Genomic DNA, 144,179 nt, shown 5'->3' with positions numbered 1-144,179 from the left:
AGGTGGGGGATATATAAGCACACGGGGGTGGAGAAAGGAGGAAAAAGGGAACTAAGAAAAGGAATGGGAAAATAAAATTAAAAATATACTTAATTAAAAAGGGAGAAAAGAAAGGAGGAAAAAAAGGAAAAACGTGGAAAATACGAACAGAAATTATTTACACTGGAGGCGGGAGTTTATAAGGGAAAAAAAACACACAATATATTTACTACAGTAGCTTTTTTTATTTTTTTTTATTTTCTCTCTTTTCCCAACACCTCACTCTTTTCTCTTCATTTCTCCGAGAAAGCATTTTTAGCAGTGTCAGGTGTGTAAGGGGGGGAGGACGGATAGAGGACGTCAAACTGGCCATACAGCTAGCCAGTCTAAGATGGAGGGGTTCTCTAGGGGAGGGGAGGGAGGGGGTAGGAGAACGGGGGCACCGGGTCTATTGGGGAAAGGGGAAAAAACTAAAAATCATCCTCAAAAGCCAACCTTCTTTGGCTGTTTTTTATGGGCAGGCAAGGGAGACGTGTCACCATTTTACTTTCAGACCATTTTTTTGGAGGCAGTGATGTGTGATGTAGGGTTGGCTAGCGGGTTGGCGGGTTTGCGGAGGGGGGAGACTTGATATGAGTTCCCTGCATTACCTATCCTGGAATGTGAATGGCCTGCGCGGTAAGGCTAGAAGAGACCGTATTTTTCAATATCTAAGGGATTCTTCCGCACAGGTCATTGCCTTACAGGAGACACATCTTCTCAAAACAGAGATCAGGGTTATATTAAAAAAACAGAAGTGGATTGATAAATTTGTTGCTACAGATTAATCGGCGAATATAAGAGGGATCGTCCTTATTTTGAAAAAGCATGCTAATGCTCAAATATTAGAGCATAAGGAGGACCAGAGTGGGAGATGGCTTTTGTTAAGAGTCTCATTAGGGGAGAGTATATACTCACTGGTCGCCTATTATGGCCCAAATCAAGATGACCCCTCGTATTTAGACACCATTCGGAATCATCTGTTAACTGTTAATGGTCCTATTATCTGGTGTGGAGATTTTAACGTCGTGCTGAACCCAAAACTCGATAAGTCTCCAAATTCGAGGGCCAGCGTGGCTTCTAAATCACGGCAAATCCTAGTATCAATAATGGCACAATTGGGTCTAGCAGACATTTGGAGGGAGAGGGCGGGCGATAAATTGGGAGTCTAATTTCGGAACCTTAAATTCAAGCACAGATAAAGAATTGACTACGCTTTGTTCAGTTTTTGGCTTAAAGACTCATTAGTGGAGATATCATATCTCCCCTCTCTCCTCTCCGATCACTCAGCAATTCGTTTTACTTTGAATTCCGGCCAGCAGTCAGGACATGTTGCTTGGTCATTTGATCGGTCCATCCTTCGGGATGAGGACGAAATTAGTTTTTTACTAGCTGAATCCAAGTTTTTTTTAGAAGTAAATCTAGATTCCACTCTAATCGCTACAGTATGGGACGCTTTGAAGGCATTTTTGAGAGGAATCATTACCTGTAGAGCCTCTCAGAGACGGAAGATATACAGGGAAAGGATCATAAACATAGAATCGGAAATGAAAGCTATCGAACAACAACTTAGTACTTCTATAGGCTCAATTAGACAGCAAGAAAAATTAGTCCATTTAAAAAACACAATTGGAGAGTATTTTACAAGAAAGAGTTGCAAGCAGATGGGAGGCTAGTAAAAATTCCCAGTTCGAGTTCGGGGAAGTAGCAGGGAGGCTGTTAGCATGGAAAATAAAAGCAGATCAAACAAAAAAATACATAACAGAGATAAAGCTGGAAGGCGAACAATCCCCTCGATCTTCAAACTCTGATATTGGGAGAGCTTTTCAGGAATTTTTTCAGGCCATTTACAAAGAGGATATCATTGACGATCATTCTGCAAGAGATTCTTGGTTGGATAAAATATCCCTGCCAAGTCTCACTCAGGTTCAAAGTAGCTGCTTGGATTCGGAAATTACAGAAGCGGAGGTTAGAGAAGTTATTGGGCAACTTAAGCAAGGGAAGGCGGCCGGTACAGACGGCTTACCAGTAGAATTATATAGTGCGTTGAGCGAGGCTATTATACCAACTCTGACGATCCTTTTCAACATGATTCTTTTAAAAGGTGATGACCCTCCTAAATCATGGAGTGACGCTATCATAGTCTTGATACTCAAACCGGGGAAAGACCCGACTGAGTGCGGATCATACCGCCCGATATCACTCCTTAATAATGACTATAAAATTTTTGCAGCCATTATGTCAGCCAGGTTGGGGAAGGTCATAGCCTCAATTATAAATCAAGATCAGAAAGGATTTATAAAGGGCCGTCAGTTGGCTGACCTTACGCACGATTTAGTCGGGCCATTGATATTGCTTTTAACCTCTCTCTTCCGTTAGCTACTCTCACCTTAGACGCAACTAAGGCCTTTGATAGGGTGAGTTGGCCCTACTTGGCTGCGGTATTGAAAAAATGTAAGTTTGGAGACAATTTTTGTCGGGTGATCTCTCTTCTGTATAAGGCCCCATCTGCTAGACTCTTAGTAAACAATACCTTATTAGAACCTGTTAAAATCACAAGGGGGACAAGACAGGGCTGCCCCCTTTCTCCCCTTCTTTTCAATCTGTACATTGAGCCTTATGCTCAAGTATTACGAGAGGAGGTTAATATCCCCCCTTTTAAATATGAGGGGTGGGTAAGGAGGGTAGCCCTGTACGCGGATGACATCCTTATATTTACAGTAGACCCGGTTTCAGCATTTCCAATCGTCATCAAGCGCGCAGAAGAATTCAGGCGGATCTCCGGATACGAGATAAATGCAAGCAAAACCGAAATAATGGTGTGGAATATAAATAATACACATCTTGAGGTGACGGCCTCTATGAGATATCTCGGTATCCGCATCACCCAAGAAGTTGGGAACATAGCGCAAATCAACTTGGAACGGGTCTTCAAAGACTGTCAAAAATAATTAAAAGCGTGGTCCTACCTCCCTCTATCTATATTGAGGAGAATCAACTTAGTGAAGATGGCTATCCTGCCTAAGTTTACCTTCATCTGTAACACCATTCCCCTTGTTTTTGACCCTAAACAAGTAGATAAATTTCAGCGGGAAATTAATTCTTTTATTTGGAAGTATAAAGCCATTAGATTGGCATGGAAGAAATTGCGAAGGAGGAGGGAAAAGGGTGGGTTGGCATTACCCGACTTGCAGTATTATGCTTGGGCCTTCCAATTATCGTACTCTAGAATGCTTCTGAAATCGCCAACCAACTCCTCAATAGGTTTAATGTTTCGAGCTATGTTAGCTGGGGTTGATTTACCTTCTCAGGGATTTATGTTTAAGTTTGGTGACCAAAAGTTTTTTAAGAAAGTCAAATTAAAGACTCTGCAATCTATGGCTAGACTCTGGGTCCAGATTAAGAAGAAAATAGGGTTGTCTTATTTCTCAAACTATGCCCCGGTGTGGGACTCCCCGGGTTTACCAATGTGTTTGAAGGATGGGTTGGCATCCCCTTTGAAACAAGCTGGAATTGTAAGGTGGGGAGAGATGTTGGTTAATGACTCACTGGTGACATGGGATGAACTACGGGTCAAGGTTGGCCCCGGGTTATCGAGGTTTAAATATATGCAGTTTGACAGTTGGGCCCGGGCTCTTGGTGGTAAAGCTCACTGGGAAAATTTTGTAACCTGGAACAACAGCTTGTGGCAACACATCACTCATATCACAACAGATCACATCATTCATATCACAACACATCATAACACATCACTCATAACACAACACACCACTCATATCACATCACAACACATCACATCACTCCACAACATAACACATCACTCGTATTAAAAACATCACTCATAACACAGCACACCACAACACATTGCTCATAACACAACACATCACTCATATCACAACACATCACTCCACATCATAACACATCACTCATACCATAACACTACACTCATATCACAACACATCACTGACATCACAACACATCACTGATATCACAACACATCACAACACATCACTCATATCACAACACATCATAACACATCACTCATATTACAACACATCACTCATAACACAACACATCACTCATAGCACAACACATCATAACAAATCACAACACATCACTCCACATCACAACATATCACTCCACATCATAACACATCACTTCAATTCACTCCACATCACAACACATCATAATATATCACACACATCATAACATATCACTCCACAACATAACACATCACAACTCATCACTCCACATCATACCACATCATACTACATCATACTACATCACTCCGCATCATAACACATCACTCATATCACAAAACATCACTGCACATCATAACACATAACACTTTTGCCAACATCTGTGAGGAGGTTTGAAAAGTAGGGTGCATACACAGGCCCTGAGATCAACAGCTCATCTACAATCTTTACTTTCATGAAAGTCTAGCAACCATTCAAATCCTGTCCAGGTTTTAATATCTTTCCCACAAAGATGTTTTCTGAAAAGAACGCCCACCACAGGGTTTGGTTAGATTAAAGGTAGTTGACAGAGTGTCTCTTTTCATGGTCGCTGCCACTGACCGACTCCAAGTCACCGTTCAGTTTTTCCATTTCCAATACCATTAATTTTGTGTCCAGGAGGATTGCAGTATCTGTACAAGTAAAGTGAATGAATGAATGAAAAAAAAATGAATGAATGGTTGGATGAATGAATGAATAGCCACATTTCTAAAGCGCAAATGTAAAGCAGCAACTTACATAACGCACTATTAATTAAATCTCATTTAAAAGGCAAGTTCTCAGCTGCTTTCTGAAGCAAGTCTCACTCTTAGGAAAATGAACCTATGAAGATGGAATTCTGTCCCAGGTGTTTGCGGACAGGTGGGTAAATGCCCCCTTTAACTAGTCTAAACCCAGGAATCTTTAGTAACGCATCACTCTTATCACAACACATCACTCTTATCACAACACATCACTCATATCATAAAACATCATTCATAACACAACATATCACAACACATCATTCTTATCACAACACATCATAACACATCACTCACAACACACCACTCATATCACATCACATTACTCACATCACGTCACGTCACTCCACCACATAACACATCACTCATATTACAACACATCACTCATAACACAGCACACCACAACACATTGCTTATAACACAACACATCACCACATCAGTCATATCACAACACATCTGTCATATCACAACACATCACTCGTATCACAACACATCATAACACATCACTATACATCATAACACATCACAATATATCACTCACATCATAACATATCACTCCACATCACTCCACATCACTCCACATCATACTACATCACTCCGCATCATAACACATCACTCATATCACAACACATCACTGCACATCATAACACATAACACTTTTGCCAACTTCTGTGAGGTGGCTTGAAAAGTAGGGTGCATACACAGGCCCTGAGATCAACAGCTCATCTACAATCTTTACTTTCATGAAAGTCTAGCAACCATTCACATCCTGTCCAGGTTTTAATATCTTTCCCACAAAGATGTTTTCTGAAAAGAACGCCCACCACAGGGTTTGCGGACAGGTGGGTAAATGCCCCCTTTAACTAGTCTAAACCCTGGAATCTTTAGTAGAGAGGATTTAGACGATCTAAAAGTCCACGACGGACAGTGACCTGTAGCGTCGCGCTCTAGTCTTCACGCCTACGTGATGACGTGGAGCGCGGCGGCCATTTTGAGAGCCGCGTTATTAGGCGCGGAGCCCGCTAACTAGGCAGACGTTCCCCAGCGCTCACCCACAGTTGGTAAAATAATAATAGAATAAACCTATTCTTACCTGAACCAAATCTGTGTCCGAGCTGTGCTTCCTGCCCCAGAACACCCACACTGCAAATGGCGATGAGGGCCTGGGATACATAAGGAAAGGACAGAGGACAGCACGACTGGAGACACTGGGGGCCAGGTGCAAGGGAAGCATTGCGATTGTCCCTACACCGGAACCTCTAGAGGGAGAGCGCGGCAGAGGGGACGCCAGTACCTAGCAACACAAGCCCGGAGGTATGAACATTGCGCCCGCAGAGAGCAGCCCCAAGCGACGCCAGCAGGCGGCCCAGACCACGAAGCCAGCAGGAGCGACACCACGGCCACAACCAGCCCAGGCAGTGCATTACAAGGCAGGTAGTGCGAGCGCAGCGGTCACCCTAGGGCCAGTAAGCAGGGTGCGGCACCACTGGCACATAAGTGTGAGGGCACAAGCAGGAAGCTGCCCCCAAGGCGCCAGATGAAACGAAGTGAGAGGCCCTGGCGGAGCAGGCAGAGCGAGGCAGTGGCGGCGGAGCGGCGGCGCACCAGAGCCCCCCACGCCGGCAAAGACAAAGCGTGCCAGGCAGTCCGAGGGGTGAAGAAGAGTCACCAAGGGGAGGCGCAGAAATGTGCGCCTAACCATCTTCACTTACGACACAGATTCCATTCCTACTGAAGCCGGGAGAACCGTCAATGAAATGGGAGGACTGGAGAGAATACTTTATGAACTATTTGGAGGCTCTGGAGGACGAATCTGGAGAAGCGTTCCCCAGCAAAAGGAGGAAGAGGATCTTGCTGCACAACCTGGGACCGATGGGATCAGAGTATTTCAGAATATAGTCCCCACGCCGAGGCAGGCGGCAGATGACGACGTGTTCCAGCACGCGAAAGATTACTTAAACAAGCACTACAGGCCTGCGGTATGCACGTCCATAGACAGATATAATTTCCAACAGCGGAAGCAAGCAGAAGGGGAGTCCATAGATGAATACGTAGCAGCGTTACGGAAATTGGCAGTCACGTGTAAGTTCGGCACGTTACATGATGAATTCATCAAGGACCAAATAGTCATGCACACCACCAACTCGACGATACAAGACAAATTATGGGTCAATGGAGAAGCGACACTCAAAGAAGTGATAGCCATGGTGAAAAAGGCGGAGCTATCGAAGAGATGTGCAGAAGCGACGAAAAAAGAGGCAGCCCCGAGGCCCATGGTAAATAAAATCACGGAAGCAGATCCACCCGAGAGAGGCAAGGGGGCAACGGGGGACACAAGAATGCAGACCAAATGGACGCCCAGACCGGCTCCGGCGAGGAAACCGAACTCCGAGAGCAAGAACATGTGTTACAGGTGTGGCAGCCTATCACACCCAGCGTACGACAAGCGATGTCCAGCCATCAAAGCCAAATGTATGTTTTGTGGGATAACAGGGCATTATGAGAAGGTATGTCGCCGCAAGCAAAAGAGAATAGCCGTCAAATACGTCGCACAAGAAGAGGAGGAAGAAGGAGAAAATGAAGAAGACGACGACAGTGTGCTGTGCATAGATGAGCACGTGCTGCGCATCAATTGCAACCGCTCAAAGAAACCACAATGTGACCTAGTAATGGGAGGCGTTCCAATACAGATGGTAGCAGATTCAGGATCCCCATACACCATAATACAATGCAATGTGTGGGATGAACACTTCAACAACCTCCTAGGAGACCACCTGGATCCTCCAGACATTCGTCCAGTCACCTTCACAGGAGACCCTATCCCCATGGTGGGATACCGCTGTCTGAAGTTTGAATTCAAGGAACGACAGGCCAAGTTCAAATTATATGTGGCAGAAAAGGGCCCGTCGGTCCTAGGCTGGATAGACCAAGGAGATCTTGGCATACAGTTGAACCCGGGGGGTATCACGCAAGTCTTAATGACCAGCGATGCACAGCGACTAGAGGCAGGGAAACTGAAGGTAGAATTTCCCAACGTGTTTGGAGGCACAGTTGGCAAACTGACAAAATTCACGCACAGGATAGAACTCAAAATGGACGCCAAACCTGTGTGCCATAAAGTGAGGAACATCCCACTGGCCATCAGAGAACAGGTGTAACAAGAGCTTCACAGACTGTAAGAAAACGGCATCATAGAACCGATAACGAGTGCAGAGTGGTTGGCTCCATTGGTGGTCGCCATGAAACCTAATGGCAAGATCCGTCTATGTGTGGACCTGAGGGAGTTGAACAAAAACATCATAGTGGAACGGTTTCCCCTGCCCAGGATAGACGAGATGGCTAGCAAGAACAAAAGGAGTGAAGTGGTTCTCGACCATCGACCTCACGTCGGCTTACCACCAGATCGCACTACACCGCGCCTGCAGGAAGCTAACATCCTTCATAATTCCCTTTGGGTGCTATCAGTTTCGCAGGATGCCATTTGGACTGGCCTCGGCGGCAGACGTATTTCACAAGCTAATGCATAAATTATTTCATGAAGTAGAAGGTGTACAGTACTTCAAAGACGACATCCTGGTGATGGGCATGGACAAAGCAGACCATGATGCCAAGTTGTCCAAAGTTCTACAAGTCCTGGAACGCAATGGACTCACGGCAGAATGGGACAAGTGTCGGTTTGGTATGGCGTAGGTCACGTACTTAGGACATGTGATCAGCGACCAAGGCATCACACCCAAACAGTCCAACGTCAAGGCGATATGTGAAGCTCCTCCGCCAAAGTCCAAGGAGGAAGTTAGGTCGTTCCTAGGCATGGCCGAGTTCTATAGCAAATTCGTACAGCACTTCGCTACGAAGACACACCACTTGCGACAACTTCTATGAGACAAGACCAAATTTGAGTGGACTAAGGAAACGCAAGAGGAGTTCCAGAGGATAAAGACGGACATCAGCACGGCCATACCCCTGGGTGGATACGATCCGCAAGCCAGATCGGTGTTAACGACAGATGCCAGCGAGCGGGGCCTGGGGGCAGTCCTAATGCAGGAGTTGGAAGGTGGTGAACTATCCACCCTCAGCTTCGCGTCCAGATCGCTGTCACCCACAGAACAGAAGTACAGCGTAATTGAAAAAGAGATGTTGGCAGTAGTCTGGGCCATGGAAAAGTTCTGCCAGTTCCTGTGGGGCACGAGATTCAAGTTGAGAACAGACCACAAGCCCCTGATCAAAGTGCTCACCTCGTCTGGACATGCCACGGCGACACCCCGCATCGCGAAGATGCCGTTGAAATTATTAGATTACAGATATGATGTGGAACACATTCCAGGGCAAAGGAACAAAGTAGCCGACTATCTCAGTCGAGCGTCGGCCATGGATGAAGCCCCAAGGATGTTGGATGAGGAGGACACTAAAGTGGCATTCATGGAAGATCACGAACGCGTGATCAGTGAACAGGAGTGGAAGGAAGCGTACGAAACCGACACAGACATAGAGGCAGTCAAGCAATGCATAATAAGGGGGTTGCCGGAGAAGAGACATATGGAGGCAGCGCTCAGGAAATTCTTCGAATTAAGAGATGAGTTATCAGTTTGCGACCAAGGGATCTTCCTGAGGAGAGGAGAGAAAGTAGTTCCCCCCAACAAGTTGATCCCACATCTCCTGGCTCTCATCCATGAGGGTCACCTGGGCATCGTAAAGACTAAGATGAGGGCGAAGCAGATGTACTGGTGGCCGGCGATGGATAACCAGATAGAAAGGCACGTGCGAGAGTGTGGCCAATGCCAAAGAGCGGACAAATCTCAGAGCCTGATACGACCAACACTAGGGAAGTTTGATAACCCAGAGAACCCATGGGAGGACCTGTCCATTGATATCCTGGGTCCGTTATTGGATGGCCAGGGAGTCCAAAAATACGTGCTAGTACTGATAGATCGGTACTCCAAGTGGCCAGAGGTGGATGTACAAGAAGACATGGACACAGACAAAATATTGAAGTTCCTCACAGCCGTGTTCCTTAGAGAAGGTATTCCACGCTCCCTCCTAAGTGACAATGGACCCCAATTCGTATCAGAGAAGTGGAACGCCTACATGGGAAGAAATGGCATTAAGGTTAAACACACTTCGATATACCATCCGGCAGGAAATGGACTAGCCGTTTAACCGAGTCATTATGGGGTCCGTAAGTCCACGATTGGGACTGGGAAAGACTGGGAGAAGGAATTGAAGAGCATGCTGTGGGCGTATAGGATTACACCCACCAGCACGGGATACAGCCCCTTCCAGATCCTAAGGGGTAGAGACCCCTTCACGAAAGACAATGTAGCCTAGAAGGAGCGCACCATCACGAGCAAGTGGTCCCCCGCCGTAGTACACCACAATCTAGAAAAAGCACAGAGAATATACACTGAACAATACAACAAAAGAAGAAATGTCAAGGAGACGGAGCTCGAGAGAGGAGAATGGGTTCGAGTCAAACTAGCCCAGCTAAGGAGGAAAGGAGATAGCAAATTCAGCGCACCCTTGCAGGTGGAAGAAGTTTATAACCGGTCAGCCCTACTGAGCGACGGGAAGGTGTGGTCACAGGACAGGATGTCCAAGTGCAATAAAATCATGCAGGGGAATGGAAGAGAAAGAGGACAAGTGATACCTCCCCGGACTCAAGGGACTGAAACCAATCCGGTGGACGCAACCACAGGCAGCCCCGGAGAAGGAGGAAGAGATACAGAAGCAGAAGGGAGGAGTGAATCGGAGCCCATGGAACTCTCGGCAATCTACAGTGGATCTCCCGGCAAGGGTGTTCCCCAAGTATAGAAGGTGGAGAAACAAGAAGCTCACAAGAGGGTACCGAGCACACTCCAGGCACCCCGGTGAGACGCACCCGCACCGGAAGGACAGTGATGAGACCTTCGAAGTTTAGAGACTTTGAGATGGGTGATGGAAGGGAGTATGCATGCAAGTAAGAGTATTGTTTAAAATAAAATTTAACCGTAAAGAAAGGAGATATGTAGCGCCGCGCTCTAGTCTTCACGCCTACGTGATGATGTGGAGCGCGGCGGCCATTTTGAGAGCCGCGTTATCAGGCGCGGAGTCTGCTAACTAGGCGGACGTTCCCCAGCGCTCTCCCACAGTTGGTAAAATAATAATAGAATAAACCTATTCTTACCTGAACCAAATCTGTGTCCGAGCTGTGCTTCCTGCCCCAGAACACCCACACTACATGACCCATGAACTTTTCTCTGAGTTGACTAGTCTTAGTGCTGCTTTGTGAAAATGAAAGTGTGCGACACAAGGAAGCGCGCGTGCAGAGGACCGTCTCACACATTCCAAATGTGCTGGAAGGAACCATCTTCAAAATGACGGGTACTGTACATTTCCACAAACCGTAAGGTGCTGTTTGGGATGGTGGCAGCATATATGTTAAAATATTCCTCCCTCTCAACCTTACCGTGCATGAGAAACAGCAGCAAGGCACAAAAAAAAGCAGACTGTTGGCCTTTTCGTGAATATTAATCAGCGAGCGCTCCCTGCTATTTCAGACCCTGAACCTGTGCCCCCCTCAAAGAAAGAGCCCCAAATGAAGACACTAAAATCTCTGGGAACGGTCTGCGCCGAGGCTCCAAAGAGTGGCGGCCTGTCTCCTGGCGGCTTGACTCATGTCGGACAGACACCATGAGACTCACTCACCTGAGGCCTGGCCTTCAGCGGCAGACGCGAGGGGGCAGCAGGACAGGGCAAGGCTAGCCGCTAGCCTAGCCAGGCAGGGGCTAGCACTAAAATAATTAAATCATGGTCGGCGGCCCGGCTGCACAGTGATGACGGTCCACTCCTTCAATAATGGTCTCGGGCTGGGCTGTGCCGGGTCCTCTGGGATAGCTGTAGTGTGCGTTCTAGTCTCACACGCTGCGTGATGGAGCGAGAAGAGAACGCGGGTGGGAGCACTGCGCATGCGCGAGGCGCGGAGAAAGAGCCCGCCGCAGCGCGAGAAGGTTGTGTGGCCCGGCGCTCTGATGTGTATTTGAAGTTAGTGAATAAATAGTGTTGTTCTAAACAGCCTGCATCCTGTGCTGCTTGGGAGTACATTCCTGCATCATTACAGTGGCGACGAAGGTGGGATTGCTGCAATCTTAGCCAGCTGAAGGACCCTGAACCACCGACAAGGAGCACAGGCCAAGGCAACAGTAACCAGCAAAAAGGGGAGGACAAGAAGTGGAGCGGTCCCTAAAGAATACACACGAAGAGCGCGGCAGAGGCAGTGAACACAAGGTACAGACCACGTGCAGAGGCCTATAGACGGCGCGCAACTGCGATAAACACACGTGAAGCCCAATCGCAGAGGTACAGACCACGTGCAGAGGCCTATAGACAGCGCGCAACTGCGATAAGCACACGTGAAGCCCGGTCGCAGAGACCCTGGCGGAAGCGGCAGCAAGCAGCGAAGGGGGGCCAAAAGAGAAGCGACAGCAGGAGCAGGGACGACCAGAGCAGGGAGACACACCGGGAAGTCCAAGAGGCCCAGGCGCTGCGCCAAGTAGGAGGGAAGAGATGAGCACCCAAGGTTCCTCGCTAACGGCGCTCATACCGTTTCTGCCAAGACCGGGAGAACCCCAAATGAAGTGGGAGGACTGGCGGGAATATTTTAAGAACTACCTGGCGGCCCTCGAAGATGAGAACGGTGAAGAGTTCCCCAGCGCGAGGAAGAAAAGAATACTCCTACATAATTTAGGCCCGGAAGGCATAAGAGTCTACCAGAATCTAGTGCCGCCACTCAGGCAAAACGCGGACGATGACGTATTCAAGCACGCCATGGAGGACCTTGATGCCCACTACCGTCCGGCGGTGAGTGTCTCTATAGACAGGTACAACTTCCAACAGAGGAAACAGGAGCCGGGAGAAACCATCGATGAATACGTGGCAGCCTTGAAGAAACTGGCAGTGACATGCAAATATGGAGCCCTGCACGATGAGTTCATCAAAGACCAAATCGGCATGCATACCACGAATAAAAGTGTGCAAGATAAACTGTGGGCGAACAGCGAGGCGCCTCTGAAAGACGTAATAGCGATGGTGAAGAGAGCGGAGTTGACCAAACGGTGTGCGGAGGCAGCAAAACGGGAAGTGGTCCCCAAAGTCATGGTGAACAGAGTGGATGAAGCAGAAGTGCAGGGAAGAAGCAGGCAACCAGCGCAGGAGGGCAGAGGACCCCCGAAGTGGAAAGGGAAGACGGGCCAAACGTGGTAGCAAGCAAAAGACAACAACGGAGCCTGTTACAGATGCGGCAGTCCCGCACACGCAGCCCAGGACAAGAGATGCCCCGCGTTCCGGGCGAAGTGTATGTTCTGCGGCATAATGGGTCACTACGAGAAAGTCTGCCAGAGGAAAACGAAGAGACCCGTGGTGAAGTATGTGGAGCAAGAGCTACAAGGAGAGGAAGAAGAGCAAAAGGAAGACGTGGAGATCCTGTGTATTGAGGATCAGGCGCTCGGGATAGACGGGAAGAGAACCCGCAAACCCCAATGCGACATGACGATTGGAGGGGTGAACATCCAAATAGTAATAGACTCGGGGTCTCCATACACCATCATCCAGAGAACAGTATGGAAGGAGCAGTTCGAACCTACGCTGGGACCGAAGCTGGAACCCCCAGACATTCGGCCGGAAATGTACACAGGAGATCCAATACCCATGGTAGGGTACCGGAAACTGACCTTTGAATTCCGGGGAAGACAAGCGGAGTGCAAGCTGTACATAGCGGAGAAAGGCCCCTCTGTACTGGGATGGATGGACCAAGGGGATCTAGGGATCAAACTAGATCCGGGAGGCGACACACAAGTCCTCTTGACAGCGCCAGGGAGCTGGCCGGTACTGGAAGCAATGAAGCACAAATTCCCGAAGGTGTTTGGAGGAAAGGTGGGGAAACTGGAGAAATTTACACACAGGATAGTACTTAAGGAAAACTACAGCCCGGGGTCCCACAAAGTCAGGAACATACCCTTGGCGGTGAGAGAAGCGGTGCAGATGGAGCTACACAGGTTGGAAAAAGAGGGAATAATATAGCCGATCGACAGTGCGGAATGGCTTGCCCCCCTGGTAGTGGCGATGAAACCCAACGGGAAAGTCCGTCTCTGTGTGGACCTTAGGGAACTAAACAAGTGCCTCATAGTAGAGAAATTCCCGCTACCTCGTATTGAGGAAATGCTAGCCAAGACCAAAGGGATGAAATGGTTCTCCACCATCGACCTAACGTCCGCATATCACCAAATAGACCTGCACCCATCAAGCCGAAAGTTGACATCGTTTATCACACCCTTTGGGTGCTACCAGTTTCGGAGAATGCCATTTGGACTAGCCTCCGCAGCAGCGGTGTTCCAAAAGCTGATGCATCGGCTGTTTCAGGACATTGAAGGCGTCCAGTACTTTCAGGATGACATACTCGTGATGGGGACAGACAGAAGAGACCACGATGAGAGGTTAGAGAAAGTACTCAGAGTGCTAGAGGACAAAGGCCTGACGGCGGAATGGGAAAAGTGCAGTCTGGGAATGACATCAGTCACCTACCTGGGGCACGAAATAGGAGGTCATGGCATCACACCCAAAAGGGCGAATGTGGAAGCGATATGCAAGGCGACCGCACCCAACAACAAAGAGGAAGTGAGGTCCTTCTTAGGGATGGCCGAGTACTACAGCAAATTCGTGCCACACTTCGCCACCAAGACCCATCACCTTCGACAACTAACAAGGGACAAAACAACCTACCAATGGACAGAAGACACACAGAAGGAATTCGAGGCCCTGAAAAAAGACATCAGTCAAGTAGTACCTTTACAAGGGTATGACCCTCTTGGTCGGTCGATTCTGACGACAGATGCCAGCGAGAAAGGCCTAGGAGCCGTGCTCTTGCAGGAAAGGAGCGATGGACAGGTGGAAACACTCAGCTTCGCGTCCAGAACCCTATCACCCACGGAGCAGAAATATAGTGTGATTGAGAAAGAGATGCTAGCGGTGGTGTGGGCGATGGGAAAATATCGCCAATTCCTATGTTCCTATGGGGCACAAGATTCTTGCTGAAAACAGACCACAAGCCACTGGTAAAGGTGCTCACCTCAAGCAAGCATGCAGGGGCCACACCCCGCATAGCGAAAATGACGCTCAAACTGCTGGAGTACACGTACGATGTGGAGTACATCCCGGGGACGAGGAATAAAGTGGCAGACTATCTCAGCCGAGCAGCAGCTATGGAAGGTGCCTCAGACATGATGCCCGAAGAAGACGAGATGGTGGCAGTAATGGATGACCCCGAGAGGGTGATAAGCAAACAAGAATGGATACAAGCGTATGAAGAAGACGAGGAACACATAATAAAGGGATGGCCAGAGAAGAGACGGTTAGGAGAGGCTCTCCGGAAGTATTTCGAAGTGCGAGAAGAGTTATCGGTAGGAAACAAAGGAATATTCCTGTACAGGAGAGACAAAGTGGTCCCTCCAGAAACAGTGGTCCCCCGATTACTCGCAATGCTACACGAAGGGCACTTGGGAATTGTAAAATCAAAGGTGAGGGCTAAACACATGTACTGGTGGCCCGGAATGGACGCCCAGGTGGAGAGGCAAGTGAGAGAGTGCGGCCAGTGCCAGGGAGCTGACAAGACGCTAGTCCCACTACGGCCGGCGATAGGGAAATTCCCATTACCAAGTGGGCCATGGGAAGACGTGGCGGTGGACATCCACGGAATGCCCCAATACCTCTGTGTCCTGGTCGATAAGTATTCCAAATGGCCGGAGATTCACATACAGGAAGAGATGGAAGCAGAAACAGTGATAAAATTCCTCACTTCCGTTTTTCTAAGGGAAGGCATCCCCAGAACGCTATTGAGCGACAATGGACCCCAATTTAGATCGGACAAATGGAACAAATACGCAGAGCGCAATGGGATAAAATTGCTGCACACGGCGGTGTACCATCCGGCAAGCAATGGGCAGGTGGAGCGCTTTAACAGAGTACTGATGGGATCTATCCAAGCAGCCATCATGGTGGGGAAAGATTGGGAGAAGGAGGTTCAGAAAACAGTGTGGGCCTACCGCATCACCCCCACAGGGACGGGGTACAGCCCCTTCCAAATCCTAAGGGGGAGACACCCCTTCACTAAAGACAACGTCATCTGGAGAGAAAAGACATTGACGAGTAAATGGTCGCCAGCAGTAGTGCAACACAACCTGGAGAAGGCCCAGAGGCTGTACTCGGAGCATTACAACAAGAGACGGACGGTCAAGAACGCCACCCTGGAGAAAGGAGAGTGGGTGAGAGTCAAGCTAGCGGTACGAAAGAAGAAGGGAGATAGCAAGTACAGCCCACCTCTACAGGTAGAAGAGGCATACAAGAGAGCAGCCTTACTCAGTGATGGGAACGTGTGGTCCCATGACCGCATGGCGAAATGCAACAAGATCCTGAAATGGCCAGAGGAAGAGAAGGAGCAGTCAAGCCAAGGGACACTAACAAAAGACAATGAAGGAAACCAGCCCCCTGAAGGGAGAAGCGGACTGGAGAAAGAGAACAGTGAGGAGCTAGCACACCAGGGGTCGATGGAAATGGAAGAGCTAGTGACGGGGGAAGGCCACAGCCCGGACAGAGTGGGGCGAAGCGAACAACTTGGCCACAGCCCGGCTACAAGCAATGATTCTGGTAATCATGGCACCCCGGTAAGGCGCACTCGAACGGGCAGAGCGATTGTGAGGCCCAGCCGCTTCAAAGACTTTGAACTGGAGGGAGGGTGCATACCCTAGAGACGGCGAGGACAGTATGTTATCAGGGCCATGGAAAAGGAGGGAGATATGTAGTGTGCGTTCTAGTCTCGCACGCTGCGTGATGACGCGGCGCGCGAGAAGAGAACGCGGGCGGGAGCACTGCGCATGCGCGAGCCGCGAGGCGCGGAGAAAGAGCCCGCCGCAGCACGAGAAGGTTGTGTGGCCCGGCGCTCTGATGTGTATTTGAAGTTAGTGAATAAATAGTGTTGTTCTAAACAGCCTGCATCCTGTGCTGCTTGGGAGTACATTCCTGCATCATTACAATAGCTGCCTCACCTCCCCACGAGTCCTCAGTCACGCGCACGCACGCACTTTTAGGTGCAAGGCGCATGATAATAGCAGTGTGCCCCACCCTCGCACACGCGTCGGTTCGGCGGTGACAACTGCACGCCGTTGCGCACGCGCACCATTTAATTTATTTATGAGAGCGAGAGGCAAGCCTCAGAGGCCCGGCCGGGGCCCCTGTGTGCGCACGGCACTATTTAAATAATTAATGAAGAGCAGTGCGCCATTGACCGTGGCATGTGCGCACCGCAGAGTCGCGCACCATTTATTTTAATTTATGGGGACTGCAGCCCGAGGCCGTGCGCAACTGATCGCACCATTAAAATTGGACTAGTCCTGAAGAGTAGAGGTCGAGGCTTGTTTGCTGCCTCTGCTAAGTGAGGGGGCCCCTGGAGCGCGGGGCCCCACCGCACCACGGGGGCTGCGGGGGCCTGTGTTATGCCCCTGCGGCCTCATCATTTCAGAACTGAAGCATTTTTAATATTATATACACACAAGGAAGCCATTGTTCTTGCTTATTTATCTTATGCAGCTAACAACCATTGGCAATGCCAAGAGTCCTGGCTTGTTGTAGGTGTAATGTTACTTGTATTATATATCTGGATGTGACCACAGAAACAGCAAAATGCCCGTCGGGCGGCACACCATTATGCTAAGCACAGATTTTTAGCCTAGGTATGTAAAGCCACGCCCTTAAATACCTCGGCCACGCCGCATTAAGAGACTCTCCCCCTCTAGTTTGTTCATCCCACCTAAAGACCCGGCTGTGCAAACTAAAAGGACAAAGTACTCACTGCAGCGCTGCAGCTCCTGATGTCGCTGTGAAAGTATGCCCTTTCCCCTCATTTTGCTGCCTGTCAATCATTCGCCTGTAGTATGACCTCACCCGGCACAGAGAAGGGCATGACTGGCCAAAGGTCCCTCCCTGACGATCCTGCGCAGGATCACGCGGCTCACGAGCTGTCCGCGAACGGAAGCTGGGAATAAACAGACTGTGTTTCTGGCCCCGATCTCAAAATCCAGGAGCGGATGAAGAAAAGAGGGGAAATCCCGGCCTGCATGGGAAGCAAGCGCTGGCAAAGCCCCTACGTCTGACCAAGCATCACATATAATGCACATGTGATGCTGTGAGGTCGATTTCCAATTCGAACTCCTTGTTGGCAATAAGAAAAACAAATAAAATATCACAATACGATAGCATAATGAAATCTCAGAATACATTACTATATTTTATTTTTTAAGGTTTAGACTTACCCTTTTAAGCACAACAAACACTTTATTGTTGCCACGCGGACATCTGCAAATTCCCTTTTTAATTAGCATGACATTACCTCTCCTCTATGAAGAATTAAATGCTTTTCTAAAGTTTGACTGTAAGTATTAGTATTAAACGGATTAAAACCATTGGCCGCATTACTTTCGACCGAAGAATTACATGCTTTTTTGTAGGGTAGTTTGTTGCCGCATTTATTGCAGTTGATGGTATGTTATGGCACGGGTCCTTAAAATTAGCATGGTTAATACATCCTTCTGCATCCATGCCAACATTACGAAAGAGGAAGGGAGGACAAAGTGAAAGAACTCGGGGGAATTTATTTTCCCCACTGACTATCATTAAAAGAGTCCATTTTAGGCGTGAGACAGATACAATAAACTAACCAAGATCACAGGTCTTGGTTAGTTCCTAGTAAGTACGGATTTGTCTGCTGAGGTCAGTTAAGTTCCACAGAGTCTTCAAGGAGCATTACTCTGTAGGAACAAATGCCCCCACACACCTAGATATGTGTCATTCTTCATCATTGGGATTTTGCTCCACGTCGGGCGGCGCTGCGGAACTTAACTGACCTAAGCAGACAAATCCATACTTATTAGGATTAGCTAATCAGAGCTTGTATGCTGGACCTTTATGCGTTCCGAGTCCCTCCCTCTTGATATATACAGATGCAATAAAACTGTTTCTGGTTTAATACTATCCTTTGGGGGATCAAGTCATGGATGGCCGCCAACTCACTTCAGCTCAGTGCATAAACCTGGAATTTCTCTCACCGCCCTCACACCACCCTCACCAAAATCTTTGCCCTCTCTTTACAGCACACACGCAAAGCAAAATTCTGGTTATTATGTCTGATGCCGTGTCCTTGGCTGCACATATTCAATGTTTGGTCAGTACTTTCATGCAAATCAAAAAAAGCAGGCCTGTTCTCCCTTTTCTCAGTCGATTGGTTGTAGCTATGCTAATTTACCACCTAAACTACAGTAATGGCCTAATTGCAAACCCACCAACAATCTTGATAGCCCAGCTACAGTAAGATCAGAATGCAGCAGTTAAAGTAGTTTTGGTTAGAGTAAAAGTGATCCAGTTTCAGCCCATCATAAATCAGTTCATTGGCTTTTGGGGTCAGCACATATTTGTCTCCAGACAGGCTGCCTGGCCTTTATATGCCTCTACCAGCTGGTACCAGCCTATTGTTCTTCTAATGTCTGAGATATTCAAAGCAAAAATGAAGGCCTCTAAACAATCCCAAAATTCCAACCATCCATGTGGGATGGTCGTCCATATTCAGTTCAAGCATCAAATAACCTCCCCATTGACCTAAGCCAGCCTCTCTCACTTACTGACTTCAAGCAAAGGCGTAAGTTCATTTGTATGGTAATGAGGCTTGTTAAACCCAGCGCTAAGAAACCTCCATGGGCAGAAAGCGCTTAAGAAAGGCAGTCAGTCATTCGGTCTGTTTTTCACATATCGTTTATCCCTGCTAAATTTGACCTATGATGTCTTTGAGACAGGTTCCTGAGAAAGCAGAGTCATGTCAATGTTCCTTATGGAGTAGGAAAATCCTGTTCCACCTTAGCAACCCTCCTGAACTGCCCCAAGCCTTCTTAAGAGAGTATTTCTAATGCTCACCCCAGGAAAAAGAATTGGAGCTGGGGAGCTAATGAGATTATCCCTTTCCACATGTTCTATCACATATTGCATGATTATTCGGTCTGTTCGATAGCTGTCATTACTAGATGTTGGAGGTTGGGCATTTGGGACATTAGGATCATGGGTGCAAAGGAAGTCCCATGGGCACTGTGTAGGTACATTCTTAGCATTTGTCTTTTGGCCCTGATATCCTCCACTTCCCTTCTCCTGAAGGAGCCCAGATCCTGTTAAAAGGGGCTCTAATGATATTTCGCTAGTTGATCTGGTGAAATGGCTGAAAAACTGTTTAAATTGCATTGCACCTAAGCTTTCACTGTTATAACTTGCATTTCCTGTTATTTGTGATGTGGTTTAATATATTATTCCACAACAATCATTTAAAGTTATAAACTGTATTCAATTTAGCATAAGTATTAGGCCATAATATGATTACGTAGTCTACTCAGTCATACTGTTTCAGCAATTTATTGTTTTTATGTATGTTTTGGTATTTCTAAAGTGGGAACCTAGCTATTAACTCACAAAAGCAATGGCACAATCAACCGATGCCGGTCAGGAATACCTTTTAAATAAGATGAAGACCCAGATTGCAGAGTTTCAAGAGTTGCTGCTGATAGAGATCAGGGTATCTAAAATATGCCCACTACCACGGATAGAGTAATCACACAGTTACACGCACATACATTCATCATACGCTAGGGCCCATTTCACTAACATACGCTCAAATACTCTATCAGCAATAAACCTGTGGAAAGAAAACACCTAAACACCCTGCATCTATATCTAGGACGATAGGACCTGATTATAGTGGTTGTCCTTAAACATACTCTATACAATCTATACAATAATGTTCAAAATATACACAATAATTGACAAGAAAGGAAATTCAACACCATGTTTAAAAGTTATATTGCTTTATCTAAAATTAGTCAAAGTAAATCAATCAGAATAAATCATTTCTCATAGTTACCTATTCTAACTAAGTGTCAGAACGGGTCAGGACAAGTCTCTCGGTAAAGTCTCTCAGGACAAAGTCCCTCAGCATCGATCCTCAGCAACGCAAGTTCACGCAGCAAAGGTAAAATGGCAAGTGGCAAAACCCTCCCTAAGCTAACAATTCTTATAATGAAAAATACAATGGAAACACACATAAAGTTGGCAGAATAAACTGTATCACTGAGCAGAGCGAGAAGGAAGGGATGTAACATTGCTACATCTGAAAATCTTCGCTCAGGAAAAGTCACAAGACGTGAACTACGGAACAGGAACCAAGAAACTATCAAAGTATCCAACTTGTTCAACTTCCCTCGGCAGCCGGGCCACAGTACATTGTTCGTTTCTGAAGCTCCTTTGTTTGCCAAGGACGTTCCATTTCTTTTGGAGATCCTCCAAACTGCTGATGTCCTCATGGAAATTTACAATAAGGACCATGGTCAGTTGTCTTCGACCTTTTTCCAGCAGGGGTCTCCCTTGCCACATCACAGAATATGCCACAGCCAGGCTTCGAAATACTGTCAGCTCGATTAAGGCCTTCATAGGCCACAATAGACCATCTTAATTAAAGAGACAAAATAAACGTTACTACAGCATAATGATTAAACAATGTTAACCCCACTAATACCCTTATGTGTATGTATTTATCTAGCTTTGCGACATAAAAAGCATTAATTCAGACAGCGTTTTGTGCTTAAAATAAATAGTACACAGCAACGTTTAAACATGAAAACTTGCACGTTATTATTAAACAGGAACAGCACAATTAAGCTAACCCTCGTATAACTCTCTCTTATGTTAGAACAAACGGATTGATTAATAGAATCACACTTGCACAAGACAAATAATTAATTGTTAATTATTAATAAATTAATAAAACGCATAGACATGCCAGAGCTTCAAAAGCCCATGAATTTTCTAAAAGAAAACTCTGCTCCAGCAATCCCCCCTTTGGTGATTTTATCACCAAATAAACCCAAAAAAAAAATTAGTGAAAATTTAGTCCCATTTTAGGAAAAATCAGAAATGTCTTTTCCCTTTACACAACATTAAACACTAGTCACTCTTTCATCATCTCTCTTTGTCTCTAAGTAAACACTCTCCCTCAATTCTTCTAATTCAATTTCTTGAGGTTCTCTTTTCAACTTCTTATTTTTCTTTTCCTTATTCAATTTCTTTCTCCCTCCCCTGTTTTTACAACACACACACACCAATCTTATTATTAATAAAGCCACAATTATACAAGACAAGGGAAACAATATTCTACCTATAATTGTACTACCTATTTTTGCAATAAAATCCTTAACAGCTATCATTTTATTAGCTATTTTAGTCCACAAACTCCCAGCTTCAAGTGGTACTAATTCTTCATGCAAATCAGTAATATTTTTGATATAGACCTTCAGGTCTTTACTTTCGTCAGGAATGTAAGTGCAACAATGTTGAACTTTCAATATTCCACAAACTCCACCCTCCTTGGCCAATAAAATATCAAGGGCAAGTCGATTTTGCATAGACATGGCACGTACGGCACTTAATTCCGTATTCACCAAAAGAAACCCTCCTGCGGTATTTGTCGATAAGCGATCAACCACTGTGGACAGTTTCCGAATTCCATAAGCATTTAAAGAAATTCCCACTGCTGGAATCAAAACCCCAAAAATATCACCCACAATTTCAGACCAAGTTTCTCTCTTAAAACGTGTTAATAAGTTAATATCTTCTACATCTCTTATTTTATCCGTATGAAAAATCTTAGGAAAAACTAGGCCCACATAACACGTGCCATACCAATGGTCAGGCAACTTGTAATAAGCCTTGTTCCCACAAACATAGTACACTCCTGGAAAAATCGTATCTTCTCCACCTCTGAAACCCCAACCTGTCGCAATGAAGTATGTATCATGGCACTCACTAGTTCCCACAAAATATGTATCATATCGGGATTTCCTTCTGGTAATGCAAAGTTTACCCTTCTGCAGTGCATCTAGAGCCAAAGTTGGACTAGCCCCATTCTTCAACTCTTTTCCCATCTCAATGTCCCAAATTGTCTCACTCACTTCATATCTTCCCCCTTTCTCATGCATGTTCACTCTCCTTTCTTCTACCATATCCAGGAAAGCTCTCTCCTCTTCTTTCAAACTGCAAGTTAAATTATTCTTAAAAATATAATCTAATGTTAATCCTTTTTCTTCAACAAAAATCTCACCAAAAGTGTTAGCTTCTTTAGCTGGATTCAGCTCTTTGTTCATTGGCAAGTGCCCAAAAATACTATCTCTGTTAGACATCTTATAATCTATTCTCCCTAACAAATAAAAAACACTACTTAAAATACTACAAGAAATACCATATGTAGCTGGTAAATGGTGATAAGTAACACCCTCTGAAACAGATGCAGGTAATTGCATACAGACGTAGCAATCCCTTACTTCCATTGTCTTCACATATTCATATAACAGTTTAGAAAAAACATTACTAGAAAAATTATTAATTGACCTATCTCTGTGTATGTAACTACTACTTTTAATTGGAACTACTTCTTGTGAATTCTTCTCTACATTTGTCACATTCTCTATATTCATTCCAAATTCTACTCTAAAAGTAACTAATAAAACTAAAACACCCCATAGAAGCATTAATAATCCAGTACAACAGCAGCACATTCTACACCACCTCTTAAAGAAGGCACATCTATTTCTATTATCCTCTATGTTAGCCATTTCAGTTTAGCCTCTACTACTCCACTACTGTTTGAACTTCTTCAGTTCTTCAACAATTTTTCAGCTTTCAGTTTATCCAAATGATCTCCTCGTTCACTTGATCCAAGTGAATCCTTCTTTCACTCAGTTTGGATACTTGTCATTCTTCACTTCAATTTCTTCAACATCAAATTGTATCAGATCTCCAACGTCGGAATCCTCAGTACTTGACTCTTCTCCAATGTCAGTCAAGAGTACTTTCAGAATTTCACCAGTATCTTCCTCAACCACTTCTCTCAAGACCACTTCCGGATTATCTCGAGTCACTGTTTCTTCTTTTCCTTCTTCAGACAGTGTCACATAAGACCATTCCGGTGATCTGTACTTTTGGTTGGGTCTTTTAACTCTTTTTATTTCTACTGGTTCTTTTGATCTCTTTGATTCTTCTTCTTCAGCCTTTGAAGTTTGACTTGATATTTCATTTACTTGTTCAGCTTTCGATGAATTTGCTCTTATTACTCTGTATCTCACCCTTTTAACTCGGTTGTTAGGCCAACGATCTCCTTTCACAACCTTTTTCGGCCTTAATTCTTTAACACTCTTTCCTCCAATCGAAGTTCTCTTTCTCAGAACTCGACCCTCTGTTTGTTCATCCTCATCATCTGTTTCAAGTGCCTCTTGTTTCCGTTTCCCAGCAGTTTTCTTCTTCTCCACAGATTTTTTCACCACTGTTTGAGACTTCCCTACTTCTGTCCCTCCTCGGGTCTCCGACGCGCAATCTTCTTGCTGTCTACTTGTCCCTTCACCTAGCTCCTCATCAATGTTCCCTACACCTCCTCGGGGGTCTTCCGCAATCTGTCCCTCTCTATCTTCTTCTGACCCTGTTTCTTCAAGAATAATCTCAAGTGGTTCTTCAATCTCCTCCTCTTCTGATTCAGGAGTAATCTCTGTGTGATTTCTTTTTTCTTTTCTTTTCCCTCCACTGCTACTTGAAACTTCAGGCTCTCTAACAGAATCTGATCTTTTCTCTGATACTCGCAGTGATTCTCTTGAAGCTCTCTGTGCTTCTTTTCTCACTGATTCTGTATCATCAGTATCTTCATCATCACTGGAATCTGACTCTTCAAAATACTCTTTACCAGTTCCTTCTTTTGGGTTTGGAACTCTCAGAGTATGACTTGCATGTACCCAGTGCTTCACTCCAGCACACTTTACTGCAGTCGTTGTAGTCAGAATAACTTGTCTTGGCCTTCCCCACCTTGGAATCAAGCAATTTCTTCTCCTGTGAACTTTTATCCTCACCCAATCTCCTGGACTCAGATCATGGGCTTGCTTCTTCTCAAGTGTGGTAGCTTCTTCTCCAACCTGGTGAAACACAGAATGAACTGCGTCAGCCAGGCCTTTACAGTAATCCAAAATCATGTCATCAGTTATTGTCACCAATTTATTGACAGGCACGACTGCATGGCGCATAGCACGTCCCATGATTATCTCGTGCGGGCTCAAATCAGTAGTTCTATCTGGAGTAGATCTCATTGTCATCAGAACTAGAGGCAAAATATCTGGCCATTTCATGCCAGTGGCTAAACACATTTTTCCAATCCTATTCTTGATTGTGCCATTAATCTGCTCAACCACACCAGAAGCCTCTGGTCGGTATGCACAATGTAGCTTCTGCTGTATTTTCAATGCTTCACAAATCAAACCCATGAGCTCATTTTGAAAGTGTCTACCTCTATCAGACTCAACTGTTACTGGAAACCCGTACCTAGGAATCAACTCCCTCAACAGTAATTTTGCCACTGTTAATCCATCATTTCTTCTAGTCGGGTAAGCTTCCACCCACCTTGAAAACAAACAAACTACCACCAAAACATACCTCAGTCTGTTCACTTGGGGCATTTCAATGAAATCAATCTGCATTCTTGTAAAAGGACCTCCTTCTCTGCCTATTGTTCCCAGACTCACCACTGTCTTTTTCCCAGTGTTAAATTGCTGACAAATTAAACACCTTTGACAGATGCTCTCTGCAATTGTCCTGAACTTTGCATTGTACCAGGTCTGCTTGAACGACCTTACCATCGCATCCCTCCCCAGATGTCCCTGGCCATGATACATCCTTGCCATTGACGACAAGATTGAGTTTGGCATTACTGGTCTGCCATCTCTGTAGACCCAAACATGGTCTGTTTCTCTTGGAGCACATCCTGCTTTAACCCAATCTTGTTTCTCTTCTTCTCCTGCCTCATCTTGTAACTGCTTTACTTCATCTCACGTTTCTAGGACATTAGTAAACATCACAGAAAGAAAAGACATTTCCTCCATTCTGTCCCGATTAATTGACTGATTTGTCTTAGCACAATACTGCGCCAAATCGTTGGCGTAACGGTTTCCAACCGTGATAAAATCATCCCCTGGACCATGGGCAGCACATTTTACAACTGCTAACTCCTTAGGCAGCTGTATCGCCTCAAGCAATTTTCCAATCAATTCAGCATTCTTTATCGGAGTTCCACCCGATGTCAAGAAACCTCTTTGCAGCCACAACTGGCCAAAGTCATGCACCACTCCAAATCCATACTGACTATCAGTCAACACGGTTGTTCTCAAATTTTTCCCAATCTCACAAGCTTTTGTCAATGCCACTAATTCAGCAACTTGCGCAGATTTCACTCCTTTCAATGGTGATGCTTCCATGACCTCTGAAACTTTGCACACTGCATATGCTGCACATAGCACACCATCATCATTCCTCAGGCATGATCCATCCACAAACAACACATGGTCATTCTCAGGTAAGGGAATATCCCTTATGTCTGATCTCGGTTTTGTACAATACTCAAGTACATCCAAACAATCATGATCATCTTCCATCTTTATACCCACATTTTCAATATCCGGCAAGAGTGTCGCTGGATTCACATTCACACATCTCTCAAGAGTCACATTTGAAGCTCCCAGAATCACTTTTTCGTACTTAGTCAGCCGACTATGTGACATATGCTGAGTTCTGCTTCTTGTCAAAAGAATTGCCACATTGTGAGGTACGAATACCCTTACAGGATATCCCATTATGATCCCCTCACTCTGTTCCAGGCTTCTGCATGTTGCAGCCACAGATTTTAGACAACCTGGTAAACCCACAGCTACAGGGTCAAGTGTCGATGAGAAGTATGCAATAGGCCTTCTCAATTGTCCATGTTTCTGGATTAACACTGAAAGTGCACATCCATTTCTCTCACTGCAGCACAACTCGAACTCTTTCTCATAGTCAGGCATACCCAAAGCTGGAGCCTCACACATTTTACTTTTGAGCTCTTCAAATGCTGCCAATTGTTCTGCATCCAGATCTAATGGATCTTTCATTTCACTTTTCGTCAGCTTAATCAGTGGTTTTGCTATCAGAGAAAAATTAATTATCCACTGACGACAATATCCCACCATACCCAGGAACATTCTCACTTCTCTCTGGGTTTTTGGAGCTTTCATTTCTCTGATTATTCTGATCCTGTCAGTAGTCACTTTTCTCAGACCTTTTTCAATATTGTGTCCAAGATAATGAACCTCTTTCTTACAAAATTGCAATTTGGCTGGAGATACCTTTAACCCTCCATCTGCCAGATGATTCAGTAAAGGTATGGTATCCACTTCACAAGCTTCACGTGTCTTTGATGCCACCAATAGGTCATCAATATATTGTACTAGCACTGAACTCTCAGGCATAATCAAACTCTCCAACGATTTCTTCAATAACTGATTGAATATCGAAGGACTCTCCGTATACCCCTGTGGGATTCGACACCATGCTAAGATACGCTGGCCAAACCTAAATGCAAAAATTGGCTGGCTGTCATGATGCAATGGAATTGAAAAGAACGCATGACACAAATCAATCACTGTGTACCACTCAGCATCATGTGGAATTTGATACAGAATCACTGATGGATTTGGCACAATAGGACAACATGCCACCACAATTTGATTAACTTTTCTCAGATCCTGTACGATCCTAAATTTGCCATTGGGCTTTTTCAGTCCCATTATCGGTGAATTACACGGACTACTCAGTAGTTCTCTCAGAACTCCTTGCTGAATCATTTTCTCAATTATAGGAGTTATCCCTTCAATTATTTCTGGTGTCATTTTGTACTGAGGAATGTTAGGATATGTAATTCCCTCTTTCACTGCAATTTTCACTGGATCTACATTATTCATCAATCCCACATCCTCTCCTGTAAAATCCCAAACTGCTCTTTTCACTGTGTCTCTCAGCTCTTGAGGCAAATCCTCCGGATTGAACACAGCAAATGCACCAATTAACTCATTTTCTCTATTTTCTAGAGTCATTCGGTAGAAAACATCATCATCTGGTGTCTCAAAAGCTATTCCATCTGGTGTACAAAAAATTGTGCAATTCATTTTACACAATAAATCCCTACCTAACAGGTTCACTGGACTCGTGTCACAGACAATAAATCTGTGCATGTCTGAAAATTTCCCTATCTGTACTCTTACTGGTTCAGTAAGACGTGTTCTGATTTGTGTATTGGCTACACCAACTACTTGGATTGCTTCATCCGAGAGAGGAAGATTTCTAACATCTGTTGACCTGACAGTTGATCTTGTCGCACCTGTGTCTACCAAAAAAGTAACACTCTCCTCATTTATTTTCCCATCCACAAATGGTCCTGCCTGGTCTATTTCTAGAGTTGCACCAAGTATGCACTCTTCCTCCTCTCTTCGGCACCGTCAATAATCACCCTCAGACTCACTCCCTTCACTCTTTAATAAGTACTGCTGTACTTTATTAGAACGTCTTGGTTTGTTTACCTGCTCATCATTGAAGAATCCTGAGTCCTGATTATATTTTTGTACCCCTCTATTCTGCGGCAAGGGCGGTTTTGGCTCTTGACTCTGCTGTCTCACAACTTTCTGTTGTTGCTGTTGATTATTCCCTTCATTCTGGTTCTGCACCTGTTGATTTAAAGGTTTATTCTCATTACTCACTAATGGTGGATTAGGACATTCAGATCTCAAATGTCCCAGCTGGCCACAGTTGTGACAAGGGAATTTTTTCTTTGCTTCCTCAAGACTTCCTTTCCCCTTTCCTGCATATCTGGGTCTATTTCCTGCATTATTTCCTGGATTATTCGCCTGCTCCACTAACTGTGCTTCCTGTCTTTCTGCAACTTTCACTTGTGCCCACATTGCTTTCTCTTTCAGCTTTCTTTGTTTTGCTTCAATTTCATCACTGAAGTATTTTGCATGTCTCAGAATCTCATCTACTTTCTTACTCTGCCAATCCACCGTGTGCTCACGAATTCTCTCACCAATTTCAGGTCTTAAACCATATACAAATCTGTATACAAAATGACTCAAATCCTTGTCACCCAGGTGTTCATCTCCACTGAATTGTTTAAAAGCCAGTATCAACCTTTCGTAAAAAGCATGAACTGATTCTTTTGCTTCCTGTTGTGTTCGATCTATCTTAACCCAGTCTGTCTCTTTTGGAGGAACTTTACTCTTCAGGTATACCATCACCTGATCATACTTCCTCATCACTTCTGGATCTGGTGCCCCTGTTCTTGAATCTCTTGGATATTCCTCAGTAGGCCAACTCACAACTATTTTACACTCAGTCCACAAGTCTGCTGGAACAATTATATCAAACAGACTATTCAGGTCAACCCACAGCACTTTTGACAACTTCACAAACCTATCTACCTGCCTATACCACTCGACGGGCTTTTCTCTCAATCGAGGGAAATCATTCGTAAATGATAAAATATCCTGTCTGGTCCATGGAACATGTACATATCCTCCTCCAGGTATTTCTCTCATGGGATAATGTTCCACTGGTTTCTCCTTTTCTCTCACTGGAAATGCTGAATAAGTTGTTCTATCTTCAGATTCCTCTCTTTTCTTATACCACCTATCCTTCCACTTTTCTACATCACCCCATCTTCGCAATAATGCCACCATTTCTTTAATCTGTCCTGTTCTACCAGAAACATTCAAATTTTCAATGTCTTTCTCTGTGAAATCCATCCTGTAAGTTTTCTGCAAAACCTTTACTTTATCAATGTCAACTCCTTGCTCATTTGCTATCGCTCTTAGTCTATCATGAGTATTTCTTGCTCTCCATGTTATGCTTTTACACATAAACATTAATTCACCATCATGATGACTCTTCAGGATTTCTGTTGGAACTGTTCCTGTCACAAGCTCTTCTAATTCTATACGTAACTTAACCACATCAATAACTTGTGAATCCTTATCCTTTTTCTGAAGAACCTTCATCCAATCATTCAAATCATCAACTGTTATTTCAGCAGTTTTTCTCACTGGAACCACTTTTTTCTGCGGTTCTAAAATTGGCATCCCTGAACAACTGGGTTCACTAACATCCAATAGTTCACTACATGTGTCATGTCTTGTTTGTCTCAGGTCGCTTCTTTCTGCTCTTTTATTTGAATCTCCTGAAGGACCAACTGAATTCGTTAGGTTATTCCCAACATATGGAATCACTAGTCCATTCTCACCTGTTCTCTGTTTGTCAAACACAGGCATAACCGGACCTATTGTTACAGGCACCGTAACAGCTTCCAGATTCTTCGTTAACTCCCTAATTTTCTCAGTCAGTTCTGTTGTCGTTTTTGCTAATTTTCTGGCATTTTCCTCACTACTTCGATTCTCTCTCTCCCTGAAAGAACTATTACTTCTTGATTCAGGTGTCATTTTTTCTTTCTCAACTGTATCTCTTATCGGAGAAACAACTGGTGTACTCTCATCCGGTTCTGGTCTATATGGAGGTGGTCTCTTGTAAATCATGTCATTTAAGACCTCATCCTCATACTCTCCATATCTTCTCATATCTGACTCAGGAACCCTTTCTACAGAAGGAGCAGAAACTTCAACTGTTCTCATTGGATATAATCCCTCCGTCATATTAACATCTCGCCATCTTTTCATCCGATCATGATGTGTCTCACGATCATGTCTCCTTCCAAACATGTTCCTGTAATACCCTCCAGATCTTTGCTTTTCTCGCTCATGAACTTCTTCTTCCCATTCCACTAAAGCCTCGAACTGTGTAGGTCTCGGCTTCGGGTCCAGACGTACCATCTTTTCCCGTAAATTTCTCAACACGGCCAAATTAAATGAACCATGTTCTGGAAATGCTAGAACACCATCTTCTTTAGTATACCTAACCCAATTCTGCAACCATATACAGGTATGTAATCCATATTTCGCAACCATGAAGGATGCAGGTGTTTTCGCTGGAGGTAGCAACTCACCTTCTCTCGTTTTAACCTCTTTATCCTTGGTAAACCACTTTTTAACTTTCCCAAAGAACGTTTTTTTCTTTTTCTCCTCTTGATAATACATTTTAGCGCTTACTAAAACTCTCTACTCTTTCCGTATTATAAATATACAATACGAGGTTAGGTTGAAAAGCTCGATTCCCACTAACGCACCAATCCTGGAGCGTTTACGTCACTAAACAGCTCTTCCAATCCCTGCGCGACTCACACTAACGCACCAATCCTAGCGCTATCCAATCAGAGCTCGGTCCTTCTGACGTCAACAGCCGCTGCAGTCTCTGTCTCCTGTCTCTGTCACTCGTCTACCCCTCCTTTACAAAACTCTCAGTAGACTTCGTGTCAAAATTTCTACAAAATCTATTAGTTACAACATAAAAACATCTCCATTGTCTGCTTCGCTAACCACAGAATAGTAAAAAAGAGTCTATTTCTCAAGAATCAACAAACTTACATACATCTCATAACTGTTTCCTCTAGGACATATCCAAAGAGTCTTACAATCAATAAATGTATATGCATTCACGCACCTTCATACAAGAAAAATATAGTACATGCACACAGAATCCTGCTTCCCTTGAACAGCGCACAATCTGTCCTATTACAGAATTATAACATACATCAACTAAGCAGCTTACCTCTGCCCAGTTCCTCAAACAAGCTCAGAGAATACCTATTACTCCTCCCGCAATAAGCTTTAACGGCAATCCTTACGGATCCCTGGGACTTAAGACCAGAGTTTCACAGATAACCTTCACTACGATACACACTCCTTACATACCAGAAATATCTAATAGTAACATACGACGATGTCACTGATTCCGAACCCAGACAATGTGTACGCGCAACTTCAATTGTCACACGTTATTCCTTACAATCCCGTCTTTCCCGAGAGCAGCATATACACCTTCCTCTGCCCTACTACGGAACTGCTACCAGCTTCCAAATTCCAGAAGCACTACATATAACTCAACATAACGACTCCAACATATAGTATTAGTACATATACCAACATCAACCAAAATAAATCAATAATCAAAAAGCTAATATACAAGCAATCTTATCTTATCAGATCAAGACAACCATCTATAACCATCCTCTGCTACCAGAGAAATTGATAGAGATCAGGGTATCTAAAATATGCCCACTACCACGGATAGAGTAATCACACAGTTACACGCACATACATTCATCATACGCTAGGGCCCATTTCACTAACATACGCTCAAATACTCTATCAGCAATAAACCTGTGGAAAGAAAACACCTAAACACCCTGCATCTATATCTAGGACGATAGGACCTGATTATAGTGGTTGTCCTTAAACATACTCTATACAATCTATACAATAATGTTCAAAATATACACAATAATTGACAAGAAAGGAAATTCAACACCATGTTTAAAAGTTATATTGCTTTATCTAAAATTAGTCAAAGTAAATCAATCAGAATAAATCATTTCTCATAGTTACCTATTCTAACTAAGTGTCAGAACGGGTCAGGACAAGTCTCTCGGTAAAGTCTCTCAGGACAAAGTCCCTCAGCATCGATCCTCAGCAACGCAAGTTCACGCAGCAAAGGTAAAATGGCAAGTGGCAAAACCCTCCCTAAGCTAACAATTCTTATAATGAAAAATACAATGGAAACACACATAAAGTTGGCAGAATAAACTGTATCACTGAGCAGAGCGAGAAGGAAGGGATGTAACATTGCTACATCTGAAAATCTTCGCTCAGGAAAAGTCACAAGACGTGAACTACGGAACAGGAACCAAGAAACTATCAAAGTATCCAACTTGTTCAACTTCCCTCGGCAGCCGGGCCACAGTACATTGTTCGTTTCTGAAGCTCCTTTGTTTGCCAAGGACGTTCCATTTCTTTTGGAGATCCTCCAAACTGCTGATGTCCTCATGGAAATTTACAATAAGGACCATGGTCAGTTGTCTTCGACCTTTTTCCAGCAGGGGTCTCCCTTGCCACATCACAGAATATGCCACAGCCAGGCTTCGAAATACTGTCAGCTCGATTAAGGCCTTCATAGGCCACAATAGACCATCTTAATTAAAGAGACAAAATAAACGTTACTACAGCATAATGATTAAACAATGTTAACCCCACTAATACCCTTATGTGTATGTATTTATCTAGCTTTGCGACATAAAAAGCATTAATTCAGACAGCGTTTTGTGCTTAAAATAAATAGCACACAGCAACGTTTAAACATGAAAACTTGCACGTTATTATTAAACAGGAACAGCACAAATAAGCTAACCCTCGTATAACTCTCTCTTATGTTAGAACAAACGGATTGATTAATAGAATCACACTTGCACAAGACAAATAATTAATTGTTAATTATTAATAAATTAATAAAACGCATAGACATGCCAGAGCTTCAAAAGCCCATGAATTTTCTAAAAGAAAACTCTGCTCCAGCACTGCCTTTAGATTGTAGGAGTCATCTAAGCATTTTCATTTTGCCAGTGAGTCTTTTTGGTGTAAACGTGAGTGCCAGTGACTTTCGTTTGTGCCTTGGAATTAAGATACATGGAAGTAATTGGTCAGGTAGAAGTCCAAAAAAAGGCAAAAGCTTAGAGTCATACTAAAGCTTTCATAACCCCCAGACTTCACTGTTCACAAGCAGAAGTGAACTAAAAGGCTCTCTTAGGTTGATTTGGCTCACGTTTTGGTTGCTTGGCCAAGCTCGAGGCTCAAGTCATGCAAGAGGCAAAAGTGGGTGCAGGAAATATCAATATACAATGTTAGACCTGGCATCTTTTGGCTTATTTCCCCTGGCTTTTTACATTCTGACCTCCTTGTTTTGACTCTGTTTTTGCTGGTTTAGTGTCTCCGCACACTTTTTCACTGCTCGTCAGTGTTAAAGTGCAAGTGCTCCTATTGTAAATTAGATTATGGATTTGTTTTTCCATGATTGGCATATTTGATTTACTAGAAAGTCCCTAGTAAAGTGCACTGAGAGTGCCAGGGCCTGTAAATCAAATGCTGCTAGTGGGCCAACAGCACTGATTGTGCCACCCACATGAGCAGCCTTTCAAAGGGTTCACAGACTTGCCACAGCAGTGTCTGCGCACAGTTTTTACTGCCATGTTGACTTGGCAAGTGCACCCACTTGCCAAGCCCTAACCTTCCTTTTTCTTACAAGTGAGTCACCTCTGAGGTAGGCCCAAGAAACCTCTATGGGCAAGGTGCGGTGAATTTGAAAGGTAGGACATGTACTGGTATGTGTGATATGTCCTGTTAGTGAAATATAGTATATTTCGTTTTTCACTATTGAAAGGCTATCTGGATAGAATGGGAAGTACAAGGTAACATTGTAAGACAGGGACAGGGACAGGGACAGAAACTGACTTACAGGAATTTCTGGAATACTTAAATAGTAATGATGTAAATATCCGTTTCACTACACATCATAGTACATCTGAAGCTTTTTTGGACTTGGCATTGTATATCAAAGAGGGAAGAATATGTGGTAAAATATACCGTAAGCCAACATCTTGTAATTCGGTTCTACATGCTCAAAGGTCTCACCCTCACCATCAAATCAGGGCCATTCCAGGAGCCGAAATGGTCAGGGCCAGGAGAAATTGTAGTGAAGATGAACATTTTGTATTGTGTTTACTGGATATAGAGAAAAGATGTATTCAGAGAGGTTATTCACAAAGGAATATCGCTAAATCCAAAGAGAAAGCAATGAGGACAAAGCGGACAGATACGCTAAAATTGGATAAGATCAATAAACAAGAATCGACACATGTAAGACTGGTCACAGACAATACACAGTTGAGCTATGTGCTACATAAGAGCTTAAAGAAACATTGGAGTAGACTTAGGGCTGATAAGAATCTGGAGGGGTGTATAGGTACTACACCACAGATCACATATAGAAGAGGAAGAACCTTAGGATCAATACTTAGCCCGAGTTATCCAACAACACCATTACAAGGGCACTGGTTGACACCATGGATGAAGGGTTTCTTTAAATGCGGAAACTGTGGAATGTGCAAATAGGCCCAGGATAAAACAAAACAATTTTCTATGATTCCTAATCAAACATGCACAATACTTACCAACATCAATTGTAACACGAAGTATGTTATATATGGTATTGTTTGTAAATGTAAGACATTTTATGTGGGTAGCACAATAAGAGCTTTAAAGATTAGGATCAGTGAACATTTACGAGCTGTAAATCAGAATGATATACGATATCCAATTGCTGAGCACATAAACACATGCGAAAAACAGGGTAGAAATAAGCCATTTACTGTCTTTGGAATTGAGCATGTGATGAATAACCTACGGGGATGTAATCGAGAGCTCAAATTGCGCAGACATGAGGCGAAATGGATCATGCGCTTGCGGGCGGTGGAAGAAGGTTTAAACTTTGATCAGGAACTGCAATATTTCCTAGGAAGTTAACCGTGTGAGGCAAATAACAGATATGACTGGGAGTGTTTCTGAATATAATTAAAGGACTGGATGGATATGTGCAGAGACCAATCACAGTTATCAAAGGGAGAGGTATAGAGATAAACTATCATCCCATAAGGATACATAAGAACTATGATGCATTCCTTTAGTTGTGAGGGATATGCTAATTTTAGGGAGTGTCGTTAATTTTGTGTCTTCATAATATAAATAATAGCTCAAGTAAATAGAACTCTAATAGGATGTGATTCATATAAATGTGTAAATAGGAATGAGTTAAACTCTTCCTCTCAGAGTAATTTTATAACATATTATTATAGGGGTGGTTTGTATAATAAAAACACACCTTTCCATTATGTCACTTACAATAAATTATTGGCATATTAGTCCGTTTATTATATATCTAAATTAACTGAATTACGGAAGTCTTTGACTTATAATAAAGATGTTAAGATTATAGTATTATTATGTACTGGCCTATTTTCATTGCTCCAATAAATATAATTAATTTAGATCTGGTAGAGTTGGCTTTACATTATATCAGAATCTCACTGGTTGTGCGATGTTTGCGAATATATACAAGTCCAAGATGGCACCTCTAAGTATATTATTTGGGCGCTCAAGTTTGTTTTCTGTCTTTCGTATTTGATCTAACGTATTATTATGTACTGACCTATTCTATTGCTTTGCTAAATATAAGCAATTTAGATTCGGTAGAATTGATTCTTTACAGTATATTAGTATTTCATTAGTTGTGTGGTAGATGTGAATATATACTAGTCCAAGATGGCGCCCTTAAATTTATCGGTGTGGGCGCATGAGTCTGTCTTTTGTTTTTTGTATTTGAGTTAAGAGGTAGGAAATGCATTAGGTCGTGACCTGTAATCGGGCAGATGACGCGGGACATTCGTTTTTGACGGAGGTAAGAGCGAGAGCTTATGCGAGTCCTGAATAATTTTTAAATCAATTTAAAAAGTAGATTGGAACATAAATATGGATAATTTCCCCCCTTTTTTAGATACTAATGGCACGATTAAGTGCGGTTATTTAAGTAGCAAATTGAATATATATATGCTTTCGAAGGAGGCGTGGATCTAATCTGGATATTATAGAGGAACTCCACTGAATATAGAGACCTCCATTGAAATACTGAATAAAGGAGGTTAGCGAGATATATGTAGTTTATACTGCAGTTGCTGAGATAAGTTTAATATCGGATTTCCCCTACAAATGTTAACCCTGCAATGTCCCTATTGAAGTCTTTAGGCTTCTCCTCTACCTCTAGAATACTGTCTGGACAGGTATGATTAATATATTGTAGCCTCCAGTTTTTCAGCACTTTATGCACAACGGGTGTTTTGTGTGCATTTAGGGAGCACTAACTGAATGCTCACCCTCACACTATTAGTTGAATACGTTATTATTCCTGAGTGAATAGAAGTTTTATAATGAACTAATGTATATGAGGAGACCTGTTTTGTAGAGGCAATTATTTCAATAGGTTCGATAACCACAATATAGGATACATGGAACTTGATGCTGCACTGGGTGAAAAAGAATGTAATTAATATATTTTTAACATAATGTTAAACCTTGTACAACATGTATTACGAAAGTGGTATTTTTATTTTATTTTTAGCCATGATGAAGTCGCAAGGGTAAACCCATTACGGGGAAACGCGTTGGCTTGTGGCTAAAGAAAAATAAAAGGAACACAAGGAAGAACGGGAACTTTGAGTCTATTTTATCGTCCAATAGATAAAGACATATTTATGTTGAAACATTGTGGCGTGTGCCTTGAAAAATAGTGAATTGTAACATTGTGGGAGTATATCTTTACATTGGGACAAGATAGTGAAATGGAGTTTAGTATGCCTGAGCTCAGAATGTAGAAATGCATCTTTTAGTAAAGATGATTTTTTTGATCTGTGTTTGAAAATACCACTTTTAGAAAGTAGGTATTTTCTTGCTTAGCCATCCTGTGTGCCTTTGCTGGGTTGTGGATTGACTGTCTTGCTTTGGAGTGACGGGGGCTGGGGATGTGCATTCTTTTCAGACAGCCTCTGGAGGGGGTCGAGGTGTGTCCTGTCTTTCCTGGATGAGTCAGGGCTGGGCTAAATAGACAAGGGCTGTATTTAGAGTAGTGGGTGGAGATTTCCTTTCATCTGAATGGGCCTAGTCTGCCTTGGAGAATGCTGTCTCCACCTCCTACCAGGAAACTGGGCAAGAGAGGACCAAACTGGTTTGGACTGAGCACAGACACTCTCTGCCCAAAGAACAAAGAGAAAATGAGTATAAATATTGGGGATCAGACCCAAGGACTTTAGAACTCGCTTGGATCAAGGAACCTGCCTAGAAGAAGAGCTGGAAGAACTGCCAGGAGGAGTACTGCCACTTTGCTGTGTTGTCGCTTTGCTGGGTTGGCCTGTAGTTGCTGCTTCTGCCTTGGGCAGTGAAAGGATTGGGTTGAACTTTCTTCATTTGTAGCTGAGTATCTCCAAGGATTTGAAAATAGAGCTTGCCTCCTGTTTACGAAGTCTCAGGGACAGCAAAGACTTCACTTACCCCTGGGTACCGCCTCTGGAACCGTGGGTTTCAGTTGCCACAGAGGGGGAAAAGTAGCCAATACCATCACCGACACCGCCGCTGGATCAGTGTCCTGAAGGCACTGCAGGAGGCACCTCCTCAATTCGCACTGAAACCCTAGTCTCACCAGGAATGACCGCCACCGCCACCAAGCTGCTGCTTTCATCAAGACCTGTGTGTTCCCCACTCTGCACAGTCTGACTTCACTCGGACGCCCTGGTCTCACCGATGATGTTCCTGCACGCTGATCTCGACACCCATGACTGCACCATGGTTTAGGGGCACCGCTCATAAGTCACACGACACACCGCCCCGTCCCACACCACAGTCTGGGCCGACCGATGCCAGCTCCCATCAACCGGCAATGCGCTTACACCATGACCTGTCAGCACTGCAATAAGCAGTGACTCACTCCACACCACAGCCCTGGTTTAATTGACGCTGCTGGATGACCTGCAAGTCGACTTGAGGGCACCGCACGCCTCACTGCTATGCTTCACATCGCAACCACGACGGCTGCCACGACTGGCCCACTGCGACGCAGTCGGCCGGAACCAAAGGTACTGTTTACAAGTCTGCTGACACAAAAGATGATCTGCACTGTATTTCTACCATAGATGGATCTCCCCTCTGTTTCTGATTGAGCTATGTATTGGTGGATCTGTATATGTATCTGTATTAGTACTTATTTTGTCTATGGACATAGATGCCCCCTGTTCATCTTGGTAACTTGTATTATGCGGTTCAATCCATTTCATGTGTTGCACAAACTCTTCACACTTTGCCCTCAACTCTTTATTTCTCACTCTAGCTATGTTTAGAGGGGAAACAACCAGTACAACGTGGATGTTACAAAGCATTGCCATAACAACATGGTTGTAACAACGCAACTAACATTACATCGCAATGCCATTACAAAGCATGTCATTACAATCCATATGCTTTTATCATGCATGCTTTTACAACAAATTTCGTAAATGGTAAAGGCATATCTGTTTTACATGTAAGGGTTGGTTGGGGTTTTGAAGTATAGGTTTTGGGGTGCCAAGGTTAATTTTAGGGTTCAGGGTGGATTTTGGTTTTGGGGTGCCTAGGGTAATTTCAAGTTTTAGGGTGAGTATGGGATTTGGGGTAGCAGGGGCAATTTTAGGGTTCAGGGTGGGTTTGAATTTTGGGGTGCAAGAGTAATTTTAGGGCTCAGGGTTGGTATGGGTTTTGGAGTGCCAGGGGTAATTTTAGGGTTCAGGGTGTGTATGGGTTTTGGGGTGCAAGGGTTAATTTTGGGGTTCAGTGTGGGTAAGGGTTATGGGATGTAAGAGTTAATTTTGGGGTTCCGGTGGGTTTGGGTTTTGGGGCATCAGGGGTAAGTTTAGGGTTCAGTGTGTGTTTGGGTTTTGGGGTGCAAGGGTTAATTTTAGCGTTCAGGGTGGGTTTGGGATTTGGGGTGTCAGGGGTAATTTTATGGTCCGAGGTGTGTTTGGGTTTTTGGGTGCAAGTGTTAATTTTGGGGTTCAGGGTGGATATGGGTTTTGGGGTGTCAGGGGTAACTTTAGGGTTCACGGAGGATTTGAGTTTTGGGTTGTCAGGGTCATTTTAGTGGGTAGGGTGGGTTTGGGTTTTGGGGTGCCAGGGGTAATTTTAGGGTTCAGTGTGAGTTTGGGTTTTGGGGTGTCAGGGGCAATTTTGGGGTTCTTGGAGGATTTGGGTTTTGGGGGTCAGGGGTAATTTTAGGGTTCAGGGTGGATTTGGGTTTTGGAGTGCCAGGGGTAATTTAAGGGTTCAGGGTGGGTATGGTTTTTGTGGTGTCAGGTATAATTTTAGGGTTCAGGGAGGGTTTGAGTTTTGGGGTGCAAGTGTTAATTTTGGGGTTCAGGGAGGGTATGGGTTTTGGGGTGTCAGGGGTAATTTTAGGGTTCGGGGGGGGTTTGGGTTTTGGGTTGCCAGGGGTAATTTTAGGGTTTGGGGGTGGGGTTGAGGTGCCAACGGTAATTTTAGGGTTTAGAGGGTACGGGTACTGGGGTAGTAAGGGTAATTTTTTTTTAATTTAGAAGGGTATGGTATTGAGGTAGTAAGGGTAATTTAAGAGTTTTGAGGGGTCAAAAAATATTAAATGTATATATATGCATATATACATTACCTACTAGCGGTCGCCAGTAGGTAGTTATAGTTAGGACCACGTTTCCATAGGAAATCCGCAACATTCTATTTTGAATAACTTTGGCGCCGGTCGACGAATCCTCGCAAATTTTTCAAAATAGGTGGGGCGCTACGCTACGCTCCTACCCTGAAAGTCTCGGGGGGATTCGTCAAGCGGGGGCTGAGATAAAAGGGGGGTCCCAAAACGCATTTTTCCCATGCATTTTTCCATAGGACCTTTAGACAGAGCTACAGCCCGAACGGCTGAACAGAATTACTTGAAATTTGGCAGAGAGGTAGTCCTCAGGTCAAGGAAGTGCCTTTTGTAGGTTTGGTGTAAATCTGTTCAGTAGATTCTGAGAAAATAGCCTTTAAATCAATATATATATCTGAGCCAGCTTACGGTGCGCTTACGGTACGCTTACCGTACGCGTACGGTGGCGTGCGCGAGCGCGATTCTGATTGGCTCTTAGATCTTAGTAAACATTCGAATCGGCCGAAACCAGGAAGTGGCGGCCGCCATTTTCTCTCTCGCACTGAGAGTGATGATGAAAATACAAAGCACAAAAACATGTAAAGGGGCTGTTTAGACAGCTCCCACACACATAGCCATGTTGAGGGAGTCCCCAAAGATCCCCCAAGGCCAAAAACGTTTTTTTTTTTTTTTCGATAATTTTGCCGATTACGCTTACCGTACGCGTACGGTAAAAAATTATATAAAAAAAAAAATTATCCACACTCTCCCCACCCCGTGTGCAATTGGTGGCCAAAGGCCAACAATTGTGCATAGCTTTTAACAGATGAGATGAACTATAATATTTAAAAAAAAAAAAAAAAATAATAATAATTATCCACACTCTGTCCAGCCCGTGTGCAAATGGTGCCCGAAGGGCACCATTTGTGCATGGCTTAAAAAAGTTACGAAAAATTAAAATATTACCTTTCAAAACGAAGTGCATCATATGTCCTCCATGTGCGCACGGTGTGCGAAGCGCATCGTGCGTACATGGCCCATCTAGCGTAACGTGGGTACGCGGTGCGCGTAGCGCACCGCGTGCCCACCGTGCGTGCACGGCACTAACTGCGTAAAGTGGGCGCGCGGTGCGCGAAGCGCACCGCGTGCTTACTGTGCGCGCACGGTGCGCGAAGCGCACCGTGCGCGCACGGAACGAACTGCGTTAAGTGGGCGCGCACGCCACGAATGGCGTAAAGAAACTTAGCATTTAAAAAACCGTACAAATTCACTGAAAAAACCATAGGTTTCACACACGTTATAGTTAGGAATTAGCATTTAAAAAACCTTGCAAATTCACTGAAAAAACCATAGGTTTCACACGTTATAGTTAGCGGAAATTTTACTGATAAAAAACCAATGAAATTCCCCCGTTATAGTTAGTGCAGGCAACAATTGTGCATAGCTTTTAACAGATGAGATGAACTATAATATTTAAAAAAAAAAAAAAAAAAATTATCCACACTCTGTCCACCCCATGTGCAAATGGTGCCCGAAGGGCACCATTTGTGCATGGCTTAAAAAAATTACGAAAAATTAAAATATTACCTTTCAAAACGAAGTGCATCATTTGTCCTCCATGTGCGCACGGTGTGCGAAGCGCATCGTGCGTACATGGCCCATCTAGCGTAACGTGGGCACGCGGTGCGCGTAGCGCACCGCGTGCCCACCGTGCGTGCACGGCACTAACTGCGTAAAGTGGGCGCGCGGTGCGCGAAGCGCACCGCGTGCTTACTGTGCGTGCACGGTGTGCGAAGCGCACCGTGCGCGCACGGAACGAACTGCGTTAAGTGGGCGCGCACGCCACGAATGGCGTAAAGAAACTTAGCATTTAAAAAAACGTACAAATTCACTGAAAAAACCATAGGTTTCACACACGTTATAGTTAGGAATTAGCATTTAAAAAACCTTGCAAATTCACTGAAAAAACCATAGGTTTCACACATGTTATAGTTAGCGGAAATTTTACTGATAAAAAACCAATGAAATTCCCCCGTTATAGTTAGTGCAGGCAACAATTGTGCATAGCTTTTAACAGATGAGATGAACTATAATATTTAAAAAAAAAAAAAAAAAAATTATCCACACTCTGTCCACCCCGTGTGCAAATGGTGCCCGAAGGGCACCATTTGTGCATGGCTTAAAAAAATTACGAAAAATTAAAATATTACCTTTCAAAACGAAGTGCATCATATGTCCTCCATGTGCGCACGGTGTGCGAAGCGCATCGTGCGTACATGGCCCATCTAGCGTAACGTGGGCACGCGGTGCGCGTAGCACACCGCGTGCCCACCGTGCGTGCACGGCACTAACTGCGTAAAGTGGGCGCGCGGTGCGCGAAGCGCACCGTGCACGCACGGAACGAACTGCGTTAAGTGGGCGCGCACGCCACGAATGGCGTAAAGAAACTTAGCATTTAAAAAACCGTACAAATTCACTGAAAAAACCATAGGTTTCACACACGTTATAGTTAGGAATTAGCATTTAAAAAACCTTGCAAATTCACTGAAAAAAACATAGGTTTCACACATGTTATAGTTAGCGGAAATTTTACTAATAAAAAACCAATGAAATTCCCCCGTTATAGTTAGTGCAGGCAACTATAACTCACGCGACCGCAATCTTCTGCTGATGACATATGTGTCTTTATGAAAAAAAAATATTTGTAATATATGTATAGCTAAAAATGTATGGAAGAAGACATGGGCAAATAAGTGTCTAAATACAGTATTAGCATCAGCAGAGGATTGCGGTCGCGTGAGTTATAGTTGCCTGCACTAACTATAACGGGGGAATTTCATTGGTTTTTTATCAGTAAAATTTCCGCTAACTATAACATGTGTGAAACCTATGGTTTTTTCAGTGAATATATATATAGATGTGTGTATGTATATATATATATATATATATATATATATATATAGATATATATATATATATATCACTTCAGATATTACATCACTGTATTTAGACACTTATTTACCTATGTCTTCTTCCATTAATCTTTAGCTATACATATATTACAAATAGTTATTTTTCATAAAGACACATATGTCATCAGTGATGTAATATCTGACGTCATCAGCAGAGGATTGCGGTCGCGTGAATTATAGTTGCCTGCACTAACTATAACGGGGGAATTTCATTGGTTTTTTACGAGTGAAATGTCCAGCTAACTATAACATGTGTGAAACCTATGGTTTTTTAAGTGAATTTGCAAGGTTTTTTAAATGCTAATTCGTAACTATAACGTGTGTGAAACCTATGGTTTTTTCAGTGAATTTGTACGGTTTTTTAAATGCTAAGTTATGTATTTATTAAATTTTTTTTTTTTCAGGTTTTTCACCATGCGCGCATTGCGCGCGCTCCTTGGGCGCTCGGTGCACTTCGCGAACCAAGCACCCAAGGTTTGCAGTGCGTGCCGTGCGCGCGCGGTGCGTGCAACTCGCGATTTAAAAAAAAAAAAATGTTTTTTTCTCCCTTGGGGGTCCTTCTGTGACCCCCTGACCAAGGCTAGGGGGTCAGGAACTGTCCACTCTGCCCCCTTTTCACGTTCTCAACCTTTTTTTTTTACCCCCTCAGACTGCGAGAGACAAAATGGCGGCCGACACTTCCTGGTTTCGACCAATTCGAATGTTTACCGACATCTTACAACCAATCAGAATTGCGCTCGCGCACGGCAGGGTGCGCACCTATTTTCTCAGGAAATACTGAACAGATTTACACCAGACCTGCAAAAGGCACTTACTTGACCTTATGGCTACCTCTCTGCCAAATTTCACGTAATTCTGTTCAGCCGTTCGGGCTGTAGCTGCGACTAAAGCTCCTATGGAAAAATGCATGGGGAAAACGCGTTTAGGGACCCCCCTTTTTCTCGGCCCCCGCTTGACGAATCACCCCGAGACTTTCAGGGTAGGAGCTGAACGGAGCGCCCCATTTGTTTTGAAAAGTTCGTGAGGATTCGTCAACCGGCGCCAAAGTTATTCAAAATAGAATTTTGAGATTTCCTATGGAAACTAGGTTGTAACTATAACTATCTACTGGCAACCGCCAGACGATAATATATATATATATATATATATATATATATATATATATATATATTCATTTACTTATCTTAACAACTTTTACCAAGTATATGCCTTAACTAACTATACATTGTAATGGTAAAGGTATATGCGTGGTAAAAGTTTGTATTGTAATTGTAACGCTTTGTAATAACACTTGTGTTGTAACAACCGTGTTGTAATGGCATGCGATGTATTTGTATGGGATGTATCATCATACATTCTATTAAGAGTGGCTGTCTAAACAGTTAAAAAAGAGAATTCTAGTGGAGGGCTTGCGTGAACTGCCTGCAAGATGGTTACAGATCTGTAGCGCTCCGTCAGTCATCGGAGACTGGCTAAGCATAAGAACTACGGCTGACTCCTGGAACTGCATGTCAGGCATGCCTTGAATGCGTGAACATGGGGAGAGTAGGTATTTACCTTTTTCGGCTCATTTTATGCCGTAATTGGGGTTAGCTCTCCCGCGTCGCGCTACTCACTTCAGTGTCGGCAAATGCGGCTGCCATTTTATGCCTCAGGAGGCATGGCGAGTCAGACTTTTTTTGCCCGGTGCCTCCCACAACTATCTTGTTCCTCATTTTTTTCTCAAAAAACCCCAGGAGGAGAAGAAGGAAGACGATGAGGACCAAAGTGAGATATTAAGGATAATTCTACTAACAACTGCTACGTAATGGGAATGCTAACTCTTCTTTTTGGACAGTGGCTTTAAGGTTATCTTTCTTTTTGTCACTTCTGGCAAGATGTGGTGATTAAGAAGCCAGAGGATTACAGAAGAAAATCAATTTTTTTCTTTCTTCAAGAACTCTGGTTCATTTTGCTACCTTTTCATCAAGGGATAGTTCTGTGCACCCTTCTAAGTATTAAAATTCTGGTGATCTGTTTTTATGACATTAAAATAACATACACTCCTCGATATTTTCTGGTTCCGCACTACTGGATTCTCTTAGCGGGAATTTTTTTTGCAGAACCTACCTGCCACATACTTATGGAGACCTTTCCGTCCACTTGTCAGAAGGCTGTCACCTCCTCCGCAAACATGCCCTCTGCCCGTAAAGACTCGAATGCCCCTACAAAATTACAGATAAAAGATCCTGGCTCTCCTACAAAGTCTCCTTTACTTCTGACCTTGGATGACCTCATGGAAGAAATTAAACATTTGAAACCGTTTGTTAGGGAGTCCAATGTCACTCTTCAGCGTATTGAAGGAAATTGGTCTACTCTAGAGTCTAGAGTGTCAGGTGTGGAGCAGCAGATTAGTGATGTGCAAGATGTGGCTATCAAGATTGAATGCATGCCTAAAGAGATTGCGCTCTTGAAACAACAAACTGAAGACTTAGAAAATCGCAAAAGGCACAATAATCTCCAAACTTATTACATTCCAGAAGGAGCGGAGGGATCAGACATTCTTGCCTTTCTTGGGGTTCATATCCCTAAAGTGGTGAGCCCCAAGGAGGGAACACATCTTAATCTACAACAAGCTCACTGAATTGGCCCAAAACGTGTTGGTACCTTACGCTCTGACAACCCCAGAGGAATAATTGTTCTTTTTCTGGAATACACTGAGCTACTAATGGTCTTATCGGCGGCTAAACAAAGGAAACAAATGTTATGGTCTGGTCAGAAGGTATTTATCTCACAAGATGTAGCACAGGTGACCGCGGCTCGCCGGAAGGAGTTCTTGTCCTTCCGCCCTACTCTGTGATCCATGAATGGTTTGGTGCATCCATGTTTTTTCAAGGTCACCAACAAAGAGAAAACATTCTCATTTGACTGTCCAGAAGATCTGAGAAAATGTATTCTTAAACACAAAGGCAAAGCCATGAACCTCGTGAAGACCTGAACTCCTTCTTCACAGATGTTAAATTATATTATGCCTCTACTTTGGTTCCCTTCATTTGAATTACAATATATATTATTCAAGGAGTTAATATAATGTTTCTAAGGATAACATAGATATTCCTTAAGGTTCTGTGATATTGTTAACTATCTCTATTTTACTTGTCTACATATTAACCTTGTTATTTATTTTACTCTTCTTTGCAGCTCTGTGTGGGTTGATTTGAAGTCCATGTGTTATTCCAAAGAGCCTCCCTTCCCAAACCTATTGTCTCTATAGTATCCCCATGTCTTGGTAAGTGTTTTGTTATACTGGTCCTTTTTAGATCTCGTCTACGTAGGAGGACCTTTAGCTGTCACTCTGCTCTTTTTGGAAGCACATACTCATGCTTGTGGCGGTATCCACCTTGTGGGAGCAAGCAGGGGCGTGCCCACAAGCATGAGTATGTGCTTCCAAAAAGAGCAGACTGCGTGCGCACGCACGCACCACTCTCGGGCCAGCAAACACACGATTGCAGTGCCAGCAGTGTGTTTTGCTTTTACTGTGAAAAGCACGCGTGTGCTTTAAGATAGCAGCATTAGCTATTCACTCGTGCACGACTATCATTTACTCTGTGTTTTTTATCTAACTGTGACAAGCACACGTGTGCTTCAAAATAGCAGCATTAGCTATTCACTCGTGCACGAATATCATTTACTTTGTGTTTTGCTTTTACTGTGACAGTTTTCTCATCAATTCTTCCCTTGTGCTCTATCTTGCTTTCTTTTTTTTATCATTCACTCTGTGTTTTACTTTGACCTTTTCTCACTATTTGTCACCACGTCCACCACCACCACCACGTCCACCACCACCACCACCATGTCCATGACCATGTCCACCACCGCCACGCCCACCACCACCGCCATGTCCACCACCACCACCATGTCCACCACCACCACCACATCCACCACCACCATGTCCACCACCTCCACCACCACCACCACGTCCACCCCCATGTCTACCACCACCACGTCCACCATGCCCACGACCATGTCCACCACCACCACCACCATGCCCACCATGCCCACCATGTCCACCACCACCATGCCCACCATCACGTCCACCACCACCACCACGTCCACGTCCACCACCACATCCACCACAACATCCCCCACCACCACCATCACCATGTCCACCACCACCATGTCCACCACCACGTCCACCACCACCACCACATCCCCAACCACCACCACCATGTCCACCACCACCACCATGTCCACCACCACCACCACCATGTCCTCCACCACCACGTCCACCACCACTACCACATCCACCATCGCCACCATGTCCACCACCATCACATCCACCACCACGTCCACCACCATCACCATGTCCACCACCACATCCACCACCACGTCCACCACCACCACATCCACCACATCCACCACCACCATGTCTACCACCACCACCATGTCCATCCACCACCACATCCACATCCACCACCACGTCCACCACCACGTCCACCACCACCACGTCCACCACCATGTCCACCATGTCCACCACATCCACCACCACCACCATGTCCACCACCACCATGTCCACGACATCCACCACCACATCCACCACCACCATCATGTCCACCACCACCATGTCCACCACCACATCCACCACATCCACCACCACCATGTCCACCACCACACCCACCACCACCACATCCACCACCACCATGTCCACCACCGCATCCACCACCATGTCCACCACCACGTCCACCTCCACACTGTCTACCACCATGCCCACCACCACGTCCACCACCACCACCACATCCATCACCACCACGTCCACCACCATGTCCACCACCACCACGTCCACCACAATCACCATGTCCACCACCATGTCCACCACCACCACCATGTCCACAACCACTATGTCCACCACCACCATGTCCACCACCACCAGCACCTCCACCACCACCATGTCCACTACCACCAGGTCCACCACCACCGTGTCCACCACCACCACGTCCACCACCACCATGTCCACCCCCACATCCACCACCACCATGTCCATCATGTCCACCATGTCCATCATGTCCACCACCACCATGTCCACATCCACCACCACCACATCCACCACCACCACTTCCACCACCACATTCACCACCACCATGTCTACCCCCACTACGTTCACCACCACCACATCCACCACAATGTCCACAACCACCATGTCCACCACCACGTCCACCACCACCACATCCACCACCACCATGTCCTCCAACACCACCATGTCCTCCACCACCACTTCCACCACCACATCCACCACCACCATGTCTACCCCCACCATGTCCACCACCACTACATCCACCACAATGTCCACCACCACCATGTCCACCACCACATCCACCACCACCACATCCACCACCACCATGTCCTCCACCACCACCACGTCCACCACCACCACGTCCACCACCACCATGTCCACCACCACCATGTCCACCCCCACATCCACCAGCACCACGTCCACCACGTCCACCATGTCCACCACATCCACCACCACCATGTCCACATCCACCACCATGTCCACCACCACCATATCCACCATCACTGCGTCCACCACCACCACCACCACGTCCACCACCACCATGTCCACCCCCACATCCACCACCACCATGTCTACCATGTCCACCATGTCCACCACGTCCACCACCACCATGTCCACATCCACCACCACATCCACCACCACCACATCCACCACCACCACTTCCACCACCACATCCACCACCACCATGTCTACCCCCACCACATCCACCACCACCACATCTACCACAATGTCCACCAGCACCATGTCCACCACCATGTCCACCACCACGTCCACCACCACCACGTCCACCACCACCATGTCCTCCACCACCACCATGTCCTCCACCACCACTTCCACCACCACATCCACTACCACCATGTCTACCCCCACCACGTCCACCATCACCACATCCACCACAATGTCCACCACCACCATGTCCACCACCACATCCACCACCACTATGTCCTCCACCACCACCATGTCCACCACGTCCACCACCATGCCCACCACCAACATGTCCACCACCATGTCCACCACCACCACCACATCCACCACCACCATGTCCTCCACCACCACTATGTCCACCACCACCACATCCACCACGTCCACCACATCCACCACCACCACATCCACCACCACCACCACCATGTCCACCACCACGTCCATCACCACCACCACATCCACCACCACCACATCCAACACCACGTCCACCACCACCACCACCATGTCCACCACCAGCCCATCCACCACCACACTGTCCACCACCATGCCCACCACCATGTCCACCACCACGACCACCACCACATCCACCACCATCACCATGTCCACCACCACCACCATGTCCACCACCGCCATGTCCTCCACCACCACATTCACCACCAACACATCCACCATCCCCACGTCCACCACCACCACCATGTCCACCACCACCACCATGTCCCCCACCACCAGCACATCCACCACCACGTCCACCACCACAACATCCACCACATCCACCACCACGTCCACCACCACCACATCCACCACCACCGCATCCACCACCACCACCATGTCCACCACCACCATGTCCACCACCATATACACCACGTCAACCACCACCACCATGTCCACCACATCCACCACCATGTCCACCACCACCACGTCCTCCACCATGTCCACCACCAGCACATCCACCACCAGATCCACCACCAGGTCCACCACTACCATGTCCACCACTACCATGTCCACCACCATCATGTCCACCCTACCACGTCCACCACCACCCCCACATCCACCACCACCATGTCCACCACCACATTCACCACCACATCCACCACCATGTCCACCACCATGTCCACCACCATGCCCTCCACCACATCCACCATGTCCACCACCATCATGTCCATCACCAACACGTCCACCATCACCAAATCGACCACCACCACGTCCACCACCACATCCACCACCACATCATCACCACCACCATGTCCACCACCACCACATCCACTACCACCACCACGTCCACCACCACCACATCTACCACCACATCCACCACCACCATATCCACCACATCCACCACCACCACATCCACCACCACCGCATCCACCACCACCACGTCCACCACCACCACATCCACCACCACCATAATGTCCTTCACTACCACCACCATGCCCACCACCACCACATCCACCACCATGTCCACCATCACCACCACCACGTCCACCACCACCATGTCCACCACCACCACATCCACCACCACCACATCCACCGCCACGTCCACCACCACCACGTCCACCACCAACAAAGCCACCACCATATCCACCACCACCACATCCACCACCACCATGTCCACCACCACATCCACTGCCACATCCACCACCACGTCCACCACCACCACCACATCCACCACCATGTCCACCACCACATCCACCATCATGTCCACCACCACCACCACATCCCCCAACATGTCCACAACCACCACCACATCCACCACCACCATATTCACCATGCCCACCACCACGTCCACCACCACCACATCCACCACCACCATGTCCACCACCACCACCATGTCCAGCACCACCACCACCATGCCCACCTCCACCACGTCCACCATCACCACCACCACGTCCACCACCACCACCACATCCACCACCACCACCATATCCACCACCACCATGCCACCACCACCACATCCACCACCACCACATCCACCACCACCACCACGTCCACTACCACGTTCACCACCACCACCACATCCACCACCACCACCACGTCCACCACCACCATGTCCATGACCACCACCACCACGTCCACCACCACATCCACCACCACGACCACATCCACCACCACCACCACCATGTCCACCACCACCACCATGTCCACCATCACCACATCCACCACATCCACCACCACCACCACCACCACGTCCGCCACTACCATGTCCACCACCACATCCTCCACCACCACGTCCACCACCACCACCACGTCCACCACCTCCACCACCACCACCACCTGTGACAGGTAAAGTGTCACTGAAGGGCAGAGGTAATAGGAGTGTCAACCCCGGCTGTACATGGGACATTTAAGGATGCATTGGGTGCGAGAAGACGGGAATAGGGGCTAGAAGTATTACACCAGACCCAAGATACATTTTGAAGAGGCGCACTGTCACATGGGCTCCTGTAAAAGCACTCGCAGCATCTCTACATCACAGTGGCATACCTGCACGAGCCACTCACTCAAAACAAGCATTGGCATAGCCAATAGGTCTCGCCTTTGAGACCTTATAAGTGTTTAGCCATGCAACACTTAATGTTGTTTCACCAAGGATATTGTGCTGGACAACTAAACACTTATAAGGTCCCAAAGGCAAGACCTATTGTCTATGCCAATGCTTGTTGTATTTTGCAGTCCCACTTGTTTATATATCTGCATTACTATATTGTTGTTTTGTTGGTTTTATTAAGGATAATATTTTTTGTCTCTCTTTCTATTTTTTCTATTTTTTCTTCTTCTTTTTTCCATGTTTATAATTGTCTCCGTGGTCATTGCTACCCTCTATCGACTGATTTTGGACTTGTTGCTGTCTTCAATTTATGTGCTTCTCCGTCCCTCCATTATATTTTCTTCACATTAGATGTGCTCCATTTTCTTAATGACTGAATGTTTTTGGCTTTTGGTTGGTTGTTTGGGTCCCTTTAAATATTTATTGTAGCTCAATATGTACGCTAACACATAACAATGGTAAATATTCTGAAGGTTATTTCCTGGAATGTCGAGGGAATCCTATTAAGAAGCAAAGAGTGGTCATCCATCTATCCCATCTTAAATGTAATATTGCTTTATTACAGGAAATGCATTTACTTGACAAAGACTTAAATTTGTTTCATAGAAACTAGGTGGGTCAGGTATTTTGCTTTCCAGCCCTTGATCATAAAAATGGGTTATTATTTTGGTACATAAATCTCTTCCCTTGGTAACTGAGAGGGAGGAAAGAGATGCAGAAGCACGATTGTTACTATTGCATGCTACTATTCATCATACACCCATATCTATTCTAAATATTTATGGTCCTACTGGTATTGATGTGCAATTTTGGATCCAAATGTCAGATATGTTATGTTCCTGCCCGAATGCAAATCTTATAGTAGGTGGCGAATTTAACCAGATTGTAGACCCCTTTCTAGATAGAAAATCAGAGGTTAAATATGTTCCTAGCACGATGAGGAAAACATTTACAAGGTATATTCACTCTAGAGGGTTGGTTGATGCCTGGAGATTATACTCTCCAGATGCACTGGAATACACTTTCTATTCTCTATTCACCAGAATTGATTACATTTTTCTTTCTCCTCCTTTAGTTCCTACACTTACTCATGCTGAAATTGGATCAATACTAATTTCAGATCATGCTCCAGTTATAATTGACCTTGATATACCAGAGTCTTCTAAACCAAGTAAATGGTGATTTAATAATAGTCTTCTAAAGGATAAAGAATTTGTCAAAATTTGAATGCTTTCTTCAGGAGTATTTTTCACATAACATCACACCCGATATTTCATTTCAAATAATTTGAGATGCATCTAAGGCATCTGCCCATGGTTATATATTTAACTATGTTACGGCTAAAAAGAAGAAAGCCAGTAAATAAATGTCACTATTTCTTCATTCTATTAAACAATTAGAGCATGAATATTTCGCAACTAAAAAGGATGATGTGTTATGGCTCTTAATGAATGGCAAATTTGAATTCAGTAAGAGATGAACAGATGAAGCCGCTGGAACATTATTAAAAAATAATTCTAAGTTATATGGAGGGCGTAATAAAGCAGGCAAATTACTTGCTAATTATCTGAAGATCAAATCTCAGAAGTAAAAAATAGTGAAGATAAGAGACAAAAGTGGGACTCCTCACTTTAAAAACAGTGAAATCCTAAAATGTTTCTCTGATTTTTATACAAATCTCTATACACTGGATCACTCTCCCACGGATGAAGAACTGGATACTCATTTCCATTCTCTCTCACCCAAACAACAACAGATACAAGATCTCTCCTTTTTAGATGAGCCCATTTTAATTTCTGACCTAAAATCTGCTCTTAGCTCTCTACCAAATGATAAAGTACCTGGTCCGGATGGCTTTTCTGTTGAATTCTACTCTTCTTTTTCATACCTTATACTGCCGCATTCACTTACTCTATATAAATATTTTCTCTCACAAAATGAAGCCCGGGGCACCTTCTTGGAGGCTATGATTTGCTTAATCCCCCAAAAAGATAAAGATCCTTCCCCGTGTGCCAATTATAGACCCATTTCCCTTATTGCAACCTCTTTGCTAAGATCTTATCTATTAGGATTTCTCCTCTTATTCCTGATATGGTTCGATTTGAAAATTTTTGGCTATTTTACACATGGCCTCCACTAGTAACAAGGCCTGGGCGGTAATTTCCATTCAGTTCTTGAAATTTGTGGAATTTGGGTAAGTTCGCGTTCCGTGGAGAGCGCAAAATTGCCCAAAATTCTGCGTTCCGCGACTTTGCAGAATTTTTTGCTTGTTCGCGTTCTAAAAATGCGTATTCGCGAGATATTTCCCCCGAGCACGCAAACAGCGATCGCAAACAGGAAAAAAGCATCGCGAACAAGCAATTCCGCGTGCTCGCGGAATTTCTGCGTGTTAGCGGAGACTTTTGACCATTTCTCGGAGCTTTGCGTAGCACGACTATGCAAATTCCGCCCACCCATACAGTAGTAACACATCTACGGCTGCTGTAACTTTGGAAGCCGAAAAGGCATTTGAACGTGTCAATTGGAAATTTGTAATGCGGGTTCTCAAATGGCAAGGGTTTAGTTCACCTTTCCTTAAACACATTGCCATATTATACTCTTCTCCGATGACTTCTGTTTTTCTAAATGGTATCTAATCTTCATATTTTCCTCTTTTATGGGGTACTAGACAGGGATGTCCTTTATCTCCTTTGCTCTTTGTTTTATTTTTAGAACCTTTATTACATACATTACGGAATTCCTTTGTTTTTCATGGCTTCCGATGTAAGGACACCAAGATTAAATTTATCACGTACGCTGATGATGTGATCCAGAATGATCAGTACCGGTCTTTGCTAGACTCTTATCATCCTATTCGAAACTATCTGGATATAAATAGAATTTTTCCAAATTCGAGGTACTTCCCCTTAATAAATATTGTTTGAAATATATGTTTAATGGCACTGGACTTAAATGGTCTCCACAATTTATTAAATGTTTGGGAATTACATATTCTATTTCCTTGGCCAAGACTATTCAGATTAATATAGATGATGTTCAAAATAAAATTCGTCAAATGACTGAGAAATGGTCAACTTTATATCTGTCTTGGAGGGGCCAGGTTAGCCACAATAAAAATTATGTTTCTGCCTGTCATCAATTTTTATTTGTCTATGTTACCTATTAAACTTCCCCAAAAATGTTTTAAATTGCGAAATGGATGGATTTCTGGGTTTTTATGGAATGGGAAAAAATATTGCATCTCCTTAGCATCTCTTTGTGAACCTAAAAGGTTGGGTGGTGTGGGTTTTCCTAATTTTCAGCATTATCATACTGCCTTTGTTCTAAAGCAAGTTTTAGCGTGCATTGGAGATGTAGATTCTACACCTAACAATATTTGGCATAAATTTTGAGGACTCGCTTATGTCACCCTTTCCCTTTCATTCTTTAATATATTTTCCAAACCCTCCTCGGGCATTCTCTGCTCCGACTATTAAGCATTCTAGCATGATATCTTCCAGTGTTCTTAAAAGTTCTACATCTCCGGTACAAGATTTTTTGGAATCTTCTATTTAGCATAATATACTTATCAAAATCTCCAAATGTACTATTTTTTGGAAACAATGGGTAATTAAAGGTATAATTCAAGTTAAACAATTAATGTGTGCTATGACTCTTTCTTTTCTGGAAGTTCAATCTAAATTTGATCTTTCCTCCACTTATGCTGTTAGATACGAATCCCTTAAAGATGTTCTCTTACAAACTATTTCCATGCTTAGTCAATCGCAGCTGCCCACTTGTTCTTCACCTCCTGACATAATTACATCTTTGTCATGTTATGTTATGTTATCTGGTATATATAGAGCGCGCAGCTACTCCTGAGAGTGTCCCGGAGCTAGGAAAAAGACCACATAACAGTGAACAGATATCCGCCCTCACCACAGAATCGGAGAGGCCTAGAGCAGGAAAAGCCATGTTTTCAGATTCCGCCTGAAAGTCAGGAGGTCCAGGACCTGTCTCAGAGGAGGAGGGAGGCTATTTCATAGTCGAGATGCTACTGCTTGAAAGGATCTTCCCCCAATCCGGGAGAGCAGGACCTTGGGGTCGAGATCAGGCGCTGGGTGGAGGACCTCAAGGTGCGCTGCTAAGTATAAGGCTGAACTCTTTCCCTTAGGTAGGGGGCACCAATCTTATGAAAAGCTTTGAAAACCAGGACTAGAGCTTTAAAATGAATTCTCTTCCCCACCGGAAGCCAATGAAGTGAGGACAAAAGATGAGACATACGGGACCTAGGTCTAGTCTAAAAGATGGCCCTGGCCGCCATGTTTTGAATCATTTGTAGTCGGCCGAGTAAGTACTCCGGATGTCCCAAATACATGGAGTTGACGTAGTCCAGTCTCGACACCATGAGAGCCTGGACAACTGTTTTCCTGTGGGAAACAGGGAGTAGGGGGAGAAAGTTCTTCAGCATTTTCAACGTCCCAAAACAGGCCCCAGCCACAGATTGGACTTGCGCCTTCATTGAAAGGACGGCATCCAATTTATTCCCCAGGTTTTTCACGATAGTAACAGCAGACGCGGGGAGGGGGACATGTCCTGCGGCCACCAGGTATGCCATGCTTCATATGGACGAAAGCCGAAAAAATAATCTCTGATTTATCAGAGTTACACTTCAATTGGTTTCGACTGAATCAAGAAAAAACCTCAGAGAGGCAGTTGTTTATCCTAGTCCCGTTGAATTCAATACCCTTCTCGCACGTGAACAGCAGTTGAGTGTCGTCAGCGTACAACACTATTTTGGCGCCGTGCTTCTCGGCGAGAAGGGCAAGGGGGGCCATATACAGCTTAAATAATGTAGGGCTCAGGATAGAGTCCTGTGAAACCCCCGACGTTCGTTCAGGGGGGATTTCAGCAGTGAAAGGTGGTGACCAGATTGTTTGAGAGCGGTTACTTAAAAAGGACGTAAACCATTTCAATACCGTGCCTCCGATCCCACCCTCCCCAAGTCTTTGCAGAAGTCTCTTGTGGGGAACGGTATCGAAGGCAGCGGAGAGGTCTAACAGCACCAAGACCGCGTTACCTCCTCTATCCAATGTGGCTTTTATTGTCTCAACAACTTCTAGCAAGGCAGTTTCCATGCTGAAGTTGGCGCCAGATTGGCTCGGGTGCAGGAGATGATTGGCCTACGCATATTTCGTGGTGACTTCATTAACATATTTCTCCAAGACCTTTTAGAAGAAGGGCAGGAGGTAGATAGGCCTATAATTACTAGTGACCGCGGGGTCTGCCGTAGGTCACTCAAAGCATCACAAATATATAAATATTTGCATTACATTACACCTTCCCGTCCCAAATCTAAAATTAAGTCACTGTGGGAATCTGAATTTAACCATTCCTTCTCTTTAAAGGTCTGGGGTCTAATTTGGAACAAGATACATCATACCTCATGAAATGCCAGTATTACACAAACCCTTTATTATTTTTATAATAGATTATATATTACCCCACTTTCTTTGCAAAAGTACCATCCAACTTTTTTAAATATGTATTGGTCTTGCAATACTCACCCAGGCACATATCTGCGTATGTTTTTTCATTGTTCACCAATTACAGCCTTTTGGGTTCAGGTCTGTAAAATTATTTCTACTATTTGCTCTACCACCTTTCCCTTTGATATTAAGTGTATGTTTTTGGCAAGCTCCTCACGCCTTTGGCCAGCTCATTCAAAATTAGGTACATTTGTGGATCTGTTACTTGCCATTGCTTTTCACGTCATCGTATCCAATTGGAAAAATGCTAAAAATGTCTCAGTTAAGGGCTGGTGGAGCCTTCTTTGTTCCCATCATAGGCTTGATACGGCATCAGCCACTTCTACATTACAGAAGATTAATAAAGACCTCTTTTGGTCTCCACTCACTGCTTATTTAAACAAAACATACAAACCTTCCAGGGATTCTGTTATGTTTTTTCAACCCCCATGATTGTTTTTACTTTCTTGTTTGATAATATATACAATTGGTAATATATGAGATACACATTTATATGACATGTAGTTAATAGATGAATTAAGCTATTATCATTCCCCACTCTGCTTGGCATGACGGAGCCCAGCCCCGCCCCCACCTGGCTCTGATTGCCACGTAGAAAAACAAAATGATAACGACGTCCTGTTATTATCATTTTTTTATTTATTTCATAGACTGCTTAAATAGCAGTGAAGCGACGCTCCTCTGCCTTAGCGGAGGAGCTGCCACTGCTATCTACATAAAATACAAATCTGCATGTCACACGATGTGCTGTGCAGCCCGGCCACTTAAAACTGTGATTTGACAAAACACAGAACTCTTCCAGAACTGTACTAACCACTAAAGGTTTCTCACCGTAATTATAACCTCCTCAAAATTGCTAGGCACACAAAGATCTCTGCAGCATGTGCCTTAACCCTGTAAGATATGCAGCCTCTTTGTGATCAATTATATAAGAACATATTTGCTGTCACATTTATCCTTGTTGCCAATTTCTTTGCAGCAGATTTGTTTTAAATACATGTATAGGGTGACTGTCAGACTCTTCTCAAGCTTCATCCGTCGTGACTCCACCACTTTTCCTCTGTGGCACTGTGATCCCCAATTTATGGGTTCTGGGAGTAAATTTGACCATGATCATGTAAAATGACTTCAATCCCTCAATGTGTGATGTCTCCCAATTTACATGTGCTGGCACTTTAAACTGAGCGTTATAAATGATTTGTTGTCAGCCACAAGTACTGACAACTGTGGCAAACGTCACTGGACCTCATAATAGACCCAAGAGCTCTCCCACTGTATTAAGCAACAGTGTATTTATTCCAAAGGGCCCAATCAGAGAGAATGCTATCACTCTGAAGGCCAAGTTTCTTAATGACATTTACATTACATCATCGTCAACCAATGATATTACTCCTTTTTCTAAGGAGCTATTTTACAACCTATCCCTCCCAACCTGGCCAATCTTGGCACAATCCCCATGTAGATATGAGATCATGGCTTCTCTTCTGGTTTATCTCGTTGTTGTTAAAGTACCCAGAATGGAAGTTGTTGAATTATGTATGCAGGCCCATGTCTTTATGTAAATGTATATAATTAAATTGAGTAATAATAACACATGTTATTAAAAAACTTAGTAATGGAAGTGCAGTATGAAGAGCTTTTAAAATATTTAAATGTTAAAATATAATAAAGTATTATTGTCAAGCTGAATGTCTGTTTCCTCCTCCAAAACTAAGTTGCTCTATTGTGATGCAGGTTAAAATGTGTATACATACATCATAATGCACAAAGACAGTAAGGTTCCCTATAGATTTTAACATATAATATGAGCCACTCATCTATCAATAAAGTATGACAGAGGTTTTGCAGCCGAATAAAATTTTTATTTTAGTGTTTCAGATTACATGGGCAGCATGTCAAGCAGGAAAGAAACATTTAGATTTAATTGTGGTAAAGAATACATGGTTGTCTGCTATCTTGTGCTTTGTACACAACCACGTTAGCAAAGAATATGTCAGCGTTTCTCACCCTTGTTTCTTGATAGCTCTTTTCAGTTCCTTAGTCTTTCTTATCTCCTTAGCAATCTTTATGTCCCTTGATTTTGACGCTGTCCCCTATTTACAAGGACAGCGTAAATAGGAGGCAGCACCAAAATTAAGACTAGGGAAAACCTGGCCTTAAGTTGGCGAAACAAGAAGAAATGCTTTATTTCTCTTCGATTTTGCTTTTTTCATGTGTGCTGCCTTGTGCAGCACACATAGAAAACGCAAAAAGCCTTGGATTGTTTATGTACATGAAGGTCCCCCTTCATGCACATAAACAATTTTTGAAAACATGACATTTTGTGACTTACATGTGTGCTACATTTAGCAGCCCACATAGAAGTGACAAAATGCCATTTAAAGATTGTTTATGTGTAGGAAGGGGGACCTTCCTGCACATAAACAATCTTCCCCTGCACGCAGACACCCTTGCACTATGGTGCAAGGGTGCCTGTGTTGGCTCTACACTGCTAAGTGTAGCGCCCAGCGCAGGGGGAAACGCAAGGCTGCACCATATTGTTGTAAATATGGTGCAGCCTTCCGTTTCTGAAGGGGCTCCATACAGAGGTTAAAGACACGGTTATGGAAGTAGAGACTTCTTATGAAGTTTTGCAATAGATGGTCACATATCTATTGGGCAACTAGTTTTAATAGAAGTCAGCTTATCCTTCATGATAGGATGTATGACAGAGGCACGCATGGCTAAACCATGCCTGCCTCTACAACGATGCAAAGACAATAATCGTGTCTAAACAACGCATTCTTTTACCACGCATGCCTTTACCATGTAATTTTGTGGTAAAGGCATGGCTGGTAATGGGATATGTGTGGTAATGATCACACCCCAGACCCCCCGTCATTAGCCCTAAAAACTGCCCTATTGCATATTTCTGTACTTGGTTGGTAGATTGGTACTCATGAGGTGAGATCTTTGCCTAGACAGTATTGTCATGTGTACAAAATTACAAAATAATGAAGTAATACTATCAAAAAATGTGCGCCGTTAGGCTGCATAAATTGCCTTTCCTTGCTGCATAATTAAGTCAATTCTCCCGCATAATTTGGTGATCCCTTGTGTTGTGTCTCTTGCTTACCCTTGCTTGTTCCTCTCTCTCCTCCTCCCCTCTCCCGCGCGCTACCCTTTCCCTGCGCGTGGCTGTTTACACCAGCTGGAATGTTGACAGCTGGACGTTCTACTATTACAGTTTATGACACTTGCTGATTACGGTTGGTTGGCATTTTGTCATTCGCACTGAGCCCTCCTGGTTTGGTGTGTCGTCCTTATAACTGAATAAATATCTTTATCTACAAGCTGTCACCTGATGATTCATCTTTACATTTTGGCGACGAGGTATTTGGACGGCACACAGAGGAACCCACGTGATTGAAGATTTACATGAAACTTGAAATATAATTATAAATGAACATTAAGGAGTATTGACGGGACTTTGACATTAAGAAGCTTTACATATTAAGAAATCGTCTTGCTTTGGAACAAGATTTAGCTGTATCTACGGCAAGTTGTATTGATTTGTGGTGGAAATGGAGGCAGTGCGAAAAAGATAAGTGCAGCGGAGAAAATGGATATGACATTAGTTGTACTTATACTGGAGTCCGTGGTGGTGACCTTTTAAAAGAAAAAGAAGAAATCTAAAGAAGAAGAAATCTTGGTTGTAGCGGTACGGCGGCGTTGAAAAGTTATCTAAAGCGGGGAAAGCACTACTAGCGAAGGCGAACCCACTGTCTAGTGTTGTGCAAGTGTTGGATGATATCGATACCCAGCGATTTTGAAAACGAGCCGTGCAGCCTGCCGCAATACCCACAGGTGACTCTATGTATTATTCTACGTGAACTAACCTTATCGTAGCGAAATAAGGCATCGACTTGAATTCTCCTCAGATGTTGTGGCGCAGTCGTTTTGAAGCGTCGTTGACGTCAGAGGATAGCGACGCCATCTTGGAAGTGGAAGTGTCGTTCTAGTTTATTTTCCTCTTTCACGTACAGAAAGTGTGAGTGCGGCCATCTTTAATAAATAAAAAAAAAATAGGTAAACAAAACTCCAAGCTACCGTTAACACTCCGGAGCGTTTTGGGAAGTCTGATGTTCACACGCGAACTGATCCTTAGAGAAGGGATATACTGACTCACATGCTGACTATATGGAAGCGCTATTGAACATGAAGGTGAGAAGTTAATTGAGTAAAATTCTATAAACCCTGTTGGATATTAAATAAGGAACTGTGAAACTTCTTAAGGTCCTTAGGCACTGTGACTTTTCATAAACACATATATTCGTGCGCACAGTTTTAAGATGGCCTCAGGGAACATATACAATTTGCAGCCTCCAGAAGCGTTTTTGAAGGGTACAGGGGTACCACCAGTGAAATGGGAGGAGTGGAAGGAATATTTTTGTAACTACATTTCTACGTTTGATAAAGATGATGAACCACTCAAACAAGAGGAAAAGAAAAAAATATTGTTACACTGTTTAGGTGCTGGAGGACTTAAGGTGTACAACAATATTACGAAAAAGGTGAGAGTAGGGGAAGAGAGAAATGTTTATGATGAAGCGATGGAAGACTTAGACGGTTATTATAAACCAACTGTTTGTGTCGCAGTACACAGATATAAATTTTACAGAAGGAAACAAGGTAAGGAGAAAAGCATAGATGACTACGTATCTGCGTTAAAGAAGTTAGCACTCTCATGCAAATTTGAAAACATGCACGATGACTTAATAAGGGATCAGATAGTAATGTGTGCTGCCAATTCCAACATACAGGACGCATTATGGGCTAAAGGAGAGAAACCTCTTCAACAGGTTATTGATATTGTTAAGAAAGCAGAACTGACTGGTCGTTGTGCTAAGGAAGTTATTAATGAGAATAAGTGCAAAGCTGAAGAAGCAAGCGTAGTGGCAAAAATAAGTGGAACTAAGAACACTTACAAAAACAAAGTGAAGGACGTACAAAGATTCAAAGGGCATGTTAGAACGAATGAACAATTAAAATGCTACCGTTGTGGTAGCAGTAAGCATTTAGCTAACGACTGGAAGTGTCCGGCAAGGAACAACAAATGTACTCAATGCGGTGTCATTGGTCATTTTCAAAAAGCTTGCAAAAGGAAAATTAAAGATAAAGTAAAATTTGTTGAGGATGAGGAGGAGGGTGAGCAAGACTCCTCGGATGACTCGGACTACAACTTGTGTGTACTAAATGTAACAGAGGTAACAGTAAGTGAGGGAGAAGAGAAATGCAAAAAAAAGAAACCCATGTGCCTAGTTGAAATAGGACGTGTTAATATTGAGATAGTCGCGGACTCTGGTTCACCCTGCACGATAATCAACCGTGATGTGTGGAGAGAAAAATTTAAAGCAAAAGTAGGGAAGCATTTGGAAAAACCAGATATCTCACTTAAAACATTCACGGGCGAACCAATTGAGCTTATGGGTTTCAAGGAACTTACATTTTCATTTAAGGAGAGAAAAACTAGCAGCAAGTTGTATGTCGCTGCCACTGGCCCTTCGGTGCTTGGATGGAAGGACCAGGGAAAACTAGGGATTACACTCAACCCGAACAGTGCTTAACCTGTACTAGTCACGCAACAGGAGGTGTTACCTGGCAGTAACGTAGTTAACAGGTTCCCCAAAGTTTTTAATGGGAAAATTGGTAAATTAAAGGGGTTCCAACACAAAGAGGATGTTGTGCCCTGCTTGCACAAGGTAAGACAAATTCCATTAACACTAAGGGAGGAGGTAAGATCTGAAATTAATAAGCTACTTGAAGCAGAAATAATCGAAACTACAGAATCTTCTGAATGGGTCGCACCTCTGGTGGTCGCTAGGAGACCCAATGGAAAATTGAGGTTGTGCATAGATTTGCGCGACCTCAATAAAAATATTCTTATTGACCAATACCCTCTTCCAAGAATTAATGAGATGTTGTCTCTCACAAAAGATATGACAGTATTTTCGACTATAGACCTAGCCGCTGCTTACCACCAGGTACCTTTGCATCCCGAAAGCAGACACCTCACCACCTTTGTTTCACCATTCGGTTGTTTCAGGTTCAAAAGGGTACCTTTTGGTTTAGCGTCGGCAGCGGCGTTATTCCAGAGACTAATGCATGAAATGTTCAAAGGGGTCAAAATGTTACTCATCTTTCAGGATGACATTCTGATTATGGGAAAAGATCAGATTGACCATGACAACAGGTTGGTGCAGGTACTTAAAATTTTGGACAAAAGTGGCATGACGGCAGAGTACAAGAAGTGCAGGTTCAGTAATAAAACTGTCACCTACCTGGGTCATGAAATTACTCAAGAAGGAATAAAACCTAAGAAAGAACTACTCAAAGCTATCAAGGATGCCCCAGTTCCACAAAACAAGGAAGAACTCAGAGCATTTTTGGGACTGGTGGAGTACTACTCCAAGTTTGTAAGGAACTTTTCAATGAAAACTTACAGCATTAGAACCCTTTTGAAAAATAAGAACAAATTTGAATGGTCTCAAGACTGCGAAGACAGTTTCAAAAGCCTTAAAAAGGAAATTCGTGACGCTTCACCTCTTAATTAAAGGGTTTGACACCAATCTTGACTGTGTGGTCACTACAGATGCCAGCGGAAAGGGAATTGGTGCAGTCCTCACACAAGTTGAGAGCGACGGTAAGGAAGTCACCATTGCATGTGCATCCCGCTCTTTAACTTCCACTGAGGAGAAATACTCAGTTATTGAGCGTGAAGCCTTAGCTTGTGTGTGGGGGCTGGAACATTTCCGGCAGTACATTTGGGGAAAAGGGATCATTTTGCGCTGTGACCACAAACCATTAACTAAAGTACTTACTGTGAAAGGTTTAGATAATGCTTCACCCAGGTTGGCAAGATTATCTATAAGACTGTTAGATTACAATTATGAGGTACAATACTTGCCAGGAACCATAAATGTGGTCGCGGATTTTCTTAGCAGGTTGCTTTTGCAGAATGTGGAAAAAGGGGTGAAGGAAGAAGAACTCTGTGTTGCTAGCATCAACGAAGAATTCCCTAGCATACCAAAAGAGGACTGGAAAAAAGAGTATCTTAAGAATGAAACACTAAAAGAAGTTAGTAAACTCATTGTTGTTGGATGGCCTAAGAAGAAATATCTGAAAAGAGAGCTACGGCCTTTCTGGGAATTGAGAAATGAGTTATCTGTGGAGAACGACCTTGTTTTAAGACAGGGTAAAGTGATACCTCCTATCACAATAAGAGAAAGAATTGTCAATATTTGCCATGAGGGTCACTTAGGCATTAACAAAACAAAACAAAGAATTAAGAATGGTGTTGGTGGCCAGGGTGCGATATCCAAATTGAGAGAGCTGTAAGGAACTGTATACAATGCGAAAATTCAGATAAGACTCAAACGACTCTCAGACCCCCTCTACAACCGTTGAAGTGTCCGAACATGCCTTGGGAGAGAGTAGGAATCGATATAATGGGTTCTGTAAGATGGCAAGAGGAACATGTGCACATACTGGTCTTAGTAGATCACTTTTCAAAATGGCCAGAAATAAAGATTTGCAGGAGGGTGGATGCTATGGACATTATCACATTTATGGACGGTATATTCATGAGAGAGGGTATACCGAAAACTATAGTAAGTGATAACGGAAGTCAGTTCACGTCAGACATTTTCAAAAAATTCATTGTCAGGAATGGTATTACACACAAGACTACTTCCGTTTACCACCCTGCTGGCAATGGGGCCGTGGAAAGGTTTAATAGGGTGATAAAAGGCACCATCCAGTTAGCAAACAACAACGGCAAGTGTTGGAGGAAAGAAGTGAAAAAAATGATTTGGGTGTACAGGATCACTCCTGGAGAGAAAAATTTGAGAAGTTCGTTTGAGATTATGAGAGGCAGGACACCCATCTCAAAAGATAATATTGGATGGCTCAAGGATGCAAAGAAATCTGAGTGGTCAGCGGAAACCGTCAGAAAAAGAATCCAAGAGGCACAAGATCTGAGTAAAGTAAAGTTTGACAGCAAGCATAACTGCAAAAAAATCAACCTTAAAGAAGGTGACAGTGAGAGTAAAAAGGAGTGGACACGTTGTCAAAGGACAAAGTAGGTTTTCAGAGCCGTTAATTGTAGAAAAGGTGTTTTGTAACTCAGCGCTCCTCAGTGATGGCAAGGTGTGGCATGCCTCCGCGTTGTCTGTTTGTTCAAAACTGGAGATGAGAGGGTTGTGCGAGACAAGTACGGATGGCTGCGCCACGAAACATCCGATTCGGACGGAGAAGGTGATAGCATATTTTCACCATCTTTTGAGCATGGTACAAGGGACGGTCAGGAACGTGATATCATTGAATCCATTGGTGAGATCAGAGAACAAAGCACAAGTGATTCTGAGGCATCCCCTGGCAATAGTAGTGTTACCACATCTGTGGATGACCAAGACGTTGTGGAGCCTAGTGATGAGAAGAGTGATCCTGGCACTAGTGCGACTAGTAGCTCTTTAGAGTCAAGAGACAGCCAGGCATCTGGTCATGAACTTGTGTCGGAAAGAGTCACTTTGGAAGAAGTGGCCAGCACCAGTAAATTTGGTCGTAGCTTGGTTAAACCCAGCAAATACAAAGACTTTGTATGCAACTAGTTACATATTTTTGCTTGTATTCCATCCTTCTCTTCTTTCCTCTTCTATCTGATAATACATAAGGAAAGGAGATGTGTTGCGTCTCTTGCTTACCCTTGCTTGTTCCTCTCTCTCCTCCTCCCCTCTCCCGCGCGCTACCCTTTCCCTGCGCGTGGCTGTTTACACCAGCTGGAATGTTGACAGCTGGACGTTCTACTATTACAGTTTATGACAGTTGCTGATTACGGTTGGTTGGCATTTTGTCATTCGCACTGAGCCCTCCTGGTTTGGTGTGTCGTCCTTATAACTGAATAAATATCTTTATCTACAAGCTGTCACCTGATGATTGATCTTTACACCCTGCCGCATAATTCCAGTGGCCCTGGTCATAGACATTCAGCTTTCTTGCAAGTTCTCTTCACCACAGATAGCTCCTGAAAACTCCACCTTGCTGTCGAAGTTATGTGAACTGGGTAGGGCGGTTTTTAGGAACAATGATGCCGATGGAGGACAGAAGCCAGTTGCTGAATGCACCACCTTTCATCCCAAAGCGCTATGAAGGCGCATTGATGAATGCAGTTTTAGAAAAAATGATTGTAGTGTGTTTTATGCAATGGTTGACTTGTGGCAAAGGTGGAGGGTGCTTGTGAGCGAGTGATGAGGACATGAGGCCTAGCCAGGTGCGGCTCCTCTGTTATAGTGGATAAGCATCCTCCCACTGAAATGCCCCCAGAGATTACATTAAATGGTAATGAAATTAATTAACTACCATTTTATTTTTCGTCACCCCGTGCTAAACGGAGTGTCATCACGGGTGGGCCTGCTGAATGGCAGCAGCAGCAGCAGGGAGGATGGTGGGCTGCCTTTGCACTTGTATGAAGTGTGCTTGTCTCTTTGGCCGGCCATCTTGCAATGGCCGGCCACACATGCACACTTTAAACCTCTCTAACCCAGTGAAGACGGCTGGGTTACAGAAAGCAAAGACCTCCAGTGCTCTTGTGAGCGCTGATAGAGTCTGCTCCCACCAATCCCGGCGCTGCTCTAATGCCAGTTAACAGCACTAGAGCAGAGCCAGTGTTAGCTGGGGTGCAGGAGTCACAAGGGAAGAAGACCGGAGCGAGGAGGGCGCAGCAGCAACTACGGTAAGTACATTTTTATTGTATATACTTAACTGTTTTTATTTTATGAAACTGCCCACCCACCACCCATTTACCCGCCCTCCATTTACTGAAATCGGCAACGTCCACTGGGCTTAGCCTCTCTTTTCTACTGTTGCTCCCTGTTGATGTTTGCCTACTAGATATGAAATACAAGGGCACCCTATTGGTGGTTAGGGCGCTGGTCCTGGAAAATGTATAATTAACAAGGCACAGTTATCAGGTGCAAACCTTACCATCAGCGGCCACCACCCCACGGTGCTAGCTCAGGCGCTTTCACTATTTGTTGGGAGGCAGGGAGCCACGAAAAATAAAATATATGCAGAATAAATGTGTGGCCCAGTGTGTCAGATTCATCTATATTTCCTGTGGATCAAACACCCCAAAAGCTGCAACCTCTGTCAAATTAAGAATGCAGGCAGGTGTTGCTCTCCCTCGAGAGTGGCGAAACCAGCACTTTGCAGGGAATTTGTATTTAGTCGCCCCATGAAGTTTGGAGACCTGCTGTCTGCCCTCGCCTCAGAGTGGTGAGGCTCAATGCTCGCTCCTGGGGCTTCTTGTTTCTGCTTCGGCCAGTCACACTATCCGTTTGCGACACTTGAGGCTTTTTTCTCACCAGTTTACGGTATGGCTCCCGTAAACTCTCCAAATTTGGACTCTTTATATATATACAATACACATCGACTCAACATTTTTATTCCGAGAACACTGTCCTTTTTCCAGATAACACTCTTCAATTTTTATTGCAGGATGTTGCATTGGGTGACGTTTTATGAACTTGGCGTAGTCCTTCTCGGTAAGTAACCGCGCCAATCCTGTGGCCTCTCGCGGCCTCCATCGCGCGACTCCACCATTGTGCGCCTGCGCGGCTGACTGAAGTGGCGACACTCCAGCTCTGTCATGTAAACTCCAGGCTGAGTAAGCCAAGCTCTCTGCCAAAGGCGCCTCGTGAGTTGGTGTTCAAAGCCAATTAGGAAACGAAGCTCTTGTGATCTTTGGACATCTGTGCAGCACTTAATCCTGTGATATAAACACATTAAAGTGCTTCTTTACACAGCTCTATCTAAATCTTTTCCCAGAATGAACCGGTCATCCCTTGTAGCGCCAGCATGACCTGGTCGCCCTTCAAAGCGCAATCAAATCAGTGTTCTGAATACAGTATGCTGTAGGAGGAAGCTTACAATCAGGACAATGGAATGTTCAGGCAAGGAGTTTGTGACGTTGCACATTTTTTTCCAGCCTTGGCAAAGCCCTATGGGACAGTTCAGAAAGTGTCACATCTTTCAAGGGTTTTTACTTTCCGCATTCTCGTCTACATTTTTTCTTTTTACGCAATTTATATTACGTATATCCTTATACAATTAGTAATACAGTTTTGCATTTGGGATATTTTGCAGAAAACAGTTGTGGTTTTTACCACAGTAAACTGTGTTTCCATCCGATTTCATATTCCAACTCAGGCAAAACTTTTATTTGGATCTGGGAGTTTCCCTGAGCAAATCATTCCAAGTCTTAGGGATCATAATCAGAGAGGGAAAAACTGCTGGAAAGTGGAAATCGCTTGCAGCAGAAACAGTACATAATTCCCCTTTCCAAACTGGAAACTTGAAATTGGAGGGTAAAACACATAGGGGCAGATTTATGTTGCACTTGCGCCACTTTTGCGCCGCCGTTGCGTCACTTTTGTGACGCAGCAGCGGCGCAAATCCTGCGCCATGGTGCGGGGTATTTACAACGTGACGCATCCGGGAGATGCGTCACGTTGTAAAGCCCTGCGCCACATGTAGGCGTTCCAGGGCAGGTGGGGGCGTTCCGGCGCAGGAACGCCTCCTAAAAGTGGCTGAGTGAAATCTACAAGATTTCACTCAGTCACTTTTAGGCCCATGCTGCGTCAAAACCCTGCGCCTGCTTGAAGCAGGCGTAAGGATTGACGCAGCATTGTACAGATAGGGCCCCCCAGAGCATTGCTGGAGCTGCGTCGCGCTTGCGACGCAACTCCAGCAATGCGCCACTTTTACGGCACAGATGCGTCACGCATCTGTGCCGTTTTTGCCCCATGGTGCGCCGCATTATAAATGCGGCGCATCCATGGTGGCGCAGCTGTGGCGCATAATAACTGGCGCATCCCTGCTGATATGCAGGGACGCGCCAGTTATTATAAATCTGCCCCATAGCGTGAAACAGCATCATTCATTAATGGTGTACCCCCCAAGGAAGGTTCAGCACCTGAACATTCTGGACACTTGGGAATGAGAGACAGTGCGTTCTTCTCTGCAATATCATTGCGCCTAGGAAAGCTCTGCGAAAGTTAAACTTACAAGAAAACAAATCTGGAATTTTGCATGGCTTAAGCAAAGGGGAAACGGAAAACCAAACATTTTGAGAAAGGTGACCACGCAAAACATTTTGAGAAAGGTGACCACGCAAAACATTTTGAGAAAGGTGACCACGTAGAACACCGCAAAATATCGCCAGCCCAAAAACCAAAGGTTAAGCTAGGGGTGTTTTAAGTTTTAATACTCCAGTTTTTAAGTAAGTGAGGTTAACATATAAGAAAACTCTGTCCTCTTTTTTCCTCTACACCCTGTCATTTAAGTCTCCAGAAGTGGAATCTTCTTCCCTCTCCGCTCCCACCTTGGGATATTTCTGCTCATTCTCCTCCCCATTTATTTTATTTACTTATTTATTTTATTTTGAAGGTTTTATATAGCGCGAACAAGACCCTTGCGGCTATCAGAGCGCTTTACATGTCATATATTAGAAACAAGTATAAGCATCAGAACATACAATTAGAGGTGATTTAGATGTAAGTTGCTCAAAAGTACAACTAGTAATTACAATACGGTGCTCAATAATACAGACTAATAATTAGAATACAGTAATAAGTAATTCACGTGAATTTAGCCATGAGAATCGCTTTCACTTCTTTTTTGAAGGCGGCAGTGGAGGGGTTCAGTCTAGTTTCTGTGGACAAAGCATTCAAGATCCTGGGAGCCATTCCAGAGAAGAATCTGTTCTAAGTTTTTTTCTTGGCAAAACATTGTGGTCTCGGTGGAAGATTCTTGGAGCTTCTAGAGGTTCTTTTCCCAGCAGAAAGTACCAGTTTCTGAGCTAGATAGCTCGGCAAATTGTAGTGTAAGGCCTTGTGCGTCATACATGCGATTTTCAGATGAATTCTAGCTTCAAACGGGAGTGAATTGAGGGCTCTAAGGTCAGGAGAGATGTGAGAGGTTCTTTTTGAACCTGTGATGAGTCTCGCAGCTGAATTGATAGCGGCTCTTAGCGGGTCTGTCGTCGACCTGGGGAGGTCGCCTAGGGTTACAGCCTCATATTCCACTATTGGGATTACTAGGGCTTGAACTGCATGTTTGAAGTCGTTTGCTGGCAGGAAGGGTTTCAGTTTTCGCAGGGTGGTCATGTGGAAATTTGCTCCTTTTGTAGAGGCACTGATATGCTTCTGCATCTTTGAATTACTGTCCAGCGTTACACCTAACGATTTTGCTGATTCAACAATGAGAGGTTTCCCTTTGAGTGCTGCTTCATCCATTCCAGGATGGTGGATGATTTGTTGGGGGGGGGGGGGGCATTAGGAGGAACTCCGTTTTGAAGGAGTATAGTTTCAAAGGGTTTTCGGCCAACCATGTTTGAGTTTTTTGTAGTGTTGTATTGAGAGTTTTGATGTCCTCAAATGAATGGATCTTGATGTAGAGTTGAGTGTTGATAGAGCGCGGGTTACCAGCTCAGGTTACACACACACATACCTTATACTCACCTGGGCATTCACACAGATAAGCTAGTAAACCCCGCTGTTATCAATTTTGAGTTTTACTGTAATTTGAATTTCACCTTTACCAAGTCTTACCAATTTGGTCTCCTTAATAATTCCTTTACTCAATGAATCAGGTCGCTGAGATAGTTTAAGGTAGAAAATGACATTTAACTTTAAACTTGAAATAACCACAAACTCAAAAAAAATCTTTATCTAAATCAATAATTTGTGAGTCAGAATCAATTACATTTTAAACACCTTTTCTCAAGAGGCAAGATAAAAGTCAAATATAGCAAAGTCATAATAATGATCAATGATGATGGTACCTGGAAAAGAAAAAGAGAGAGAGAGCAGGTACAAAGATAAGTTTCTCAGAATTATATTAACCTAATGTGATAGATGAACCCAACTCTTTGAGGATGGACCAGATAGAATCTCCCAGGACGGGATGAAGACAGAGGATTGGGCAGATTCAGATCTGGGAAGGTGACCACTTCTAAGTGCCACGCCTGCGTCGCACCCCTCTCTGGACCTACTCTCCTCGAATGTGCCTCTTCCGAAATCCCCTTCTAGATGCTTAGATTATCGATCAGTATCTCGTTTTCTCGAGCAGAGTTTCTGGCAGCAGCAGGGTCTGGGACAGCGTCTCGGACAGGATCTGTAGCAGCATACGTGTTTGGTCGGTGACGAGTCGGAATGACGGATCTGACAAGTCTGACAAAGTCTCTAGCTAACTTACCTCAATTATACTATTCTGTATTCGTGTACCACCCCCAAAAGTTGCAATATTCGTGTTTTCCCCTATTCTGATTGGTCAGGGCGAGGAGGTGAGTTCATCACACCATATTAAAAGTAAGGTTTTCTCTTTGGACTATTGTACTAAGTTTCCACCCCTTAATTTACTTTCCCATAGCTTTATTCCCACCCGCATTTCACATTATGATCAATGCAAGTTGTACATTTTATTCAAAATTGTTGCTTTCGTCCTGCTCATTAGTTGGCTTTCCCAGGCGTCTTTGCCCAGTGTGGCCTTGGCTGTGATTCAAGTGTGTCATAATGGTTTCCGGCAAGTTTTTATGCGCCTGCACGCGGATCAAGCAGTGTAGGGATTTCAGTCACCCTCCGAGGTCCAAATATGAACTAATAATAAAGTCAGAAAAAGACACGTTAGAATACGACAATAAATGATTTCACTGTATACCACTTATTTCTAGTCTATCCCCATTCACTTATTTTAATCTTTTTGCATTAGTGCTTAGTATAACTTATAGGTTTAGTTTATGCAATAGCATGTGCATTACCATGTTAGTTTCAAGCGGCCATTTTTAAAGCTATTGTGCAGCTGTAAAGTTTTCCCACCAAGCGAAAGAGGACGTCATACTACGTAGGTGCAGTAGACGCATGCGCAGAGACTTTCTCACGTTGGTGGCGGCCATTTTTAGACACTCTGGTTACTTGTTAGTAATACACATAGGCAAGCCTCACCTGGATACAATATAATGAATGTAATGCAATATTAGTATTGACAAGGCTTGTTGGTTACGTGGTTACATGTTATTTGAGAGGATTACATACAAGCATGTTTCTTGAATACGAAAGCTTGCTCCATCAATCCCCTCTCTGATGGCATTTAATGCCATCACTAATTTTTACTAAATCAGATGCCAACTTTAGCACATCTCAATTTCTTCTTCAACCCTTTCATTTCTTTCTTTCTCCTTTTTGCATTGTAATCCTCTCATTCTTTTGTAAAAGTCTCCTTTTAATTATTCTAGTTGTATTGTTTCGAATTTTCTTTTCTTTCCTCTTTCATTAATTTCATATTTCTTTCGCCCTTTGCAGCATTTGTGCCAAAACATTATTGCCAATACTAATAGTGTTATTCCCATTATGGGCGGTATTATGTGACCTAGAATACCATTACCTATGTTGGTGAACCAACTACCTAAGTTAGAAATGCTATTTGTCAACTTCTTCCATACACTTTCAACTTCCAGTGGTTTCAACTCGTCTTCTAATTTCATAATATTTTTGATGTATCTTCCAATTTCAACACTTTTAGCTGGAATATATTTGCAATAATGTTGCATTTTTAATCATTTACAGACTCCACCCTCTTTTGCCAATAGTATGGCGAGAGCAAGTCGATTTTGCATAACCATAGATCTGACCGTAACTAATTTAGTGTTAATCATCAAGAATCCTCCAGCAGTGTCAGTAGATAACCGATCAACTACTGTAGACAACTGACAAATTTTCCGTGAATTTAGAAGAACTCCCACTGAGGGTATCAATGCACCAAAAATGTCACTTACAATTTCTGAAAAAGAGCTCTTTTGACACGTGTTAGTTCATTATTGTCTTCATTGCTTCCAGTGATTCTCTTTACATGATAAACTTTAGGGAATACTATTCCAAAATAGCAACTCCCATATCAATGGTCTGGCAGCCTAAAATAGCCTTTATTGCCACACACATAACAGATTCCAGGAAATACTGGATCTGTTCCTCTTTTTAGTCCCCATCCCCCAATTACTAAGAAATTATGTTCACATTATCTGGAACCAATAAACACATTGTTACATTCAGTTTTTAATCTATGAAGACAGATTTTCCTTTCTTTTTAAAATCCAAGGACATAGCAGCATGAGTCTTGCCCTTTGCATAATGCTCTTCCTCTTCATCCCATTTAGGTATCTGAGGTTTAGGTTCAGCAGCTCTCCTTTGAAAATCCTGTCTCCTTGTCTCAACTAAATTCAAAAATATTTTCTCTTCTTCATGCAATTTACAAGTTAAATTGTTTGTATGAGCTTCAGCTATATCTATTGCTTTCATTGTTAGAAAATATTCACCCATAAATTGTGAGTCTCTCATACTAAGTACAGGGTTTATGCTCTTTCGCATAGGAACCTCGGAAAAAATCACATCTACATTAGAATAGTAATACTGCAATTTCCCTGTTCTATAAAATAAGCTTGCTAAAACACTACACAATATACCATATGTCAATGGTAAATGATGATATGTTACTCCTTCTGCTACAGATGCAGGTAATTTCATACATACAAAGCAATCACTAACCTCCATGGTCCCTACATATTGTACTAACAGGTTTGTAAAAACATTTAAGTCTGTATCATTTTTATTTACAGTGTGATGCAAATCTAACTCATCTGGTGCTTCTAGTTCTACTTTGTCTCCTTTGATGGTATCTACCTTTTCATGTGTATTAGTGCTATTTTGTACATTTGTAGCCATCAAATAAGGAATGGCCACGGTTAGTACTCACCATATTATGAGTACTAAAAATATGCTACCTACACATATTCTACAACATTTCTTTACACAATTCGTTTTTCCAGCAGCTCTATTGTCAGCCATTTATCAAATGGGATAAGACGATTTCTCTTCTTTACTTTAGCAATTTAACTTTGTGATAGAATATAAAGGGAAACTTCTTTTCAAGTTGGTCTCACTTCTTCTTCAATTTGCTCTGCAATTAAGCTTTCATCATCTTCTCCAATTATTTCCAAATTCTTAAAATCTTCAAGAATAATGTACGTCCATTCAGGACCCTTGAATTTATTATTTACTAATTTCAATCTTGGACTTCTTCATTTTAGTATTTCATTTGATGGTCCAGATTGACTGGATACTTCGTCTACTTGCTCTGGTTCTTGTGTTATGGGTTTAAACCAGTATTTTACTCTTTTGATAACACTAAGCCAATTATCGCCGCTCCTGAATCTTTTAGCTTGCACTGCGCTTTCATTTTCTTCGAGTGTTCTTTTATTTTCACTTAGTTGTGGCACAACTTGATTATCTTCGTTTTCTGATTTCCTCTCTATCTGACCTTGTCCAGGGTTATTATTTTAATGTCACCTGCCTGGATGTGTTCTTCTTCCCTAATCTGACCCTGTTCAGATTCAGTTTTGATTCTCTTTTCTTCTTCTTTTACCTGAATTTGTTTGACTTTTCCTGTCTGGTCCTGCTCAGGTCTTTCTTTTTCTTGATTTTCTTTTGCCTGAATGTGTTCTCTAAGACCTATCTGTCCCTCCTCAGACTCTGGGGCTGTGAATTCAACTTCGTCTGTCTGAGTAAATTGCTCTTTCCTTATCTGGTCCTGCACAGGTTCCCTAACAATCGTGGTTTCACTTACCTGAGCACGTTCTTCTGTTCCTACCTGGTCCTCATTCTTTTCCTGACTAACTAGTCTAGTTTGGCTTCTTGTTCTTACAATTTCTTCAGTTATCTCAACTATTGAGATCCAATCATCCTGACTGGTGCTTGGTTGTTATTGATCAGCTACTTCACGATTTATTATTCGAGATCCTTCAGCAGTACAACCTTCAGCCCCTTCACCTGCTTGAGTCCGTTGTGGTTCTTCTTCGTCTGGTGCTGGTACTCTTTTGGTATGGCTTGCATGAATCCAATTAGGCAACCCTGCACATTTTACTGCTGTTGTTGTAACCAATATAACCTGATGTGGTTTATCCCACCTTGGTGCTAGGTACGATTCTCGAGTATGATTCTTCACTACAACCCAGTCGCCGGGATTCAGATCATGCGCTTGGTTCGGCTGCCTGGGGACTGCGTCTTCTCCAACCTGGTGAGATATAGAGCGCACTTGGTCAGCCAATTCTTTGCAATACTCCAGTACCAAATCATCAGTTATATTTAACAGCTTTTGTCCTGGTATACATGCCTGCCTCATTGTTCTTCCCATGATTATCATGGGGTCTCAATCCTGTATTCTTGTCTGGAATACTTCTAAGTCCCATCAGAACAAGAGGTAAAGCATCAGGCCAATCCAGTGGAGTGGATGCACACAACTTTCCCAGCCTTAATTGTGCCATTCAATTGTTCTACCATTCCAGATGCCTCTGGGCGGTACGCGCAGGGCAGCTTTTGTTCAATTTTGAATGCTTCACAAATCAATCAAATTATTTCATTATTAAAATGAGACCTTCGGTCTGATTCAATAGTTACTGGAAAACCGAAGCACGGTATAAGCTCTCTTAATAGGAGTTTAGCCACTGTCAAGCTGTCATTTCATCTGGTGGGGTATGCATCTACCCACTTTGAAAATAGACAAACGATGACAAGTACATATTTCAATCCTCGACAAACAGGCAACTGAATGAAATCAATTTGTAGTCTTATAAAGGGACCTTCAGCTTTTCCAATTTTTCCCGTACAGACTATGGTTTTCTTGCCGGGATTCATTTGTTGACATGTCAAGCATCTTTGGCAAAGACTCTCTACTATGTTCCTGAACCTTGGATTAAACCAATATCGTCTGAAGAGTCTAATCATTGCATCTCTACCTATGTGGGTGCCTCCATGATACATCCTAGCCGCGAGTGCAAGCATACATTCTTGCTATACAGGTCTGTCATCTAAGTAAACCCATACACCATCTTCTGCCCTTCTCTAACAACCAATTTTCTCCCACTCTTCTCTTGTCTCTGCTTCATCTTGGAGTTCTCTTACTTCACTTCATGTTTGAATTCCTGACAATAGCATAAGTTGGAAGCTGATTCCACAATTTTCAACTTTCCTGTTTACTGCCATTTGAAATTTTGCGCAGTGTTGGGCAACCTGGCCAGCATATCGATTATCTGCGGTCACACAGTCATTTCCTGACTTATGGGCGGCACATTTGACCACTGCCACTTCTTTTGGTAATTGTATTGCTTCAAGCAACTCTTTCACAAAGTTTCCGTTTTTAATGGGAGACCCTGAAGAGGTCAGGCAGTCTCGCTACATCCAGAGCTGGCCAAATTCATGCACAACCCCGTAACCATACTGACTATCAGTGTAAATGGTTACTCTCCAATGTTTCCCATTTTTGCATGCTTTAATTAAAGCTATCAATTTGGTTACTTGTGCCGACTTGACTCCTGGTAAATAGGATGCTTCGACTATTCCAGCCAATGTACATACAGCATAAGCAGCACTCAACCCTCCCTACTCGTGGCGCATACATGAGCCATCTACAAAAAGCTCGTGCTCAGCATCTTTCAAAAGCTTATCCTGTATGTCTGGACGGGGTTTAGTACTGAGTTCTGTTACATCTAGACATTCGAGTTCAGCTTCATCTTTCACTTCCTCATTGTATGGATCTGGCAACAAGGTAGCTGGGTTCAGAACAGTACATCTAACTATGGTCACATTTTCTGCTCCTAATATGATCCTTTCATATTTTATTAATCTGCTCGGAGTGAGATACTGAGTTTGAGTTTTTGTTAAAAGAATCTCAACTGCATGAGGGACGTACACCTCAACAGGGTGTCCCATTACAATTGACTCACTTTGTTCTATACTTACACACATTGCAGCTACAGCTTTTAAGCATCCTGGCAATGCAGATGCTACAGGATCTAAGGTGGCAGAAAAATATGCCACAGGACATTGCATTAGACCATGTCTCTGTTTTAAGACTGAGAGGGCACAGTTGTCTCTCTCACAACAGAATAATGTGAATTCTTTAGAGTAATCTGGCATACCTAGAGCAGGTGCTTCACATAAACAATTTCACAGTTTTACAAAAGATTGCATGCTCAGATCATCCCACTCCACTGGGTCTTTTGCTTGTTTCTTTGTCATTTGTATCAAGGGTTTTGCCAGTAGAGAAAACCCCACGATCCATTGCCTGCAATATCCAACAACACCAATAAACATTCTTATTTCTTTTTGTGACTGCAGTAGTTTCATTTGCTTTATTATTTTTATTCTCTCAGTGGTCACTCTTCTTAATCCTCGTTCTATTTGGTGTCCTAAATACTTTACTTCATTTCTGCAGAATTGTAATTTTTCAGGGGACACTTTATGTCCACCTTTTGCTAGATGGTTTAATAAGGCAATAAAATCAGTTACACAGTCACTCCTTGTTTTAGACGCGACCAATAGGTCATCAATATACTGCACCAGGACTGACTCTCGAGGTAGCACCAATGTCTCTAGGCATTTTTTCAAAATGTGGTTAAAGAACGAAGGACTTTCTGTGTGCCCTTGAGGAACGCGATTCCAAACATAAATAAGATCCTCAAATTTAAAGGAAAATAAAAACTGACTATCAGGATGCAGTGGGATGGAGAAGAAAGCATGGCATAAATCAATTACGGTAAACCATCTTGCATTCCATGGTATTTGGTACAAAATTACTACAGGTTTGGGTACTATAGGGCAACATGGCACAACAATCTTGTTTATCTTTCTTAAATCTTGAACCTATATTTTCCGTTTGGTTTCATAATGCCAATTATAGGTGAATTACAAGAACTACTCATGATTTCTTTTAAGATGCCCTGTTCGATCATTCGATCAATTTCTGCTGCACCAACAGCCTTTACTTCGGGACTCATCTTGTATTGTCGAGTATTTAGATAGACTGCACCTTCTTTCACAGAAACGTTAACAGGGTCTACGTCTGTCATTAACCCTACTGAGAAAACTCAGATCCAGATATAGTAGACTCCATCCCTCCAGGATATACCCTCCACAGACTTGACAGGACAAAAGGTAGGGGAGGCGGTATCGCCATCATCGTTAAACACCCATTTGAGTGTGTTTTAAAACCAGCAGAAGTTGATGATAGCGAAGCAGGCGAATTTAGCATAAAAATGACTCAACATGAGAACATCTCGGGCATCCTAATTTACAGACCTCCTGGGTCCCTGGGCAACTTCCGCAGTAGCCTATTAGAGGGGGTTGCTCAGACCGCGATTAAACATAAAAAAGTTCTAGTATTGGGCGACTTAAATCTACACCTAGAGGATCAAGGACACAAGGAGGCAGAAGACGTGCGTCTGGTCCTACAAGAACTACAATTTAAACTTCTGAGTGTCGCAGCCACCCATCAAAAAGGGCACTGTTTGGATCCCATTTTTGCAAGCTGGGATATGATTAAAGTTCTCACTCCATGTCAGCTTCCATGGACCGATCACTTCCTGGTCCCTTTTCAATGCTTCTACCACACTACGAAGAACATTGAATATGGGAAAGGAAACACTAAGAAACGCAAATGGAGATTATACTCCAAAGAAAAATTTATAAACGTAATTCAGAAAGCACAATTCCCCCTGCACACGGATACTGAACAGGCGAACAAGGACTTTAATCTACTTGTTACCTCCACCTTAGACGAGATAGCCCCTATGTGCAAAGGTAAAACCAAAGAGGGCAGACAGCGTACTGCCCCATGGTTCTCTATAGAACTACAGCAACTAAAATCGAACTGTAAAAAGCTAGAAAGGACCTGGAGAAGGAACCCAAGTGAACAAAACAAAACCAGCTATAGCTCATCCCACCGTAGCTACCAGTACGCGGTGCGCAGAGCAAAAGCAAAATATTTTCAGACACGGATCGAGGACTCTGAATGTTCCTCACGAGAACTGTTCAGGATCTACAAAGAAATCTCTATAGTTTCTAGCTCCAACACCCCTACGAACACCTCCACAGAGGGTTGCAATAAAATCGCAGACTTTTTCTCTAATAAAGTTAAAAAGATCTACACCTCCTTCTCAAAACAACCAGGAAATCGTTTAGACTTCATAGTAGAAAGTCCATCCTTAGCCCCTGAGTCCACACTACGAGTTTTTGACGTCCCCACAGATGACAAACTGACAAAGATTTGTCGAAGTGTGAAGTCTGGTTCCCCTAATGATCCGGCCCCGGCCTGGGTATTTTCAGAGGGCCTAACAGCCCTGGAACCTCACATTAGACATGTCCTACAAACCTCCTTCTCCACTCAACGGGTACCGATGGAATGGAAGAAGGCCATAGTATTACCTATTAGAAAAAAACCAACAACAAGCCTGGAGGTTCTGGAAAACCTCAGACCCATTTCCCTACTGCCATACGTGGCCAAGGTGGCTGAGAAGGTGGTCAACGCTCAGCTCACTGAACACCTGGAAAAATGGAATATACTCCATCCTTCTCAATCAGGTTTCAGGGCGGGCTACTCCACGGAGACAGCCCTCCTTAGAGCTACTGAGACCTTAAGAGCAGGGGCAGACGCAGGTCACACTATGGCCTTGATTATGCTTGACCTTAGCGCAGCATTTGACACCGTAGCACATTCCATCTTGCTACGGTGTCTACAAGAAGCCGGGGTCGCTGGTCCTGCGCTGGGCTGGCTGCATTCGTTTCTGACGGAAAGATGCTTCCAAGTACAACAAGGGACATGCCGATCAGCGGAGGTGTCACTAGACCAGGGAGTGCCTCAGGGCTCGGCTCTTAGCCCTACTCTTTTTAATCTATATATGGCCTCACTAGCAAAAGTGGTACAGTCCTATGGGGTGGAGTTGGTGTCGTACGCTGACGACACCCAACTGCTCATCTCCCTATCACAAAACACCTCCAACACCCCCCACAATTTCAAAGCATGTATGCAGGCCCTAGCTGAATGGATGGACGCCCACTGTTTAAAACTCAATGGCTCTAAAACGGAGGTGTTGGTGGTAGGGGGAAAAAGGGAAGACTGGTCGGATGAATGGTGGCCTACTTGTCTGGGTCCTACCCCCATACCTTGTCAGGAGGCAAAGAATCTAGGGATCTGGATGAACCCTGCTCTCTCTTATGATGGCCACATTAGGCGTCTTGTAGGCAAATGTTTTGGAGTGCTAAAGACTCTAAACAAAACGTTAGACCTCCTCCCTCTATCAACCAGAAGAACGCTAACGCAGGCACTAGTAACCTCGCGTTTAGACTATGGTAACGTCTTGTTCCTAGGGGCCACCGAAGGCAGCATAGGTCGCCTACAAGTCATACAAAACTCCGCTGCCAGACTGGTGCTAAGAAGACCCAGGAGAGCCAACTCAAAAAAAGCACTGGATGCGCTTCATTGGTTACCTGTAAAGAAACGGGTGCGCTACAAGTGTCTCCTCTTCTGTCACCGCATCGTCTGGGACAGATCACCGACATATCTCAGAGACTTAATCAGCAGATATGAACCTACCAGGTCCCTTCGATCAGAGGGCGCCGGACTGCTGAAAGTACCTAGAACTAAGAAGGCTAGAATGGGCGGACGCTCATTTGCACTCCAAGCAGCCCAACAATGGAATAAACTCCCCTGTGCAATGAGACTGGAGAGCAACGAAACGCGGTTTAGGTCCCTGCTCAAAACTCATCTTTACTCATCTTAATCCGGTCGGTCTGTATGCTGAGTTCTTGGTTAGTGTTAGCGCGGGGACACGCCGTGATGGCGTTACTGTGCGCTCTACAAACTCGATATTATTATTATTATTATTATTACTTCTTTTCCTGTAAAATCCCACACTTCAGGATTCACTGTTGTTTTGACCTCATCAGGTAAGTTATCTTTGGTTATCACTGAATATACCTCATCTAACTCTGTTCCTTGTTTGGCTAACATGATTTTATATATTCCATCTTCATCAGGGGTCTGAATGGCAACACCGTCCGGTGTGCAAAATATAGTGCAATTCATTTTGCACAACAAATCCCTTCCCAATAAATTTACAGGACTAGAATCGCACACTACAAACTTGTGCATTTCTTTAAAATTTCCAATACACACCTCTATTGGTTTTGTAATAGGGGTCCTAATTTGTTTATTAGAAACGCCCACTACTTGGATCGCTTCTTCCGAGAGGGGTAGGTTTGGGATGTCTGCTGTTCTCACAGTAGAACGGGTAGCACCAGTGTCCAATAAAAAGGTAATGTAATTTCCTTCTGCCTTTCCATCAATGTACGGACCTGACTGATCTACCGGTAAGGATGCGCCAAGTACGCACTCCTCTTCCTCCCCTCTCAGGCACCATCATTGATCTTGATCTCCAAAATATGTATCCTGCAAAAGAAACTGCGATATTACATAATTTTTCTTACCACTTCCTTCTTGGAATCCGGCATCCGCACTGTACTTGGCTTGAAAATTTAGTAAAGAGGCAGGTGGCAATTGACTCTGTAGGTTTACAGCCTGCTGCGGTTGATTCATTAGCACCTCATTCTGCGTCTGTGGAATTAAATTTTGATTTGGGCCATTATTATGCTGTATGCTTTTACACTTGTTCTTCCAATGCCCCAATTTTCCGCACCTATGACAGGCGAACTTTTTCCTGGCCTCTTCTCTGCTCAACCGCCCTTTTGGTTTACCCCCATTATTTTCCCCCTGACCTTGCCCCCTTCCTGTATTTCCTGCCTGATTTTGTAACTGGAGTTCTTGCTGTTCTGCTAATTTCACTTGAGCCCACATCACTTTTTTTTCTAAATTCTTTTGTCTATTGTCAATTTCATCTCCACAATATTTTGGATATTTTAAAATCTCATCTATTGGCTTTGCTTGCCAGCACAAATTATGCTGCTTAATCATTTCAGATATTTCTTTTCGTAACCCTGACACAAACCGATACACAAAATGAGTCATGTCCTTATCCCCAATACTCTCAAATCCACTGCACTGTTTGAACATCTGTAGGAGGCGCTCATAGAATTCATGTACAGACTCATCTGGGTTGTTCTATCTATTTTTATCCAATCTGTTTCTTTTGGGGGAATTTTCCCTTTTAAGAAAGTGATTACTTGGTTATATTTCTTCATAACTTCCTCTGATGGAGCTCCTGTTTTCTCATTTCTCGGGTACTCATCATTAGGCCAATCAACTGTAATTTTACACTCAGTCCACAAATAAGCAGGCACCACTATGTCAAAAAAGCCATATAGATCGTTCAACAAAACTTCCAACACTTTCACAAACCTTTCAACTTGCCTGTACCATTCCACTGGTTTTTCTCTCAATTTAGGGAAATCATTTGTAAATGATAAAATATCCTGTCGGGTCCATGGGACGTGTACATAACCCCCTCCTGGAACTTCTCTCATTGGATATAACCTTTCTGTCTTCTCTGTTTTTTTCATTAAATATTCAGATTTTACCTGATTTGCATGAGCTTCCTCCTTTTTCTTTGATCACCGAACTCTCCACCTGTCTAAATCTCCCCATTTCTGCAATATTGTCATTAATTCTTTAACCTGCAATTTTCTTCCTGACACATTCATGTTTTCCAAATCTTTATCAGAAAATTCTGCTTTATAGGGTTTTTGCAATACTTTGGATTGCCCAATTTCTTTTCCCATTTCAGAAGCACAATTTACCAACTTTTCATGAAATGCTTTTGTGTTTCGGGTTATACTTCTGCACATAAACAGCAATTCCTCCTTATTATAGGTATTTAACCTATCTAATCCTACATTTCCAACTATCATTTCCTCTAATTCAACTCTTAATTTGAATATGTCTAATATTTTCGGTGGTGGATTTGGTCTCTCTATTTCCTGTGCCCATCTTTCTATTTCTTCTGGGGTTACAATTTTGGCACTTTTCGATCCGGTGGACGTCTCGATTCGTACCTCTTTTGAGCAACCTGGTGTGACTCTTCTGGGTGTGTCATTTATTTGCCCTCTTATCGGCAAATCCATTAATGAAATCACAGACTCGCAATCACTAGCTTGGTCATCAACTACTAGCTTCTCTTTTCTTTGCTCAATAATGGGTGTAGAAGATAGGTTAGGACAATTTGATTTATCCCCATACAGTGTGACAACAGGACCTATAGTCACTGGTATAGTCAAAGCTTCGATATGTGCGTTTAACGGTGTTATTTTCTGTATTAATTCATCTCTATTCTTATTTATTGCTTCTCTTTCTTTTTCCTAAAGTACCCTTTCCATTGTTCTCTCATGTATTATTTGTGGCACTAAGGGTCTATCTAGAATCGGAGCACTCTTTCTTGATAAGGCGGGGATTTTTCATTAAGATATCTTCTAAATAATCATCTTCTGAGTCCCCACAACCTGTTAATGTTAAATCTTTTTCTTTTCTTTGCACTTTCCCCCTGTCTGTTCCTCAGCTATCAACACAGGATATAACCCTTTAGTTAGCATGGCCTGCCTCCACTGTTTCATCTGCTTATCTCGGGTTTCACATGGAAATTTTGGATAATATCTGCTCAACTTCCTGTCACTCCTGGGTCTATCTCACTCACATGCCTCAGTCTCCCATTCTTCTAGTGGTTCATTCTGAGTTAATCTGGGTCTTGGTTCTAACTCATTCAGTCTAGTGCGTAAATTATGTAGAATTCTTCCATTAAACGTTCCGTACTCCAGGAATGCCAGTATTCCATCATCCTTTGTATATTCTACCCAATTTTCTAACCATACGCAAGTATGATAACCTCTTTCTACCATCAAATAAGATGCAGGAGTTTTCGGAGGAGGAATGAGAATTCCTTCTCTAGTTTTAATAGGTTTATCCTTTTTAAAATAATTCTTAATTTTCTGCATAAATTAAATTTTTTCTTTTTTCTCCATACATTCTCCCTTTTATTTACTGTTCATGGGCAAAACCTAAATATCTTCTGTCGGGGCAATTCCCTATTAATGTCGGATCGTACATACAAATTCCACTATCTATTATTATTCTTGAGATTTCTGTGTTTACAGCTACTTCTAATGTCCGTTTATTTTCTTAAGACACTTCTCCAATAATATAGCGTCTTCTAGTCTTGCAACAAATCAGGGTTTGTTTTCCAAGTTTGTCTAGCCAATACTAGCACGGCTCTCAGTGACGTCAGTATCACTCCTCACTACTGACCCCTCCTTTACAATTCTTCGCGTCAGTCACACGCCCGCTGTTTCAACCAATCCCAGCACGGCCCTCTCTGACGTCAGTGCAGCACCCGCAACTGATCCCTCCTTTACAAAGTAATACAAAAACTTATTTTCTCACAATTTTGCATGCAATTTTTTATTAATCAACAACATAGAAACATTCGCTACTGTGTCTGATCCTCTAAATTCAAAAAGTAGTCAACCTTTGTTCTGCGAGCAAACCTTTTCCGCTTACTCCTCACACACTACGAGTAAAACCCTTCTGCTTACTCTTAACACACTACGAGTAAATCCTTTCCGCTTACTCTTCACACATGCATCGGAGAACCTGCTACTCCTTCAGTATTGTATGCTGTTCCTAAAAGGTGTGATTAAACAAAGAGAGGCCTACCATGGTCTGTTAGTCAGTAAAGTCAGGAGGAATTTCCTCCTTCAGGAAAAAGACCCTCACACATCCAGCCAGCTAGATGTCATGCTTCATCATCAGGTCTGCTCCAAATCGGGGCGGCGCTGCAATCCCCGATCGGCACCCTTATCGGGGCCTTTTGATGGAGATCTTTATTCCTTATATGCCGGTTGGTGTAGTGCGGGTGAGGGCCCTAAGTGTAGTGTGCTCCAATGAAATTTTAAAACAAGTAGTAGGGGCCCAAAATAACAAAAGTTTAATAAGCAGGGTCCTACTCTTGACTAAAACCAAAAAGTGCACCTCCCTGAAGTAAAGTAGTTAGGTTGGCGCCACAAAGGTCAACATGTTTCTTGCACTGGTTAATTTAACCGCAATTCATCAGGACCAGAAAATAGAAGTTCACACACTTACTGGTAGTGATAGCACCTACTACAGCACTTACCACTTTTACAGCACCCTAATAAGTGGTTACTCTTGTTGAAGAAAAACCTAAATGCACCTGGAAGAGAGAATAAAAAACAGGCACACAATAAAACAACATTTTATAACAGGTTATTGGTTGTTGGCCTCATGTGCTGTAAACACATAAAGTGGTGTCAGGCAGCACTCGTGGTACAATAAAGTACAATGGTGATCAAAAAAAGTGCTGTGAAATCTTTACACATGCGCTTAATAGTGAGGGAAAAAGTGAGAAAACACAGAATACTGCAGAAAACACACGCATGTATTTGTTCTGTTATAAAACACACAAGATCTCATCAGGAAAACTCTTTTCTTATGTCAGAAGACTAGGAGAGCACTCGGTGGTCAAAGTAACACGGATTAATAACCAACTCACCCCGTAGTGGTGCATCAGGGGCTCCAACGAATCAGGGTCGGACTGCAACACTGAATAGTGCAGTGTTCTGTCATGGTACAGAAGCATGGTTACAGCGTTGGTATTCCAGCACGAATAAACGTTGTGGAAGACATGATAAACAGAGACGTAAGGGAGGACAGGAGCTATGTGTCGTTTGTTTTTAAAGGTGGAATATTGACCAAAGCTATCCATATACTAGGCGGTCAAAAAAAGGGGGGGGGCTCAAAGTCGTTGCCCCCCATTGTTTGAATTTGTTAAAAACGTCGACCGCTCTCAATGTCTGACCAGAAAGACTCGACGGTCAAAACTACCAAACGACGCTAGGCATCATGTGGGAATTAACAAAGGTTTGTAACGTTTGCGATAGGGAGATTTCAAAGAAATACAATGACAGGAATAAAAGGAACAGATAGAAGGGGAGGAGGTGGGTTTTAGTTTCCCAGGTAGGTATAGGTTACAAAAGTCCCACATGTCAAGAAATGTACATGTCGAAACGCTTCCACCCAATGTTTATGAGCCCATTCACTTAAAAACACCATTGGGGGCAGAGTTATCGTAAGTAGTTAATCCGGAAGGTGTGCAGAGTTAAGCCGAACACTTACATGTTTCCTTGATACAGGACACGTCGATTTCTACCCTTCGTCCAAGCTGATTCGGAGGACGCAGCAATGAGCTGAAGGAGATTATAAATTAGGAACCGGAGCCAATCGGTGTAGTCCATTACTCACAAGGAAACTCGGGCGCGAGCTTCACTTCCGGATACGTCTCAGTAATGAGAATGTAACGCGTCAATCTCATAGCACAGGGGGCGGGACCAGTGGTAATAGGCCGATCCCGAGTGGGAGGTAGAAAAACAGAGCTAGCTGTGAGCGGCTAAAGGTCGGTATTCAGGGGGCGGGCGCAGGGCCCCCGTGAGTGTATCACGATCAACCTCATATAAAGAAACCCCAAATAGGGCATAGTACTGGATGATATGTAGTTGACCCATGAGTTACACAGTCATAAACATAGGGGAATCAATCATAGTCCAGAGTTCAGGAACCTAGGAGACTATTCCATGGGATTTCCTCATTTAACCCTTCCCTGTGTGTTGACAACCTCATCACCCACCTCTGTTCCAACTGGAATAATTTGTTCTTGTTGATGTTCCTAACAGACTGAAGGACTATCCATTGAAGCGAGTCAGGGGAGTGTTGTTTTTCATTAAAGTGTGTCGTCATTTTTGTGTTCACTTTCTTACACCGGAAGTTACTCCTGTGTTCAATAATTCTTGTTTTGACTGGTCTAGTAGTCATCCCTATGTAAGTGAGGTTACATGGACAGGTGATTAAATAAATACAGTTCGAGGTATCACAGTTGGTATGTGTCCTGCACTCCCAGGTAAACCCATTGGGGAAAATGATACTCTTGGTGATCTTTGTCAAGGGACAAACCACACACGAGCCACAAGGGTAGTGGCCCATTACAGGAGGAAGGTGCCATAATGTGGACTGTGTAGAGCCCTTAGATTTTCGTGGTCTCGTATGTATGAGTCTTTCTTTCAAGTTTGTGGTTCGTTTGAAGGCAAAGCGTGGGGTAGTTATTGTAAGATCCCCAGTTTGTAAGATCCCCCAATGTTTCTTAATGATTTTCTTTAAATGATAAGAATTGGGGGTAAAGGTTGTCACACATGTAATAGAGTCATCCGTATGTCGCTCGCTAGGTTCAAGTAGCCCCTCCCGGTCATTGTTGCGGGCACGTTTGAATGACTTATTCACATCCAGGCTATGATACCCCCTCTGGAGAAGATTTTTTGTCAGGATCTTAGACTCCTTTTTGAAATTAGTCACGGAGCTACAATTCCTCCTAATCCGGAGGAACTGTCCAAACGGTAGGTTTTGTTTGAGTGCTCGAGGATTGTAACTCTGAAAATGTAACTCTGCACACCTTCCGGATTAACTACTTACGATAACTCTGCCCCCAATGGTGTTTTTAAGTGAATGGGCTCATAAACATTGGGTGGAAGTGTTTCGACATGTACATTTCTTGACATGTGGGACTTTTGTAACCTATACCTACCTGGGAAACTAAAACCCACCTCCTCCCCTTCTATCTGTTCCTTTTATTCCTGTCATTGTATTTCTATGAAACCTTTGTTAATTCCCACATGATGCCTAGCGTCGTTTGGTAGTTTTGACCGTCGAGTCTTTCTGGTCAGACATTGAGAGCGGTCGACGTTTTTAACAAATTCAAACAATGGGGGGCAACGACTTTGAGCCTCCCCCCCCCTTTTTTGACCGTCTAGTATATGGATAGCTTTGGTCAATATTCCACCTTTAAAAACAAACGTCACATAGCTCCTGTCCTCCCTTACGTCTCTGTTTATCTTGTCTTCCACAACGTTTATTCGTGCTGGAATACCAACGCTGTTACCATGCTTCTGTACCATGACAGAACACTGCACTATTCAGTGTTGCAGTCCGACCCTGATTCGTCGGAGCCCTTGATGCACCACTACGGGGTGAGTTGGTTATTAATCCGTGTTACTTTGACCACCGAGTGCTCTCCTAGTCTTCTGACATAAGAAAAGAGTTTTCCTGATGAGATCTTGTGTGTTTTATAACAGAACAAATACATGTGTGTGTTTTCTGCAGTATTCTGTGGTTTCTCACTTTTTCCCTCACTATTAAGCGCATGTGTAAAGATTTCACAGCACTTTTTTTGATCACCATTGTATTTTATTGTACCACGAGTGCAGCCTGACACCACTTTATGTGTTTACAGCACATGAGGCCAACAACCAATAACCTGTTATAAAATGTTGTTTTATTGTGTGCCTGTTTTTTATTCTCTCTTCCAGGTGCATTTAGTTTTTTCTTCAACAAGAGTAACCACTTATTAGGGTGCTGTAAAAGTGGTAAGTGCTGTAGTAGGTGCTATCACTACCAGTAAGTGTGTGAACTTCTATTTTTTGGTCCTGATGAATTGCGGTTAAATTAACCAGTGCAAGAAACATGTTGACCTTTGTAGCGCCAACCTAACTACTTTACTGCAGGGAGGCACACTTTTTGGTTTTAGTCAAGAGTGGGACCCTGCTTATTAAACTTTTGTTATTTTGGGCCCCTACTACTTGTTTTAAAATTTCATTGGAGCACACTACACTTAGGGCCCTAACCCGCACTACACCAACCGGCATATAAGGAATAAAGATCTCCATCAAAAGGCCCCGATAAGGGTGCCGATCGGGGATTGCAGTGCCGCCCCGATTTGGAGCAGACCTGATGATGAAGCATGACATCTAGCTGGCTGGATGTGTGAGGGTCTTTTTCCTGAAGGAGGAAATTCCTCCTGACGTTACTGACTAACAGACCATTGTAGGCCTCTCTTTGTTTAATCACACCTTTTAGGAACAGCATACATCTCTATACCTAGACTTATGATCGGGCTTCGTGTGCTGGACCTGTTAAAATAGCCCATTGTTCCTCCTCTTATATGTAATGTTCAGCACGGGGAGTCCCTCGTAGGAACTGATTAGGATACCAGGGACACTCACCATTGTGAAGCCCTGGTCCAACCGTATCACGAGAGGATTAATTTTTGCCTCTCCTTCTTTTATATCTATTTCTCTTCCTTTATAATTTCGCGAACCTCTACCATGGATGATTTCCATGGGTTGAGTTTTGGTGACGATATTGCTGCAGAAATTTTACGCACTCCATCACTATTGGGGCCAGATAGTAATGCTACTACTGGAGCACAATCAGATGACTTTATGACACTCGCTGCCTTAAAACGCGAGTGGTTAAAAATAACGTTACACGGGGCTATGATGACAGAATATCTCAGGGCTAACATCGCCCCTAACGGACTAATTGTTAAGAACTTTCCCCGCCTCTTCTTGGAGGATATGATCTTCAAGAAAGAATGGTCCCTGGTGTCATGGAAGTGCACCAGGGACTGGCTCATACTTATTATCAACACGGCCAAGAGACTAGCAGACGTATTCTGATTAAAATCCAGAATGCAGAAGGTGCAGTCAAAATCACTCTGACCACCGCAGTATTCAAAACTAAACTATCTGAGATTAATAATGAAATAGCAGAGAACAGGGAGTTTCTGATGAAACAGAAAATATCTAAATTACAAAAAGATATTAAGAAATTCGAAAAGGAGAAGGTCTACCTATATTTAAAGGCAGACTATACATCAGTGAGCAATAGTTATTCCTCAGATGATGAATCAAACAGCTCCAGACGAAACTCAAACACGAGTAGCGATTCAAGTAACGGTAGCTTCTCCAATAATCGCAGCAGATAGGGTCCACAACACTACCCTCCCTACCCAATGGTACCTTTTCAGGGACAGTTTCAACCAGTCCCACCATTCTGGCAATATCCCAATTACCAGCAGGGTCCTCCACCACCTCCCTTCTACCAACCGGGCCCCCCTTTTTTAGGCAGAGGCTGGGGCAGAGGAAGAGGGCGGAGAAGAGGAGACGACAAGAGAGTACATTGGCAGGACCAACCATTAACCTCAATGGAAACCAGGAGCCAGACCAAGAACAAGAGACACTAATAGTGAATCTCTCTCACAGACCGCTGTTGGAAACAGAGAAACGAGTACTCCAAAAAGGTTTGGGCTTTGTACCAACGCCCAAAATTGACTCCTTCAGGGAGATGTGCGAATTACAGGCCTTCTTTCGGAAAGTACGCCTTAAGGCCTACTTCTATGACGAACCAGGTGAACTGATTGAGGACTCTGGCCTCCACAAACCCTCCACGTTTACAACTCATAGTGGGATGGTTCCCAACGAAGTTCTGACCTTTGAGCAGGCGGTGCTGAAAGATTGGGAGAATATACGCCCTTGCACAGCTTTTCATAATATCTCCAATGAGGAAGAAGCAGCAATACAGTCACTGAAGGATGATCCCTCAATAACTATCAAGCAAGCAGATAAGGGGGGCGCCACGGTGATTATGTCCACAACTGATTACCGTACTGAATGCGAGCGACAACTCAACGATAGGAGGTATTACAATCCGATTAAGGAGGACCCCACTACTCGCCTCAATACTTTGATTACAACCATGGTGTTCCATGCAGAGACCCAGGGATGGATAACGACGAAAGAGGCAGCGTTTCTGGTTACCAGTGAACCCAGAATCCCATATTTTTATTGCCTCCCGAAAATACATAAGGGTACTTCCCCGGTTCCAGGGAGACCTATTGTCTCTGGGATCGGGTCCCTTTTGGAACCCCTTTCTAGGTTCGTGGATCATTTCCTCAAACCGGTAGTACAGGGGACTCCCTCTTTCCTGAGGGACACTACTGACGTCCTTAGACTTATAGAGGGTACTCAGCACCAGGGGGAAGTTGATTTTCTCATCACCCTGGATGTTGAGGCCCTCTATACCAATTTCCCACAGAGAGCAACCCTGGATGTTATTGAGGACGTAATAAGTGGGTTGGTTTGGGAATCGGTCACCCCACGTCCCTTCATCCTCGAATGCGCCTCTCTAGCCCTGACAGAGAACTTTTTTGAATTTGAGGGACAGCTTTACCATCAGATACAGGGCACTTCGATGGGGAGCACCTTCGCCCCGAGTGTGACCTGTATCTACATTGCGGCTTTTGAGGAGAGAACCATCCAGAGTGCCACTAACCCCTACAGAGCTAACATTTTACTCTAGAGGCGTTTCATCGATGATATTCTGGTACTTTGGAAAGGTGATCGAACTCACTGCGAGGAGTTTTGCTCTTGGATCAATACTCTGAACCCCTACTTGAGGTTTACCAGTACCATCTCTGATCAACAAATCCCGTTCTTGGACCTTCTGATCCAATTAGATAATCATACGATGAGTACCACGTTTTACCGTAAGCCCACTGACAGGAATAGACTCTTACATTTTCAGAGTTACCATCCTCGAGCCCTCAAACAAAACCTACCGTTTGGACAGTTCCTCCGGATTAGGAGTAATTGTAGCTCCGTGACTAATTTCAAAAAGGAGTCTAAGAACCTGACAAAAAATCTTCTCCAGAGGGGGTATCATAGCCTGGATGTGAATAAGTCATTCAAACGTGCCCGCAACAATGACCGGGAGGGGCTACTTGAACCTAGCGAGCGACATACGGATGACTCTATTACATGTGTGACAACCTTTCCCCCAATTCTTATCATTTAAAGAAAATCATTAAGAAACATTGGGGGATCTTACAAACTGGGGATCTTACAATAACTACCCCACGCTTTGCCTTCAAACGAACCACAAACTTGAAAGAAAGACTCATACATACGAGACCACGAAAATCTAAGGGCTCTACACAGTCCACATTATGGCACCTTCCTCCAGTAATGGGCCACTACCCTTGTGGCTCGTGTGTGGTTTGTCCCCTGACAAAGATCACCAAGAATATCATTTTCCCCAATGGGTTTACCTGGGAGTGCAGGACACATACCAACTGTAATACCTCGAACTGTATTTTTTTAATCACCTGTCTATGTAACCTCACTTACATAGGGATGACTACTAGACCAGTCAAAACAAGAATTATTGAACACAGGAGTAACTTCTGGTGTAAGACAGTGAACACAAAAATGACGACACACTTTAATGAAAAACAACACTCCCCTGACTCGCTTCAATGGATAGTTCTTCAGTCTGTTAGGAACATCAACAAGAACAAATTATTCCAGTTGGAACAGAGGTGGGTGATGAGGCTGTCAACACACAGGGAAGGGTTAAATGAGGAAATCCCATGGAGTAGTCTCCTAGGTTCCTGAACTCTGGACTATGATTGATTCCCCTATGTTTATGACTGTGTAACTCACGGGTCAACTACATATCATCCAGTACTATGCCCTATTTGGGGTTTCTTTATATGAGGTTGATCGTGATACACTCACGGGGGGCCCTGCGCCCGCCCCCTGAATACCGACCTTTAGCCGCTCACAGCTAGCGCTGTTTTTCTACCTCCCACTCGGGATCGGCCTATTACCACTGGTCCCGCCCCCTGTGCTATGAGATTGACGCGTTACGTTCTCATTACTGAGACGTATCCGGAAGTGAAGCTCGCGCCCGAGTTTCCTTTTGAGTAATGGACTACACCGATTGGCTCCGGTTCCTAATTTATAATCTCCTTCAGCTCATTGCTGCGTCCTCCGAATCAGCTTGGACGAAGGGTAGGAATCGACGTGTCCTGTATCAAGGAAACATGTAAGTGTTCGGCTTAACTCTGCACACCTTCCGGATTAACTACTTACGATAACTCTGCCCCCAATGGTGTTTTTAAGTGAATGGGCTCATAAACATCGGGTGGAAGCGTTTCGACATGTACATTTCTTGACATGTGGGACTTTTGTAACCTATACCTACCTGGGAAACTAAAACCCACCTCCTCCCCTTCTATCTGTTCCTTTTATTCCTGTCATTGTATTTCTTTGAAATCTCCCTATCGCAAATGTTGCGAACCTTTGTTAATTCCCACATGATGCCTAGCGTCGTTTGGTAGTTTTGACCGTCGAGTCGTTCTGGTCAGACATTGAGAGCGGTCGACGTTTTAGACAAATTCAAACAATGGGGGGAAATGACTTTGAGAGCCCCCCCCACATTTTTTTGATCGTTTATGATATGGATAGCTTTGGTCAATATTCCACCTTTAAAAACAAACGTCACATAGCTCCTGTCCTCCCTTACGTCTCTTTTTATCATGTCTTCCACAACGTTTATTCGTGCTGGAATCCCAACGCTGTTACCATGCTTCTGTACCATGACAGAACACTGCACTATTCAGTGTTGCAGTCCGACCCTGATTCGTTGGAGCCCTTGATGCACCACTACGGGGTGAGTTGGTTATTAATCCGTGTTACTTTGACCACCGAGTGCTCTCCTAGTCTTCTGACATAAGAAAAGAGTTTTCCTGATGAGATCTTGTGTGTTTTATAACAGAACAAATACATGTGTGTGTTTTCTGCAGTATTCTGTGTTTTCTCACTTTTTCCCTCACTATTAAGCGCATGTGTAAAGATTTCACAGCACTTTTTTTGATCACCATTGTACTTTATTGTACCACGAGTGCTGCCTGACACCACTTTATGTGTTTACAGCACATGAGGCCAACAACCAATAACCTGTTATAAAATGTTGTTTTATTGTGTGCCTGTTTTTTATTCTCTCTTCCAGGTGCATTTAGGTTTTTCTTCAACAAGAGTAACCACTTATTAGGGTGCTGTAAAAGTGGTAAGTGCTGTAGTAGGTGCTATCACTACCAGTAAGTGTGTGAACTTCTATTTTTTGGTCCTGATGAATTGCGGTTAAATTAACCAGTGCAAGAAACATGTTGACCTTTGTAGCGCCAACCTAACTACTTTAATGCAGGGAGGCGCACTTTTTGGTTTTAGTCAAGAGTGGGACCCTGCTTATTAAACTTTTGTTATTTTGGGCCCCTACTACTTGTTTTAAAATTTCATTGGAGCACACTACATTTAGGGCCCTCACCCGCACTACACCAACCGGCATATAAGGAATAAAGATCTCCATCAAAAGGCCCCGATAAGGGTGCCGATCGGGGATTGCAGCGCCGCCCCGATTTGGAGCAGACCTGATGATGAAGCATGACATCTAGCTGGCTGGATGTGTGAGGGTCTTTTTCCTGAAGGAGGAAATTCCTCCTGACTTTACTGACTAACAGACCATTGTAGGCCTTTCTTTGTTTAATCACACCTTTTAGGAACAGCATACATCTCTATACCTAGACTTATGATCGGGCTTCGTGTGCTGGACCTGTTTAAAATAGCCCATTGTTCCTCCACTTATATGTAACTCCTTCAGTATTACCCTTTCTAGGTGATATAATACCAAAGTTTCACCAGCGAACTCCTTTGCTACCAATTACTCTCACTTTTATATGAAAGAAAAATAGTCCCTAACATCAGTGCTTCTAGTCCTGCGTAACTTTCAGCACTTTACTGATCCAGACAAGTAACCTCACTGCAGTATGGCTTCCATTCGCCACCCACTATTCAATATTCCCGGGAAATTCCAGACAACATAAAACATAAACATTTAACGAATAGCGGTTGTTAGTGCAGAAATCAAATAATTCAATCCACAATATTTTCTACCTAACTAACTAGAACCTAACCATGCCTCTGCTACCAAAGAAAAACTGATAGAGCGCGGGCTACTAGCTCAGGTTACACACACACATACCTAATACTCACCTGGGCCCATAACATTCACACAGATAAGCTAGTAAACCCCGCTGTTATCAATTTTGAGTTTTACCTGTAATTTGAATTTCACCTTTACCAAGTCTTACCAATTTGGTCTCCTTAATAATTCCTTTACTCAATGAATCAGGTTGCTGGGATAGTTTAAGGTAGAAAATGACATTTAACTTTAAACTTTAAATAACCACAAACTCAAAAGTTTTTTAAATCTTTACCTAAATCAATAATTTGTGAGTAAGAATCAATTACAGTTTAAACACCTTCTCTCAAGAGGCAAGATAAAAGTCAAATATAGCAAAGTCATAATAATGATCAATGATGACGGTACCTGGAAAGGAAAAAGAGAGAGAGAGCTGGTACAAAGATATATTTAGCAGAATTATATTTACCTAAAGTGATAGATGAACCCAACTCTTTGAGGAAGGACCAGATAGAATCTCCCAGTGTTAAATGGTAGTGGCAGGTTCAGTCAATAACCTTTTAAGTATTGCCCAGCGGTAATCGCCTCTTATACCATTCGATGATTTACCAATAAAAGAGGCAGGCGCCGGAGACTGGAAGGCAGGAAACAAAGTTTTATTCCGTCGGAGTAGAACACATCAGATCAGACAGCAAGGTATCGTCACGAGGTGCTCTCTCTGCATCTCTGAGACCTAGTCTCTTATACACACGTTTATGACTTTATTGTATATGGCACATTCCTGAGATCGCTTTGATACATGGAAGGACATCCTCAGATCCCCCCCGCCCGGCTCAGGTCCGCTCCCATACATAGTTACAGTAGAAGTCCCCACCCCATCCGCAGTAGGAGATGGCTATCACACAGCTGGACATTCCGTCGATTCCCGGGGGCGTGTGCGACCGGTCGGGTCTCAGAGGGTGGGGGCCTTGACCAACTGTAATCCCTTTGAAGTGAGGTGTTTCCCTTACAGTAGGGGCAATAAACTGCATCCGCAGGGCTAGGCGATGGCCTGGGATCGGCTCGGACAATCGGGCGCAGAGGAAGGGGTTATCAAAAGGATGTGTGACCATGTAAGGGATGAAAGGAGGTGTTGGTCCGGCACGGGATGTGGTTCCAAGGCAGGGTTGCGCAGGAGGAGAGGTTTTATGGCCCATGTATGAGAGAGAGAGAGAGAGAGAGAGAGAGAGCGGGGGGATGGCCAGCGCGCGGGGGGATGTTCGCAGCGCCTGAGGGGCGCGCTGGCGGTCGGCAATGAGCGGGGAGAGAGACCAGGGTGCCTAAAATGGCTGCCGTGCGTTTTTCTGTGTGTGGCGCTGGGGAGAGACAAGATGGCGCAGATAATGTTCAGTTACGAGCTAAATTTCCACAGTACTCCCTTTTAACATATCTCGCCAGCTTGTTTAGTTCGGATCTATCCCCATAATGCCACGTACTTCTACCTCGTACAGAGCTTTCATTCTTTCTGCTTCGAAGTTCAGAGCCTTAGGGCAGATGCAGTTTGTGAAAAGTGAACATAAGGGTGGCAAACACTGAATCCCCAGGCAACATCCACATAGAATCACAATCGGTATTAGGATAAACGTAAACAACCTCCACCCCCAGTTCTTTATCGAGTCCCAGAACCAATTCCCAAGCGACCATCCTTCTTGTTCCTGATGCACCTCTGAGGAAAGTCTGTGGAGTTGTTCGATCGCCTTGTAGACTGAGGGTGAGTTGTCCAGTACGTAGGTACAACAGCTGGACCCAATGATGCGGCATGCTCCTCCACGATCAGCCAGAACCACATCTAGAATGAGGCGGTTCTGAAGAGCCACCAGGCGGACGGCCTGAAGCTCGGCGGTGTTGTTGGCGAGGATGCCAGCCGTAATGTTCATTGTTGTTTCGACTGCCTGGGTTAAGTGCCGGATGGCACGGCTGTTTGCCATCGGACCCCAAAGTGGAACAAGTCCTTTTACTGCGTCCATGAACTGTGCTCCGGTGGAGTCGGCTTGCACAATGTCCTTGGCACGTTTCTGCCGGTGATGGTTTGCTGGAGCCACATATGTTGGAGGAAGGATAAAAGCGATGTAACAGGTGCCTCCCCAGCCTTTTGGAAGCCAGGTGTAGGCCTTAGTACCACAGACGAAGTACATATTTGGGGAGGTAACAAAGGAGGGTGGGTCAACTGAGTCCAATGTTCGGGTGATGAGACAGGAACTGTGGCCCACCAGCTGCGTTCCCAGACCTTTGAGGCACACAAGACCTGTGATGTTGACGACGGATAGGGCCACTGTTAGGGTGGCGGCCGTTCGTTTCCAGAGGTAAGAGAAGGTGGGTCTGGCTGGGGTGTTGAACACCTGCATTTCGACTCGCTCTTTGGCAGGGATGTCCATATGAAAGGAAGTGTTTGATCTCAGAGGACAGAAGGGAGCAGAAGTTTTTCCAGTTTTGTTCAGCCAGAACCCATGGTAGAAGTGTGACACAGTTTTGCCGGAAGTGGCATTGTCCTTGTAGCTTTCTTGCAGGAGGATTAGCCAAGCGAGGCAGGAGCAGTGGATAGAGAAGGGCGAAGGGATGAAAGGGATAGAATGTCCAGTGGCATGTGGCAGCAATCCACAGATCCAGCAGTTAGTGGCATTGGCGGCAAGATTGTGTTGGTAGAGCAACTGCACAAAAGAGTTATTCCAGAACTCCTTACGCCTTTCTCGGAGTTGGGGTGAAAGTGAGATCAGATGGTGTTCTTTCATGGTGGTAGGCTGGACAGTGGTCAACAATGTCTCATGAGCGGGTGCACTCTCTTCCATGATCCAGAAGGTGATCATGAGGAGAAGGCAAAAGAGAAGGGTAATAAAAAGTGCGATAGTCTTTGAGCTGTGCATCTTGTCAGTCTTTGGGTTTTGATAGTGGATCTTCGGACATCCGGTTGCTTCCATCACCTTCAAGGGACTCGGTAGCGGGCAGAACCACAGACTTTGTTTAGTTTCTCTCCTGGAGGCCTTGAGGTGATTAGGCTACCGATCTGAGATTTCAACTCAGTTCGTGGTCTGCTTAGCCGAAGTTCCCTCCTTTCGTCGCAGATTATACCCTTCTTTGGATGGCACAGTGGGATCGGGATATTTCGTTAACTCAAGTGTCTCTGTATTCGGGTAGCAGTTCAGGGGTGGTCGGCCTTTGTCCGGGAGTTCTTCTTGGCCGGTGATGTTGTCGGTTGTCGTCAGGGTCGGTGATACCTTTTTGCAGTGATGTGCATGCAGCCAGTTGCGCTTCCCCTCCACTCGAAGAGCTGTTCGGGTGGTGATCAAGACTTGCAGGGGGCCCGTCCACCGGGGCTCCAGACTCCTTGCACGCGGGAAATTACGCACTAGGACGTAATCTCCGGGTTGGATATCGTGTCCGGGGCCCCTGGAAGCATCGGGAATGGCTTGCAGCACCTGCTGATGGATAACAGACAACGTTTTAGTTAGGTTATACAAATAATCAGACATGAGGACGTCCGGGACGTCGTGGATGGACGTCGGTGTCGGTGCAGTCCAAAGGTTCATGGGTCGTCCGAAGATGACCTCGTAGGGGGTTAAGTGGTGTTTGGTGGGAGTGGAACGCATTGATAGCAATATTAGCGGGAGGGCGTCTGGCCATTTTAGTCCTGTGGTGGCAACTATTTTGGCTATTTTGAGCTTCAATGTGGCATTATGTCGCTCAACCAAGCCTGCGGATTGGGGGTGGAAGACTGCGTGGAATTTTTGTTTTACACCCAACCCCTTCAAGATGAGTTGGATTACTTCGGCTACGAAGTGGGGGCCGTTGTCGCTCCACAGAATTCGACAAAGGCCGTAAGGGGGGAAGAATTCCTTTAGTAGTACCTTGGCGGTAGTCATAGCAGTGTTGTCGCGGGTTGGGTAGTCTTCCACCCACTTGCTGAAGGCACACACAACGACAAGTACGTATTTCAGGCCTTGGCACCTTTCTAATTGGATGTAGTCCATTTGTAGGACCTCAAAGGGATGATTAGGAACCCCAAACCCTCCCCGGGGTACAGCAGTTCCTTTACCAGGGTTGTGTTGGAGGCATACCAGGCATTGTTGGACCAGACGTTTGGCTGAGTCTGGGATCTTGTCGTTGTGCCAAACTTTGGAGAGGAGTTCGATCATGGGGGCAGACCCTATGTGTGCGGGGGAGTGTGTCATGGTCAGCATGGGAATCAGGTATGAGTCAGGTAGTAACCATTTGTTCGTGTCTTTAGTTTGCCATCAGCCTTCATCGTCTTTCAATCCTACCCGCGCCCATTCAGTCAATTCGTGTGGTGTGCTGGCTAATTGGATGTCCCTAAACGTGGTTCCATGATGGAATATCGTTAACCTAAATATCGTCAGAAATAAATATCGTCACTAAAATATCGCTTACATTAATATCGTCATCCTATACTTAAACAAGGATTCACACAAATATCGATTTTTTTTAATCGACAACCCTAATATCGTTCACACTAATATCGACAACATAAATATCGACTACTACATGATCGACTTTATTTTAAATAACATGACCTTAGACATATATATCGACTACACTAACATCGACGACCTATCTGCTTATAGAAATATACAAAAAATATCGTCTTTTTATTACCAACTCGATATGCACTATTCTTTTATTTTACACACTTTTTTTAACTATTTTACTTTACAAAACTATTCACACATATAATTATTTAACGGTTTTCTAATTCAAAATAACGTTCTCGACCAATGATTTTGAAATTTCACTAATTGAACCAATCAAAAGCTACCATTAATTAACTCACTAATATAAAAACAATTATACACTTAACGTAATTTACCATTTTTGGGCCAAACTTGGAGAAAAACGGTTACCTTGCTGAGAGAAGAAAATACAAACCTACAACTACAAAACGTCATACTACACTTGAAGTAAGTAAAATCCCATTGCTTTTTTCATTCGAACTTAGCATAAAGTAGATAAACTCCCTAAATTAAAAAGTGTTCTTCTTTAGAGTGAAAAAAGAACATGTTGAACGACCAGAAACTTACATGTAAAAACATTTATTAACTACCTTATCCATGTCTACTTAGATAGCTGACAAAAATTATTTAAACTTGCTATGTAAATGTACAATTTACTTCATATATTAACAACTACTATCATCCAAATACTATAAGTAACACAATGATTAGAAAAAAAAATGAATGCTGCGCTAGGTTGCTGTCCAGTAGCACAGGCGCAAAGGAGGATAGTTCAGTTAATCCATGAATGTATAGGCAGCATACGTGGCAACTGCTTCCAACAAAAAATCGTTTGCAGGGCCACTAAAAGTCTCAGCCATCCAATTAATTAAAGAAAAGGAACATACGTGTTCTTCAACCATCGGAGCCTCTAGCACAATCAGAGGGCAACCGGAATGTTCCTCTAAATAGCTCATAGCCAAGAAGTCATAGGCAGCCGTTGATATGTCCCAATTACCCAGGATACCATGCGCCGCACCACAAGCCATAATCCGGACACCAGACCAGGCCAACTCCTGAGACACTAAGGGCCTCATCAGTCGATCGAAATCCGGCACCGGAGACACCGTGTTGGTCAAGCACAAATCCAGAGGCCATTCAAAGGGACAATCCAGGCAGTGAAATACAGGTTGCACGCAGGTGAAGTAGGCATACCTGAAGGATAATCCATATGCCAGGCTTAAAGTCGCCAATGGCAGAGTACCATAAAAGTCAAGCATCCTATCACGAAGAAGATGCAGACGGGACAGGTGCTCGTGTGGCACAGAAACAGCAGCCATTCCGTAGTATGAAAAGTAAAAGCAGCACACCTGCCACCAGCGCCAGAAGCAGCGGAACACCTCCAAAGATGCTCGAGAAAATCGAATGAAAAAATGCCAGAATCACACCAAAAATAGTTTGGAAAGAGGTCACGAGGCCTGAGCCTACAAGTTTAAAAAAATGAGCCAGGCCGGTCGTGGACGAGGCATTGAAAATAGTTAGGATCAAAGCTCCGAAATGTAGGGGGAGGTCAGTATTCAAAACCGCCTGTACCTCAGTGCGCGTATTAGCAACGTGAAGGACAAATGTTTCACGAGAGGAAGTCAATGACACCTCTTTTTGGGACAATACAGCTCTTATTCAGCTCAACTTGTTGAACTCTGCTTTCAAGGTTGGAATCGAAGGCCAGATGGAAAAATCCAGCCGCCCGTGCGGGGGTGAAAAGAGAACATTATTGCAGCAGACAACCCTCTCCGATACTATATATGGGATTCCCACTAACATCCCGCAGCAAGCTTCATTATTCAAAATTAAATAACTACTGTTTGCAAGCAGCGTCAAAGAAGGCGTAATCACAGGCACTGGGACACCTCGTAGGACGCAGGCCAAAATCGGGGCTTGTACATTGCATGCACCGTGTAATTGAATGTGCCTACATACCAAGGAATGATCTGGTGTTGTGGTACATTCCTCATCCTTCAGATAAACCTCAGTTCCGTCCCTAGTATATCTATACGTAAAGGGGAGGGACCAAACCTCATGTATGAAAGCGGTGCCCAGCTGTTCATATCTACCCAGAGCATAATGTTTCATACAAGACGTAAACTTAAGAAGTGCGAACGGTAGAGTTATCAACCCGTATATAAGCCACGTGACTGAATTGATTTCCGCCACAGAGAAAGGTAACGGTTCTAATTTTTCAATATGTAATAATGAATATGTAGCATCTTTCATGGACATAAATAGCTGCTTATCAGTAATGTTAAAAGGAATGAATAACGATGTAGTGCTCAAATAGTCCCAAGGGACCCTCCCTGCCTTTAACGTCTGCAATGTCCATGCAAACTGCATAACAGAACGCAACTGGTTTTGACCATTATATAACACAGACATATCATCATGCACAATATCAACAACTGACGAAACAATATTATCTAATGTATAAATTCTGGAAGAGAGAGTGCTAATGCTGTTATCTATAACGGCTAAAACCTTTTCCATGTTTGCTTGGTCAATAGCTCTCAATCTTGAAGCCGCCTCAATTTGCGAAAATTTCCACACTTCGTTGTAAATAGCATACGCCCACCTTTTGGTTCTGCCACCCACAGGACCTTTAACAAAATAATTCAAATCTATTTTGTCATGTAACTTCGATAAATGAACTTTGACAGATGCTAAGGTGGAATGTCGCAGCCAGGATTGACATAACTTTCCCACAGAAATGTAGTTACAGTATGTGACGACTCAAACCGAGGGTCTACGCGTTCCAGAGGACTAAATACCCTTTTGATCAAAAATAAATTGTAAACTCAGGGAAAGTTCTGGATAGTAAACCATAATAAATTACTATTCTAACTCCAATCCAACATAAGTCAGGGAAAGTGCTGGATAGTAAACCATAATAAATTACTATTCTAACTCCAAACATAACATAACTCAGGGAAAGTGCTGGATAGTAAACCATAATAAATTACTAATATAACTCCAATCCAACATAAGTCAGGGAAAGTTCTGGATAGTAAACCATAATAAATTACTATTCTAACTCCAATCCAACATAAGTCAGGGAAAGTGCTGGATAGTAAACCATAATAAATTACTATTCTAACTCCAAACATAACATAAGTCAGGGAAAGTGCTGGATAGTAAACCATAATAAATTACTATTCTAACTCCAATCCAACATAAGTCAGGGAAAGTGCTGGATAGTAAACCATAATAAATTACTATTCTAACTCCAATCCAACATAAGTCAGGGAAAGTGCTGGATAGTAAACCATAATAAATTACTATTCTAACTCCAAACATAACATAACTCAGGGAAAGTGCTGGATAGTAAACCATAACAAATTACTATTCTAACTCCAATCCAACATAAGTCAGGGAAAGTGCTGGATAGTAAACCATAATAAATTACTATTCTAACTCCAAACATAACATAAGTCAGGGAAAGTGCTGGATAGTAAACCATAACATAAGTCAGGGAGAGTGCTGGATAGTAAACCATAATAAATGACTATTCTAACTCCAATCCAACATAAGTCATGGAAACTGCTGGATAGTAAACCATAATAAATTACTATTCTAACTCCAAACATAACATAACTCAGGGAAAGTGCTGGATAGTAAACCATAACAAATTACTATTCTAACTCCAATCCAACATAAGTCAGGGAAAGTGCTGGATAGTAAACCATAATAAATTACTATTCTAACTCCAAACATAACATAACTCAGGGAAAGTGCTGGATAGTAAACCATAATAAATTACTATTCTAACTCCAATCCAACATAAGTCAGGGAAAGTGCTGGATAGTAAACCATAATAAATTACTATTCTAACTCCAATCCAACATAAGTCAGGGAAAGTGCTGGATAGTAAACCATAATAAATTACTATTCTAACTCCAAACATAACATAACTCAGGGAAAGTGCTGGATAGTAAACTATAATAAATTACTATTCTAACTCCAATCCAACATAAGTCAGGAAATGTGCAGGTTAGTAAACAAAATAAATTTTTCTATCTAAATTATTTTTTAGACCCTATTCCCCTATAATACCAAAATAACGCTTCTTCAATATTAATTTAATATTTTTTATTAATATTAAAAAATAAATTTCGTGTAAAAATTTTAATTTCGATGTTAAATTTTGATTTCATGATACATTTCTAATTTATTAATATTTTATCCAATTTTTAAAGACTACATTTTTAAATTACTACCCACCCTAATCCCCTATAATACCAAAAACCCGCTCCTAAAATTTTTATTTGAAATTTTTAAATTTAATTACAAATTTAAATTCGTAAACAATTAGAAATTTAAAATTAAATTTTAAATTTCTTAATTATTTTCTAATTTGTTTATATTTTATAATAATTTACTATTCTAACTCCAATCCAACATAAGTCAGGAAATGTGCAGGTTAGTAAACAATATAAATTTTTCTATCTAAATTATTTTTTAGACCCAATTCCCCTATAATACCAAAATAACGCTTCTTCAATATTAATGTAATATTTTTTATTAATATTAAAAAATAAATTTCGTGTAAAATTTTAAATTTCGAGGTTAAAATTTGATTTCATTATAAATTTCTAATTTATTAATATTTTATACAATTTTTAAACACTACATTTTTAAATTACTACCCACCCTAATCCCCTATAATACCAAAAACCCGCTCCTAAAATTTTTATTTGAAATTATAAAATTTAATTACAAATTTAATTTCGTGAAGAATTCGAAATTTGAAATTAAAATTTGGATTTCTTAAATATTTTCTAATTTGTTTATATTTTATAAATTTTTTAAAAACCAAATTTTAAATTACTACCCACCCTTATCCGCTATAATACCAATAACCCGCTACTAAAATTTTAACAATTCTTTTGTAGAAAATATTTTTTAACACATATTATTACTAGTAGGAGTTTTGTAAGTTTTTTAAAAACATAATACATATTTTTTTATAAATTTTATAACAACTTATATTTTTCTGTCGATATTATATGAAACGACATTTTGTTCAACGATATTCTGTTCATCGATATTTTTTTATGACGATATTTTTGTCATTCTCACGAAACGATATTTTTTAAAAAGATATTTTCTATTACGATATTTTTCACAGTCGATATTCTTACCACGATATTAATGCTAGTCGATATTTTCCCGTCGATATTCTATCTTTATACCCCTAATCGTTTCCCTAGCATCCTTCCATTTCTCAGTTTGTGACCTGGTCACGTACATGCGTGTCGTTGACCTATTTTCGGCTGTGGTTCAGGCAGTGATGTCAGCCAGTGCATTTCCCTGTCCTATAATGTCTGTCACCTTCTTGTGTGCCTGGCATTTGATCACAGCCAGCCGGGTGGGGAGGAGGACTGCTTCGGTCAGAGCGGAGACTAGATCTCCATGTAGGATGGGTGTGCCATGGGAAGTCAGAAATCCCCTCTCCTTCCATAGGAGTCCAAAGTGGTGAACTACCCCGAAGGCGTACTGGCTGTCTGTGTAAATGTTTGCGGTTGTCCCTGCTGCTAGGATGCATGCTCGTGTGAGGGCGATCAGCTCAGCCGCCTGTGCGGATCGCTGTGTGATGCGGGCTGTCTCAACAACTGTTCGGGCCGTGGTGACTGCATAGGCAGCTGAGGTGGTGCCATCGGGAAGCTTGATGCATGAGCCATCTACCCACAGTTCTCCGTCACGGTCAGGGAAGGCTGTATCTCGGAGGTCGACCCTACTCTTGGTTTGTTCGTCAGTGAGGGTCACACAGTCATGTATAGGGGACGCATTGAGGTCTGTGTCAGGGAGAGGTAGCAGTGTGGATGGATTCAGAGTGGTGCATCGTTTCAACGTGATATGGGGCGCAAGCAGAGTCAGTTCATAACCCGTCAGTCGTGCACTAGTCAGGTGTTGAGTCTTGGTCTGGTTCAGGAGGGTGTCAACAGCATGGGGTACTAGCACAGTGAGGGGGTTCGAGAGCACGATCCCCTCGCTTTGTCGGATAGAGACAGCAGCGGCAGCTACTGCTCGAAGGCAGGCGGGCAAAGCTCTGGCTACAGGGTCAAGAGTGGCGGAGAAGTAGGCACAAGGGCGTTGTTTGGGACCTATGGACTGGGTTAGAACAGACAATGCACATCCCTCCCTTTCGTGGGTGAAGAGGGAGAAAGGTTTGGTGTAGTCTGGGGTTCCTAGAACTGGTGCTGAGCAAAGGGCATCTCGCAATTCTTTGTAGGAGGACTGGCATTCGGGTGTCCAGGGGAGGGGGATGGTGACGTCTTTAGCTAGCAGGGAAAGTAGAGGTTTTACAATAAGACTGAAGTTTGGCAGCCATTGTCGACAGAAGGAGGTGAGGCCTACCAGAGACCGCACTTGCTTCTGAGTTTTGGGAACAGTTTAGGATGGTCTGAATTCGGTCAGGTGTAAGCTTCCTCCCATCTTTGGATAGGAGGTGGCCTAGATATGTCACTTGGGGTTGGCAGAATTGCAACTTCTTCCTGGAGTCCTTGTGACCGTTCTCCACGAGGAAGTGGAGGAGGTGGATGGTGGCCGTGACTGCAAGTGGAGTGGTGTCGGCCGCCAAAAGAATGTCGTCGACGTACTGTATTAACACCACTCCATCTGGCAGTTGGACCGCATCCAGTTGTCTTTTGAGGGCTTGGCTATAAATGCTGGGGCTCTCAGTGTAGCCTTGGGGTGCCCTACAAAATCTGTACGAACGGGCCTTTAAGGTGAAGCCAAAGAGGTAGCGGCTGTCTGGGTGGATGGGGATAGAAAATAATGCGTTCTTGAGGTCAATAACAGTGAAGGTAGTGGCAGTGGATGGAATCAGGGTGAGGATGGTGGTGATGTCTGAGACCACGGGGTATTGAGGTATGACTACTTTGTTAACCTCTCGTAAGTCAACAATGAAGCGGTATGCTTTCTCATCTCCCTCGCCTTGCTTCTTTACAATGGGTAGGATAGGGCTGTTGCAAACATTACTAACTACTTCTTCTACCACTCCTGAATCGACTAGGGACTGGATGATTTCCACCAACGCCTTCTCGCCTTCGGGCGATATCCGATACTGTGGAAGCTTTGGGAGCACCGCGTCCGGTCGGACAGTTATGTGTACAGGGTCGATCACCATGGGTCCTACGTCTGAGTCGGTTTTAGCCCATAGGTGTGAGGGCAACGTGTCGAGTAGAGACAAGTCAGCATCGGTTATAGAGAACATGCGTCGTGTGAGACAAGGCCTGAACAGATCTGGATTATCGTGCAGTATGACTCGAACTCCGTTTGGGGAACATCTGATGGTGGCTCGGAAATGTTTTAGCAAATCGAGACCCATAATGGCATCGGGGGTGTTGGAGGAGAGCAAAAAGGTCGTGTCAGTGGTGTTATCTTCTAAGTCAAAGGAGATTGGTGCGGACAAGGGGTTAGTGGAGGGCGTTCCATCAAAGCCTATTGAATTTACGTGTGAGCCAGACAAGGGTGCCCTTGGAATCAGTCGTTTAGATAGTGCACTACGTGCCGCCCCAGTATCTACCAAAAATGGAGACTTTGTGCCCAAGACCTTAGCAGTGACGTAAGGACCTTGCTGGTCAACACGGAGTTCGACTGGATCCCTCCCTTGCCCCTGGCAGTCCTATGCAAAGTTATGGGTATCTTCATAGTCGGACTGTTGGCACTGGTTCTGTCGGGGGCGGTCAAAGGCGTTTGGTCTGCTTGGCCTGTCGTTGGTGGCGTCGTTCGTGTACCCTCGTCCCTGTCCTCTACTTCTGGGGCCATATGCTATGTCCCTGGTGTCTCTATTTTTGTTCATTTCCAGAAGAACCGGGCACTGGGATTTCCAGTGTCCGGACCCTCTACAGAACGCACACTGATTCTCGTCTAAGTCCCTGCGTCCAGCGTAGGGTGTGGGTGCATGGTCTCTAGGGTGTGGTCTTCTAGGAACAGCCGGTTGATAATTTCCCTTGGGAGGTTCCCTTCCTATGGTCACCCCCTGCAACTGTGCGATCATTACCCTTTCCTTCAGTTCCTTTTTCTTTTTCTCGGACGCCCTATCATTCTCATTCTTTTGGTGTTCGTAGTATTGGGCCATCTGGAGGATAGCCGCGGGTTTGGAGGCTGCCCAAGTACTCTCGCTGGTCTGCAGCTTCTGGGAGACTTCCTGGGACAGACCCTTCACATAATTCTGGACAAAGAGGTGATGTCCGGTTGCAGTGGTCATGTCCTGGCCACTATAATCGGAAAACACTGTCTCGAATCGGGAGAAGTATTCGGACACATCCTCCTGGGGTTTCTGGCGGCAAGCCGTCACTATCGACCAGTCTACCTTTCTTTCTGGGATTAGAGTCTTCAATTTCTGTACAATTTTGTCTGGGAGTTCCAATATGGCTTTTAGGGGTTTTTGTCCAGGTTCTCGCTGCTTATCTATGGTATCGAGTTGTACCCAGGTATATCCGAACGGCTCAGCGTGGTCGACTTTCCGGATTTGCTTCCACACATCAGCCGGCAGACATAGCCCGAAGAACAAGTCGATATCCGCTAAGGTCATTATAGTTGAACCCAAGGCCGTTCCTAGTTTGGTGTAGAAGGCAGTCGGGTTCTTTCTTAAGTCGGGTAGGGTCATTCTAAAGGTCAAGATGTCTTGTCGGTCCCATGGCTGATAGACCCAGTTATATACAACCCTTCCCTTCGCATCTTGGTGGTTGATGTCATCGTGTGTTCCCTGACCTCGTGGGGGGACCCAGTAGGGGGCGGCCTCCTTGATGGGCATCATGGTATCAGCCTTTCCTGCCTGGGGTTCAGTCTCTATGGGGGTCTCTGTCTTTGTTGTCTGTCGGTGTTCTTTAAGATGCCGGAAGACTTCGAGTGTACGAGTGAAGAGGTTCGTCACATCGCCCTCTCCCCCCTCCCCAATGTCTACCTTCCTATACAAGGTTGCTAAGCCTTCGGGACCTCTATCTTGGTACCTATCCTCATAGGCATTCAAAGTGTCGTCTGTGGTTGTCGGCATGCGAGTTATACAGGTCTGTTACGTATTCCTCACTTTCTTTTCGTTCTACTAGTGTCCTTACTACCTTATCGATTCCGGCTCGTTCATCCTTTGTTAGTCGATTCATTCTGGCGGAATCTTTCTTTCTCATCTCAGGGTCATCTAACGTTATTGCTAACATTGTGTTCAGTACAAGAGGCTCGGCCGGCGCGGAGGCCGTGAGGACCGAGGCCCTGGTACTGCTTTCACTTGCGTTTGGGGGTTGTGGGTGCTGTACTATAGGTTGGGAGGGAGCATATGGAGGGGGCATGTAGATGATCGGGGGACCTAATAGCAATTCGTCATTCGCTCGTTGCTTGGAAGGTAACTCAGGGTAGAGCGTAGAGGGGGTCCTAACAGGGCACTGGCCTGATGTTTTAGACTCTGGTTTTAGTTTAGCTTCCTTTCTCTCCTTTATCTCTTCCTCTAACTTTCTAGCGGCAAGGTGAGCTGCCTTTCGTAACTCCTTTTCTGCTTTTACTTCTTCTCTCTTTTTTCGTTGTGTTGCTTTTTTGCGCCACATGCCGATACTGTCGAGCATAGTAGGCGTCGTTTTATTACTACGTAGAGCTATGTCTAGCGTTTCTAATTTATGATCGTCAAAGGATCCCATCAGTGGCCACTGACTCTTGGGGTCCTTCTTTGTATATTTATGCCATAGCTTGCTATAAGCTACGGCGACTAGTCCATATTTAGTGAACATGTCCTTATTAGGGGTGCCTTCCAGTGGGGCCGGATGGTTCACCTCTAATAAGCGGTCCGGGCGGAACCAACTACCAATCAGTGGGGAGAAGATAGGCATGACGGGTTACAACGGGGACAAAAGTCTGCACTACCTATCTTTTCACTGCTTGCAAAGACTAGACAGAATATCTCTATTTCACGTTGTTTGCAAGCGGAGAATACCTCCAAAGAACCAATATCGAACAACTAGTGTTCGGACAATCCATCAATCAATGGTGAGAAAGAGATAGGCACGACGGGTTACAATGGGGGACAAAAGTCCGCGTTACCTATCCTTCACTATCTGCAAAGACTAGACAGAATATTTCTATTCTACGTTATTTGCAAACAGAGAATATCTCAAGAAGTACTATTCTTCAAAACAATCAATATTCGGACAATCAATCAGTGGGGAGGAAAATAGGCACGACAGATTACAATGGGGGACAAAAGTCCGCGTTACCTACCCTTCACTATCTGCAAAGGGAGAGAGAGTATTTCTACTCTTCCCCGTTTGTAGGCAGCGAAGACCTCAAAAAGAGCAATCAATAAGCAATACTAGTATTTTCAATCAATCAATCAATCGTTTCGCAATTCGTCGTGTTACACGACCTACCCGGACCGCATGGACAGTTTCCCGTCTTCCACCTCCAGCGCCCCGATCGTCCTCTACTCTCCGTGTTTGCCGCGGCACTCCTGATGGTTCCCAGTCAGGACCGTAGATCACTCGAGAGAGGTCTGCCCGGAACCAGTGAAGTTCGGATGATCGGCTGCCAGACGAGGGTCTATCAGGCAGGAGCTCTCCCGATCGCTGCAGTCGTTCACTCTGTCGTCGGGACCTCTCCCACTGGATCCACGTGTCGCTGATGGGCCCCTTGTTGGGCGCCAATTGTTAAATGGTAGTGGCAGGTTCAGTCGATAACCTTTTAAGTATTGCCCGGCGGTAATCGCCTCTTATACCATTCGATGATTTACCAATAAAAGAGGCAGGCGCCGGAGACTGGAAGGCAGGAAACAAAGTTTTATTCCGTCGGAGTAGAACACATCAGATCAGACAGCAAGGTATCGTCACGAGGTGCTCTCTCTGCATCTCTGAGACCTAGGGCCTCATGTAGGTGGCATACACTTTACCGATTCTAAAATACCGAATCATACCGAATCGGTATTTTAGAATCGGTAAAGTGTATGTAGGTAAAAATTCGGTAAATGTTGCCGAATCGGAGTGAGTCGGTAATTACCGAATCGGTATTTACCGATTCGGTAATGAGGCATACCTTCCCATTGATGGGAAGGTATGCCTCATTACCGAATCGGTAAATACCGATTCAGTAATGGGGGGAACACATGCAAGGGTGGCAGGGTGTCACATTGACACCCTGTTGCACCCCTGAAACGGCCATGTGTGCACATGTGGCACACATACATGCCCTAAGGGCATGTATGTCTGCCACATTGCACACGTCTAGGCGCTCTGAAATGCATTTCCACATCCATACATTATTTACCACCAACTATTAGTTGGTGGTAAATACCGACTCCAAACAACACCCACACACTCCCCCTACATCTCATTTCTGTATTCGGAATTTACCGAATCGGTAAAATTACCGATTCGGTAATTTTACCGAATCGGTAAATTACCGAATACAGAAATGAGCCCCCTACATGTCACAAGCCTAAATACCGGTCGGTAACGGTAAAATTACCGAAAATCGGCCGTTACCGACCGGTATTCGGCTACGTACATGAGGCCCCTAGTCTCTTATACACACGTTTATGACTTTATTGTATATGGCACATTCCTGAGATCGCTTTGATACATGGAAGGACATCCTCAGATCCCCCCACCCCCCCGGCTCAGGTCCGCTCCCATACATAGTTACAGTAGAAGTCCCCACCCCATCCGCAGTAGGAGATGGCTATCACACAGCTGGACATTCCGTCGATTCCCGGGGGCGTGTGCGACCGGTCGGGTCTCAGAGGGTGGGGGCCTTGACCAACTGTAATCCCTTTGAAGTGAGGTGTTTCCCTTACAGTAGGGGCAATAAACTGCATCCGCAGGGCTAGGCGATGGCCTGGGATCGGCTCGGACAATCGGGCGCAGAGGAAGGGGTTATCAAAAGGATGTGTGACCATGTAAGGGATGAAAGGAGGTGTTGGTCCAGAACGGGATGTGGTTCCAAGGCAGGGTTGCGCAGGAGGAGAGGTTTTATGGCCCATGTATGAGAGAGAGAGAGAGAGAGAGAGCGGGGGGATGGCCAGCGCGCGGGGGGATGTTCACAGCGCCTGAGGGGCGCGCTGGCGTTCGGCAATGAGCGGGGAGAGAGACCAGGGTGCCTAAAATGGCTGCCGTGCGTTTTTCTGTGTGTGGCGCTGGGGAGAGACAAGATGGCGCAGATAATGTTCAGTTACGAGCTAAATTTCCACACCAGGACAGGATGAAGACAGAGGATTGGGCAGATTCAGATCTGGGAAGGTGACCACTTCTAAGTGCAACGTCTGCGTCGCACCCCTCTCTGGCACTACTCTCCTCGAATGTCCCTCTTCCGAAATCCCCTTCTAGATGCTTAGCTTATTGATCAGTATCTCATTTTCTCGAGCAGAGTTTTTGGCAGGGTCTGGGACAGCATCTCGGACAGGATCTGTAGCAGCATACGTGTTGGGTCGGTGACGAGTCGGAATGACAGATCTGACAAGTCTGACAAAGTCTCTAGCTAACTTACCTCAATTATACTATTCTGTATTCGTGTACCACCCCCAAAATTTGCAATATTCGTGTTTTCCCCTATTCTGATTGGTTAGGGCGAGGAAGTGAGTTAATCACACCATATTAAAAGTAAGGTTTTCTCTTTGCACTATTGTTCTAAGTTTGCACCCCTTAATTTACTTTCCCATAGCTTTATTCCCACCCGCATTTTACTTTATGATGAATACACGTTATACATTTTATTCAAAATTGCTGCTTTTGTCCGGTTCATTAGTTCGCTTTCCCAGGCATCTTTGCCCAATGTGGCCTTGGCTGTGATTTAAGTGTGTCATCATGGTTTCCGGCAAGTTTCTATGCGCCTGCGCAGCAGATCAAGCGGGGTAGGGATTTCAGTCACCCTCCGAGGCCCAAATATGAACTAATAATAAAGTCAGAAAAAGACACGTTAGAATGCGACAATAAATGATTTCACTGCATTCCACTTATATCTACTCTAGCCCCATTTACTTATTTTAATCTTTTCGCATTAGTGCTTAGTAGAACTTATAGGTTTAGTTTATGCAATAGCATGTGCATTACCATGTGAGTTTCAAGCATCCATTTTTAAAGGTATTGCACAGCTGTAAAGTTTTCCCACCAAGCGAAAGAGGACGTCATACTACGTAGATGCAGTAGACACATACGCAGAGACTTTCCCACGTTTTTGGCGGCCATTTTTAGACACTCGGGTTACTTGTTAGTAATACACGTAGGCAAGCATCCCCTGGATACAATATAATGAGTGTAATGTAATATTAGTATTTACAAGACTTGTTGGTTACATGGTTACATGTTATTTGAGAGGACTGCATGCAAGCAAGTTTCTTGAATATGAAACCTTGCTCCATCAGTGTCGTCCGCATACATATGGAAATGGATCTCTGAGAGACTGAGAAGTTCAGTGAGTGGTTCCATGAAAAGGTTGAAAAGTGTGGGCGAAAGGGAAGAGCCTTGTGGTACTCCTAACGTGACTGGTACAGGGATGGGTAAGGATTGATTGACCTTGAATCTTTTAGATCTATTTTGAAGAAAAGAGGTAAACCAGGTTAGTACAGATCCAAATATTCTCATTATGTGTTTCAGCAGTTCTATTTACCCTTGCCAGACTCCTCCAACCGTTTAGGCTCTCTTTGAGACTTGTCAGTGCTAATGTACCCTGTCCTTTAGATCTTCTGCAATGTCTCCCTGGCTTCAGACATTGTTATTTCTGCCTGGCTGCAGGCTACGTGGCCATCTCAAACAAAAAAACCTTAGCTTGACCCATCGGCACATGCTAATGAATGCCCTATTATGCTTCTTACATTCTATTCCAAGATTATCAAAGGATGTCAGTGTTTTGGAGAAGCAATCTGCTGTTACGCTGGGCTAGGCAAGTTTTTAGCTTAATACTATGGAATCCATACTTGTGTTCACCCTAGGTAGCCTTCTACGGAGGTGGCATTGCAGTTCTCATCAGTGCCGGACTGGGAACAGAACCCGGCCCTGGCAAACTGCTTAGCTGCCCCCCCCCTGGGGTGAGGGGAAGTGTAGCCAAGCAGTTTGCGATGGTAGATTTTGTTACCGGGGGCCAATATTGCCGACTCCCGGTAACAAAAACAGCCCCCAGGGACTCAAAACCGGCCCCCACCCTAGTGGCCTACCGGGGAAACGCCCGGTGCCCGCTATAACCAGTCCGGCCCTGGTTATCATCCTTCTTGACATCTACACTTTTTTCTACTTTCCCTATTGTACACGTTCTTGAGAGGCTGTGTCCTAAACTGTTTTGGATCCTTCAGGAGCACACTCAGATGAGCTTGATCAAAACCTTTACCTAAGTCTTTCATAAGGATCCACAGAGTGCTATGTTAAGTCTTACACTTTTTGTTTACATATATGTGACTCCTCTTGTGACACTGATTCACTGCTTTGGTTTTCTGTTCCATTGCTATACTGATGACACTCAACTCATTATCCAAATTTATACCGGTGTGTGACACTCAAACCCATTTTCAAGAATGCCTTGCATCAATAGTAAATTGCAAGTGAAGAGCATTATTTGCTCAAATTAAGCACCTGTAAAGTGGAGCCATTCGCACTTGGGGGCTCCACCTTAATTTGTTATGACCCTTGAATTTCTTCCAAGATGGGCCCTGCCTCCTAATCATATAGGAAAAATCATAATTTTGGCTTTGGCATTTATAATTCGCTCTCATGTAAACTGCACGTCTACAAATTCACCATCACTTTCTGGACCTGCAGAAAAACTCTCAGGGGACTGCCTCTTGAGTACTTCAGAAGACGTTTAGCGACACAAAAAGAGAAGGCTGCCTTGCTGCGCCTGTAAGGACTGCTTTGCTGTTTGAAGTCTACCCTGAACCCCCAGAGGCCTGACATACCGCTTGAGCCCTGTTTCAACACTTGAACCCTGGACTACCAGAGTGACTCAAAGTGTTAGTCAGCTTGCCTCCTGGTCAGAGCCTCGGGACGGAAACGGTTCCAACTATCTTCAGCCTACCCCTCAGCCAGCCTGAGTGAGCCCCTGCCCTCCAAGTGGGCTCCCTCCAGTCCAGGACGCTTGGTGGTGGTGCTAGAGGTGTACAGATAGCCAAAATCCAAAACATGGGAACTTTTTGGCTAAAACTGCTCTGTGAACCAAAATAAGACCTGGAACAGCCTGCTTGTGTATCTGCCAATGGAGCATCAACGATTGTCCTGACTTTGCAGCAGCTCACGCTAGGTTCTTCTCCACAGCAGCAAATCTTGTTCAATTGATTTATTAAAATTTGCTCATTTTAAAATTAGTGTGAACATTTTCCTGTGTTGTGGTTTCACTTTATTATGGTTTGCCGTCTGCATAAATACTTTACACATTGCCTGTAAGTTAAGCCTGAGTGCTTTGTGCCAGAGGGTAAAGCGCAGGTTCATTTTCTGAGTTTTGTGCTTCATCCTGACAGGGATAGGGGCTGTTGCTTGAGTACAGGAAATACCCCACTCTCTTGCAATGACATTCCCAATTTGAATAGGAGAATCTCAATGTTTTACCTAAAAAAACAACTTTCTTTGCCTTTCTCCTGTTTACAGGGAAATTCTGTTCCCAACTGTTTTTCCAAAAATTCCTCTTAACCTGCATAACATTTTGGCATGTGTGAACATATGTTTTGCCTCCCTGAATACTTCATTACTGTGCTTCCAATGATTTAAAATGCTGCAGCAGGGCTAACAGCAGGGTTCACTGTAGGACCTTGTACTGGCCAAATCTTACACCATCTGGCTGGACTCAACTGGCTTCTGGTAGCTAAAAGACTCACCTCTAAGTGTTTTTGCATTAGCCATCAGTCGAAGTAGGTCCTGCATTTCTTTAATCTATTTTTTTTTTGCCATTTTCATTCACATCAGTGCCCCTTCTGAAGTTGCTTTCTAATTACCAAATAAGGTTGCCATCTTTTCCCAGAGAAGAATATCAGTCGTTTTGTCATGTTTTAGGATTCTGCAAAGGGCCGGTTATGACATTTAAATAGAACTTTATAGAAAATTGTCTGTATTTGTGTTTTAGATGGCCTTTCTGTATTTACCTTAACTATCAGCCAGCGATCATTAGGGCAGCTACAGAACACATTTTAAAGTGCTTTCTTATATTTTCTATTCAAAGGATATGATGATAAGGGGAAATTAACAGTTTTGAATGATTTCCCTAATTTTTGTACCAGTCGTGACATGAAATACTGATCATCGCAGGTGAAAATACATCCTGGTGGCAACCCTAAACAAGTACCATAGTACCATTAGCTATGTCTTCTCCTATAGTTCTTCAAAAGTCTGGATCTCTCTGTCCCTCACACTCCACCATAAACCTAATTTTCTCATCTTTCGTAAACAGCTGAAAACCTGGCTGTTTATTACTTACCTTTCTCTGTAGAGCTCAGGTCTGTTGTCAATCACTCCTGAGTAGTGCAGGGATGCCTAGTGTATTCACTTTTGACAGTATATAAATCACTCATTCATTCATATATTGATTTATAATAGGATCAGTTTGGGGCAGGAAATTGCACAGGGATTTCCTCCAGAATTAGCAACTCCTCCATAAATCAATAGATTTTCAATTACCAACAAGCTCTATTCCAAAATCGACTAGCATCTAGAGGAAAATCCAGAGACTTGAAGAGTAACCATCTGAATTAAAAGGTCAGTAGGGCTAGGTAGGAAGTTCTGGGTGACATGAGACCAAATCGACAACCAGCCCTACTGAGCTTTCAAATACACCGACCTGTAGACCAGTCTCTGGATTTTTCCAAAGGTTGGAAGTCTTATAACCTTCAAAAATGAGAATCCTTTGTGCTTTGAGATAATGGAAGAGACAGGTTTTAAAATTAATTAAAATGGCCCTCAAATTTTTTCTATATTTACACTAGGTAGATCTCTGCCCCAGTGCAGAGATCTCCATATGAAAAAGAATTGGGAAGGGGGTTGTGGTTTGCAGGAGCAAGATCGTGGACAAGTTTTACCACCGCTCCGCAACACACCTAGTTTATCCGCAAATTACAGTACCTGCGAGACGCCATCCAGCAGACAAGGATGTGTCTGCTGGACCCAGTGTCCCCCGGACCAAGCAGATACTGCGGGTGGGGCTTCATGCCTGCCATCGAGGTCGACGCTGGCGCCGTCCAAGACCGGAGCCAGTCAGAGCACACAGGCCATCACGCGCACTGGGTACTGTCCGGCACCAGGAGGAAACTGGCCGGCGTTGTAGGGGTGTAAAATGGAGTGCTGACCACTGAACTACTTCGCTTCTGTGAGAAGAGCTGTTGCACCCACCATTGCTGCCAGCGACGGCTGAAGATCGGGATGGGATGGACCACACAGGTCAATGATGAGAGCCGTCCAAAAAAAGGAGGGGTCTGGTGGGTATTAAGAAAGACCGCAGTGGGGTGCAGGACCCCAGGAGCATATGAGTGGAAGACATGGCCTGTGAACCAGAACCCACTGGAGGATGGAGGTAGGATGCCAGACGTTGCGAAGTGGAGCAGGCCATGGACCTGGACTGGATGCTCGTTGCTTGGAAGTTGCACCTGGGCGTGAGGACCGGCAGCGCCCCCGGCGCTTCTGAGTCTGCTCCCCACCTAATCCACGTCCCCTCTCAGTGGGATGACGATCACACCCGCAGCGGAAGCGGGTTCAAGATGGCGGTGCCACTGAGTGGGTATGTTGCACCTAAATACTCTTAGAAGCTTCAAGCCATCACACTCAATACTTTAGGGGGTCATTTTGTTTAAGTGCAGTATAGCTCTTAGTTTGGGCAGTCCCTCACATTTGTGAGGTCCACTCTTTTGATATTATACACTCGCCATGTTGGCATTACGTTTTAAGATAAGTTAATTCAGGCACTATTGTACTCTATTTACGCTGACCCGAGATGCCACACGTATGAACCCTATACCTCGCAATTAATTGGCTTGGACACAAGCACATCATGACGTCACAAAGCATTATGACCTGGAATGTTCGAGGCCTGCACACCCCCTTCGCAGATGCACAGTAGACACATACCTCAAACGACATAAAGTGCAGATAGCTCTTCTACAAGAATCTCACCTAACACATTTGGACACATATAAAATGCAGCGCAGATGGAGGGGACATATTTTCGCTACAAACTACTCAGCATTTGCTCCAGGAATGCTGATCTGGGTCCGCCCAGGCACCCCTCTCCTGGGAGAAGAGGTGGTGATGGATGCAGAAGGGAGATATGTTTTCCTCAAAGGTAGACTAGACAGTAGCTGCCTCCTGCTAGGTAACATATACAAGCCTAATACAGACCAAGGGCCCTTCTGGAGCCTACTGTCGCAAGTGCTTTCCAAATGGTGTGACCTACCCTGGGTGATAGGAGGGTGTAGGAAGGTAGGAACCGTCTGCATACTTACCCCCACGTTTTTCCTTGTGCTGTGATGCTTTCTGACTAGTCTGACTGGGATCCTGCAGATCAGGACCCCAGGTTATGTGCTTTCTCCCCTAAATTGGTATGGTAAGTACTTACATACATCTAAGATTGTGCACTGGTCTAGTACCCAGGGCATAGGTACACCAGGCGTCCCCCATGGGCTGAAGCATGTATTATGCCACCCATGGGAGCCCACTCAATTGGTAACTACAGGTCTGCCATTGCAGCCTGTGTAAGCTGGTGCTAGCAACACTTAAGAAAGATATACGTTTTCCTGTAGCTAAGGTCACTGCACTTACAAACTATAAGTCACCCCTAAAGCAGGCCTTTTCAATACTGAAGGCAGGATGCTTGGTTCTAAGTGTGAGGGTGCCCCTGCATGAGCAAGACACCCCTGTAGCCTACGGAGTCCAATCTCACGCAGTGGAAGTGAGACAGCCATATAACATATAGAGGAGCACTGAGTCATTACTCGATGACAATCTCGAAAATGGCTGCAACATACCCTATCAAAGCTCCTCCGGGAGGCCCTCAGTGCTCCCGGTACTAGTCTTCTAGACCTGGACAGCACAACATGGCTGCGGCCTACCAGAGATACGATTCTGCCCTCCTGCTGCTGAGCCAAGCTAGAGCAGGGGAAGGCAGAACAATAGGTATCCTGTCACAGGGAGGTTTGACCACCTCCCAGACAGGGTTTAGTCTATTGGGGTCAGGTGGGGGTGCTTGCAAGTGCCACTCGGTCTGCTTGAAGGGCACACTTGGTGCCCTCTTTGCATAGTCCAGTTCAATCCAGCCCAGGGATCAGTTGACTCCCGCTCTGACGCAAACCTGAACAAAGGACATGGAAGTATCCTTCCCACTGTCCGACCCCTTCCCTGGAAGGAAACCGTGAATTGTCCCAAACCTTTCCTTAAGGTACTTAAGGACTTACCTGAGGGTGTTGTAATGAAGCATGGGTGACGCTGGAGCAGTTTTCCACAGATTGAGTTTATTGTAGAGTACAGAGAGCTGTCCCAGCTAGCAGGATGAAGGCACAGGCTGCAACTGCCACACAGAGAACGCTCAGGGGGACAAGCTCATTAACATTCTAAATGACATAACAGTATTCTAGCAGATCTTTTCACCACATCACCACACCTCCCTACTTTTAATATAAAGAAAACTAAAACAACTGAAGAAGAAGCGAAAGAGAGAAGGATGGTACAAGAGGGAAAAACAAGGGAAGCAATAATGCAGTACAACACATAGAAGAACTTAAACGTAGTCTCGTAATTTACTCGGCCTGGTTAGGACCCTGGTACTCTTCCTGACACCACCCCCTCCTAAAACATTATTGTTAGGTTTCACATTTCTGGGAGATGAACACGGATCCTTGGCAACCCGTGAGGTGCTCCACCAATTTCCATTAGCTAATTTCACAGCATTCTTGCGAATGTCTACTACCTGCTGAGAATCTAAAAATTTAGAAAAACCTTTTCTTACTGAAACTGGATTTTTTATTCTAACCCAATCTCCCACATGAATATTGTGAATTTCTTTTTGGACAGTAGGAGCAATACTTTTAGCACATGTCTCAGACGGTTTTTTATTGGCAGAATCCCACATGCTTCTCATGTCACCACCATGGTGAAACGATTTTACCATCCAAAAGGGATAAACCTGGGAAGAGGCTTTCCTCCCTCTCATGAGTTCGAATGGAGTGAAATTGGTGGCAACATGAGGCGATGTATGATAAGACCAAACTAGATCCTTTACAGCTTGAAGGACAGAACACTTGGATCTGAAAGCTGCTTGAACACATTCCACAACAACTCTGTTAAATCTTTCAGTTTTGCCGTTACTCTGCGGGTGATAAAGAGGAGTTCTGGTGTGTTTGATACCACAAATTCGTAGAAAGGTATTCATCTCGTGAGAAACAAGCCGTACGCCGTTGTCAGTAAGAATTTCCTCAGGATAGCCTTCCCTAAGAAATATTTTGTTCAAACAGTCAATTACACTCTTTGAATTGGGTACGCTGATGAGTTCAACCTCAACCCATCTGGACAGATGATCCATAAGAACCAAAAAATATTATGAATTGTCAGGAAGGACATGAAAAGGTCCTAGAAACTCCATGCCTAAGTTCTGCCAGGCTCTACCTGGAGGGGGTACAGGAGATTCAACAACACCTTCTAATACAAGAACTTTGTCACTGGCGTCATGGACATTGTTTAACTAAATCATCTACCTCGGTGTCCATCCTAGGCCACCAAAAGTCAGATCTGACTTTTCTCTTGGTAATAGTGGCACCAAGATGACCTGAATGTGCAGCTAAGATAATTTTCTCTCTGTAGCATGCAGGAGGTACAAGTTTGTCACCTCTGACTACTTTTCCACCCTCAACTGAAAGTTCATTACTAACCTTCCAGAACATCTGAAGATCAGAAGAAAGGCATTTCTCTTTTGGCCAACCTTTTTTGATGAGTGAAGCGACTTCTCTAAGCACAACATCCTTATCGACTTCTGTTATCCAGTCAACTTCTACAAAAGACAGGGATTCCTGACTAACATTTTCCACAAAACATTCTTCTACCTCAGTTTCCCAGTCTTGCTCATCAGTATCGGAAATAGGAAGTCTGGAAAGGCAATCTGCTCTACTATTCCTTCCTCCAGGAATATATTCTACACTGAAACTATACTCAAGTAGTTTGGTAGACAACCTGGCCAAGCGAGCAGTAGTGCGTTTAATATTTTTCCCAGACAGAATGTCAACCAAAGGACGATGGTCGGTCTTCAGAATAAAAGACCTACCCCATAAATGCTGTTTGAATTTTTCAATACTCCAGACACAAGCTAGGAGCTCTTTTTCAATGACCGAGTACTCCCGTTCAACCGGACGAAGAGTCCTGGAAGCAAATCCCACTGTATGCTCCTTTCCCTCAAAATGTTGGGACAGTACTGCTCCCAATCCATACTCACAAGCATCAACCGTGACAACGGTTTTTCTGCCTTCTACGAAAGCTTGTAGAGCTGGAGCTTTGATAATATGATCTTTAATTAATGGAAAAGCTCTTTCACACTCTTCTGACCATTTGAAAGTAGCTCCTTTCTTTAGCAGTGATCTGAAGCACTCAGTGGTTTTGGCAAAGTCCTTCATAAACTTTGCATAGAACTCGCAAAGACCGAGAAAGGACATGAGTTGCTCTTTGTTTTGAGGAGCAGGTGCTTCAACAATACTCTTGACTAGGCCTGGTCTAGGTTTTATGCCGTGTTCTGAGATAATGTGACCTAAATATTCAATCTCTTTTGCTTTAAAGATACATTTGCTTTTCTGCAACTTCAAACCTCTGGTTTGTAACACAGTCAAAACCTGATCAATCACAGAATCATGCTCATCTTCAGTTTTTGTGAAGATGAGAATATCGTCTTGAAAGACTACTACGTGAGGGTTATGATCGAACATTTCAGTCATGAGTCTCTGGAAAACAGCGGCCGCAGAAGCCAAACCAAAAGGAAGACGGCAAAACTGAAAGACACCATCGGGAGTAACAAAAGGAGTAAGATGTCATGATTGAGGATGTAATTCCACTTGGTGGTAAGCATCTTTAAGGTCCAGCTTGTTAAACCATGAAGATGACCCTACTTTTGCAATGAGATCCTCAATGCGTGGGAGGGGAAAACCATCGACTCAGATGGCTTCATTGAGGCTGCGCAAGTCAACACACATCCTCAAATCCCCAGACCTTTTTTTTGCCAAAACTATGGGAGAAAGCCAAAGAGTAGACTCGACTTTCTCAATTATACCTTGATCGCATAATGTTTGCAAATGTTTGGAAAGATCACCTCTGATACTTAAAGGAACATTGCGTAACCTATGTTTGACTGGAATGACATTATCCTTAACTCTAATGCAATGTTGAAAATTGGTGAGCTTTCCAAGGCGGTCTTCAAATATTTTGCTAAACTTGCGTTCCCAATTACTGCTCAATTGAATAGTAGACAGGGAATTAATGATACAAGATAGAGATGAGTTTTGATTAGATTCTTTGTCAATAAAAACAGGATTGGCTATACCAGGTTTGATAGTCAATCCAAATTTGGCTTGATGAAGAAGCCCAAGAACATTGATCCCTCGTCTTGCAACATACACTTTGCCTTGGATGGATTCCCCTAAAACACTAATGGTAGCCCAAAAATAGCCCAACAAGTCAATTCTACTACCTTCAAAGCCTACAGTGAGAATATCCGGAGGCAATAAGCTCTTTTCAGACCAAAATGTAATATACTTATCTTGTGATACGATAGTAATGCGTGCTCCTGTGTCTACTAACAGTTGAATCAGATTCTTTTCGATTGTGACATCTACCTCAGGATCAGGAATGTGTAGTAAATTTTGTTTTTTATTGCAGTTTTTCACTACTACGACATATTCCTGATTAGTAACATCTTTGTTATGAAAATTATCACTTTCATTGATAACACATCTTACATTTCCTCTTCTGCCACTCATGCAGACTTTGGCAAAGTGACCCATTTGCCCACACTGCCCACACTGTTGACTGATGGCTGGACAATTTTTAAAAGAAGAAACATGTAAGGCTGACCCACACCTGTAACAATAGACTCTGGAATAAGATTGCCTACTTTGCGTGAAAATTCTACCACCTCTAGGCATGCTTGGTCTTCTAAAATTACCAGGTGTGACAAAAGGAGGTTTGACAAACGGAGGTTTGGTAGGGACAGCACCAGAAATCGTTGTATTGGATAAAACAGTCTCAAGCTGCTTTGCATCTTCCATTGAAGTTTCGATACTCTTGGCGATGTCGATTGCTATATCTAAAGTAGGATCTTTACAGGTGAGTAATCTCTGTTGAATTTTTTTACAGTAACATCGTGCAACAAGTTGATCTCTTACGAGTTGGGATGCAAAATTATCGAACTCACATTTAGAAGCTAGTATTTTTAAGGCTGTGACAAAAGTATCAATGCTTTCATCAGGTTTCTGCGTCCTTGTGAAAAAATTGTATCTGTGTACCACAATATTCTTTGGTTTTGTGAAGTACTTATCTAATTGCGCAATAGCTATCATCAGGATCTTCACCATCAGGGGGATCATATGGCGGTAACCGGTCAAAAACATTTTGACCTTCAACCCCCAGATGATAATACATGAGATTCTTTTTTCTCTCAGGTCTATACCTTTGACCATCAATTGCACCCAAGTACGCCATAAAAGACCTAATCCATAGCTTCCATTCTAATGGAGGATTTCCCTGTACTTGCAGAAAAGGTGCTGGCGGTGTAACACTTTGCATTGTGTTAAAAAAAAAAAAAAACACCTGTGGAATATGAAAAGTAGTTATATAAAAGAAAACTGGAAAAAAACGGTTGAATGGAGAACACAACGTTAGCAAATTTTCTAAATGTTTTGTTTTGTGTGGAGAAATTCACTTGTGAATGTAAAATCAAATGTGTGTGTGTCACAGACGAGACACACAGAAAAAAAAAATCTGAGTTCTGAAAGCTGGCTTCACAAGTGGACACTAGATGGCAGTCTTGAATTCCTTTAGAAAAACAAGACGTCTGGAAATTAGATTTTTAAATGATGAATTGTAAAATATCAGTAAGTAAGTTGTAGTAAATCCGATGCAGAACTGACACACAATGAAGACAGCTGTGCGTGTCAGCGTGACAAATCAAAGCCAGGGTCAATGGAAGAATGTGACTAAGAAGTTGTTGTGCGTATAAACGCATGGAATAAAAATTTAAATAGTTGTCAATTATTTCCTTTGGCCTCTTCTTCTTTTTTTTTTTAAATGCTGATACAGTTGTATGGATCGCTGTGCGCATCAGCGCAAGAAAAGGGGAACGAGTCTTCGCTTCACTCTTGCGAAGTTACACCGTTGCCCAGCAACCGGAACAGCATTGATGCGTGCGCAAGCAGGTGAGCACGCGTATGGAGAACCCTCTGGTGCGCGCGCACGGCTCGAGGAGGAACGAGTTGGTGCGAGTGCATCGGCGGTAGATACCGATGATGATCGGTACCGGCGGTAGATGAGGTGTCTTGCCGGTAGGATTTGGTGATAAATTTTACATGTTATCAAAGTCATGAAAAACGCAGCATAATGAATTGAGCGCTGGTTTTATCGATGCGACGTAAAAACAGGAGCGGAGAGCAGCGCCGAATAGAACAGGCAGAAAGTAAACAAAATGGGTACGGCTCTCTGTACAGGGTAGCGCGGTAGCGTAGAAGTGCCTTGGAAGGAAAATAGAAGAAAAAAAAATGTCTACTCACAGCTGCACTCGCGTAACACAGGCAAGAAATAAGTGAGGAGGTTCACCAAGGTCCTCAAAAGGAGTAAATGGCCGCAGGCAGAAAATCCCGTCTTCTGTCGCCACTGTAATGAAGCATGGGTGATGCTGGAGCAGTTTTCCACAGATTGAGTTTATTGTAGAGTACAGAGAGCCGTCCCAGCTAGCAGGATGAAGGCACAGGCTGCAACTGCCACACAGAGAACGCTCAGGGGGACAAGCTCATTAACATTCTAAATGACATAACAGTATTCTAGCAGATCTCTACACCACATCACCACAGGTGTGTCCATAGATTCATCTTGGGACAAGATTCATTTCAGACACCACTTCTTCTTCAACCATCTGGTCACTCTGGACTTTGCTGCACTTTGCTCTGGGCATTAAGGCTGCCACTGGGAAGACTACTGCTGCTTCAGATCTCATCGCCCTGCTTATCTGCTGGAATGTCCATGCCTGTGCACCACACAGGAACCTTCCAAGGCCTGTGGGCATCCAAGACACCTGAAGGAATCTCACTTGAAGAGAAAGAGTCACTTATCTGCATCTGCAGGCACCGCAACTAAGCTGACGGTCTGCTGATCCTGGACTCCCAAGGACTCCGAAAGGCTCAGCAACACAGGTGGTAGGTTGTTACACCCCTCAATGCCTGCCCTGTCCTCTCACCGAGTTTGAGGCCAGTATCCCCCGTCAGAGCCGCAGGAACCGAACCCCTATGCACCGTGTCGACTTGCAGTTGCAAAGGCTTGTTGGCTCCCTTCCACAAAGATCTTTGGGCTCCAACTAGCCCCAACCTCAAGCATCTCTAGTGACCAAGATCTTCATCCTCACCACATCACTTGCACCATGGGCCTGCATCTTTGGTGAGCTGCTTGAGGTCCGCTTGCGACTCCAGTGCCTCTGGCCTGTGGGACCTCTTGAGGTTCATCTTTGAATTCTTTGGGCTACCCTGATTGCTCGGGCCTGACCTGACTCACCTGCTTGTGGTGAGTCACCTGGACCTTGCTGGTCCCGACACTGCACTTTCTTCGCTTTCCAAGTTGTTAGCAGTTGCCAAAGTTTGCTGGTGCTTTCGACAGACACCGAACGCTCAACCCTCGACATCTGACGTGGGACAGCTTTTGAACAGCTCCTGGTCTTCCACAGCATTACCTGGTCCTCACAGCTGCAGCTCGAAGGTCACTGTAATCTCTCCTGCAGCACTCAACATCAGTGGGCATTTGTCTTTCATGCCTCCTGGTCACTCCTGAGTGGCATAGACTCTGTCCTCTCTGCTTGCAGGTGCTTTTCAACATGAATCCACCTTTGCGTTCCACTGGACCCTTTCACCTTCCCCAGCAGCAGCATCTTTCTGAAGTCCTCCATTTGGTTCGACAGTGGTTTCCGATGCCACTTCACACCTATGCACCCGGCTTCCCTGGTGTAGGTATTCTCGTTCCTAGGGTATCCACGGATGGAGTGGCTCTCCAACCTTCTGTCTTCCACGGGGTTTCTTCAGGATTTTCTGGGAAGGGTCCTTCTTATTTAAAATTGCAACCGCGACTTGCCCATTGACTTGCATTGATTATGCAGTCGGGTTCCCACTCTGCACACTGCCTCCGTGGGGCTTCTGGTTACTTACCTTGGGTGGTTCCTTGTATGCCCTGCACTTCTATGTCTTCTGGGTATAGTCTTGACTCGATTTGGGGTTCACATACCACTATTTTAGTATATGTTTTGGTCTCCTCCCTGGTGACCACAGGGTATTACGTGCTACTTACCTGATTCTATTGAAAAGTATTGTGTGCATTGTGTATATCTCCGGCTAGGAGATATCTGTGTGTGTTAATGAATATCTTATAATAAATACATATTTTTAAAAATACACTGTGCGGTTCTTTTTCACTTAATCTATGCCTATAAAATTGTGTTCTGGTAAAACAAGCTGCTTTACACTCCTTCTAGACTAAGCCTGAAGGCTGCTCTCCAGAGCTACCACTTAGAGAGCTTTCTAAGGTTGTCTAAGGTCACTAAAATCCCCATAAGGGTTATCTGGATTAGTGCAAGGTGCCCACACAAGTTGAGTATCTGGGTTGCACGCACTCTGATCATAATCCTCATTACATATCGCTAGCATAGGACACACAGCCCTCTCTGATTGCAATGTGGTGCCTGCAGCTTGATATGCTGGAGGATCTGCCATTTCGAGAATCTCTCCGCACTGCTACTGCTGATTATTTTGTCCACAACACAGGTGCTGCTACGTCTGTCCTGTCGGACTGGGATGCAATTAAGGTGACATTGAGAGGCCACTGCCTGGGCATGGGCTGTGGACTGTGTTACAAAAGTGAATTGTTGACACTTGAGACAGGCATGTCCACTGACTCCTCTTGCTCATCGGAGTTGATGACAGCAAGGACAATACACATATCGCTGATCGAAAGACTGAGGTGTCTAAATTACACAGCACATTTGGCCACAACACATATGCAACAGCAGAACGCTCCGGAACCCTGCTCACATGATTGATCCAACAGGCGCAGCCGAGCAGCCCCATTGCCTATAAAATTGTGTTCTGGTAAAACAAGCTGCTTTACACTCCTTCTAGACTAAGCCTGAAGGCTGCTCTCCAGAGCTACCACTTAGAGAGCTTTCTAAGGTTGTCTAAGGCCACTAAAATCCCCATAAGGGTTGTCTGGATTGGTGCAAGGTGCCCACACATGTTGAGTATCTGGGTTGCACGCACTCTGATCATAATCCTCATTCCATATTGCTAGCATAGGACACACAGCCCTCTCTGATTGCAACGTGGTGCCTGCAGCCTGATATGCTGGAGGATCGGCTGTTTCGAGAATCTCTCCGCACTGCTACTGCTGATTATTTTGTCCACAACACAGGTGCTGCTACGTCTGTCCTGTCGGACTGGGATGCAATTAAGGTGACATTGAGAGGCCACTGCCTGGGCATGGGCTGTGGACTGTGTTACAAAAGTGAATTGTTGACACTTGAGACAAGCATGTCCACTGACTCCTCTTGCTCATCGGAGTTGATGACAGCAAGGACAATACACATATCGCTGATCGAAAGACTGAGGTGTCTAAATTACGCAGCACATTTGGCCACAACACATGCAACAGCAGAACGCTCCGGAACCCTGCTCACATGGTTGATCCAACAGGAGCAGCCGAGCAGCCCCATTGCCTATAAAATTGTGTTCTGGTAAAACAAGCTGCTTTACACTCCTTCTAGACTAAGCCTGAAGGCTGCTCTCCAGAGCTACCACTTAGAGAGCTTTCTAAGGTTGTCTAAGGCCACTAAAATCCCCATAAGGGTTTTCTGGATTGGTGCAAGGTGCCCACACAAGTTGAGTATCTGGGTTGCACGCACTCTGATCATAATCCTCATTCCATATCGCTAGCATAGGACACACAGCCCTCTCTGATTGCAACGTGGTGCCTGCAGCCTGATATGCTGGAGGATCGGCCATTTTGAGAATCTCTCCGCACTGCTACTGCTGATTATTTTGTCCACAACACAGCTGCTGCTACGTCTGTCCTGTCGGAGTGGGATGCACTTAAGGTGACACTGAGAGGTCACTGCATGGGCTGTGGACTGTGTTACAAAAGTGAATTGTTGACACTTGAGACATGCATGTCCACTGACTCCTCTTGCTCCTCTAAGCTGTTGACAGCAAGGACAATACTCATATCGCTGATCAAAAGACTGAGGTGTCTAAATTACGCAGCACATTCGGCCACAACACATGCAACAGCAGAACGCCCCGAAACCCTGCTCACATGGTTGATCCAACAGGAGCAGCCGAGTAGCCCCATTACGGCACTGCAATCACCCAATGGGTTAATGAGATAAACACAACACAAAATACATAGGAAGCTGGTTTTCCACTTCACCTCACTATACCAATCAACCATGTAGGTCTCTGAGTGGAATTAAATAGTTTCCTAGATTGTCTCCCGTTCCCTAAGCAAACTCCTGAACAACATATGGAAATAGATGCTCCCATCACAACAGCTAAAATTTAGGGAGTGATTCAATCCCTAGCCTCGGGGAAGGTGCCGGGCCTGAGTGGATTCCCATCCGAGTTTTGTAATGCTTACTCAGATCTCTTAGCACCAACGCTACAGAAGGTATATGATCAGCCATTACACTCATCACACTTTTAGTCACACCCTACTAAAACCAGACAGAGACCCCACCCATCTCTGCTCCTATTGGCGCTGTTGAACGTGGATTATAAAGTATTGGCTAGCACACCTGCAGGATGGCTGGGACCATTAGTACCCCATTTAATACATGGTGATCAGAATGGGTTCATCCCAGACCGTTCTACTTCTCTTAACCTGCGTCGGCTGTTTTGCGTCATGCGTTATGCTCCTTGGCTGTGGCCCCGCTCAAGATGTATGGTACGACTTGGAAAAGTCATTTGACATTGTTGAGTGGCCCTTCCTCTTCAGTGTCCTGCCTCGATATGGGATAGGACCCCTCTTTATTAAGCTGGTCAAGTTACTATACTACAATCCAATAGTGAGGGTTAGGACTGGTAGCATGGTGTCAAAGCCTATATTGGTGGGAAGGGGCACCAGACAAGGCTGTCCCTTCTCCCCTCTCCTCTTTTAATTAGCCATCGAGCCTTTGGTCATGTGACCTTCCGCAGGACTATGGGGCATATCATTGGGACGAGACATACATGCGATATCACTATATGCAGATGACATGCTACTATTTATAAAGGATGTTGGGACAAATCCAGATGTCATACCTAATACGCTCACCCTGTTTGCCTGTCTATCAGAGCTATGAGTTAACTAGGGAAAATCATGTCTGTACCCATTCGAACCCAACACACCTGATCTGGTGCTTTTTGAAAGTGGAGCTCTGGTCACTTGGCAATTGACCTCTACCTAGGCATTAGGGTGTATCAGTAGCTGGCAACAGTTTTGGACTCTTACGTGGTCTGAAGCCGCTGCTCGGGTTCTTTGACACTCAAACACGCCAGACCATTATCCAGTCTACTATGCTTTCAAGACTGGACTACTAACTCTCTGTACCTGGGTGCTAATAAGGCAGGCATTAATCATCTTCAGACGGTGCAAATTGCCGCTGCCCTTACCCTCTTTGCCTTCCCAAAATCTTGCCCTACTTCCAAATAGATACGTAAGCTACACTGGCTTCCGATAGAAAAGAGAATTCAATTCAAGTCTCTGTGCATCGGTCACAGAATTTTCTACGCCCAAGCCCCTTTCATTCTAGCCAATCCTCTTGGCCCCTATGTACCGGACCTCACCATCCGCTCCTCGAACATCCATTTGCAATGTACTCCCTGTGTTAAAAGAGCTCGGGCGGGAGGCCGGTCGTTCTGAGTTTTAGCTTCCTCTCTCTGGAATGCTCTCCCTAGAACTATCAGGAGGGCAGTTAAGATGTGGCTCTTCCCCTGATTAATCTTCTGTCTCACCCCCGCTCCGCTGTTTGTACCTGAAGATCTAGGGCTGGGACGCCCCGTCGCTGGGGCAGCCATGAGCTCTACAAATCTGATAACATAACATATCACGATGATGAGGACTTACTTGATAACAATCTTCTCAGGGCACTCACCTCTCTGAAGTCACAGATGACTTTCTGAAAGATGCTTGCTCGTTCAGTGGCAGGAAGGGTGTCACTCATTAAGATGGTGGTGCTCCCCGACTTCTTTAATATTTCACCAATTTTCCGCTATATCTACTACCATTCTTTTTCCGGCTCATCGTGCGCATGCTCCGTGAACTAATATGGAATACATCACGATGCAGAGTAGCGCTTGTGAAGCATCGAGTCTGCTTTGCTGACTACAGCGCTGGTTCTGTTGGATCTGAGTGCGGCCTTCGACACGGTCTCCCAGGAAATCCTGCTCCATCGTCTGGAGTAGATCGGGGTCAATAGTAAAGCCCCTTCTTGGTTCGCGTCCTTCCTGGCTGATCGGACATTTCAAGTAATTGCCCCTCCTTTTTCCTCCTGCGCACAACCATTAGGTTGCGGTGTTCCCCAGGGGTCAGCTATAATCCCTACCTTATTTAACGTCATTGTGAGACCACTGGTGCTGATGGCCAAAGCCCGGGGCATCTCCCTGGTGTCTTATACGCAGATGACACCCAGCTGGTGATCACCTTTTCCAACAATCCCAGCAAGAACGTGGCAAAATTCAAAGAAGATTTCATGGTCATCTCGGAGTTAAATTCAGCCAAATCCGAGATCCTTCTGCTAGGCAGGGATTCCCATCTCTGGGGCGATGAATGGTGACCTCCCGCTCTTGGAGTGCCCCCGTACCCAAACCTGTGGTGAAGAACTTGGGTATTATGATGGATAAAGAACTCACTTTCGAGGTGCACTCTAAATCTGTGGCTGGGAAATGTTTTGGACTGTTGCGAAGTCTAAAGCCGATACTTGGTTTTTTTTATTCTCAAATGCGTCAGCAGATTATTCAAGCCTCCATCCTGTCCAGATTGGACTACTGTAATGTGCTACTTCTGGGTTCCTACAAATCAGTGATAAAAAGATTGCAGCATGTTCAGAATGCTGTGACTCGTTCTATCTTTTTCTCTCTAAACACTGTCATGTTTCCAACCTCTTCCACCGCCTACACTGGCTACCCCTTGAACAAAGACTTCTTTTCAAAACGCTATGTATCACTCATAAGATTCTCTCAGGCAGCGGCCCAGGAATCCTGAGTGATCTATGCTCCTACTATGTACCCACACGAGCTCTGTGCTCGGCAGACTTGCTCCTTGCCAGAATCCCACGATCGGGGATCGATCTTTCTAGCAGCTGTCTCCCAGCCTTATGGAACTCTCTCCCTCTACATATTTGTAGCAACCCTGATCACCTGACCTTTAGAAGGCTGGTGAAAACTTGGGGGCATATTATTAAGAAACTGTGTTACAATTATCGCCGCTTTAGCGGCAGAAAACTGCCGCTAAAGCGGCGATAATGGGCTTGATAATATGCCCTTGAGAATTCTCATAGAAGCCCATGTTCTGGTGTGAACATGGGCTTCTATGGGAATTTTCTGCAGCATATTATCAAGCCCATTATCGCGGCTTGAGCGGCAGTTTTCTGCCGCTAAAGCGGCGATAATTTTAACGCCTTGCTTGATAATATGCCCCTTGGCTCTTTTCCCACTGCTAGTTCTCGCTCTGCCCCCCCACTCAGTGTTCTACCTCAGCTCTGGGATGCCTCGTTGCAGAGGCAGCCATGCGCTATATAAACATTTTAACATAACATGCCTAGAGGTAATGGAAAAACTTCACTGACTAACCTTGCTGATTGGCATGCGGTGGGCATTCATACGCTGGGCGCCCTCTACCAAGTCGGCACACTTAGGACGTATAGCTATCTGACACAGGAAGAAGGAATGCCTCCAGGACACTTCCCTATGCATGCCTCGTGGGTGACTCAGTTGCGGCGCAGGTGGGGGGAATTGCAGACACATTTAGTGCTCCAATGTATACATGTCATGGGAAAAGGCCGACATCTCACTCTCTGGTTTGCAGATGCATTCCGCCTGCACATAGCAACGGACCGGACTCCTTTATGCACAAAATGGGAGACTGATTCAGGCCGTCCATGCACAGTCATATAATTCTGGGGAGCCCCACACATATCCCTCGCAATGTTAGGTTTAGATTAATTCAATACTATATAATGCACAGAGCATACTTGACCCCGAAAAAATGAATTGCTACTTTCATAGACAAGACATGGGCTGTCCTCCTTGTTCCTACTATGACGCTGGTATTATACATAAATATATGGTCATGTCCTAAACTACAACAATACAGGGAGGAGGTAACACAACATCTATCTGAATGCACAGATCGACAACTTTCAAACACATGGGAAACATTCCTACTGGGGATATTCACGCCAGATAAAAACACACAGACCCACACATCGATTCCCCGATCTTGGCCTTGTAGTGGCCAAATGTCTCATTACCAGACGCTGGAAATCCATCCTTACTGGCCTGGTCTCACTGTATTCTCCATTGGGCTAAAGCAGAAGGTGCATCCCTTCATAGGGAGGATACCCTTGGACCACGCAAATTCCCTACATCAAACAGTTGGAACTCGATCCTTATAGCACTTCAAATGATTATATACCCCGTCTCAGAAACTGATGTCTCTTCCAATGGGGGACCGACGTCTAGATCAGAGTGGTGCCACAGAATTCACACTTATGGGGCAAGCTGTTTGCAGCGTCACATAAATATGAGAATGTGGTGTATGAGGAAATGCGGGTCTTAAAGCCTATTCGATGCATTCGCTGATAGTCTCGGGAAGGAGGCTTTGAGTCTTAATACGCCTGAGGTTAGTTCGTTTTATTGTTCAAATGTTCATTGAGCTCCTAAAATTGTTTGATGTCAGCAATACTCATATTTTGCCCTCACATGACTGTCCAGTCTATTGTGCAATCAACAGAACAATGTACGCAGTAATTTTAGAATTGCAGTTTGTAAATAGGAATGGGCTTCCTCTTTGTGGGTGGGAGCATGTCCTTCCATAAACCACTTTCTAATCTGACCCGATCCCCCCACCCCCCCTGAATATTTGGATTTGCAGCACTTTTGAAAAATTCCACAAGTTTTAGAAAAGTATCTGCACAAACTGGAGGTTTTTCAATAAAACAATGACATGGAGGAGTTAACTTCCAGTGCAATTGGCCTGCTTTAAGCCTCACAAGTTTCTCTGTGCCCCCTGCGGACTCTACAGGCCTATGAACGCCATCCTTGCCCCCGCCTTCCACTGCACTTTGTCCCTCCTCTTCCTCCCCGGGTCCTCCTCCCTTCATCGCCCTCTGTCTCCTCTCGCCTACCCCCTAATTCTCTTTCCCCCACCCCATGCTGCCCTATGGCTCCAAACTTGCCCCCGCCTCTCCCGGTCTACAGTGCTCCCAACCTCCTATAACTTATCGAGCCATGCAACCACCCCCAGAATCTTCTGCTCCCCATCCACAATCCTTTGCGCCTCCACAACCCCTGCTGTCATGTGCACTGCTGGGAACACAGAGTGTCTGATGCCAAAGAGAGCTGAGGTTCCATATTGCAATCTGTACTCTGTGGCACACAGCATCCTGCAGTTCCATGCACAGTGCTGCTGGGGACTCTGCGAGGTCACAGATTATGGCATAGCACAGTCTCTAGCAGCGACAGAGCACAGGTCCTGCAGTATATTTGAGACGGACACATTTTCTGCCTAACACAAAAATATCACACATTTTGAGGTTTCAGGCCGCACCATTTGCTTATGTTTGTTTGCAAAGTGTGACAAATGAAGCAGCAACATCCTGAAGGGTCTGTAACCCTCACTGAAGCCCTCCTTACTGCTTCCTAAACCGTTCAGCAGTAAGGATGCCCCTTTTCCAACCACTCCTCTAGTTCCCTCCCACATTTTCTAAGTTAATAAATGTATATGTGTGAGGGTCTCCCCATAGAAAAGAGAGGTGGAGCTGGAGATTTACATTCATAGGTTTGTGAACTGCATTTGGAGTAAGTAAGTAGTACAACTGTTCTACCTTAAGCTCTACACAATGCACTTTGTGAATCAGGCCCATTGTGTTTTTCTGCACTTTAAAGTGACTAATTGGTATACAATCTGTCATGTGCTCTGCGTGAAATATCCTGTATCAATTCTTCTTCTGTTTGACTTGGATGCTTGGTAAATTTTGAGACATGTAGATTTACTTTCAGATTAGATACGATTGACAAATTAATCGTCCTCTGGTGAATGATTAGTATAATGTTTGCACCCTGCCTTATTTGTGCTGAGTGAAATAGCCTCTGTCTATTGTTAATCTGTTTGTCTTGGATGGTTGTTACATTTAGTCATATGCAGGTCTCTTTAAGGTTATATATCCTGTTTTGTTAACAGATTAATCACCCTGTGCCGCCCTTTCCTTGTAGTCTTTCTCTACTTATTAATTCCGTTTTAACTGTACAACTTTTCATGTAATTTAATCTTTTCGATGCTTAGATAACAGTAATATTTGTTTTTTGTGTTTTTTTTCTCTTTCTCTCTGATGCTTTTCTGGCGAATATGAATTTACTTATTGGTGTACACGATTTTATAGTTTATAGTATTGTTTATTTGCTGTGTATTTGTTTTTCTTGAACTTCTCACAAGGACAAAAAAAAGAGCCTGAGATAAATGGCTTGACTGAATATGCACCTTGAAGGTGCAATGTGAGGAAATGAAAATCTAGGCAGATCTCACTATCCCAGGACGTAGACAGCAGAGCTAAGGAGATCCTGCATCGTAGACTGCAGAGCTACCATCCATGCGAGAGCCCTTATTGGTTCAGAAGACTGCCAGGTGGACTCATCCTCTGGGCTCAGTCATCAGACAGCAACAGATACACTATCAGAAAATAGCTTTTTTAATGTGGAAATTTGGGGGCATATGTACAAGGGGATATCGCCACCAGAACGTCACTTTTGATGATGTTCTGGTGGCGATATCCTCTTCTCCTCATTTATAAAGAGGCGTTAAGCCACTTAAAGTGGCTTAAAGCTACCTTGTAAATAAGGCCCCCTTTCACTCTTCAATTAGTGTGAAAGGGGCGTGTAATGGGTGTTGCAGTGGGTGTTCCGCAGGAACATCCATTCATTTTTTACACTGCCCCATATTTACAAGACAGGGAATACCTGTTCTTAGACGGGTGATAAGTGGAGTGAAGGTCTTCCTTCCTGCAAATAAACAATCGCCCCTGCAGCGCAGGCACCCTAGCAAAATGGAGCATGGGTACTTGCACTGGCGCTAGGCAGCTTCATTAGCACCAGCACTAGAGTAAACACAGGGGTACGTTGAATTTTTGGAAATATGGCGCATCCCTGCATTGTAAAAATGTTGGAGCACGGCGTTACCAATTTTGCCATAACACCGCGCTCCGACATTGTGTTGTAACTATCCCCCTAAATGTCTTCAAAAACAGTAGAGAAATTATAAACGGTCCCACAAGTGTCCCATAGTGTTAGGCACATAGATTGGGCTGTAACTAACATGTCTAAAAACAGTCGCATGTTACCAAGGACGGTAGACAGAACGGTTGAGTTTACTGCAGTAACCATTTGAGATTTGATTCCTTATATTGTCAGTTTCTACGCGCTATAATAAGATGTGGGGCTACGTGTTGGTCCCTATGAGTCTCTGGTTATCCGTGCTGTGTGTATTTCTAAGGTTTTTGTATTTCCTCTTGTAAATTGAGACCAGCTGGCGTGGATTGCCAAGTACTGCTTTGTGGCACCACCACAAATACTCTACACTGCCCAATGACTGCCTCAGGAAGCAGAAAAAGCGCCACGGCGGGAAAATCTGTAGAACCGGATGAATTCTGTATGGATCAAAAAAAGATCAAATCTACACTGAAGCTCTGCAGAAACCTGAAATTGTGCTTTAATAATAATATTGACAAACATAGACAACATCGAACCTCATGTTGCATTTAATTACCTTCTACGTTCCTGGATTGCTAATAGGGAAGCTGTGTAGCTGCTGTTTGTGCCTCTGACGTTATCGCGCCAATTACTACTTAGAGACCCTTTTTGTTTGTACAGTAGCAGCGGTGGCTCCCCCGCAGTGGCGGAAAAGCATCCCTCCACTGGGTTAGATTCAGCAGCTGACAAATAAAACGGTACTTTAATCATTTTATTTTTCACCTGCTGGCTGAGCCAGCATGTGCAAGGAGGGGTGGGGCTGGGCCATGGGAGGAGGAGGAGGAGTGGTAGGTGCACATTCAAGTGCGCATGTCTGTTTGGGTGACTGTCTCAGGCCGGCCACACTGACATACGCTTGTAGGTTTCTCCAACCTGGCTCTGGCTGTATTGTACAGCCGGGTTGGAGAAACAGCACAGACTCCCTGTGCCTGATCGAGCATTTATCCAGTCCATTCAGGCCAATCCCCACGCTGCTATCATGCTTTAGAGAAGTGTGAGGATTGGATGGGGAGTCCGATGCTGTCCCAGAGAACAGAGGAGCGCAAGACGGCTGGCAGCACCAGGTAAGAACAGAGGAGCGCAAGACGGCTGGCAGCACCAGGTAAGAACAGAGGAGCGCAAGACGGCTGGCAGCACCAGGTAAGAACAGAGGAGCGCAAGACGGCTGGCAGCACCAGGTAAGTCTTGTTTTTTAAAATGTATTATTAACACCCTGCCACGCGCCTCTCGACAGCCCCCTCACCCCCGCAACCCTTCCACCTGCCTCACCAGTCTTTAACTCTGTCAGCCGCCACTGTGCTGAAGCCCGGATTTGTTTATATAACCCTCATGCACGTTTCTCCTCAGCCTCCAGTAGGGTGTCCTGATATCAGCATCCATGTAGCTCGCACATTTAATCAAATGGGTGGTAGGCAATGGCCGGCTCCCAGCCACACTTGAGGATAGGTTAGAGGCTCTCCTTAGTCACTGGGCAGGAGAGCCACTCTGTGGGGCCCAACTATGTAGCCCAGCCAGCACATCCATGCAGCAGGAATTAAAGAAACATAAGGGCATTAGTCCGCGGTTTTGTTAACCTGAGTTGATTAGCTGTGCCTTCGCCCCGTTCCTTCCACCTCCTGTCAAATGCTTCTGTGCACTTTCTGAACGCATGAATGAGCAGAGAGACAGGATTTTGGTGAGGGAGAAAGAAGGAGAGAGAGAGAGAGAGAGAGAGAGAGAGAGAGAGAGAGAGAGAGAGAGAGAAACAGAAGAGATATATCCCTTAGGCCTATAGCAGATGAGTGCATGACTTGTGGAATTTCCAAAATGTGTGCCCTCTAAAATCATCTGCCTTCGGTAAATTATTAATGCTACTAAGAATAACCTATCTCTTTATGATCCTTGGTGTTTAACATTATAGCTGCCTTTTGTGCAATTTACTTCTATAACTATCATGCTAATTTTAGGTGGCTAATTACTCATGTATTGTAGGTAAATGGAGTAGAATTTGAGTGAACAAGTGTACTCCCCATAAGGTCACCACTTGCTAGATGTCCTACAAATTAAACAAAAAAAACCTGTACTCACTCTCTGGTAATGTAACTCAAAACAGGTTTAAATCAAAGGCAATGTGTAAAATAATGTAAGCAGAGCACACACAGCACACAAGGCTAGTAAAACACAATACATTTCCACAAACAATTTTAATATTAAGGGCAAAATATTATGTGAAAAACAAGACCTAAAGGGCAAAAATACAATAAGGTGGGCTAGAATATGTATTTTTAGAGATCTAAATGAAAAAGCCCCATAAAGCACAAGCCACAAATGATAAGCTACGGAAGCAGTAGACCCGGATTTAGGTGCGATTTGAGGCCAGCTTTCATGGAGCCCTGATTGGATACACCAAGTGGGTCCCTGTGAAAGTCTGAAAGTCAAAAAGTTTCAAAGTTTCAAAGTCCTAATCCGAAAAGGGACTTTTGTCAGTTTTTTAAAGATAAAGTTGCCTGTCTGTGGGATAAATCTGAAATTGTACCCACCTCCATGGAACTGCTGGTGTTGCAGTCCACAAGTGGCATTTAAGTTCCATTCCATGGCTGTATTTCTGCATCATACATTGCGGCCTTATGGGAAAGTTAAATGTGAAATTCAGGTTCTAAGCCAATTTTGACATGTTTTAGCGGTCAGAGCACATACACCGGATAACAATGTGCCATTGTTAGAGTTCAGGGGTCCCAACAGTTGAATCCCAAAAAACATGAAAGCTAGGAGTGTCTACCCAAAAAGGGTCTCTTTACAAAATTCTTATATGTTTTGGAATTGAAATCATTATATGGCTGAAAGGACAGTTGTGAGTCTTCTAGCTCAGGGTGGGCTAATTTTCTCTGTATCAGAGGTCACAAATGCACTGGAAGCCTGTACTCCAGGTAAGGCGCCGGGGCCCGACGGGGTCCCAATTCACCTCTTCCAGGACAATTATATGTGGGTCCCTCAACTAACAAATATTTGTAATAGCATTCAGATAGTAGGTCCCCCTTTATCCTGGAATTACAGTGTAATTGTGCCTATCTATACCAAGTATTGGCATAGCCAATAGGTCTCGCCTTTGGGACCTCATAAGTGTTTAGCCAGAGCGAATGGTTTTGCGAAAGTCTTTAAACTAGGTTGCAGAGCAGTGTGGTTGCTGTGCAGCATGTTGAAAAGTTATAATAAAAACGTGTTATAAGCATTTTTCTTACCTTATATATAACGAAGAAGACATTATGTACAACTGACAGACACAGACAGACACACACACACACACACATAGACAAACACACAGACACACACACAGAGACACAAACACACAGACACACACACACAGACACAAACACAGACACACAAACACACAAACACAGACACACACAGGGTATAACTTGCTTGGCCAGGGAGGAAGTAAGAGTTTGTCAAAAGGATGCAAATCAGCTCAGAGAAGTAGACTGGGTAAGAAAGCAGGCTCCTAAGGAAATCATGACCCCCTATACAGGGGTTATCCTGGAGGCCAGAATTATGAAACAGCAATCTGTAGCGGTAATTGCAGCCGGCATTGAGCGTGCAGGAAGAAAACATGAGGGCCCCACTTTCATTACGTGGAACATAATAAACATCTGAATAATTAAACTGAGAGTAAATCAGGAGCCTGGCAACTGTGAAAATAAAAAAAAAGACTCACTAGTTTAATCCGAAAAATATTGTCCATGCAATGGTGTTTTTTTCTCTCTAAATATTGGACAATCAGCAGTTAGCAGGAAAAAACCGTACAGCTCGTTCTCAGGTGACAAATACAATGCGCGGTAATGCGCATCTGGCGCGAGCCCTTCATTCATTATGAGACACCATCCTCTGGCAACTCGCATCCAACCTTGCAGACGAAATGAGGAAACAAATCTGACTGCTGCAAGTGAACTGCAATAGAATTCACCACCTCTCATCATACATTTTGCGAGAAACCAACTCATTAATTGCGTGATGAAAAGTTACATTAGGAATGCATTGCTTCCCCCCCCCCCCCTAATATTAATCACCGTTGGAAACGGATCCTACATGAAGGATTACTTTTTTACATCCTTTTGTCTGAGAGTGGAACATTATTGCTACCCTGAAAGGCCCACTCTGGGTAAAGCAACCAGCTTTGATAATTTCAGCTGGGATAACTTCTGACTTAATTGAAATGAGGGCTCCTGTCCGCAAGAGCATTTTGAAATCATGTTTTTTACCTGATAGGAATGGGGTGGAATCTAGGTTGGTTATTTGTATACCTGCATTTTTTTTATTTGTATAGTTTTCTTTAAACCTTACAACATAATCAACATTTTACGTATATAAAAAATGTACCACTAACAATAAATAAATTATTAAAAAATGGGTACACAGAAAACACCCCCTCGCATTATTTGTGCAAATTTGCCCTAGATAGAACCAGCAACAAATATAATGAGAACACCAGCGTAGTTCAATGACCAAGGGGGGCCGGGGAGGGGGCTGCACGGATCAACTTCTCAACCGAAATGCTCGAGATAAAATGTGAATGTGTTTTGAGGATAACCCCAGGCAGACGAGAATACAGCGAATCCAGTCACAACACAACCCAGACACCCCAAGGCAGGTAAAAACTGAACTCTTGGTGCATTCTTGGCCCTTGGCCCCTACTTACCTTTAGTCGAGAAGTAATTAACAAATATATATGAGGCTGTGCTGTGGGATGTCAAGGTATGCATCCTGTAGCATTGTAGCAGGAAACATGTAAGGTTCAAGGAGTGCTGCTGGTGGAACATTTCGCTTCACAAAATCACCTTGTAGATAGTATGAGGTGTGTGGTAATTGAGAAAGTCAAACCAACCAGAGGGGTGGAAATTTTGCAAACACCCTCAATCTACAGGAATGTTAATGGATCCACCTTCTGGATAAGGTTGCCCAGGGCCTTTATGAGTATGATGTGAAACCACGACAAGTAGCGAGTCTGAGCAATGGATAAATGCGACAGTTACATAGACCCATGGGTTTCTACCTATAATATGTAATATTTGACCTCAGCCATTTTTGATATGACACCTGGTGCCACTCCGTTATGGTTTTTCCAAATGACAACATACTTTTGTGAAAGTGACCGATGCCATGAAGAATAATGTGTTATTTTGCCATTTATGTTGCTCAACCATCCTGATCAATAGACAAATGAGGCGTTTTAAAAAAATATTATTTAACAACTGTTAGTTACTGTATAACCAATTATGTGCCATGTTTTACCTTTGTTGGAATTCAATATGCTTCATGTTATTGTTATGCATGACTTGGTGCTATCTGATTTTACATCTACAGAAAGAATAAATTCCTTTTACCTCCGAATTTCAATTCCTAATTCTAAATTGAGATGGGGTAGATAGCCGCGCTAATATGCTTGATAGACGGGGAACACTCGATATAGATTTGAAGAAACTGCGAAGAAGAGCGAGAGCAATTCATCGCAGCTTTGTTGTTTATTAGTGCACAACATGATAAGGGAATTTCAAGTAATGAAAACACACACTAATACTAGCGTGCACACCCAAAGGACTGAAAATACCTGTTACATTATTAAACATGCCAACAACCCTGTTTGGGATGATAGATCTTTGTCTTGTGCATTCTTCATGACATCACACGCCAGCATCCGTGGCGTTAGGAAGGGGGTCTGGGAGGTGTATTCTGGGAGCGGCGGCCTCCCCCCTCCCTCCTGCCTGCGGGCATTGCAGAGGGGCAGCCGTCGCAGGAATTACTAGCACCCCACCCCTCCCCCCACACCCCTGGGCTCTTACGGGCACCTGCCGGGCACCTGCCGGGCGGCAAATGCAGAGACCACCACGGGCCAGGCTCAGCTCCAGGAATTTTTATTTGGGTGGACCAAGGGTGTATTTGGGTGGGCTACTGCGGAACCAATTTGTCGCCTCTTGTGGTAGCCTACAAGCCCAAGATTACATCATACTTGCAAACAGTCCCCATGATACAACCGGTAGATTCTATGTGTGTATACAGAGCATGTGGAGAGTTATATGAAAGTAAGAGCAATGTCTGGACCTTAGTGCAAACCCTCAAATTCCAACAGGCCAGGCTTCAACACAAGTACTTCCAGGCCGGATTATCCACTTTTCCACCATCCCTCTCCTGAGCACCTTATATCAAAGCTGACTTTGGGCCCCAGCCAATATCAGCCGCCATCCAGCTCACACTCCCATTATTCCAGTAAAAAACATTAGTAATATCACCTTAAAACGAAAACATTGAATATAGCAGTAATTATAATTAGCAAGTACTTTAAAATATGTTCCACAATTGCCATAATTACCTGACTGCTAATTAAATAAAAACAGAAAAGCCATGACAGGGCCAGCTTTAGCGCTAGTGCGAAAGTCTATTTTGGCACCCCACCAATGACCTTTCTCAGCAGATACCATTACTACCACCATCCAACAGAGCCCCTCATCTCTCTGTAGCCCCCCATGACCTCCTCCTTGGATTCCCGCACTGCCACCCCCCAACAGTGCCCCTCATCTCTCTGTAGCCACCACAATGACCTCCTCCTTGGATTCCCTCACTGCCATCCCCCAACAGTGCCCCATATCTCTCCATAGCCCCTCCCACTCATGACCTACTCCTCAGACTCCCTCACTACCATCCTCCACCAGTGCCCCCATCTCTCCGTAATTCCCCCCTACACCCCACGACCACCTCCTCGGATTCCCTCATTGCCACCCTCCACCAGTGCCCCTCATTGCTTCACAGCCCCTCCCCCCATGACCACCTCCTCGGAATCCGTCATTGCCACCCTCCACCAGTGTCCTTCATCTCTCCGTAGCCCTTCTCTCATATGCATTTCATTTGTTGGATAGCGCTACTCATAGTGTAGGGTGTCACAGTACTTTACATCACACACATATTATACTGAGACAATGAATCATACAAGTATGTAAATCAGTCTATAGCAGGGTTACTCATAGTATGGCCCGCAGGCCGCCAGCGGCTCGGCAAGCCTTCCTTGGCGGCCCGCGGACCTTTCAGACATCGTACCGGTGTACGAGCGAGGAAGAATGGAGTTCAGGCAGGCAAGAGCCCTATTATGCACTCGAAGACGGAGGGCTGCTCTGGTTGGCTGAAGCTCCCGCCCCACGTTCGAAAATAGCTCGCAGTGTGCAACGATTGGCTACTCAACTGGAGGCTGCAGGCTGTCTCTCCAATGAGCTGTGGAGAAAAGGGAACCCTCCGGTTGGATGATCTACGTTGGAGCCGAAGCCCGCGCTTCGGTCAGCCTTTGTCTCCGTGTCCATCCATTCAATTGTAGCCACACGGACCGCTCGCCCCCGGTCAACTGGGCGAGGAGCCCAGGATGTTATAAGTGTACCGCCCTTGGTCACCCTGGAACACACCGCCGTTAACTGCGCTCGATTTCACGTTCACATCGTCTGCTTTATGCAGACACCATTTCGAGTCTGCCCGGATACAGTGAAAGCACCAAGGCACACGTTATCTCACATTTATTATAAACTGACGTCTAATAACTCCCAGACCCCCTTCTTTCTTTGGGAGGGAGATGGCGGGAGACGGAGGGAGGGAGAGGGAGGGAGGGAAACAGAGGGAGGGAGGGAGACAGAGAGAGACGGAAGGAGATGGAGGAAGAGGGAGGGAGAGAGACGAAGGGAGAGAGACGGAGGGAGGGAGAGGGAGACAGAGGGAGAGAGACAAAGGGAGGGAGATGGAGGGATACAGAGGGAGGGAGACGGAGGGAGACAGATGGAGGGAGGGAGGGAGAGGGAGGGAGATGGAGGAAGGGAGGGAGAGGGAGGGAGGGAGGAAGATGGAGGGAGGGAGGGAGGGAGATAGAGGGAGATAGAGGGAGTGAGGGAGACGGAGGGAGATGGAGGACGGGAGATGGAGGGAGAGGGAGGGAGAGAGACAGGGAGGGAGACAGAGGGAGGAGGCGACAGAGGGAGGGCGACAGAGGGAGGGCGACAGAGGGAGGGCGACAGAGGGGGACAGAGAGGGAGGAGGGAGACAGAGAGGGAGGAGGGAGACAGAGAGGGAGGAGGGAGGGAGGGAGAGGGAAGGGGAGAGAGGGAGAGGGAGGGAGAGGGAGGTGGAGGTGGAGAGAGGTAGGGGGAGGGAGGGGAAGGGAGAGGGGAGGGGAAAGGAGAGGGTAGGGAGGGGGAGGGGAGAGGGAGAGAGAGAGAGATGTGTGTATGCCGGGTCTGGTTGCTCAGTGGACGAAGGCGTCTGCTGCAGGGACCTGTGTTCAACCTCATGGTCACAATTTTTTTTTACGTTAGCCCCGCCCCTCCTCCTCTGACCCCGCCTCCACCGGTGCGGCCCTCAGCCACAAACCACACTGTAAATTTGGCCCCCGAGAGAGAGTTTGTGAGTACCCCTGGTCTATAGGGAATGTCACATAAGCCAATGAGGATCACAAGGTGTAGGAATCACGCCATCCATAATAGTGAAAACCAAAGGAAATGATGGACGGAGTGTTGAACATTGCAAGCACTCACCCCCAGTCAACTGATCTGGGTTTAATCCATCACTGTTCTTTAGCCCACTCTGCCACCCCAGTTCAGTCATGGCCATATGCAAATCAGTCTGACCCTGTGCCTCATGGGAACAGTCCAGCCCGAACTGCCAAGCCATGTCTTCCCTGGACCGGAAACAAGCTTCCTAGGACCGGTTTCTGGCATTTCAGCCGTCTTCAGCCAGGCTTGCTTGAATCCAGTGGCAAAGTGAGCAAGGGACTCACGTCTGAGCATACCCTGCCAACTTATGGCGAACAAAGCAAAAACCAAAGGAAATGATGGACGGAGTGTTGTTTTTGCATTTGTCACCCCGAGTGGGAAGGGTATGCTCAGACGTGAGTCCCTTGCTCTCCATGCCACTGGAATCAAGCTATCCTGGCTGACGAGGGCTGAAAGCCCGAAACCGGTCCTAGGATGCTTGTTTCCAGACCAGGGAGGACCTGGCTTGGCAGTTCGGGCTGGACTGTTCCCATGGGGCACATGGTCAAGACTGATTTGCATATGGCTGGGTTCAAACTGGAATGGCATGGTGAGCAAAAAAACGATGGATTTAGGCCCAGATCTCTGTACTGGGGTGAATGTATGACATTGTTCTGCATTCTGTCCATCAATTGTTGTTTTTGCATCCATAATAGTGGGCAGTATATTTTAAGAGGGGTTGGGCTGGGGAAGCACAAACTCAGAATTTAAAGCATACCCCAGTTGTTAGGTGTTGGCTTTACTAATAAAAATGTATATCTGCCCAAACTCTTTTTAGCAAAATTAAAATAATGAAAGGTTGGGAAAGAAAGTTCTAACTATATAGCAACACAAAACAAAGTGAAGTTCTAACTATACCATTCATGTTTGCCATTCATGTTTGTATGCAGCTCTTTGATGACAGTTCATAGGTCACTGCCCTATATTAGGAGTATAAATTCTGAACTGCAAATAACACAATAATCTCTGTGACAAAGGCAGTAACCCACTGAGCTATCCACATAAAATACAGTTTATCTGCATTTCAAAACTACCAACAAAGGATTGATATCCAGCAGGATCATTATTCACCAGTTATCTGGACATTTTTATTGTTGTCTTGCATCCCTGATAAAAACGATTTAAATCAAGCATACCAAAGTATG

The sequence above is a fragment of the Triturus cristatus genome, chromosome 7, assembly GCF_964204655.1.
Source record: "Triturus cristatus chromosome 7, aTriCri1.1, whole genome shotgun sequence".
In the NCBI taxonomy this organism is placed as follows: domain Eukaryota; kingdom Metazoa; phylum Chordata; class Amphibia; order Caudata; family Salamandridae; genus Triturus; species Triturus cristatus.
The sequence above is the reverse complement of the archived record's forward strand: the minus strand, read 5'-3'. Positions refer to the sequence as shown.